The 121,192-nt window shown below is 27.3% G+C and overlaps 21 protein-coding genes and 1 long non-coding RNA gene across 25 annotated transcripts; 7 read left to right on the forward strand and 15 right to left on the reverse strand.

Moving 5' to 3' along the window:
* The first annotated feature begins 7,765 nt into the window (after nucleotides 1-7,765).
* On the forward strand, nucleotides 7,766-9,378 carry LOC128964509 (aminomethyltransferase, mitochondrial-like). Its single transcript, XM_054311122.1, has one exon. The coding sequence runs from the start codon at nucleotides 7,961-7,963 to the stop codon at nucleotides 9,221-9,223; it is 1,263 nt and encodes a 420-aa protein (XP_054167097.1). The 5' UTR covers nucleotides 7,766-7,960; the 3' UTR covers nucleotides 9,224-9,378.
* A 593-nt stretch (nucleotides 9,379-9,971) lies between these two features.
* On the reverse strand, nucleotides 9,972-21,197 carry LOC128964685 (uncharacterized). Its single transcript, XM_054311321.1, has 10 exons — nucleotides 20,312-21,197; nucleotides 20,229-20,254; nucleotides 19,412-19,972; nucleotides 18,908-19,082; nucleotides 11,566-11,739; nucleotides 11,173-11,475; nucleotides 10,941-11,032; nucleotides 10,617-10,799; nucleotides 10,226-10,438; nucleotides 9,972-10,046 (listed from the first exon to the last, which is right to left on the reverse strand). The coding sequence occupies exons 1-10, from the start codon at nucleotides 21,195-21,197 to the stop codon at nucleotides 9,972-9,974; spliced, it is 2,688 nt and encodes an 895-aa protein (XP_054167296.1).
* Nucleotides 21,198-30,189: 8,992 nt separating this feature from the next.
* Nucleotides 30,190-32,716, reverse strand: LOC128964897 (LIM domain-binding protein 2-like). Of its 2 annotated transcripts, none has more exons than XM_054311555.1 (6): nucleotides 32,068-32,716; nucleotides 31,872-31,989; nucleotides 31,614-31,780; nucleotides 31,260-31,541; nucleotides 30,828-31,170; nucleotides 30,190-30,750 (listed from the first exon to the last, which is right to left on the reverse strand). In XM_054311555.1, exons 1-6 carry the CDS (start codon nucleotides 32,380-32,382, stop codon nucleotides 30,422-30,424), a joined length of 1,554 nt encoding a protein of 517 aa, XP_054167530.1. In that variant the 5' UTR covers nucleotides 32,383-32,716; the 3' UTR covers nucleotides 30,190-30,421. The 2 variants fall into 2 exon arrangements, with proteins under 2 accessions (XP_054167530.1, XP_054167529.1); XM_054311554.1 differs by having other exon boundaries at nucleotides 30,190-30,768.
* Nucleotides 32,717-32,916: 200 nt separating this feature from the next.
* Nucleotides 32,917-36,272, forward strand: LOC128964896 (LIM domain-binding protein 2-like). 2 transcript variants are annotated; one of them, XM_054311552.1, is made up of 6 exons: nucleotides 32,917-33,429; nucleotides 33,506-33,623; nucleotides 33,711-33,880; nucleotides 34,921-35,202; nucleotides 35,279-35,621; nucleotides 35,681-36,272. In XM_054311552.1, exons 1-6 carry the CDS (start codon nucleotides 33,142-33,144, stop codon nucleotides 36,073-36,075), a joined length of 1,596 nt encoding a protein of 531 aa, XP_054167527.1. In that variant the 5' UTR covers nucleotides 32,917-33,141; the 3' UTR covers nucleotides 36,076-36,272. The 2 variants fall into 2 exon arrangements, with proteins under 2 accessions (XP_054167527.1, XP_054167528.1); XM_054311553.1 differs by having other exon boundaries at nucleotides 35,699-36,272.
* A 990-nt stretch (nucleotides 36,273-37,262) lies between these two features.
* On the reverse strand, nucleotides 37,263-44,998 carry LOC128964887 (fibroblast growth factor receptor 2-like). Of its 2 annotated transcripts, none has more exons than XM_054311542.1 (12): nucleotides 44,874-44,998; nucleotides 42,139-42,251; nucleotides 40,957-41,295; nucleotides 40,705-40,874; nucleotides 40,479-40,602; nucleotides 40,210-40,382; nucleotides 39,910-40,054; nucleotides 39,449-39,791; nucleotides 39,062-39,291; nucleotides 38,497-38,675; nucleotides 37,879-38,349; nucleotides 37,263-37,606 (listed from the first exon to the last, which is right to left on the reverse strand). In XM_054311542.1, exons 2-12 carry the CDS (start codon nucleotides 42,230-42,232, stop codon nucleotides 37,310-37,312), a joined length of 2,565 nt encoding a protein of 854 aa, XP_054167517.1. In that variant the 5' UTR covers nucleotides 42,233-42,251; nucleotides 44,874-44,998; the 3' UTR covers nucleotides 37,263-37,309. The 2 variants fall into 2 exon arrangements, with proteins under 2 accessions (XP_054167517.1, XP_054167518.1); XM_054311543.1 differs by lacking the exon at nucleotides 44,874-44,998 and adding an exon at nucleotides 42,667-42,813.
* A 362-nt stretch (nucleotides 44,999-45,360) lies between these two features.
* Nucleotides 45,361-46,588, forward strand: LOC128964464 (transcription initiation factor IIB-like). The gene has a single exon (XM_054311052.1). The coding sequence runs from the start codon at nucleotides 45,553-45,555 to the stop codon at nucleotides 46,486-46,488; it is 936 nt and encodes a 311-aa protein (XP_054167027.1). The 5' UTR covers nucleotides 45,361-45,552; the 3' UTR covers nucleotides 46,489-46,588.
* Nucleotides 46,589-46,768: 180 nt separating this feature from the next.
* On the reverse strand, nucleotides 46,769-48,656 carry LOC128964542 (putative leucine-rich repeat-containing protein DDB_G0290503). Its single transcript, XM_054311164.1, has one exon. It carries the CDS (start codon nucleotides 48,507-48,509, stop codon nucleotides 46,896-46,898), a length of 1,614 nt encoding a protein of 537 aa, XP_054167139.1. The 5' UTR covers nucleotides 48,510-48,656; the 3' UTR covers nucleotides 46,769-46,895.
* Nucleotides 48,657-49,508: 852 nt separating this feature from the next.
* LOC128964686 (putative leucine-rich repeat-containing protein DDB_G0290503) lies at nucleotides 49,509-50,845 on the reverse strand. Its single transcript, XM_054311322.1, has one exon. It carries the CDS (start codon nucleotides 50,703-50,705, stop codon nucleotides 49,509-49,511), a length of 1,197 nt encoding a protein of 398 aa, XP_054167297.1. The 5' UTR covers nucleotides 50,706-50,845.
* Nucleotides 50,846-51,633: 788 nt separating this feature from the next.
* LOC128964687 (putative leucine-rich repeat-containing protein DDB_G0290503) lies at nucleotides 51,634-53,206 on the reverse strand. Its single transcript, XM_054311324.1, has 2 exons — nucleotides 52,024-53,206; nucleotides 51,634-51,745 (listed from the first exon to the last, which is right to left on the reverse strand). The coding sequence occupies exons 1-2, from the start codon at nucleotides 53,112-53,114 to the stop codon at nucleotides 51,634-51,636; spliced, it is 1,203 nt and encodes a 400-aa protein (XP_054167299.1). The 5' UTR covers nucleotides 53,115-53,206.
* Nucleotides 53,207-57,142: 3,936 nt separating this feature from the next.
* On the forward strand, nucleotides 57,143-62,058 carry LOC128964888 (attractin-like protein 1). The gene is made up of 9 exons (XM_054311544.1): nucleotides 57,143-57,654; nucleotides 57,758-58,797; nucleotides 58,866-59,049; nucleotides 59,124-59,840; nucleotides 59,914-60,830; nucleotides 60,928-61,132; nucleotides 61,223-61,301; nucleotides 61,427-61,649; nucleotides 61,738-62,058. Exons 1-9 carry the CDS (start codon nucleotides 57,389-57,391, stop codon nucleotides 61,932-61,934), a joined length of 3,828 nt encoding a protein of 1,275 aa, XP_054167519.1. The 5' UTR covers nucleotides 57,143-57,388; the 3' UTR covers nucleotides 61,935-62,058.
* Nucleotides 62,059-71,298: 9,240 nt separating this feature from the next.
* On the reverse strand, nucleotides 71,299-72,402 carry LOC128964633 (uncharacterized). The gene is made up of 2 exons (XM_054311264.1): nucleotides 72,285-72,402; nucleotides 71,299-72,178 (listed from the first exon to the last, which is right to left on the reverse strand). The coding sequence occupies exon 2, from the start codon at nucleotides 72,018-72,020 to the stop codon at nucleotides 71,355-71,357; it is 666 nt and encodes a 221-aa protein (XP_054167239.1). The 5' UTR covers nucleotides 72,021-72,178; nucleotides 72,285-72,402; the 3' UTR covers nucleotides 71,299-71,354.
* Nucleotides 72,403-72,883: 481 nt separating this feature from the next.
* Nucleotides 72,884-83,208, reverse strand: LOC128964609 (uncharacterized). Its single transcript, XR_008484677.1, has 3 exons — nucleotides 83,150-83,208; nucleotides 78,079-78,195; nucleotides 72,884-74,026 (listed from the first exon to the last, which is right to left on the reverse strand). It is a non-coding gene; the product is annotated as an uncharacterized LOC128964609 (long non-coding RNA).
* Nucleotides 83,209-84,146: 938 nt separating this feature from the next.
* LOC128964607 (uncharacterized) lies at nucleotides 84,147-84,994 on the reverse strand. Its single transcript, XM_054311236.1, has one exon. It carries the CDS (start codon nucleotides 84,976-84,978, stop codon nucleotides 84,175-84,177), a length of 804 nt encoding a protein of 267 aa, XP_054167211.1. The 5' UTR covers nucleotides 84,979-84,994; the 3' UTR covers nucleotides 84,147-84,174.
* Nucleotides 84,995-88,241: 3,247 nt separating this feature from the next.
* On the forward strand, nucleotides 88,242-90,167 carry LOC128964688 (sodium-coupled neutral amino acid transporter 9 homolog). The gene has a single exon (XM_054311325.1). The coding sequence runs from the start codon at nucleotides 88,473-88,475 to the stop codon at nucleotides 90,165-90,167; it is 1,695 nt and encodes a 564-aa protein (XP_054167300.1). The 5' UTR covers nucleotides 88,242-88,472.
* Nucleotides 90,168-90,810: 643 nt separating this feature from the next.
* On the reverse strand, nucleotides 90,811-93,855 carry LOC128964689 (glutaminase kidney isoform, mitochondrial-like). Its single transcript, XM_054311326.1, has 7 exons — nucleotides 93,827-93,855; nucleotides 92,713-92,871; nucleotides 92,176-92,564; nucleotides 91,769-92,043; nucleotides 91,468-91,677; nucleotides 91,127-91,325; nucleotides 90,811-91,031 (listed from the first exon to the last, which is right to left on the reverse strand). Exons 1-7 carry the CDS (start codon nucleotides 93,853-93,855, stop codon nucleotides 90,811-90,813), a joined length of 1,482 nt encoding a protein of 493 aa, XP_054167301.1.
* A 173-nt stretch (nucleotides 93,856-94,028) lies between these two features.
* Nucleotides 94,029-95,724, reverse strand: LOC128964605 (uncharacterized). Its single transcript, XM_054311233.1, has 3 exons — nucleotides 94,604-95,724; nucleotides 94,399-94,534; nucleotides 94,029-94,315 (listed from the first exon to the last, which is right to left on the reverse strand). Exons 1-3 carry the CDS (start codon nucleotides 95,564-95,566, stop codon nucleotides 94,059-94,061), a joined length of 1,356 nt encoding a protein of 451 aa, XP_054167208.1. The 5' UTR covers nucleotides 95,567-95,724; the 3' UTR covers nucleotides 94,029-94,058.
* Nucleotides 95,725-96,447: 723 nt separating this feature from the next.
* LOC128964690 (putative leucine-rich repeat-containing protein DDB_G0290503) lies at nucleotides 96,448-103,949 on the reverse strand. The gene is made up of 3 exons (XM_054311327.1): nucleotides 100,425-103,949; nucleotides 99,894-99,997; nucleotides 96,448-98,263 (listed from the first exon to the last, which is right to left on the reverse strand). Exons 1-3 carry the CDS (start codon nucleotides 103,814-103,816, stop codon nucleotides 96,462-96,464), a joined length of 5,298 nt encoding a protein of 1,765 aa, XP_054167302.1. The 5' UTR covers nucleotides 103,817-103,949; the 3' UTR covers nucleotides 96,448-96,461.
* Nucleotides 103,950-104,341: 392 nt separating this feature from the next.
* On the forward strand, nucleotides 104,342-105,045 carry LOC128964608 (30S ribosomal protein S11-like). The gene has a single exon (XM_054311237.1). The coding sequence runs from the start codon at nucleotides 104,425-104,427 to the stop codon at nucleotides 105,043-105,045; it is 621 nt and encodes a 206-aa protein (XP_054167212.1). The 5' UTR covers nucleotides 104,342-104,424.
* Nucleotides 105,046-105,062: 17 nt separating this feature from the next.
* LOC128964606 (cell growth-regulating nucleolar protein-like) lies at nucleotides 105,063-106,462 on the reverse strand. The gene is made up of 4 exons (XM_054311235.1): nucleotides 106,209-106,462; nucleotides 105,992-106,109; nucleotides 105,389-105,913; nucleotides 105,063-105,325 (listed from the first exon to the last, which is right to left on the reverse strand). The coding sequence occupies exons 1-4, from the start codon at nucleotides 106,325-106,327 to the stop codon at nucleotides 105,197-105,199; spliced, it is 891 nt and encodes a 296-aa protein (XP_054167210.1). The 5' UTR covers nucleotides 106,328-106,462; the 3' UTR covers nucleotides 105,063-105,196.
* Nucleotides 106,463-111,260: 4,798 nt separating this feature from the next.
* LOC128964604 (uncharacterized) lies at nucleotides 111,261-114,327 on the reverse strand. The gene has a single exon (XM_054311232.1). It carries the CDS (start codon nucleotides 114,283-114,285, stop codon nucleotides 111,826-111,828), a length of 2,460 nt encoding a protein of 819 aa, XP_054167207.1. The 5' UTR covers nucleotides 114,286-114,327; the 3' UTR covers nucleotides 111,261-111,825.
* Nucleotides 114,328-114,760: 433 nt separating this feature from the next.
* On the reverse strand, nucleotides 114,761-116,083 carry LOC128964460 (synaptobrevin homolog YKT6-like). The gene is made up of 4 exons (XM_054311049.1): nucleotides 115,632-116,083; nucleotides 115,419-115,501; nucleotides 115,178-115,337; nucleotides 114,761-115,075 (listed from the first exon to the last, which is right to left on the reverse strand). The coding sequence occupies exons 1-4, from the start codon at nucleotides 115,739-115,741 to the stop codon at nucleotides 114,826-114,828; spliced, it is 603 nt and encodes a 200-aa protein (XP_054167024.1). The 5' UTR covers nucleotides 115,742-116,083; the 3' UTR covers nucleotides 114,761-114,825.
* Nucleotides 116,084-116,343: 260 nt separating this feature from the next.
* LOC128964845 (60S ribosomal protein L26-like) lies at nucleotides 116,344-117,572 on the forward strand. The gene is made up of 4 exons (XM_054311494.1): nucleotides 116,344-116,442; nucleotides 116,690-116,876; nucleotides 116,979-117,119; nucleotides 117,345-117,572. The coding sequence occupies exons 2-4, from the start codon at nucleotides 116,706-116,708 to the stop codon at nucleotides 117,477-117,479; spliced, it is 447 nt and encodes a 148-aa protein (XP_054167469.1). The 5' UTR covers nucleotides 116,344-116,442; nucleotides 116,690-116,705; the 3' UTR covers nucleotides 117,480-117,572.
* Nucleotides 117,573-121,192: the final 3,620 nt, after the last annotated feature.

Here is a 121,192-nt window from a genome sequence, read left to right on the forward strand (position 1 = left end):
AAAAAACAAATGACATTTACACATACAGTACATAATATTACAAATACAATACAATAGTAAATCAGAAAATATTATATAATATATATTGTAGTACTGTCTGTATATATTTATATAATAATATATATGCTGTCAGTGCTCTCTCTCTCTCTCTCTCTCTCTCTCTCTCTTATAAATGTGATAAAACAAAATTGCAATCATTTTAGATATGTTTATGTGTTTATACAGTTATATTATTTTGCCCACAAAAACATCTCAATGTGTCAAACGTATGCTATAATTAAATATTAATAACCATAATAATAATAATAATAATAATAATAATAATAATAATAATAATAATAATAATAATAATAATAATAATAATAATAATAATAATAATAATAATAATAATAATAATAATAATAATAATAATAATAATAATAATAATAATAATAATAATAATAATAATAATAATAATAATAATAATAATAATAATAATAATAATAATAATAATAATAATAATAATAATAATAATAATAATAATAATAATAATAATAATAATAATAATAATAATAATAATAATAATAATAATAATAATAATAATAATAATAATAATAATAATAATAATAATAATAATAATAATAATAATAATAATAATAATAATAATAATAATAATAATAATAATAATATTTATAGTAATACATAAAATAGACAGTAAATGAGTAAAAGTATACTGAATACAACGTATATTTTTTTGTGGATAACATTAGTAATTCAGTCAATAATAATTGTATGCAGTATTTATTTGATGGGATAAAAACCTTAAACAATTATTATTAGAAATAAATTATTATTATATATATAATAAAAATGTGTAATTTATTAATTAATTAATGTGTTAATTAGAGCTTGAAATAAAACCATTAGTTTTGGATGGATATAAACTTTTTTTAGTAAATCTATTCTACTGTATATTATTATTAGTAGTATTAGTAGTTATGTTGTAAAACCAATTTAAGTCATAAGGTATAACTTTCTATCAATATATTGATCAACGAATGAAAGAAATAAATATAAGGGATAAACATTTGATATAAAAATAAAAGTATTATATTTTTCTATATGATATCAAAGCTGAATAACAAAAAAATAAGATAAAATCTCTAAGATTTTACACTTTTAGTCTAAATCTATGACCAAAAAAAAATCCTATTTTGAAATGACATATATTATTACTAATATAATCAATCAATATATCAAAACCGACTTTAAATGCTATTAATTTTGAATAAAAAAACAAATATTAAGGAAATATAATTTATTCATAAGTTTTTTGTCAACATATCAATTGTAATCTAACAATACATTATAAATAATAATTTATTAAATTAATCAATAAAAAAAAGTTTTAGTTTTTTCCACAGAAAATATCTGAAATAAATGTCTAAAATAGAAATTATTTTTTCTGTAAAAATTTCTTTTAACAGTTTAGTTTGATTTTAGTTTTTTCAGAAAAATATAATACGAAAAAAAGTATTAACATTTTAAGAGAAAGACAGTGAAAAAGATAAAAATTGTCGATATTTTACACTTTATTTATAGTGAATTTCTTTTATTGAAACTGATATATAATTCACATACAGAGTAATGGAAATTATTATCTATAAAATATTTTATATAAAGTGATAGATTTTATACAGTAGTATAGCGACTAATGTACTTATAATAGCTGGTATATACTGTATTATATATCGGTATAAATAAACGGGTATTATATGATATAACTGAGATTTGTTAATATGTTTTTTGTGAATATAAAAGCACAAACACACACACAGAACACATAAATACTGTACAAATAAATGTATGATAATATGCTTGAACTTTTGCATTTACTACTATGGGATAAGTTTCATATTATGTATAAAACGTTTTACACTCACACGTAAAGTAAATTTATACATTAAGCACTTGAATTGCCAATAATAATAATAAATATACCTAAACAAACATATGATATTAAATATATCATACACACACACACACACAAAATATTTAAATTTGTTATCAAACTAATGAGAGAAAAAACATTGCTTTAAAATTTAGGAAATAAATAAAATTAATATTTTTAAAACATTTTTTTTTAATTTACGTAACTTTCTATTCAGTTTCTTAAATAAAAATAATTAATACATTATATCTTACATTAACTATAATTACTAATGAAAAATATTTTAATGGTTTATATAATAAACTTTTTTGTTTGTTTGTCTGTTAGTTTGTTTTATTTGTTGCATTTTATTTTTGTATTATTTGCAGATGTTGCTACCATTACAATATTATTAGTATAACTGTAATACTACTACTACTACTACTACTACTACTACTACTACTACTACTACTAATAATAATAATAATAATAATAATAATAATAATAATAATAATAACAAATGACAAGTTCAGTGCAACTACTAATTCAACGATACAAATAACAACATTGTATTTTCAGTAACAAAACTGTTGTTTGTTTTTATTTGTCGTTAGATAAACACACAAAAAACATATACACAAACACACAAAATAAAAAGTTTAGCTAAAGTGCTTTTACTTAAAAACTTAAAAAATTACTTATATATATATATATATTATATAAAATTATATTCCATATCATATATATATATTGATATACTGTATGTGATGAGAGATTCACTTTTAAATAATGATTTTTCTTTTAGTATCAAACCATACGGTCAGTCATTAGTGCCGTTTAATAATTTATACGCAAAAATATACTATTTTTCAACTTATTTATAATGTGTGCGCCTATTATCTAATATAAATAAATAATTTTTATACATAAATTTTTTTTCAATTTGACGTAAATTTTTTTTATAGCAAACCTCTTATGTGTAAAAATAATGATTATTATCTGACAAATAGAGTTATGTAAAGTAATATATATATATATATATATATATTATAGTTATATGAAAGTATTATTCTTATTATTTTTATTAATATTTTGGTTGAAATTCCTAACAAAAATTTCTGTTGTTGTTATTGTGTGTGTGTCGATACATATAATATAATATATTGATATAATTACTATATATATATATATATTTACGTACAAAAACTACAGTATATGTATAAAAACCAATTTTTCTAAGACTTAATATATTAATATAAGATTTTTTGTTTGGACAAAAAGGTTAATACATTATAGACATTATATATATATATATATATATATATAACTGGTTTAACATTCTAAGCCAATATTCTACAAAATCCTCTATTGTATTATGAAATGTGAATTGAATTTTTCTATTAGACATTAATAAATATTGTGTACTATATATATATGAAATACAGTATATTTACTGTATTATATTGTAGTATTTTTCTAGTAGTAAATTCAATTGAAAACGATATATAAAACTATATCAAATATCATACTAGATTTAATTTAATTAAATATTGCATAAATTTGTTAGAATGAGTAAATTTTTATATAAATAAATTTATAATTTTCAATGAATAATATTAGTTTTTATTGAATTTAAATAAATTACATTCAGTTTTATTAATAATTTTATAAATAAATAGTAATAATAAATAATAATTTTTAAGTATTACTATATTATTATCATAGTATTATTAGAATTATAATATACCGGTATATAAAGTCTGTGACAGAAGGGTGCGAACTGGTTTTTGCTTAATATCTCTATAACTAATTGAGCTAGATCAATAAAAATTTTATGAGAAACATGGAATCCTGGGACGTATTACTTAGTATATTTAGTTTTTATAGATTTAAGCTTATGTAGCTAAGCACCGGTAGGTGCCATATCTCTAAAACTATAATAAATATCTAAATTCTGATAATGTGAATTTAAACTAGGTGAAAATTCATTAGACACGTGTTTCAGTAATTTTTATAAAAATTAATAAATTTTAAACAAAAAGCAAAAAAATGTAAAATTTGTGATATTTTGATATTTTCTAGAAAAAAAGTGTCAAGGTTTTTTGTTATGAAATTAATCTATTATTATTTGTTATTTTATTAGGAATAATTATTCTATTTACAATTTTTAATTATCATGCTTAGTTTTTGAGATATTAAAGAAAAACATTTTTACCATTATATAATTTTTTCTTATAAAATTTTATTAATTATATTTATTACTAAATTTATATAATGGTAAAAAGGATTATCTTTAATATCTCAAAAACTAAGCATGATAATTAAAAATTGTAAATAGAATAATTATTCCTAATAAAATAACAAATAATAATAGATTAATTTCATAACAAAATACCTTGACACTTTTTTTCTAGAAAATATCAAAATATCACAAATTTTACATTTTTTTGCTTTTTGTTTAAAATTTATTAATTTTTATAAAAATTACTGAAACACGTGTCTAATGAATTTTCACCTAGTTTAAATTCACATTATCAGAATTTAGATATTTATTATAGTTTTAGAGATATGGCACCTACCGGTGCTTAGCTACATAAGCTTAAATCTATAAAAACTAAATATACTAAGTAATACGTCCCAGGATTCCATGTTTCTCATAAAATTTTTATTGATATAGCTCAATTAGTTATAGAGATATTAAGCAAAAACCAGTTCGCACCCTTCTGTCACAGACTTTATATAATTATTTAAATAATAAAACAATAAACTTGTTTTAAATGATAAAAAATTAACTTTATTTGATTTATTAGTATAAATACTGTTATATTAATGAAATAAAATTAGTTTGAATTTTAAATCAAATCAATTTATTTTCCCAAATAATACTGAATAACTATAATAATAGTGTATGAATATAATACAACTAATAAGTAATTAATGAAAACAATTTAAAACAAAAGTTTCTCCTAAATTATTAGCCAACACTAAAAAGTTTTCGTTGTTTTATTTATTATTTATGTTTCTTATTAGTCATCCTATTATCTCTCAGATGCCAATTACTATTTCTAATAAATTATTTATATGTTTTCAGTATATATATATATATATAGTATATAAATTTATATTTATATATATATTTATTAAATGCTGAATTTGATTATTACTATTATTAGACTATGTTTTTTATTGTTGTTAATACAGTATTTATTTTCCTATTTTACATAATCCATGTGATTATATTTACAAATCATTGTTTTTATATATAATATTTATTTATACAGTCTTATGTATTATTTTATAAATATTATTCATATGTTATTTAGTAATTTGAAATATTTTTTGATTAGTGAGTTAGACACACACACACACACACACACATATATATATATATATATATATATAGAGAGAGAGAGAGAGAGAGAGAGAGAGCTCATTAGCAAACTAAATATAAATAATACCCAGGGCTTTATGTTAGTTGCTTGTTATTTATTTTAATAGTATAGTAAATCTCTCAATTTTAATGCCTAATGCTTAAAATGCAATAAAACATTTTTAATCTTAAATTTGCCTATAAATGTGTAATACAGTGTACATTATTTACAGAATATATATATATATATATATTGCGCACCTTTATATTATGCTTAAATTACATAGTATGTAGAAATTACAATAACATAAAAATTAAATATTAAATGAAAATTAATGATATGCATAGTTAGATAGCATTTTATTTGGTAGTTTAAGTAATTTATTTCGTATTAAACGAAAACTTTTTTAAAAAAAGATTGATTTAATAGTTTAATAGACATAACTAATTAAAGACTGAATTTCAAATTAGTATCTTAAATGAAAAATACAAATGTTTTAGTTTTAAGACTATTTTATAAAAAAAGTAATAATAAAAATTAATAACTTTTTTGAAATTTAATATTCAAAACGAGACAATAGACTAAAAATGTGTTTTTATATTAATATTGGTTTCTATAGAAACTTTTGAGAAGTTATTATATAATTTTGTGTAAATATTGTATAATAATGTTATTGTTTGGAAAAATTAAATAACTAATATATATAAATATATGTATTTATTTATATAATTAGTTTGTTTATTATTTTTCTTGTTATATATTTCTAACAAATTGTCTAACTCTGTATAAAGCAATTTGAAAACCACTTTTGGGTTATTTGTTTATTGAAATAATTTAAAAATAAATCTATAATAGATATTAATGTTTAAATAAAAATTAATAATTATATTTATTAATTGATAATATATCATTTACCAAATAAGCATATCATAATGGATATAAATTGTTTAGCATATAATTAAATTTTATTAATATAAGTAATATTATTGTATTTTGTCATTTGGGAGCTTTAAATTAAAATTTATAAACAATTATAATTAATCAAAAAAATTGTTGTTACATATATTTAAATAATTACAAAATAGTTTACTTACTGTTTTCATTAATTAAATTTTGTTTTTAAATGATACCAATGATTATTATATTAGGTGAAAAAAAGTTGTTTAAAAAAAGTTATAATTTTGTTTACAATACATTTTGGTTATATAATGATTTCTTTTCTCTCGTAATCACATATTTTATACAATAGTTGCTAATTAATTGATAGACAGATCAATATACAAAACAACGACAAATATAAAAATAATATAAAATAAAAAGTTTAATAATACTAACAATATATTATAAAATAGGTATATCTAGACAATAGACTGTAGAAGTAATATTAATGTAATAAATTTATTGACTTAAACAACAACAAAAAAAACAAGAGTTGTTTGATACACTAGTAGACGATATGTATTAAAAGCATAGGATATGTTGTGTATGTGTGCTGTTATGTGTTTGAAACGTTAACTTATAGTGTATTGAATTCACTGTTTACACACCATATACTGTAAACCAAATTCATAGTAATATACAGAATATTCTGTAATAATACTAATACTAATAATAATAATAATAATCTTTAAACCCTAATGTTTTTTTTGTTATACTAACAACATCTGTGGGCAGAGAAACAAATTACAGTAATGATTGTCATATAGTGACTGATATTTTATTATAATGTATGAAATTATTTATATATATGTTTAATGATGTTAATAGAAAATTTTCAAAAAATTTAACTTTAGCTTAGATTTTAAAATTTAAGTTTGTTTTCAACTTTTAGTTTTGAAAAAATAAATGTTTTTGATATCTTTTAATTAATTATATAAAAATATGTTTACAAATTGGTAATAAAATTTTTGCTCTAAATTTTTCCATATATTTTTTAAGTTTAATACTTAAGTTCAGAAATTAATAAAAAAAATATAATTAGAAGAATCATTTTCAATAATTTCAATAAACATAAATTTCAATTACTATTTTGTTATTTATACCATTTGTTAGTATTGCTTGTTTTAAATCTAAAAGTTAAATTAGTGTAACAAATATTTCAAATTTAATAATTTTGTTTTATAAATAAATTTATATATTATAGTTTTCACAATTTTACAGACATTTAGTCTAAAGTTTTGAAATTTTATCCCATAATAAACTCTCAATTCAAAATTTCAATAAAATCTTCGATCAGTAATTGAATAGAAATTATTTTTAAAAAAACTTTTATTCACTATTAAAAACTTATGAGTCAAAAACATTTAAGTAAACATATTATAATTTTAATTAATCGAAAAATTAAGTTTTTATATTTGATTAGTTGATAATTAAATCTATTAAAAATTTAGCCTTGAAGTTTTCTTTCTAATTTTGATGATATATATTTGTGTGACAAACATATTAATCAATTTAATATTTAGTATAACTAGTTAGCACACACACACATACATACACACAAATACAGATACTCTCTAATGATAATATAAAAATTAAACATTAGTTAAAACTCATTTTAAACAGACATACATATGATGTTTTAGATAAATCACATTTTCGTGGTGTTTAATAATTTAATAAAAAAAAATTGTAATTTTTTGGTGTAATTTTTCACACAATTAAAATCTAGAAAACAATAGCTATGAATTCAACTATTAAATTAAAGCCATTTGTAAATTGTTTTAAATTAAACAATAATAATATTATTAATAATAATAAAACTAAACAATTATTAAGTTTACAATCAATACGTTATTTGAGTGGATCATCACCGAAAAAGACTTGTCTCTATGATTTTCATGTTGAAAACGGTGGCAAAATAGTCAACTTTGCTGGCTTTCAGATGCCTGTCCTCTACAATAACCTATCAATCAATGATTCCCATTTACATACACGACAGTCCTCAAGTTTGTTTGATGTCTCACATATGTTACAAATGCAGTTCACAGGTAAAGATTGTATTGATTTTATGGAAAGACTAACAGTGGCCGACATCGATGGCCTACAAGTGAATACAGGGACTCTTACATTGTATACCAACGACAAGGGAGGCATTAATGACGATCTGATTGTGTCGAAGACGGCAAACGATTCCCTATATATTGTGTCAAACGCCGGTCGTATTGAACAAGACTTGAAGCATGTGATGGAAAATTGTCAATTGTATAAATCAAACAACAAGGATGTCGACGTACAGGTGCTCAATAGGGCACTGTTGGCCTTACAGGGACCCCAGTCGGCTACATGTCTGCAGCCATTGGTTGGCGACTATGATTTGGCAAAATTGAATTTTATGACATCCGTGGTGACCAGTGTTTGCGGTATAGAGGACTGTCGTATTACGCGATGTGGATATACCGGTGAGGATGGTTTTGAAATATCGGTGCCCACAGAAAAAGCCGTTTATGTATGCAAAACATTATTAAGCGCATCGAAAGGTGCGATCAAATTGGCCGGTTTGGGCGCCAGAGATACACTGAGACTTGAAGCCGGTCTATGTCTTTATGGTAATGACATCAATGAGACTACCGGTCCGGTGGAGGGATCGTTGACGTGGACTATAGCCAAAAGGCGAAGAAATGACGCGAATTTTATTGGCGCCGATATTATATTAAAACAATTGAAAGTAAAACCTAAATCCCGAAGAGTAGGCTTAATGGGTCTGACATCGGGTCCACCCGCACGATCTCATGTTCAGGTGCTTGACGTCACCTCCAAACAGCCGATCGGTGAAGTGACCAGTGGTTGTCCATCGCCGTCGCTGAAGAAAAACATAGCGATGGCATATCTGCCGTTCAGTCATAAGTTGGGTACAAATGTCTTGTGCGATATCCGTGGCAAACAGTTTGAGTACGAGATCGTGAAAATGCCGTTTGTGGCCACAAAATATTACTTCATTAAATAAAAATAAAAAATTTTAAAAAGTCAACTGTGCCATCAATTAATTGGGTGTATTATCAACTTTCATATATTTAATTGCTTTTATTATTAATATCTAAATAGTAATCATAGTGTTTAGCAAATTTATATTAATAATAATAAGTACCAGTAATTACTTAAATGAATAGCCAAATTATTATATATATATATATATATAAAAATAATTAATGATTTTTTTTTTTGGTTACTGCTATACACTATATGAATAATAATTGATTTTATAAAATAAAATACATTAATTTTATTGTCATTTTTATTATTATTATTATGTTTCATAAAAATTAATGAAATTGTAATTATAAATTCATTTGATTACATGATTACATTTTAAATTCATTCTATAATTATATGATAGTTTAAATTTATTATAAATGTATGCACTATTAATTGATATGTATACATTTTTTTTAGAAAATAAAAAAATTATACAATTATATAAATTTCATGGTTATTAATAGAGTTATTTTAAAAAAGTTATTATTTCATAAAATACAAAAAAAAAACAATTTAACAAAAACATAAAATTCATTGTATAAATAATGATTTATAATAATAAATATATATATATATATAATAATAATATATTGATTCCCTATTTCATTATATAATAAATTTAATTTTTATATAATGAATAATTCATAATACAATCATTTTTTAGTTTTCATTCATTTATTTATTTGTATATAACATAACCGTAATATTGAGTCCTATCATCAGGTAATGACAACTCCCTTATGAACACAGGAACAGTTAGGCGCTTCCTCGAGTAGGGCCGGCCATAGATAGGTCTATATATATAAAAAAAATTTAAAAAGTAATTATTAATAATAGTAATAATAAATAATAATAACAGTAATTTAGTGCAGTTAATAAATTATAAATATGTATACAAAAAAATATATGAAAAAAATCAAAATTTATTGATAGTTAATAAATTTTTAAAAACATTTAGTTTTTTTTATAATACCTTAATTACATCGGACTCCTGATTGGATGCGTGAAACTTGATGTGCATATCCTTGCGGAAGCTTCGGGTCTCGTACTCAATCACATAGGATGGGGTCTGTATGGACAGCGCCCACGCAAGTCGGACACAGTCCCGTACGTATGTTACCAATAGATCGCATGCTTTCAAACACGGATAGTCGTAAAGTGTGGCCCATATCTGTGTGCAAACCTCCTACGAAACAAACAAATCAAACAAAAATTATTAACAAAATTTTTTTGTCAGCATTTTTCAAGTGAACCGTAAAAATATATCACTCATAAAATTGAGCTAATTTTATGGTGTATATGTGTGTGTCTTGTGTAACAAATAAATAGCAAATAATACTAATAAGTCGTAAACTATTAAATACCTCAACATTTTTGTTAACATCAAATCGATCGGTGTTTGACCTCAAATAGTGGTTAACGCTTGAATGCAACTCTTTAACCGACGGATCGATATTATGGACGCCTAATGAGTCCGGAATCTGAAGTAATTGATTCAATCGACGCCTTATGTCGACCAATAAGTGATGCACTGAACGGAACGCCAGCTATTAAATGGTGACAACAAATATATATATATATATTGATATATTAATCAATTAATGGTATTTTATTTCTTAGTAATGGCTAAAATAAATAAATAAATAAAACAACAACAAAAAAATCAATTGAAAAATGCCTTCACTTACGACAACTACAGAGAAAAGGAGTTTTGATTTGAGTTCATCCGCATCTTTCAGTGCTTGCAAACTGTCCAATGCGTCCAATGTGTCGACGCGGGCTATAATCATAAAGTCAAACAGCGGGAGGGGACAGACAGACACATATAGAGAGAGAGTTTAGAAACAGTTAATCAAAAGTGTTTTGTCTATTAAGTTATAATTAATACTAAATATAAGTGTCTCTGAAAATGTGTCAAACCCTGTGCGTAAAGATTGCCGTATTTTCTGATAAGAGCTGTCGGTCTCCGATCTCCGAGACAGACATTCTCAAAGCGAACACCCCTTTCCAGCATTCGCTGTGTTTGTTCAGCCAATCGGTCCTTCATTTTGCGCTCCTTGTCCTGTAACTCAAAAATAGTTTGCTTGGCTTTGACCAGTTCACGGCGCAGTACATCCACTTCAGTCGTATCGTTCACCACATGCTGTGTCCAAATGTTGCCCTTCACTGTCACAGCACCACTGCCGCCACCGCCGACGCCACCCGATGAGTCTCGTCGAGAGCCTAATTAATTAATTTCGTTAAACAGATTCATCAAATTAAGTGCTACTAAATAATTATTTTTGTTTTGTTTGTGTGTATGGTTTGACAAACCAGAAGAGATTGAATCCGATGTAAACTTGACATCAGCTGATCCATTGTTGCCACCGTTGTTGCTGTTGTCCGACTTTCCGCTGTCGGAAAAAGATTGTGTGTCACTGCCGGCTGACGACGATTCGCCGACATTACCCAATCGTCTAGCACTCGGCCTATTGTTTTTGACACGTACTGTAACAACAAATTTGAAAAGATTTTAATTTAATAAAAAAAAAATCAAATAAAATAACCAATTAATTAATTTTACTGTCAGTCAATGTATTTTTAAAAGAAAAATTAAACCATAATTTTTTTCATATAATAAGATTATGTTATTAAAGTATTATTATTATTATTAAACAGTTAATGATTGAAGTTTTATTTTTTTGTGTGTCTTTATTTGTATAGTTAATGTCAAAATTAGCTTAACTAATCTAATCAAAAACATTAGTAATATTAATAATATTTATTATAAAAAAATACTAATAATATTTTTATAATCGAAAAACATTAATATAATAATATTTTATAGTAACAAAACTATATATGTATAAAATAAGTATGCATTTAAATGTCTATGTGTTTTACATAATTTCAATTTGTATAAAAAAATTAATGCGATTAATTTATAAAAAAAATTTCACATTTATATTGTAAATGTACTGTATATTACTGTAATGTATAGTTTTTTTGTATATTATAATTTAAAATAAAATAACACAAAAATAATTAATTAATACTAAAATATTAAAATACAAGTATATTAAATATTTATAGAGAATAGAGTATAGTTTAATTTAAGCTAAAAATACTATACATTACTGTTTTATATTGTTTTTAATGCCTTTTTTTACTAATTATTACTAAGCTTGCAAAATCACAAATTATATATATATATAAATAATTGCTATTTTGTTTCTAAATAACTATTCTGTATAAAATTTGAATTATTTTGTATTAATTATATTGTTGTTTTTTCATACAAATTTATAATTTTTCATAAAAATAAACTTATTTGATAAACAAAAGATACATATATAATGGCTTAGTATTTAATAAAATTGCTTATTTCTAATAAATTAGCAATTTTTTAATGCTATTAAATCCTATCATAAATATTGCTTATCACATGAAATAATGGTATTGTCAGACAATCTGATAAATTAGATAACAATGTGTAGGACATAGTATATACAGTAATAAATATAATTGTATTCCCTATTATACCGGTCCTTATAAACAGTATATATATATATATATTAATATAATGATAATGTTTATGAAAATCCTTTTATAATGATATTTCCTAAATATTCAGAGATTATTGAGTAATTTTTATTAAATTAATTTTCAAAATATAAAAATATATGCTAAAAATAGCTTAAATATTGTTAAAAACAAGTGTCATAAATATATATTAAAAATTATATGATATCCATAAAAAATACTAATCAATAAATAAATCTTTTTGAGATCTTAAACATATTATAATAAAATTTTCAACATTACATTTATTACAAATTAATTTTTTAGCACTTTTAAGATTTTATTGAAATTTTGTAATAATTTAAAATGTAACTATTTTAAATTATAAATTCTATTGAATATATTTATATAACTGAAAAATAAGTTTAATTAAACGGAAATAATTTTCAAAAAAATTAATATAATTTTTCTAAAAATGTATGTTTCACTCTAAAAATAAAAATATATCTCGCGTTTCAATTGATTGTGTAATTTAATCTAAAAATATGAGAAATATTTTTTTTTGTTGAAAATATAAATCAACTTTTATTATAAGGCATCCAAATAATTGAGTGATGATTTCAAATTATTGCCATTTATATATTAGTAATGTAGTATATACTGTATAATACTGTATGTAATTTTAAAATAATATAATAATATCAATAACAATTTCTATATAAAAATTGTAAACTACTATAAATATATTATTTCGTGTATATTAATATAGTAATAATGTTTTATAATTATAAAATTACATATGTTTTCTCGATATAATAGTTATTGTATACATATAATAGGTATTATATATATAATTTATATATATACAGTACAGTAATATACTGTACATAACATAATAAAACATCGATTTTATGTGAATTTTATCTAAATTTCATGTGAATCGCTATAAATGCAAACATAGTTTTGTTGTAAAAATAATGATAATTTTCTATTTACCTATTATTTACATTATTATTACTACTATTATTATATACTGGTATTAAATTTATAATATATTTCATGTTTATTTATTAGTTATTTGTTCATAAATTCAACGTATAATTTTTAAAATAAGCATTTATTAAAAGATGAATTTTTCTATTTTTAATTTAATTTTTCAATTAATTTTTTTGAAAATAAAAAAATATTAAATATTTGTTTAGTTTGATAATTTGATGATAGAATAGATATATTTTTAGACATTTTTTTCAAAAAAATAAATAAAATATATAAAAGAAATTCAACTATGAAAAAATTATGTAAATTATCTATATTTAATAAATATATATATATATATATATATATATATATAATAATTATTATATATTGTAATAACAATAATAATAATAAGCAACTTTGTTTTGATCTATACTTTTTGTTTATTAGTTTTAATGATTGATTCAAAAGCAAAGTTTGATGAAAACTCACAATCGTGTTGTTGTTGTGCATCAATATAATTGATTAGTGTATCACATAATTGTTGTTTATTACTATTTATACTACTATTTATATTTGTATTACTAGACATTGAATTGATTAGGCATAATATAAACAATAAAATAAAATCAATACTATTGAATAATATAGTTGAAAATATATATATATATTAGAAAAATTACTAAATAATTTACTTATGAATAATAATAATAATAACACTACAAAACTTTCACGACATATTCACACTAATAATAATATATTTCACTGTTGTTAGTGTTAATAGTTTTGCTTATAAAATGTTAAATATTTTTATTGAAACGCCTGTCAAACACATGTTGAATATTCTATACGCTGTACTATACCATAGAAACTAATTTTGTAGATCAAACACAACACTCTCCTCACCAAAAAAAAAACTGCTATATGTTTTCAACGCTATTATAATTGCATTCATTGCCTATTATATTATATATTGGTATTTGAAATTTGATATAAAAATTTGTTAGACCTTTGAATTACTAGTAAAGTATTTGCCTGTATTTTCTTTGCCCAGAAAAAAATAATAATAAAAACTATTAGTTTATTACTGTAAGTGCCATTCAATACTTTGATTGAAGGCTTACACTACCAAACACACAGCACATACCAAACCCAATAACATACAGTACATGTCCTAATGTATTGCTCTTAACTTTATTAACAGTGTTTTTGGTTGTTTGTGTGACTCTTTTTACTGCAGTATTTTGAAAGCTGTGATACATTACATTACATTTCGAGGATTTTTCCGTCTATTTGTTTGTTTAGTTTCATTAAAATGCTTTGTTCTTTCAGATATATATACAATATATTAACATTTTTGTGTTGTATTTGTTTGGTTGCATAACTAATATACCGGTACTACAGTATATATATATACTATACACTATATATAAGCCATCAATACTGAGTTTACTGACAATCAATCCATTCACAATTGAGTCCCAAAATATAGTGTATAATATATATATTAAAGATATGTTATATTATATTAAATTATATATATATTGAAGAAAAACGCGTGACATAAGGTATTGCCGCACTTGTAATGTGAGCTCAATATTATATGCACTCAACAACACATCTATTATTATATTAATACATTATATTATGTGTATAATACAAATAGTTTTTTTTGACTATAGTATTAATATACAAGTTGTCCAGCACCGTTAGGTCCGGTTTGACAGGTTCTCCCTCTATCCCCAGTTATGTATAACGGGCACCGATAGCCCTTATGTGCCAATAAATAATTGTTGGTAGTAGTAGTACTACTGCTAAAACAACACCAGTCTATAAATTTTATTTTTTATATATTAACCTTTAGGTGCACTTTTATAACTTACAATATTTAATGTAAGTTAAGTGCAATTTTTTTCTGGAAAACTTTGTTTTTCCAAGAGAGAGAGAGAGAGAGAGAGAGAGAGAGAGAGAGAGAGAAGTCAAACAACACATTATTTGAATGAATTGAAAAAAGTTTTTTTTTTATTTTAAACGATCGCTTAAAGGCATTTGAAGTCATCGTACGTTTAAATGAAATTAATTATGCGTTTTGTTTGCCAGTGAATGAATGCTCAATCTATATCTCTTATCCATATCAGATGGTGACTACCATTCCCCCCATCTCTCCTACCTTTCCTTATTAAATCCCATACAAACAGTAATATGATGTGAATGCCATTCAACTTGACCCACAAATTATACCGCAAACAAAGCGCCCATCTATTAAACAAACCCTATATGTATTAAATATAAATATATATATTTAATATATAATTCATGTCTTATGTAATTACGATAAATATATATATATATATATATATATATTAAATATGATATTATTATATTATACAATATAAACAATTTTCAAATTAAAACATGTGCTTCTGATAGACAGCCCTATCATTTACTATAAAATAAATTATTATATAATTTAGCCCATTGTTTGCCGTACAAAACTTTTATATTTATATACAAAATTTATATACACCAGAAAAAAAACTTTTTTAAACAAAATTATGTTTTAATCAAACATTTAAATCTCATTAGATTCTCTATAATGGCAACAATTATTATGTATTTTAGTATTTTTTATATTATTTTGTTGACAACACACACAAACAAATACAACAAAATCTAAAATTAAATATAGAATGTAAATAATAATGTTATAATAATAATAAAAAGTAATAATAATAATAATAATAATAATGTTAATATTAATGTTAACGTTCATAATAATAATAATAATAATAATAATAAAATTTCGTGTTAATATTAAGAAAAATACAGGTTAATTTATAAAATATACATCACATAAAAGATAACAAATTACTAAATAATTGTACACCAAATTCAAGGAGTAATTTGTAATTATCTGCTAACTTTATATAATTTAGATAAGTATTAAATTTTTTATTTTATAAAACATTTTTATAAAAAACATTTTATGTGCAATTGAACAACAATAAAATTACTTGAAAAAATATTTTTATATTAATATATATGTACAGGTATGAATGTAAAAGCCTTTTTGAACAACAAATGGATTTATAAATAAAAATTATAAACTATATATATATATATATAAGATTTGCATTTTTTTGTGCAATTATTATTTTATTTTTTTTTGTTTATAATTTTTTATATTAATGATTTGGAAAAAAATTTCTATTATATATTTTTTTAGATAACTATTATAAACAATAATTGTGATAATAGTTATTAGCGCAACTATTATTTTCTCAAATGAACTTTTTATTTTTTTTAAAGTAAGATACATGTATTATTATATGATAAATAATAAATAATAAAAAAATATAAGATAAATTCCTAAACATAAGAGACACACATTTATTATTATTATTTTATTATTATTATGAGAAAATTAAAGTCAAGTGCATTAGGTAAACAATTTTAACATATATAATAAGTGAATGACATAATTATGTGATGGTGTGTCTGTGTGTGAGTTCTACTATTACATAATATACAGTATATTTATATAAGACATCGGATGATTAGTGTCAAACAAAATAAAAAATTTTAAATTAATAAATACTTATTAATTACATTCAATTTTTTTTGGTTTTTTTGATAAACAAAAATTATATTTGTCTAATAATATGATGTAAATTAAGCAACAAAAAATATTAACTGATAAATTGTTAACTTGTTTACTGTTTAGTTTACAATATTGTTTGCTATGCATTGCATTTTTTTGGGTGAGGAAGGGGACTGTTTGGTTAAGTTTTTGACATCTATCATCAAATGTGTATGTGATGGCACATCCATACAACATCCTAGTGCTCATGGAGTTATCTCATGAAAACAGATTTTCTCCATTGAAGAAGAAAAAATATATACAGTATATACACAACAAAAAATACATAACACAATAAATAACATTAGCACAACATTACCATAAGCTTTAATATTTGTTGTTTATTTATTATTATTAGCTAAACTAAATAAATCTAATGTGCAAAAAACTATATGAATATAAAAATTTCTCTTATGATACCTTCTATGCATAAGCACTTGTAGTTTATATGTTAACGCATACACACACAGGAGTTCCTTCAATAGGTTGGCTCTTATTTTAAGTTATATAACAAAAAACCGGAAAGATTTAACGTGTAAAGTGTGCCCTAAAGTCATGTTATATTATTTAATATCATATACAGTATATATAATATATATTTAATATATCTAATGGCAGTCCTATCGACACACCGATGCTTTCAATTCACGTATGGCTTAACCATTATGTGAAGCACTCGACCGAATGCCTAACATTAGTCTGACATTAGACACGAAGATATTGAATGAAAAAAAATAATAATAGTTTTATTATTCTCATTAAAAATAAGATGAACTATGCATTATATGTGGGCACCGATAGTATAGTATACTACAGTACAGTAAATTCATATCATACGGTTACTAACTATTGATAAATAGTTAATTGCATTTGTAATTTTTTTTTGTAATCTACACTCTTATACAGTATAACATAGCATCTATCACACACACAAAAAACAAAACAAAAAAATATTTTCAGCTAACTTTCCATAAAATTTTTGTATTAATATATTTCAAGTGGTTTTTTATTATTCGTTCACTGCACTCATTAAATGTGAAGTTCATTAACTATGCTTTCCCCATACATACACACAGTTTGTTATATAATAGCTATAATATTTATAATATACTGTATATATACTGGTAATACTATTGAATAATATACCGTTACACTTATACAGAAATACATCTCATATAATAATAATAATCATTTAGACCATAGTTTTTTTTGTTGGTATGATTGTCCCTAACATTACTGTACATACAGTATATGTAACCAAATCAACATTACAAAAAAATATTATTATTATTATTATTATTATTATATCATATGATAGTATTTTTGTGTGCTCTTATGAATTATCATTTCATACTTATGTTTTTTATGATTCATAAATTTGGTTAGGAATATACAATTATTATTATTATATTATATTATACAAGGAGATAGTACCGGTATGTAAAATGTGTTTTTTATTGTCAAAAAATGGAAAAAAGACTATCAAAAATAATATGGATATCATTAATAATATTGTGTGTAAATAGTGTGGTCACTCACCCGATCGATAGAGTACTGTATTATATTTTTTGGTCGCCTTATAGTTTGGTATATTGAGTGGTGAGTTCATAATGAGAGCCGAATCCGAGTCGCTATGATATCCCGATATATCGCTGCTGTCATCGTTGTTGTCCATGGGATCCGACCCATGAACCTCTTTGATGAGATTCAGGACCTAATTATTTGTTGTTCAGTCAGTCAATGAGTCAATTAATTTTTTTTCGCAAAAGAGATGAGAGAAAGAAAGAGAAAGAATTTTTTTTATAAAAAGATTTGAGATCCAGTTGTGATAAAAAAAAAGTTTTTTTAAAGTGACATAAATTTAGGTTAAATTATAAACTTTTTTTTTATATATATATAAAACAGATTGTAAACGATAGTGAATAGTTAGTATACTTCAAGTATTGAATATAAATATACTTTAGGCTATCACTTACACACACACGCACACACACACACATACACACATACACTCAAACACGCACAAGATTAACGGTTACATACCTGTCCACATCCATGTGAGAATCGCATCAGAACTGGAGCAACGATGGCTTCTTTATCAATGGGATTCTGGGCCGTCGAGTTAGGACTGAGCGCTGAATACTCTTTTCTCAGTTGTGTGAACTGGAAAAGTACTTCTTTATCATAATCGATGCGCTTCTGGAGTATGGCCAGCAGTATCTGCAGCGAGTGATTAGTAAATGAGCATGGTTCAATAGCATTCAATAGGGTCTTATTCTTGATCAGCCGCTCCTGTATCTCGTCCTGACGTAGACTCAACAGTCGTTGATGGGAACTGTTGGTCGGTGCCGGTCCCTGCGATAGGGAACGGGTAGTCGGTTCCTTATTTTTGGCTAATGCCAACTCCTCTAACTTTTGGACAGCAGTCTTGTACTGTTGAATAACGCGTTCAAACTCAAGTTTCAGTGCTTCGTGTAGAACCATAAGCTTTTCATCGGAAGTACCGACCAGTCCGTGATGGCCCATACCTTCTATGGCCCGATCAAGTGATCGCTTTTTACAGTACACATGTTTGCGTAACCCGGGCTCAGATAGTATTATAACCTATAGTTTGACCACAACAACAATAACAATAATAAAAATATTTACATCAAAAAATAAATATTAATATTGAAGGAAAAACTAAACATAAGAATGCTATTCCACACCTTTGTGTTATAAATTATTTTTTTTGTGTACTATACTGTATAATCAATTCAAATAATTTATAGTATTTGTATTTTTTCACATATATATAAATATTTATATTAATAGTTAAATCATAACAATTGCAAACAAATATATATCATATTTACTATACCTTTAATAGCTTTTTACACGACACGACTGCCGGATGGTTGGCATCAAACCGTTCTTGAATGCACTGCAACAGACAGTTGGCACTGTTGTCGGGTATACTGGGGTTTTGAAGGGCAAAGAGGCGAACCATTTGCATGATTACGTGATGCGGATGAAGAAAGTTAAAGGAAACGGTAAGTCCATCGCCGCAACTAAGAAACACTTTTGCGTATAAGGCCTCCAAAATTGGCAACGAATTAGGTATTGATTCGACAAATACATCGATTGGTAGATCAGTTAGGATTGACCTAAATGTGCCGTAATTAAGCCGATTGATAAAATTGGCCGCCTCGCGGAACTGTAGATTTTCGTATAGCAATAGTATTCGTCTGATGGCAACAGTAGTCGACACATCACTGATAGTCATACTGTTATCCATGTGCTGCTGTTGTTGTTGTTGACTACTCTCATAGTCTTCATCCCCGTCTTCCCCGTCAAATCCTTTTACCCATTGAGAGCTTCTCCACGTAAGCTTTTGTACGTTACGTCTATTAGATTTTTCAGGTCTGATCCGATTGACAACTGAGCTCAACTGTTGTGAATGATTTTGTTGATTATGTAGTAGTTGTTGTTGTTGTTGTTGAAGATGCTGTTGTTGTTGCATTGATTGCTGTTGTTGTTGAAGATGTAGGCTATGAGGTGGTGGATAACTTTGAAGTCGACTACTTTGTGTGCTGTGATTATTACTACTACTGCCAGTAGTTTGCAGATCACTGGCTTCTTCAGTGTTAAAATTTGAAATTACGTGCGAATAGTGAGCACCGTTAGTATTATTAGTGCCATAACGGGTATTACTCATCGACGCTGGATTTCCCCCGTGATATCTGGCGTTATATATATTGAGTTTGTGGTGATTCATGCCTTTCGATAGGTTCTCAATGGTAAGGGCCGAGGGATTATGAAACAGACTGACAGTTGTATTGGAAGTCATTGCGCTTATCGATCGGTCGGTGCTTTCCTTTCAAAACATTTATATATATATAAATATATTGATATACAGACACACTATATAAATGACTGTCAATTTAATTTCATATTTATATCCCTTATATATAACTATCCCTTATATATAACAACAACAAAAAAGTGGTGATAAATATCGGAACAAACAATGAAGAAAATTGCTGAACACAAGTGTTAGAAAAAATAAGATTTTTTTATAGTGTAATATGTTTTTTTCAATACAAACTTATTATCAACTTTTATCCAACTCTGCAGACTATTCTACTCTTCTCTCTCTTACTGTACTCTCTAAACTAGTGAACCGTTAGCTTAATATACCATTACATCGATGTGTATATGTGTTAGAAAGAGAGAGAGAGAGAGAGAGAGAGAGAGAGAGAGAGAGAGAGAGAGAGAGAGAGAGAGAGAGAGAGAGAGAGAGAGAGGAGAGACATATATAAAGTGATCCTCACGTGTGTGTAAAGTAGCGGCTGTTCAGCGCAAATGCCGACAACACAATACTGAGTCTCTCTCTCTCTCTCTCTCTCTCTCTCTCTCTCTCTCTCTCTCTCTCTCTCTCTCTCTCTCTCTCTCTCTCTCTCTAACTCACACACACATACGGAAACATCTAACTGAGCGCTCAATATATATAAACACTCTTAAGGTTAAGGTATAATATAATAAGGTATAATACGCCAGGTATATTGGAAACCAAACATATGAGAAAAACCTACAGTCATACAAATGCTTTTTTATTTATTTTTTTTTTAATTTAAAGTGTATGCCTGTCCACCAGTTACTGCAAACACATATAAATATATTAGTATAGAAAACTCTTAGCAACACAACAATCAGGTATTGATAAAAAAAAACTCCTACAGTTGTTTAAAATGTTGTAAATACATGAACCCTGTTTGTGTGTGTTGTTGTTAAAGTTGATTTACCAGTACTAATATAACATCTAATATATAAGACAAAACACAACACGAGAGAGAGAGAGAGAGAGAGAGAGAGAGAGAGAGAGAGAGAGAGAGAGAGAGAGAGAGAGATCAACATTTGTTAAGAAGATGTGTGGCTTTAGACGAGTTTTTTGGGGAAATGGTGTCAATCAGACAGTCAGTCAGTCAGTGACTAAACTGATGCTAAAAGCATTTTTGACTCATTTTTTAAAAGAAATTTATTTTGGATGTAAAATATGTTGTTTAACCGTAAGGCAAACACACAAATAAAAGAGATTTTTAATATTTTAATAGATAAAGATTGCTAACAAAACTCATCTTACATTAAATGACCTTAACTTTTATATATATACTCAATATTATACTGTTTTTAATATGATATTTGCAATAACTGTTTATTATAATATAAATTCACAGGACATGAATAAATATTAAAAATAATATTTAATAATATTGCTAATAAAATATTCATAAAATAAAAACTTAAATTCTTATTTTATTTAAATATATCTCTTTTATATGTATTTATATCGATATCTAAATGAGTAAAAATGTTGTGTGTGTTGTGTTAGTATTTTAAAGCTATTTTGTTCACAAAAAAATTAATTCATTATAAAAGTTTTTATTTATTGGTATCATAACTTTTTATTGACTCCAAATGTTTGTCCTTATTTTTAGGGCATCTCTCTCTCTCTCTCTCTCATCTCTCTCTCTCTCTCTCTCTCTCTCTCTCTCTCTCTTGAGATGTTAAGTCATTATTTAATTTTTTCTGATAAAACAAGAAAACCAATTTTATTTTGTTGTTAAATATCTTCATTGATTGTCATATATATATTTTTTTGATTAACTAGTTATTCAATTAATTAATTAACTAATTAATTAAATTAAATTTCTGATATTATTATATACAATATTTATCTTATATTTTAAAAAAATAAATGATAGAGAAAACTTATTTAGTTTCTTTTAGACACATTAAACTTTAATTTTTTTTTAATTTACAAAACAAGCAACTAATGTCAACATTTAACTTACAGCCAAATTACATAATATTATTTAATATAAATTATTGTTTGCTATAATTAATATTTATTGTCTACTTTTTAATTGGTATTAATTCAATTATTATTGCAGTTTAACGATAGAGAAGAAAGAAAAAAACTAGTCGTCGATTAAGTTAAATAAGAAATAAGACATTAATTTGTCTCTTAATGGCTCAATAGGCCTCTCAAAGTCATTCAACATTTATAACCAAATATTATTGTTGTCTTTCAAGTAAAAAAAACTATACTATTAAGTCTTCTTCAAAAAGTATAGTAATAAATAATATTAGTTTTTTTTTCAGTCAATAAAATCGATTATCAAAATATTTATATTATATAATGTTTCAACATTAGGTTTGTCAGAAATATTAATGATTTTTTATATATTATATAAAAAAAATATTTTTTTCTCATAAAGAAAAATATATATATAAACTTATTATTATATAACATATCACATCATATAATAATAATAATAATAAATATGTGAGACTTTGTGTGTATGGTATACTCAATTATGTGACACTGTTTTGTCATATATGTGCCAAAAATCTCACATATATCTCACAATAATCTCCGGTAAACAAATCCTTTTATATATATATAAATATATTATATTTTCTTAATTTTCAAATAAATTCTTGACATAACTTAGCGCTTCAAATGAGGTTTATTTTATATATATATATATATATATATATATATAAATTTTTATATATTTGTATTATATATATATTAGGAATTTAACGATTGCAGCACTTGATAATAGTACAGTACTTTATAAATAGTATTAAACATAACATTTGATTTTCATATTAATATTATATATATATATATATATATAGGTATATCTTAAGTTATGTATGAATTATTTATTATCAACTAGTGTCATCAACAATTTACTAATCTTTATATGTCAAATTAAATTTAATAAAATATAAGACAATACAATACTTATTATTGTTTAATAAAATAATAAATTTTCCCAAAAAAATACATCATTATAATAGACAAACTTATGTAATGTACAAACATCTAACTTATGGTATTATTTTATTTTTTTTAACAAAAAGTTTTATTTTCAAACAAAATTTCTCGATTTAATGTCAAACAAAATTTTTTGACTGCAATTAAAGTCCAATGTTTACACAACAACTACAACAAGAAAAAACTACACACAAAGCAAACAAACAAACAAAAAATATAGAGTAGTATTGAAGCAAATAAATGAAAATTATTTGTACTTAAATTTTTTACTTAAGTTTTTTTTAATACTATAGCATTAATTAGGCAAATGTGAGACACACTCATTAAAATGCTATATTTGCTTTAATTATACCAAAAAAATAAATAAAAAATACATTTGATCTCTCATTTTGATGAGAAAAAATAAATAAATATCTAAATCCAGTCAACAAAAACCAAATACACTTAAAGCACCCGTACTTTCTATCGACTCACACACACACACACACACACAACACAACAACTAATCGACTAAATTGCTTCACTTTATACCCAAATAATATACTGGTATTGTATTGTAGGAATTGAAGAGATGAGATGAAAAAGTAAATATAATTTATATATATTATTGATTGTTTAGATTATTTGTGGTGCAGAGGACTAACTTTCCTATTGCCTAAAAGCTTGCATATATATAATACAGTATAACCAACCTATTTATAGGAAATGCCTGTTTTGGGTAAACTTTTTTTCTCCCTATCTCTGTATCTATCTATCTATGTATACTAAAAATCAATTCAACGATTGTATTTAATTGCAATATAAAGCCTTTTTTTTAAAAAAAAAGTTACGGAAAAAATGCTGGCAATTGTATATCAATAAAAATAATGACAATATTAAGCCCTAAATTACATAAAACTCTCTCTTAAATCATTCATTCATTCATTGGATTCATTTCTCTTTATGAACCAAATTAGATAAATCGTACAATAATTTTAGTACATTTGCCATGAATTTAATTAATGATTAACTCTAAGCACTTATAGATTAGGGACACAACCGGAGAGAATATTACAGTTTATTATTATTATATATTAAGAGTCAAAACGTTAAGATGAGTTCACTCGATGTTTATTTATAGACTGCCTCCAAGTGCTTCACATTTATATATAAATTTATATATATATATAAATGGTTATATCTTTCATAGGTATCTTTCAAATAATATATTTATATATATTATATATAAATATCATATATATATACTGTATATGATAGATAAATATATAAACCATTCACTACTTATATGAGATAATCTCCATTAAATAGTGTGAGTATACATAATTTTATAGTGAAATTGACTTTTAGATAAACTTTTTTTTGTATATTTACTGTGTATATACTACTACTACTACTACTGTAGTACTTTATATCCATAGAAATCAAAATAAATTCAATTTTCATGAAATGCAATTTTATATATTATTATATAATGTATATATAGCTATATATATATATAGTAAATAATAAATATATTATCACAAAACGTTTTGTTTGGGGTATGAATGCCCAGTGATTCGTGATCTGCTTTGATAACCACTGCCACACACACTAAATGTTTGACCAAAAAAGAAAAATCTGACAAAATTTTTATTGTATTTTTCATTCATTCATATGATTGTATTGTAAAGTATTTTTTTCTCTTTTATAATATGATATTATATGAACTCGTGTTGTGTTCACGTATTTCAATTGGCTATTATATATATATAACCGAAACTAAAAACTATTTGATTTAATGCATAAAACACTCTACACACACACACACACACACAAACACACACACACACACACACACACACACACACACACACACATACATACATACATACATAGACACACAATCATCTTATTGCCGATAAAATAAATTTATATAATTTTTAATATTTTTTATTTATATACTAATATACAGTATATCCAACAAAAGTTTGTTGATTTGACGTATAAAATAAATAACATGTACAGTAAAGTATATATATATAAAAAAAACTTTATATACAATCAAACACACATATCATAAAGCATTAAATAACAAAAATATGATATTTCGTGATTCACTTTGCAAATGGGATAATATAATATTGGAAAAAATACTTAACATATTTTTTAATAAATTATTTTCTATATATACGTACATACATTATATGTGTAAAATGCATATCAAATAAATTATTTTTAGTTTTTTTATATTCATACGTTCATTCAATTTATTCATTTATTTGTTTGTCTATGTTTTTTGGTCTCATATATGATATAATAATCGATAAGAGCGTTGAACTTTCAAATGAGAGATTTAATATCATCGATAGGTTTATAAGCAAAAATGTTAGTCATAATAACTAATGTATTAGTTTAGACTAAAAAAATAAAATTATTTAAGCAATTTAATCATTGAATACGATTAGACATAACTTTTTTAAATTTATATAAAAATATCATTAAAAATTAAAACTATTGAACATCAATATTATGTATTTTATTGACAAATTTATCTTTTAAGCAAAACTTTTTTAACTGAAAAATAATAATAATAATAATTATTACCATTATTACTATTACTATAACATTTACTATTATTATTATTACTATTATATTATTACTATTATTATTGTTACTATTATTATTATTATTAGCACTTTGTTAAAAGTTATTATAGATTTTTGAATTTATGTATTTATTGTAATATTTTATTTTATAAGATTTATTTGTATATTATTTGAAAACAATAATAAAAATAATAAACCAATGTTAAAACAGTTTATATTTGTTTAAAAACAAAATATATATTTTATAAATCTATTTTTATAAATATATATATACTAATAGTTTTTATATTAAATATATCTCAAAACACATTTATAAATATATATACACACAACTCATGGCAAATTTTTTTTTTGAAAAAATGTATCATTAATTTCATTTCATTGTTTTATATTTGATAAGTCGGTATTTTTCTCATTGATTTATTTAAACATTTATCATATAAAAAATTTGTATGTATGTTAAAATATATAAAAAAATAAACTATTATTTTATTTTTTATTTATATAAATAAAAACATAATGCAATCTATTTTTGATTTTTTTCTCTATAAGAAAACACATTCAAGTGATGAATGATTATTAAATTTATTCAAAATTTACATTTAATGTTGTGATCACTGCCTATACAATAATATCTCTAACTAACTAAAACTAAACTAAACTTTCAAAATAAGCCACATTTTACAAGCAAATTCATGATAAACAATGAATATAAATAATTATAACAATTTGTTATGACTTTAATGGTCTGTAAAAAACATTATTAAATAAAATCTATTATATATTATTTTTATATATAGAAACTATAACCAAAGCTATACAATATTACATTAAAAATGTTTATTTTTATAGCCATTTAAAAGCATAATTAATCGCTTCTTTGTTTTATAAGCGAAAAACAGTATAAAAAATACACTATTATAATAATAACAACAATTTTTAATTTTATTATTATTATTATTATTCAAGGTATAATTTAATGTAGTCTAACATAAAATAGTAAAAATTTTTAATTTAATAATATTAAAGTTATTAGTATACTAAAGTTAATGATATTAAAATTATATATAAATATATTGTATAAAAGCCAATATATAAAAATTTATATTTATATAAATTAATATATATATATAGTATATACACTAGTATATAGTATATTATATAAAGTTAATAGGTTTTATTATTTGTCAGTTTATTTTTTAATGATGATAAGAATAAAATAATATTATAATATATAATAATAATATTATTATTATCATTATAAAAATATGGTACAAAACAAAATACACTTAAAACATTAACCCTTATATACTGCATAGATATGATATAATACAGTAATTTTGAATATATTATAATAAGTATTAATTTTTTGTCGTTTAATAACAGTTTACATTAATTTGTAATAATAATAATAATATTTTGTTAATTTCTCGTAAGAATTTAAGAATTTATTTTATATCCGAAATTAATTGTCTGTTATAAATACTATTTAAATGATATAATAAATTATAGTCTATTTTTTAAATATTATTATAAAATTTAATTTATTTTATAGATCTCGTAATATGACATAATAAATGAAATATATACTGTGTATACATATATCCTATATATTGAATATATATACTGTATATCCTGTACACGACTTAATTATATTAAACTATGAAGTGATTTAAATTAAATAAAATAAAAAGTTTTTTATTGACTTAGATTTTGATGGGAAAACAGTTGTCAATCACTTTACTAGTAATATAATGTCTGTCCGATAGACTATTTTTTGTTGTTGGTCTCTACTGACACAAATGGTGTACTAATGGTTATTCAGGAGATCGATAGGATTGACTAGACTTGTAGACTATTATGTAAATTGTTTTATCAAATATAATTTGTTTTTTTAATATTAAAAATAAAATGTAATTTCAAATAATTACATGTTTGCTAAACTAAAGATAAATTATATTTTATAATATAATTTTAAACACCAGACAATAAACTCATTAAATACATTACCAATGAATTAATAAATATAAAACAATTTGCATACTAAGTAAAAATAAAGGTGTTTTACCATTAAAATGTAAATCAAATTAGCAATAATACAGTATATAAATTTTATGGCATAAAAGTTTTAAGAACATAATTTGAATAAAATCTATATTAAACATATAATTTTTTTTAAATAATTACAAATATAAAATATATAATAATATTTATAATACTGTATAATAAATATTTACTTCTAGAATATAATGTTAAATTTATTTTATTGATTTTTATTATTGTCAAAAATGACATAAACTTTTTTTTTACATTAATAATAATATTTTCTTTTATAAACTTAATGACTTATAATACAGTATAAGCTTAAACTTATAATACTTATTATTATTATTTTTTATATATATTATTACAGATATTAGTTATTAAGTCTTTTTTCTAAGTATTTTCTTATGCAATCATCATATAATATCAAGCAATTACTCGATAGTCTCTACTATGATATACTATTATATAATATATACTATATTTAGAAATACTACTGTATAGTATATTTTTAGAAAACTAAAAATTTTTAATTTAATTTAAATATAAATAATATATATTTTTATTATAACTTTTTTTTGTAACTAAATATCATATTATTCAGAGTTGTCTTTTTATTATTATTATTATTACTGTAATATTAAATTAACAAAATTATTGATTGAATGTTGTATAAAAACAATGAGTAATAGAGTATATTTAAACATTATTATATAATAATTATAATTAACTATTCAGTAGACTTTTATTTTTATTATTATTTTTTTAATTAATTTTACAAATAATAATCAATAAATTAAGACATACTATTAGACTCCAGGTACAGGTAACTTACTTTATCACATTAAGTAGTAAAACAAATTGATGAATATTATACAGTAATACAGGTAAATATACAGTATATATATATTTATTTATTTATATAGACTTTAGTACTTATGTTTTACTGTCGGTTAATACTTTAAATAAAATCAAATACAGGTAATGTAATGTAATGCAAACAATTTCCAAATAAGTCAAGCACTTAAGCAAAATTTATTTAAATATTATTATTTTACAAAATATTATTTAAATATGTGTCAAAAACTCATAAATATATCTTTTTTTGCACACAAGTCGTTGGCTTTAGTATTATAATACAGACATAGACTGACAGAAACAACAAATTATTGATTAGACCAGTAATTATATAATTGGATTCAAAATATATGAACAATCGATATTTTACCATAAGTTCATTGCTTATTAATCGCGTATCAAATAAAAAACAATTACAGGTAAATATAGTAATAAAATAATTAATTTTTTAAAAAAAACTTAAAAATAATTTATTTTGATATGCATTTTTTTGTACACATCCCATTATATTATATAATAAATTATAAGCTTTAATAAATTCAAATTATCTTTTTTGTGTTTATAAATAATATTTATAAAAAAATCTGTTATTGTGTTTGTAATGTTTATGTTGTATTTGGTCAATAAAATTAATGTCGAGTTTTTTTGTGGATATTAACCATCACCTCATCAATGCTTTTTTGTAAACATATATTGCATTATCTCTATAATTTGCGACTAAGATTTTTTCAGATCAGATCATTCAGACTTAATTAATGTTATATTTGGAGATTGCTTTTTGTCGTCGTGAGAACCCGGACCATGAGAACCGGGACCATGAGATCCGGGACCATGAGATCCCGGACCATGCGAACCGGGACCGTGTGATGAATGACCATTGTTGATATTAGATAATGGAGGCCCGGAATTGGGATTCATTGGAGGTCCTTGTGGATGACCACCTGGCCAACCTGGTGGTGGTCCATTTCCTGGTGGCCCGCCATGTGGTCCACCCATTGGGCCAAAATCGTCACCATCTTCCAGGCCATTCGTTACATTAGCCACGTTGGGATCAAATTGGTGGTTCTCTGTTTGAATATTAGTTGCTAAATACCGTTTACAACACACACTTTAATTTAAAATAATTATTTCATAAAAAACATACCGAGTCTTGTAATAAGTCTTTCGTCTTCGTCGCCAAATTCTCCGCCCATAAGTGATGGCTCGCCGACAACCATAACGTCTTGCGATGCAAGAGTGAAATTAGGCGGACCCGGACTCATGTTTGCCGCGTTGTTGTTCTTTTTCTTTCCGGCCCCTCCTGTCGTTCCCGCGTTTGCCGACGATTTCCGCTTTCTTCGCTTACTCGGTGCGCGAGTTGTCTCCGGTGGCGCTACCATACGCTGCCATTTATGAAATAATACTGTTTTCAGACATTCTCTAGGATTCATTGAATAGGCTTTATGTCTGGCCATCAGTTCCTGCATCGGCTCCAATATAACGCATAGCTATTGTCATGGAATAGTAATTACCGGTATATAAATAAAAATCATATTTGGTATACATTTATAAAAAAAATATCAATCATTTTACTAACCCTTAAGTAGTTAAGTGTCGAATTGGTCAGTCCCTGTCGAGTAATATTTTTCGACAATGTTTCCAAAGATGTCGGATCCTGTTGGGCTTGCATTGCAAACAAACCGCGTGGTATTAATTCATGGTGATTACGAGTGGCAAAATGCCATGACTTGATTCGCATTAAATCGTCAAAAGTAAACTCCAATATTAGCCGACCCTCAGTACATACTATTACTGAATTTTCTTTAGCTAATTGATCCTTATTTGGATCATTGGGTGGCCCAGGAAAAGCATTCATTGGCTGTTTATATAAGTTTTAATTTATCATTATTAAATAACTACACTATCGGTAAAATTTAAAAAAGTATCGTACCTTAAATGGCTTTCCGTGTTGTGTAATCATAGAGCACTGGTCACAGTCTAACGTAATGGTCGTGTTATGAAACGACTCTTTTGTGTGTTTCATATTTATTGACAATTCTGTAACACCGCCTTCAAAGATACTGCGGAAGTATCGGGGAATCAATGTTCGACCGATCGCTAAACAGACAGACAGACAAACAAACAATAGATTAAACCAAACCGTTTGACATTTTCTTTAATGTCATTCATCGACACAATTATCACATACTATATCGTTTGGGTCCGTCTTCTAAACAAAACGTTAGCGTAAGTGTGGCGTCGTCTTCAAAAAATTCAGTGGAGAACGCATCCCACCAGAGATTATCATTTTCTTGATTTAAAAATAACTGATAACAAGAAAACAAAAACAATACCATTATTAACATCATATCACCAAACAATTTGCAACTTCATCGACAAAATACCTCTGCTCTCTGTTGGAATCGTTTATTCATTTCGTAGACCCGATAATCTGGTTGACCGAAGTATGGTGTATGGCGTCCATTGCTATACATCATCGGCGAAGTATAAATGCCATCCTGTGGCGGAGGAATGGATCCATGTGTCGGATGCGGATGCGATGGATGAGGCATATGTTGAGGTTGTTGAAGATATGGTGGTTGCGGCGGCTGCGGGGCGTGCGGTGACGGTATCGCTGGCGGAGGAATGGAACCGTGCGGTGGATGCGGGGAATTACCGCCGTATGAAGACATATTATTATTGGCAAACATTGGTCTCATTGTCACAAACAACACTTCATTCAATCAAATCAACACATCTGTAATCAACAATATCTTTAGGCTCTGTTTGACTGTCACTTCAAGTCTCGTACCAATAACTGGTCACTCAAAACAACTAATTAGCTAATTGTTATCGTGTCCGGCGGTTAACTACGGATGTGATATTACATGATGTAAGTGATGACAGTATGTATGTTGTGTTGTGTCAGATGATAATGAAGTGACAAAATCACAACTCAAATGATGTGATTGTGATTACAACTAATGATTCAAAATATAATACAAATGTCAGTAATGGCCGATCAATGTATAGCAGCTATTGTTGTGTTTATTATCTAATAGAGTATATCGATGGCGGCGACACCTGTGGTCACATATAGGTATGTAATGATATAAAGTACGACAACCAATATATTTGTGATCCCTATGTATGTGTTTGACTGTCTGTCTGATTGTCCCCCCATTGGACGTCATTGATATGTTGAGTCAATGGTTGATATTATTATTATTATTATTATTACTATTATTACAGTACTGTATAAACCATTGAAGTCATCGATTGATGTAATAATAAGTTAATGTATTTTTAGTGACAATTTTATTGGTAGACAAACCAAGTGATGGCCAGTATTGCAACAAATTAGTTGTAACAGTCAATTGGTCGGCCAATTGCACCGAATCTGTTTGACCGATAAGTTGTTGGTCACATTGACTGTCAATCATTGCGTGACTGAATCTCTCCGGCGCCGTCGGATAAGTATGCGACCAATGTTTACCAACAACACGATGCCTTCATACGGAGGCCATTCACCTCACGGACCGCCGCCGCCACCACCGCATCCGTCACACGGATCGCATGTATCCCACGTATCTCACGGACCTATGCCACCGACTGGCGGCCACTCACCTCACGCGCCTATGAATTCGTCGGACGGATTTGTCTACAACTCGCCGATGATGTATAATAATAGACGCCATACGCCATACTTTGGTCAACCAGACTATCGGGTCTACGAAATGAATAAACGATTGCAACAGAGATCAGAGGTATTGGTTGTTAAACTTTGATTTGATTGATGAATTGATTTGTGGTATATTTTTTGGTTATTATTTTTGTGATCAGATATTTGTCAACCAAGAAAGTGATAATCTCTGGTGGGATGCGTTCGCCACTGAGTTCTTTGAAGACGACGCCACACTTACGCTAACGTTTTGTTTAGAAGACGGACCCAAACGATATAGTATGTGATAATTGTGTCGATGAATGACATTAAAGAAAATGTCAAACGGTTTGGTTTAATCTATTGTTTGTCTGTCTGTCTGTTTAGCGATCGGTCGAACATTGATTCCCCGATACTTCCGCAGTATCTTTGAAGGCGGTGTTACAGAATTGTCAATAAATATGAAACACACAAAAGAGTCGTTTCATAACACGACCATTACGTTAGACTGTGACCAGTGCTCTATGATTACACAACACGGAAAGCCCTACATTAAGGTCTGACATTATTTTTTTTAATTTTATTTTATATAAATTACATTAAATAATAGCCGATAAATGAATACAATTTTTTATTTATCATTTTCTAACAAAAAAAAAAGTTTATTTTTTTATGTATATTAATATTTTTAAATTGTATTTATCAAGTGTTTGGTATTTAATTGTTGTTATAATTTCTTATAATAGTTTGTTGCCTAAAATTTGTTGATTATTTTATAAGTGATTTTTTTAGTGCTGTTATAACTTCAGTCTTCAGTGAAAATAATTGATTAAAATAGTCGTCGACTGACTTAACTGAATATGTTTTTATAATAACTGAATGAAAAGTGAGAGCAAAGCGAGTATTGATTTGTTTCTGTAGTCATAGCGATGGTTCACCTCTTCTGTAATGAAAGCACAGTTAGCTTTGAATTTAGTTGAGATCTCTCTCTCTCTCTCTCTCTCTCTCTCTCTCTCTCTCTCTCTCTCTCTCTCTCTCTCTCTCTTTTCTCTATGCAATGCATTTACTCTAACTTTTTATAAGCAATCAGTTTATCGATTTATTTTTGATGAAATGAAAATGTTTTATAAAATATTTATTTTTGGCATATACTGTATATAAAGTATATACTCGCATATAATTTAGCATTACATTTATACTATTAAATTATTTAGTCATTTTGAGTGGGATATATGCCATTTGAAATTTAAGAAAAATTAAATATTTTTTTTTTCAATTAATAATTAATTTAGATGATTAAAAAAAAATATTTGCATTAGAATTATACTTTAAAAATTTAAATATAAGACTATAAGAAAAGTATTATCATGCATATAAAATTATATATGCAGAAATAAGCTAGTTAATTTGTCATTAACAATTTAACCTTGATAATTTGATACATACATTAACATTTAAAATATTTTGAATGTATATCTTAACCCCATTCCCATGTATATCACATTTCTTTATTTAAGACTAAAAACATAAATACATTTTTATTGAAATTAGTTTTTCAAAAAAAAATTGATTAAAAATATGATACATATATTGACAGCCAATGGGTCCGTACCCTAATCTACCCAATGATCCCATGAAGGATCAAATGGCTAAAGAACATCCAGTTATCGTTTGTACTGAAGGACGACTTATACTAGAGTTTACTTTTGATGACTTAATGCGAATAAAGTCGTGGCATTTCGCTACAAGACATCACCAGGAATTGATTCCGAGAGGGATTGTTGCAATACAGGCCCAACAGGACCCCACACTGTTGGAGCAGATGTCTAAAAATATTACTCGACAGGGACTGACCAACTCTACACTCAACTACTTAAGGGTTAGTAATCTTTAAATTGAAAATTTTTTAATCAATTGCAGTATGACTTGAAATTATTTTTTTTTATTTTATTTAGTTATGCGTTATATTAGAGCCGATGCAGGAACTCATGACTCGACATAAAACTTATTCTCTAAGTCCTAGAGATTGTTTAAAGACAACACTGTTTCAGAAATGGCAACGAATGGTAGCGCCGCCGGAGACAACTCGCCCACCGAGCAAACGAAGAAAGCGAAAATCTTCGGCAAATGCGGGTACGACAGGAGGAGCCGGAAAGAAAAAGAACAACAACGCGGCAAACATGAGTCCGGGTCCGCCTAATTTCACTCTTGCATCGCAAGACGTTATGGTTGTCGGCGAGCCATCACTTATGGGCGGAGAATTTGGCGACGAAGACGAAAGACTTATTACAAGACTCGGTATGTTTTTTATGAAATAATTATTTTAAATTAAAGTGTGTGTTGTAAACGGTATTTAGCAACTAATATTCAAACAGAGAACCACCAATTTGATCCCAATGTGGCTAATGTAACGAATGGTCTCGAAGAATGTGATGATTTTGGTCCATTAGGAGGACCACATGGCGGTCCACCAGGAAATGGACCACCACCAGGTTGGCCAGGTGGTCATCCACCAGGATCGTCAATGAACCCGAATTCAGGTCCTCCACTGCCTAATGTCAATAACGGTCATTCATCACACGGTCCCGGTTCACATGGTCCGGGATCTCATGGTCCGGGTTCTCATGGTCCGGGATCTCATGGTCCGGGATCTCATGGTCCGGGATCTCATGGTCCGGGTTCTCATGGTCCCGGTTCACATGGTCCGGGTTCTCACGATGACAAAAAGCAATCTCCAAATATAAGTCAATAAATGATCTGATTTTTGAAGTATTATTATTAGTCGCAAAAATGTAGAGAAAAATGCAATATTTGTATAAATCATTTGATGAGGTGTTGGATAATTCATAATTCGATATAAATTTTACATTTTTTTTCACCAAAACACTACATAAAACGCTAATAATAATAATAATTTTTGTAATAAAACACTTTATTATAAGAAATAATTTATGTATTTTGATGTTAAACAGTATTTAACTTTGTTTTGATTGGTATTTGATTTCGCTTTCTCTCTCTCACACAAATATACAATAACTTATAGTAAATCATTTATCATTAAATTAAAGTTATTTATTTATTTATCTATACTCATGTTTTTTAATTTATTTATAAATAAATTTTTAACTAATTGTAAACAAATTTTATGTTATGCTATTAATATAATATTTATCATAAGTTATTTATTAAGTATTTACTTAGATAATAAAAGGTAATATTAATTGATCCCAATATTAATATAATTGCAATTGAATAAAATGAATTTTTTCTCAATTATTTACCACTTGTTGTTTACCAATTATTTTTTGTTAAATGTATCAAATAAATTAAGCAATTTTATTAATGATAATGATTTTAATGAACAAAATGATTGAGTATATTATAATCAGGTTTTTTGGTTTGGATTTTGGTTTTCGACCAAAAAAAATAAATACAGTATAAAAAATTAAAACATTCAATGAATTTGAAATTAAAAACATGCAAATTGTGTGTACAATTAATGCGAGAATTATAAAGTACTAAACATTTCAATAACTTAATCGTAATGATAATTATATAACAATAATAATAATAATCAATAATATGATTATAAATATGTGCTACAATTATTATTATTTTTTTTAATATAAAAACAATTATTTGACACTGAAATCACACATTTTGATATCATTGATTGGCAAATAAAAATATTTACAATTTTTTATTGTCATCATAATTGTGACTAAAACTTTGGTTAAGCGCTAAAAAAATTAACAAATAATTTTTTTTCTCAAAATATCAATAATTTAAAAATAAAACAAATGAATGACTCAAAAAAAATATTTACATATTATAACAAACATTTCTATATATAATTTTTAAATCTTTGGTAACATAGCTGTATATTCATAATAATGTCAATAATAATAATAAATTGTCAAATAATTAAACCAATATTTTGTAAGACAACTATAGTGACAATTAAGTGATTGAATTCACAGAATTATTCAAACAAATTCTTCTTTAGTATGAAAAACATTCAACTTTTCAGTCAAATATCGGGTTTTAATTTCAAGAGCTGTCAGATCATAGGTCCGGTTCTCGATGTTTCGTTGAGCGACAAACTCACGATTACGGCGATTATCATCAATAAACTTAGTATCGATAATAAGTTTTTTCTCTTCTATCGACTCTATGTCGACAACTTGTTGTCCATTATCGGAACAGGTGGGCGATGTCGATGATGTTTCGGCAATCGGTACGGACGTACAATCAGTGTAATCGTAATCCAATTTTAAATACTCCTAAAAAATTGTGAAATAATTTTAATTCTTAATTTTTTTTAATTTTTTAATTATTGTAAATAATATTTATTTATTTTATATTTTTTTGGTGCTTATGTTTAAGATTTAGTAATGTTATAAATACAGTACTATATAATGGGTGTCATTAAATCTATCAGCAAAATAATTATTTGTTGTTTTATTTGTGTGTTTTTAGTAATTAGGATGTTATTGCTATTTAATAGATTTGTTATAATAAACAAAACATAAAACAAAATAATTGTCAAAATTACTTGATTTGAGTTACAGGAGATGATATCACCCAACACTTTGACTAACTGTGCAAACGTTGGCCTATCCAATGGCTTCTCCTGCCAACAGTTGTTCATAATCTGGTAGATCTCTTCCGGACATTTGTTGGGCGGTTTCATTCGGTAACCTTTTTCCAAGAGTTTGATGAGATCTTCTGCCGGCGTACCATAGTATGGAGTACCGCCTAAAGTGATTATTTCCCACAAAAGTATACCATAGCTCCAGACATCCGACTGGGATGTATAGATCTGACTTAATAATGACTCGATTGCCATCCATTTGACAGGAAGTCGTCCATCGGTTGTCTTTCTATAGTAGTCTCCCTGTATATTACGGGCCAATCCAAAGTCGCATATCTTGAGGACATTATCTTCGGAGACCAGAACATTACGGGCGGCCAGATCTCTGTGAACGCATTTTTTTGAGGCCAAATACTCCATACCTCTGGCAATCTATTTTTAATTTCATAATTTTAAAATGAAAAATATTTTAATCATTTATTTATTTATCTAATGAATAAAGCATTTTATTTTAAACAAAAATTTTAATAAACTTCTTTTCCGAGCAAATAAACAAATAAAAAAAACGGAGTGACTCACTTGGTAGGCATAAATGATGAGATCTAAATATGTTAACGGTTTCATCATCGCATCCCCATCCCTGTCCTCCAACCCACTGCCTATAGGCTGTTCATAAGCACTTGAGTCGTATCGATGTTTACGTAAGAAATCCCTAAGATTTCCATTCAGAGCGTATTCAACGATCACATAGAGGGGCCCTATTGACGGGTGCCAATACATTAATATTATTTATATGTATACATCAATTTATTAGATATAGAGAGAGAGAGGAACAGGCATATAGATGCTGGCATAACCAGCATCTATACAATACACAACCAGCCTTTTCTTCCAAATGCATTCATTGTATAAATAAACACAACGTTTATATGTATTTCAATATACAGTATATATATATATTGTATATAAATCTAAAGAAAATCTTTTCAATAAGTAATATATATTTTTGAAGAAAACTCAAATCAATTGATGATATAAATAAAGTGAATGCATTTGAAAGAAGAAAAGTCTTGGAGAGAGAGAGAGAGAGAGAGAGAGAGAGAGAGTATTGACAGCAATCGTGAGCCCAAACAACTATTCCTACCGTTTTGTGTACAACAGCCCAACAAATTGATTATATTTATATTTTGTCCGATCTTTTTCATGACCTCCATCTCAGAGACCAAGTTTGTCATCTCGTCGTCGTTATGAAAGTCTTTCAACATTTTGACGGCCACTACTGTCTTCTTTTTGGGCGAACATTTCAAATCGTAGGCCTCAGCTTTTACTACCTGTCCGAACGCCCCCTGACCTAATTGTTTGCCCAATATTAGTCTAAATAATCAAATAAAAAAAAATTTTAAAAATAAAAACATATATAAATACATATAAATAAAAGTAATAATATAATGATAAACATCTTTATCTTTTTTTGTTGTTTTGTTTATTCATCAATAATAAACAAATAGTGTAAACAAAAACCAGACAATACCTGTCTCTGGAGTGTTCCCATAGTGGATCCAATGGCAGTTCGTAGTGATCTTTTCTATTAGATTGATCACTGTTTGCTGAAACTTCGATGGCCTGGTAGTCAATTTTGACTAATGGTATGAGCGAATCGTTGCATTTGTCCGGATCGGGACTCTCGAGAATCACTTTCTTTTTGATGACATAGCTTTTCTGTGCAATTATTGTCACATTTTTCTTTCGTCGGGAATAACAGGCGAATAGAAGACAACCGAAAAAACAGACAAAACACAAGACCGACAATATTGATACAGCAAACAGATTGAACGGTGTCTTGAGATTATCCAACTTTATCACCGATGGATCAGCTGTTTTTAATTTGATTTAAAAAACAAACATTGTTAGTATATAATTAATTTTAGTTTTAATGTTATACTTGATTTATCAATAAATGTAAAATAAATAAATAAATGAATGAATACTTACTGGATAGGACTTTAAGTGTAAAATTTTTGAATGAAGGACCGTATAGGTTGGTGACAACACATGAATAGTTTGCTGTGTCTTCAAATGTCAAGTTATTGATGACCAGTTGATAAGCATCAGTGCCATTGTATTTAATGTCTTTGTGCTATTCAACAACAAAAATGTTATTCATGTTAGAAAAAACCAATAAACATAACATTCCTCATTGAAAAAATTGAATTTCAATGAAAAAAAAATCAAATAAATAAAAACTTATTCAATAATATTAATAATAATGAATACAAAAAAATCAATCATTACATCAATGATAGTATAGGATGTGGTGTTGCCATCATTTGAACTCATGTACCAATCAATGAGAACCTCGACATCCGACATAAACATACAGTCAAAGATTGCCGTTTGACCCAATGGTAGCGTCTGATTGATATTATAGAGATGGGTATCAAATACGGGTTTGTGGGCCAAAACACCTTTCATTTTAATGAATAATAATAAAAAGCGTTTTATTAGTTATCAAACAAATCAATCAATAATTTTTTTTTTTAATTTTTAAATTCAATACATACTATAGACTTCCACATTATATGTGTGATTGATTTGACCAAATATGTTGGACACAACACATGTATAGACACCAGAATCAGACGGCGCTATATTGTCCATCGATAGCATCCATTTCTTCATTTGCATCTATTTATCACAACAACAACAAAAAGTTTTAAATAATTTATTGATATTTATAAATAAATTTCTTTTCTTTTTTTTGTAAACAACAAAACAAACTTAACAAACCATTTCTGAATTCTCTCTTACGGTTCCCTCCAATAGTTTAGTATCTTTAAACCACCGTATGGTAGGAGTGGGTGTACCACCAGATGGGCAAAATAGTTTCAATTGACTGCCAGCCGGTTCGCTGATCAACTGAAGCCGCATTTTATCCCATTTAGTAAAATATGGTGCGTCTAATCATTTAATTAAATAATTTTTTTTTGTAAAATTGAAACTAAAATTTTAAATAAACAAAATCAAGAATTAATAGCCTACTGGATCTGCTTTCAGTTGTTTTCCTATTTTTGCCGCTTCTTTCTGTGGTCAATGGCTGGTCCTGTTGTGGCGGATCAACCTCTAGAGTATAGTTGATCCGAAGTGTCTCGCGAGCCGTGAGTACGACACATGAATAATGGCCGGCGTCATCAAAGTCAACCTTTTTGATGGTCAAAGTGCTTAATGTCATCCGATATTTCTCTGTTTGTGTGATCTGTTCCTCATTTCTAAGCCATATCTTTGTATAGTTTTCGTCGTTGACTATATAGCACTGGAAGATGACATCCTTTGCAAAGGGCGTGAGAAAATCGGTCGACGATTCAATCCATTGAAGACGATCTTAATATTTGCAACAAAATTTAAAACCCATAAATGAAATTATATATATATATACTGTATATTTATAAATCTGGATTTATTTTAAACTATTGCTCTCTTAAATATGATAAGCAAATGATATACAGTATATTATGTATCATATGGGTTGTTGTTGGTTGTGTATGTGATTTTTGGTATGCCTTAAGTTATATATTATGCATTTTGATTGATAATATAAGTGAAACCATAACTTTTTTTGGGTAAATTCATATTTTTCTAATTATAGATATTTGTCTTAATATACTGTATGTATGTATGTATGAAATCAAATGTGGTGGAGATCATATGCAAATTGAAGGCACACTTAATAAAAATTAGTAGATATTTTGGGAACAGTAACGACATTGGATACGTGAGCTCAATAGGATCCCAGAGCCAGAGTTTTATGTGTACTGTATGTGTGTGTGTCTTATGATTCCTGAGCCAACATAAACACTATCTCTTAAACATATTCTGTTAATTCATTTAAAATAAACTTAATATATATGTATATACAGTAAATAACAGTCTCTCTCTCTCTCTCTCTCTCTCTCTCCTTCAATCTCTCTCTCCTTCAATCTCTCGCAACTCATCTTAATTTTCTTTACATTTATCCAAACTATTTATATTTATAAAATGTTTATATAAAGTGAAAAATATTTTTAAAACTAAATCTAAACTGTATATCGCTATACACATTAAATTAGATGACTAAAACAAAAAGCATCAGTTATATTATATATACAGTTATTTAATATATGATATAAATATAAAAACTACTAAATAAGCATTAATAAAAGTGCATTGAATTGAAGGGGGACTTACCATTAGATTTTGGTGGCAATCCTAATACAACATGTTTATCGATAACCAATAAGCCAGTGATGATAATCAAACTTAACAATAATATAACACTCATATCTATCCACTTCACTGATCTATTAATAAAACACAATAAAATAGATTTAATTATATACAGTACATACAGTATATTAAATAATTATTAAGCAAAAATCAGCAATTGTCTTAAAAATAAATTAAATATATTAAAACAATATTTAAACACTAATCAAAAAAAAAACAAAATAAAAATAAAATAAAAGATTACTCAGTCTATCAAATTAGTCATTCAAACAATTGATGAATTGGTTTAACATTATACAGATATTTTGAGTATTATATTACATTAATCTCTGTATACAGTATTACACATTAGATAAACATTTGGCTAAAATTTGTTTTTTATATAAATATATTGATTTGATAACTAATATATTAATCTTATTATAATAACAAAATCAGTTCAATGGTAGACAAAATAGATGATAAAACAAGATATATAAGAAAAAATACCTATTGTTCACACATTAAGACATCATGTCTTTTGAGAGTCAAAAACCCCGACACAAGACTTATGGGACCCAAAGAATCCTATGCTATACACAAACACAACAATACAGTTGTGTTGAAGAACTATTGGTAGGCCTTAATCTCGACCATTGGTTAGTTGACATTTGAAGCCTTCAACTGAACTGAAACCCAACTGAAGATTTGGTTAGCCTTAACACACATCTGCAGTCCAGATGCAGATACAGTCACCAAACAAACCTAACCAACACTTTTTTTTGCCCAACACTTCTCAACTATCACTAATAAACCAGAGGCAGTGTCTCTCACTTATGGTGAAAACACTTAAAGGCCTACTAAAAGACATCTTTATATACTAAGGTTATATAGAACTTAGCTGTGTCTTACTGCCCAACCCCCTCATGCACACCAATGCCATCCATCCCATCCCGTATGGGTATCTAATATAATGTACACTATTATATATGTTTTAAATTTTGTCAAAAAAATAAGTTATTGAGAAAACTTTTTAAGTGTACCCCTAATGTCCTGTTTAAGGCTGAAGACATTAATGTCTTTAACGAGTACCATGTTGTCAATTGATAGGGTACACTGGTATGGGCAATGTTGGGGAGGGGAGGGTGAATGGGGGAGAGGAAGAGATGGAGAAGCGCACTGGTGTGCCAAGTGTCGTGTCCTACCAGTTGTTGGCACGCGCTCTGTGTCTAATAATTTAATGAATATTATTCACCAAATTGTTGGACTTAATGTCAACTGTCTCTACAAAGAATTCATTTCCGGCACAATCAGTGCATTCAATCAATGCAGATATCCTGTCCCTTACGGAGAGTGGCATCCCTGTCCCCATCACATACACACACTCACCACTCATTATATGATATATCAACTTAAGTTTTTTAAGAGTGCGCCCACAAAATATTACAAGACATTTTGCACGTGTTTAGTATGAGATATAGTCACCACTAAATTGTAACGCTTTTTCCCGATTCACTGTATTTTTTTAATACACTTATTATTACTCTATTATTATAAATACTATCTTTCAGATAAAGTGTTTCCTTTAAGACCGACCCATAAAATATAAGGCAATCTTTTATAGTTAAAGATTTATTTTTTGTTAATTTTTTTTGTCAAAGAGAGTTATAGCGCCGGATATGGTATTCAATTCAATTTATATATAAAAAACGCTTTTATATTAAAAATAAAAACTTTTTTTTTCTCTCAACTAATAAGTGAAATGATTTATTTAAAATCAAATTGATTTATTTCAATGACTTGTTTTGAATGTGTCATTCAATTGGCAAATATATAAATAATATATTTATCTAACCCTTTGACAGATGGTTTGGACAAACAATTAATTTATAGCTTAAAATACAAACTTTTTTTGCAAACTTCAAATTTAGTTATTAGTAAAGTCACTGTCTCTATAAATATAGGATATCCACTTAAAAACTATATATCATATATTTTTCAATGCTATATAAATATAACAAAATATATTTAAATTTTATACAGTTATATACAATATATATTTATATACTATATGTATTAATATAATGTTAATCTAATTTCTATTAATTAACAACTAGGTATTAATAATTACTGGGAATTGTATTGAATTAAATATTTAAATAAAAATTGAAATACTTATTAATATAAAAACTTTATATAAAAATAAATCATTTTCTATTTGTATTGGATTTAAATGTCGATAAAAAATACTATAAAATTTGACAAAAGTCTTAAATTTTTACAACTTTTAAAACTTGAATATCATATAAAACATAATTAGATAAACATTAATATCATTAATATAATACATTATAATAAAACTGTACAATCGTCTCATATTTTTCATACAATCAAAATACAATGCTTTTGTAATTTTGTAATATTTGATGATATTTTTAAATTGTTTGTAATATTTTTATAATTTTATTGTCATAATTGAATAATAAGTTTTAACATCGATTTTATAGAAATTAAATTTATTTATTTATAAAATTAATTTAATAATATATATTTTTATATAATATAAACAATGATAACTAAAATAATTAAAAAAAATAATAACCAAATAAAATTATCTCATAAATGATTTATAAATTTATTTTAAAATACAAGTTTTTTAGATATAGGTATAAATAATGATTAATTATCTAAAAATAATAATAATAATAATAACTCACCAAAATAATAATCTCAAAAATCAGACACAATTTTGTGGCACCGGTAGGTATCACTTGAAGAGGATAATAGTCTCAAAAAAATTATACACCATTTTTTTTTATCGTTAACTACTTTATAAAACGAAAAACAAATTTTTCAATATTAAAGAAAAACTTCAAAAAAGTATTAAACCATAAGTTTTTCACATTAAGTGTTAGTCAAAGCAACAAAAAAAGAAAAGTTAATGTCGTTTACCAGTGAAAAGCTTTTACAGTTATTTTCAGATATAATATGTTTTTGACTTTTCAGCCAAAAAATATCAAAAAAAAAGTTAGGCCTAAAAACAGCTTACAGTTTACAGTGAATCACACGCACACACATACACTATGTATTGGGTATATTGAGAGCACTGGTAGTCCATCTAACGGTGCAAACAAACACATAAAGTACTACTACTACACTGTATTTAATGTTTTTTTTTTTATTACATTATTATTATTTGACTATAAATCTAATGCCAAAACACAACACAAAAACAGTCCAAACGTTACACTCATTGAAGTCGTCAACCATTTGTTGACATATTATTTGTATATTTTATCCATACGTTTGGCCACCGATTGAACCGATCGTCTGAGTGGACACCAGTCAGCTGTAGTCGAGTGTAAATCCGTTCTTCGAGAGTGTTTAGCATCAGACATGTCCGGTCGTATCGGGTCCCGAGTGACCTGTCCGTCACATCCTGACGCTAACCTAATTGAAGATTACAGAGCTGGCGATCTGGTGTGTCCCGAGTGTGGTCTAGTGGTCGGCGACCGTGTGGTGGACGTTGGCTCCGAGTGGCGTACTTTTAGCAACGAAAAGTCCAACGCCGACCCGTCACGTGTGGGCGCCTCAGAGAATCCGTTGCTAACAACCGATTTGTCGACAATGATTGGCCGCAGCAGTAGTGATGTTGCCTTTGACGAGTCGGGTCAGGCTAAGTACCAAAATCGCCGACACATGTCATCGTCTGATCGGGCGTTGGCCAACGCTTTTCGCGAGATCTCAAACATGTCCGACCGAATCAATTTGCCTAAGACTATAGTGGACAGAGCAAACCTACTGTTCAAACAGGTTCACGACGGCCGCACACTGAAGGGCCGCAGCAACGATGCCATTGCGTCGGCCTGTCTTTACATTGCCTGTCGACAGGAAGGCGTTCCCCGAACATTCAAAGAGATCTGTGCCGTCAGTAAAGTGTCCAAAAAAGAGATCGGCCGCTGCTTTAAGCTAATTCTTAAGGCATTGGAAACAAGTGTCGATCTCATCACAACTGGTGACTTTATGTCCAGATTTTGTTCCAATCTGGGACTGCCGTCGTCCGTACAAAGAGCGGCCACTTATATAGCCAAAAAAGCTGTCGAATTGGACATTGTTCCCGGCCGTAGTCCTCTGTCAGTAGCAGCAGCGGCCATATATATGGCCAGTCAGGCATCGGATGACAAGAAATCGCAGAAAGAGATCGGCGAAATTGCCGGCGTAGCCGACGTAACCATTCGCCAGTCGTATAAACTAATGATACCGAAAGCGGCCGATCTGTTTCCATCTGACTTCAGGTTTGTCACACCTATCGATCAATTGCCGCAAATATGATCAACCATTACATACCAAACAATAAATTGTTTTTTTTTAATTATTAATGTCTATTACCGTCTAAACCTAACTGTCATAATATTAATAATAATAACATTGTTTGTATGTTAACATGAATTTATTAATAATTGCTGTTTATTTTTATTATTATTATTATTGATAATAATTATATTGGTTTAACACTTTGAAGATTATTTACAATTACTTTTTATTGTTTATTATTATTATTATAATAATAAATTATTTGAATAATAAAAAATTGTGTCTTCTATTTGATAGCATTAATTTGTTTTTAAATTTATTCAAAATGATATATCTATTTAAAATACTGTATTTAAATAAAGGTATAATAAAAAAATTTATAATCAATTAAAAGAGAAATTGCTTAATTGCTATTAAATACAAATTTAATTACATGTACGGGCCGACCAAATTAGTGAACCGTCTATTATATTACAATCGGTTAATGTGAGACAATCATACTCCTCGGTCAGCAGTTTATTTTGAAAATAGACGGATACATCTGTGGCTTCTATACCTTCCCGGTTCCCAATACAACGCTTTAATGACAAAACTAATTCAGTGTCGTATGATTTGATTAGATAACGTTTACCATTGTATAGCACTTTAATTGTTATCTTTTTGTCAGTCAAAACATTCATTGATATGGATTCCGATACTTTAGACTTTTGTTTTTCATTTTCAAACACAACAACAGCTAACTTACTCTTCTTTTCTGTATTTATTTCGTTCAGATTTGTGTCCAGTTTTACCAATTTTCTACTTTCTTTGGTTAAATAATTTTTTGGACGATTTTTATTACTATTATTCGACAATTGATTTAATTGGGCTTTTAGTGATACAATCTCTTGCAATTGAATTTGTTGTTCACTAATCTTATCCATCAATTGTTTGTTATCAGTTATAAGCTGATCAGTATCTTCTCGCCATTTAACTTCTTGTTCATGTATTTGATACATCAATTGTTCGTTAGTAGTCTTAATCTGATCCATTTCATTACATTTCCAATTATATTTAGTATTAATAACTTTTGCTCTATTGGTTAATACACGAATCTTATCATTCATCGACTCAATGGTGTCATTAGCGGCGACTAACTTATCATTAACTTTCTGGAGATTGTCTTTTAGTTGTTCACATTCTTTGTCTGTGTTAATCAACTTTTCTTTTTCTTCATTCAATTTTTTATTTAACACTTCATTTATGTCTTTCATTTGTTCATTAGTTGCATTCAATTCCATTACTTTAGTATTTAATTCTTGATTTTCGGTGATAATTGCTGTTAACTTATTGACCTTTTCTTCCAAATTTGTGTTCAATTCTTTAAGTTTTGTTTCATTGAATACCGAATATTCTTCCATTTCTTTTTCCAAATCTTTTATCAATTTGTCTATCGATTGACCCCTTGATTTAGATTCTTGTAGTTTATAGTGTTGTTCTGTAATCTTTGCCACCAATTGTTGATTGTTTGCCATAATCTGTTCCGTCTTATGAGTGGCCATTTCATACTTTTTGGTCATTGAATCCAATTCATTGCTAAAATATGTCAACTTATTGTTTAATTCATTTGTTTCTTTTTGATGATTTTCAATAAGCTGTTGATAAACATTGATATCAATGTTGTTATCTCTGAATCCTTGTAACTCCGCGTCCATCGTATCAATCATTTGATTCATCTGATCGGTAGTTGTTGTCAACAACTGAAACTTACTCTTGAGCTCTTCATTATTAGCCATAACTTCATTCAATTGTTTATTTTTCTTCTCGAAACTTGACTCCATATCATTCAACTTACTATCGACAATACAATCCACAAATGTTTGTCTAAAAGATTTGGCCATTTGTTGACAATCTTGTATTATTACCAACTCTTCCATCAACTGCTTCTCCTTTGACGTCATTTCATTATCTATCGACTCAACAACCACTTCCAACTCGTCGTTACTGAACTGCGATTTAGTCGTCGCAAACACCTTCTCGTCGTCTTTCGTTTTGTCCATTGGTTTATAATCAATAATATACCACAAAAACTCAAAGCCAATCAACTTGAGGACAGTAAACCTATTATATACTCTAAACTTAGTGTCAATGGATTTTAAAGGGCAAATCAAGTGACAGTATTTTAAATTCAATTAAAACTTATATTTCAAACTAAACTTTTAGTGAGTCTTATAGAGTCAGATGACTTTTTATAGTAATAATTTTATTCATATTATTTAAATATAAATAAAAGTATTAAAGTGTGAAAAGGATTATTTTTTTAAAATTATAATATTATTTATAGGTTGAGAACTATACGTTAATCCTTAAGTGAATAAATTTGATATATTATTATAAGCTATTATTAATAGCCTATTAATCATAGGTTATAAATTACAATTTTTTTTGTGTCAAATCATTTGCACTTTATTCAAAAATTTATTTTATATAATATCTATTATAATAAGCATAATATTCGTAATGAAAATAAATATATATTAGGTGTATAATAACTAATCAAATTAATTCATTTATTTTTTTGTTAAAGAAAAAACTTATTAAATATACTCTTAATTGTTTATTAATGATAATAATAAATTATTTGATAAATAAAAACTGTGTCTTCTATTGTTAGCATTATTTGTATTTTTATTAAACAAAAAATTATTCAAAATGATAAACCGGTATATATTTAAAATACTGTATAAAAAGGTATAATTAAATTATGTTAAAATTACTTAAAGAAGTAATAAAAAATTTTCTTTAAAAATATATATTTAAATTTCATTCGTTTAACAGCTAATCTATTATTCGTTTGTTCCCAAACTTTCTTCATTTCATTGTCCAGATTTGTCACCAGTTTTTCCGATTTTTCATTTTCTTTGATTAAATCATTATTTAAACGATTATTATTATTCGACAATTGATTTAATTGGGCTTTAAGTGACACAATCTCTTGTAATTGAATTTGTTGTTCACTAATCTTTTCCATCAATTGTTTGTTACCAGTCATAAGCTGTTTAGTTTTTTTTTCGCAATTTAACTTTTTCTTTAGCAATTTGATCCATCAATTGATTGTTATCAGCCATAAGCTGTTCAGTTACTTTTCGCCATTTAACTTCTTGTTGACCAATTTGATCCATCAATTGGTTGTTCTGTATCTTTAACTGATCCGTTTCATTATGAAATTGTATTTCCTGTTCAGTTAATTTATCCAACAATTGTTCGTTAAAAGTCTTAATCTGATCCGTTTCATTACATTTCAAATTATATTTATCATTAACCGATTCAACTTCATTGGTTAATATGTGGATCTTCTCATTCATAGACGCAATGGTGTCTTTAGCGCCGATCAAGTTATCATTTACTTTCTGGAGATTGTCTTTTAGTTGTTCACATTCTTTGTCTGTGTTAATCAACTTTTCTTTTTCTTCATTTAATTCTTTGTTCAACAAATCATTCATGTCTTTCATTTGTTCATTAGTTGCATTCAATTCCATTACTTTAGTATTTAATTCTTGATTTTCAGTGATAACTGCTATTAATGTTTTGACCTTTTCTTTCAAATTTGTATTCAATTCTTGAAGTTTTGTTTCATTAAAAACCGAATATCTTTTCATTTCTTTTTCCAAATCTCTTATCAATTTCACCATTAAATGTCTTCTTATATTAGATTCTTGTAGTTTAGTGTTTTGTTTTGTAATTTTTGCCACCAATTGTTTATTGTCTTCCTTAATCTCTTCCATCTCATGAGTTGTCACTTCAAACATTTTGGTCATTGAGTCCAATTCATGGCTAAAATATGTCAATTTGTCATTCAACTCATCCGTCTCTCTTTGATGATCTTCAATAAGCTGTTGATAAACATTGATATCAATGTTGTTATCTCTGAATCCTTGTAACTCCGCGTCCATCGTATCAATCATTTGATTTATCTGATCGGTAGTTGTTGTCAACAACTGAAACTTACTCTTGAGCTCTTCATTATTAGCCATAACTTCATTCAATTGTTTATTTTTCTTCTCGAAACTTGACTCCATATCATTCAACTTACTATCGACAATACAATCCACAAATGTTTGTCTAAAACATTTGACCATTTGTTGACAATCTTGTATTATCATCAACTCTTCCATCAATTGCTTCTCCTTTGACGTCATTTCATTATCTATTGACTCAACAAACACTTCCAACTCGTCGTCTTTCGTTTTGTCCATTGGATTAAATCAAAATTTATAATCAATAATATACCACAAAAACTCAAAGCCAATCAACTTGAGGACAGTAAACCTATTATATTATACTCTAAACTTAGTGTCAATGGATTTTAAAGGGCAAATCATATGACAGTGTTTTCAATTCAATTAAAACTTTTATTTCAAACTAAACTTTCAGTGAGTCTTATCGTAACTTTAATAACAAAAATTTGATTTATATTATTTAAATAAATTGTTTCAAAATAAGTTACTAAAAGTATTAATGTGTGAAAAGGATTAAAAATTTATTAATTTTATTGATATTAATTTAAATAAGATTTATTGATTAAAAATTTATAAATTTATAAGTTAAGTCCTTATTTGTACGTTAATCCCTTCGTGAATAATCTTAATGATAATTATTGACATATTATTAGTTTATTATTACTAATAATAATAATAATTTATAACTTGTTTTATGTCAACTCATGATGTTTGATTTGCACTTTATTAAAAAAATTTAATTTTATATCCAATTGAAAAACATAGTATGTTTAATGACAATAAATAAATATCTGTTTATATTAAGGGTATAGTTTATTAAGAGTAATTTTGCCGGTAATTATTGATCAAATTTAAGTTCAACATTAAAATACACTTTTATTGAATAGTAAAAATTATTTTGCATTATTTTTCAAAACATAAAATTATCGATAAATATATATTTATAAAAATTACAAATTTTAGCAAAATAACAGTAAAATATTGATATATAATATAATTACTATAATTAATTAGTAAATAATAATAATTACTATGTATATAAAGTTTATATTATAAACAATTGATTTTTTTTGTAATAAATATTTGATAAAACCTTTGTTTTTCTTTAAAACATTTAAAAAATAGCTTTAAAAATGTATTTAAATTTTTTTAAAAATAATTAAAACTAACGAATCAGTTGACGTTTACTTGGAGTCCAAGTCTTCCTCAAATTGATGGCTCTTTTCATAGCTTTGGTCGGAGTTGTTATGGTTTTCAATAATTTTGAATTTTGATTACTTTTAATAAAATTATAAAATAAGATTAATATAACATTGTTATTAAATCAATTAAAAAATAATAATTTTATATTAACTATATTGAATGATTAGTAAATTAATGAAAAATTATTATTATCTTAATATACAGAATCGTTATTAGAATTACAGTATAATTATTAATTTAGAAAATAAAGTGATAAAATTTTTCAAAAAAATATTTGAAAATATCAAATAAATATCAATAAACTTAATATCAATTGAATGATCACTACTATTACTACTACAACAAGTCTTACCTCCTTTTATTAGCAATATATATGTTATCAACAATTGCTGAGACATTGTCTGATCGGATAGAGTTGTCTTTCCATTGATTAATTGAGACATCATTTCGTCGATAACTAATATTTTGTATTTCTTTTAGTGTATTATTTGATTGATTGCCACGAAAACCATGTTTGATATCTTCGGCACCGATCGAGTTGTCGGACATAAACTTAAGTTGATTTTCAAGAAAACCTATTTCTCGACAATACTTGTTCTTCTCTTTCATATAATTTTCATTTTCTTTGACATATCGTTCCTTAGTTTTGCGTTCAAAATCAAAAGACATTTCTTCAATATTGAGTCTATTCATTAGATCAGATATTTCTTTCTCGTATCCATTAATTTCCATTTCTTTGTTTGCGTTAAACTTTTTCTGTTTATCCATCAATTGTTTGTTATCAGTCATAAGCTGTTCAGTTCTCTTTCGCCATTTAACTTCTTGTTCAGCAATTTGATCCACCAATTGATTGTTCTGTATCTTTAACTGATCCGTTTCATTACATTTCATATTATAATTATTATTAATCGATTCAATTTCATTGGTTAATATACGGATCTTATTGTTCATCGACTCAATGGTGTCTTTAGCGGCTATCAACTCATCATTTACTTTCTGGAGATTGTCTTTTAGTTGTTCACATTCTTTGTCTGTGTTAACCAACTTTTGTTTTTCTTCATTCACTTCTTTCATTTGTTCATTAGTTGAGTTCAATTCCGTTACTTTAGTATTCAATTTTTGATTTCCAGTCATAACTGTTGTCAAGTCATTGACTTTTTCTTGTTCGCCGATTCTTTGCAATTCCGTGTCCATCGTATCTATCATTTGATTCATCTGATCGGTAGTTGTTGTCAACACATTAATCTTACTCTTGAGCTCTTCATTATTGGCCATAACTTCATTCAATTCTTTGTATAAAACTTCACTGATTTCTTTCATTAGTTCGGTTCTTACACACAATTCTTGATGATCTTCAATGATCTGTCGATAAACATTGATATCAATGATGTTATCTCTGAATCCTTGTAACTTAGCATCCATTGTATCAATCGTTTGGTTCATCTGATCGGTAGTTGTTGTCAACACATTGATGTAACAGTTTTTTTTCAATTCACTTAAACTTATATATACATTAAACTAAACTTCATGAGTCTTATAATAACTATTTAAGTAAATTTTTTCATATCATTAAATTGTTTCAAAATAAGTTTCTAAAAGTGTAAAGTGTGGAAAATATTAAATTAAAAAAAATTTTAATACTATTTATAAGTTGAAAACTATACATTAAACTGTGTGAATAAACTTAATTATAATTATTGACATATTATTATAAGTTATAAATTATAGCTTTATTTATGTTAACTGAAAAATATAATATGCGTAAATGATAATAAATTAAATAATTAATTAAATGTCTATATTATAAGTGTATAATAACTAATCAAAATCATTCATTGATTTTTTTTGTTAGAAAAAACTTAAGAAAAACAGTATAGCTTAAGGATTACATTTTATCAAATTAGCATTTATATGAAATTATTTTTATTTATCACTATTCACATATTTTTAATATTATTATTATTACATTGTCTGGACATAACTTTGTGGTCACAACAATACGGTCACCGATTACAGTGTTATTGCATTCGTTGTAATCGCAAATGTAATGTTTTTTTAATTGGTTATCAAAATACTGTATACACTCGTTGGTTGACTAAATTAAGTTAAAGTTAAACATTAAAAAAGATTATTTATTTTATATTATTTGTATAATACATTAAAATATCGGTAAATACTGTAATTAATAATATCAAAATTTAATAGTCTAAATATTTTTATAGGTATAAGAATTACAAATAATGAAAAACAGTATATTTATATTACAATATTAATAATAAAACAATTGATTAATTTTTTTTTTGTGATAAATATTTGGCAAATTTGTTTTGCTTTAAAATAGTTTTTTAAATGTAAATTCAATTTAAAAAATAATTAAAAACAAATCTGTAATCGAATTATATGATATAGAAAATAAAATAATAAAATTGAAAACATGATAAAATGAAAATTAGTAAAAACTTAATATCAATTGACTGATCACTAGTACTACAACTACTACAAGTCTTATCTCCTTTTATTGACAATAGATTTGTTGAAATCAATTGCTGAGACATTGTCGGACCGGACAGAGTTGTCTTTCCATCGAGTAATGGACACATCATTTCGTCGATAACTGACATTTTGTATTTCTTTTAGTTCATTATTTGATTGATTGCTATGAAAACCATTTTTGATATCTTCGGGACCAATAGATCTGTCCGACATAAACGGCAGTTCCACTCCATATGATGTCTTCAAATGTGGTGCAACCATAGTGTTACGTCTTTGAAGTATTGATAGTCGCTGGTCATCGAGAACCGAATCACTGACTGAACATTCACCGCGTTTTAAAGCCAACAAATTGTTGGGATTCATGAACTCTCCCTCTTCGTCGGCCATAATTAGACGACTACCGGTTCCTGCCGGCAGTTTTCGACTCATATTCAATGATACGGAACTATTATTTGGATTTGTTATGTCCATCGGATTAATACTTAAATTGGTTGAAGAATTGGGATTTGTATGAATATGTACTGTTGTAGGCATTGAATAGACATTACTGGTTGAAGCACTCGTAGCTATCATTGACTTATTATACGAATCAATAGTTTTCCGAAGTATTCGGTTTTCATTTTCAACAAAATTTATTTGTCGACAATACTTGTCCTTCTCTTTCATGAAATTTTCATTTTCATTGACATATCGTTCCTTAGTTTTGCGTTCAAAATCAAATGACATGTTTTCAGTATTGATTCGTGTCTTCAAATCAAATACGACTTTATTATTTCTGACAACTTCTTGCAAATACTTTGTTTGCCATTCACTTTCTCTGAGTTGTGATTCATTGAATGCCTTCTTATAAATAGAAACTCTTTTGTCGACAATTGAATGCAATTCTTCCATATCTTTGTTTGTTTCAAACTTTTTCTGTTTTTCTTCGTCCAACTCTTTGGCCATCGAATCAACTTTTCTATTGAATTCTTCATTCATTGAATCAAACTTTCGTAGTTTAATGTTTTGTTCAGCTATTTTGTCCATCAATTGTTGATTGTCTGCCTTAATCTGTTCCGTCTCTTGAGTGGCCATTTCAAACATTTTGGTCATAGAGTCCAATTCATGGCTAAAATAGGTTAACTTTGCATTTAACTCATCCGTCACTTTTTGATGATCTTCAATGACCTGTTGATAAACATTGATATCAATGCTGTTATCTCTGATTTCTTCTAACTTCGCGTCTATCGTATCAATCGTTTGGTTCTTCTGATCGGTAGTTGTTGTCAACACATCAATCTTACTCTCGAGCTCTTCATTATTGGCCATAATTTCAATCAATTCTTTGTTTATGACTTCATTTATTTCTTTCATTTTTTTCATTAATTGTATTTAATTCCGTTATTTTAGTATTCAATTCTTGCATTTCAATGCTAACTGCTTTCAATTCAATTACCTTATAATGACTTTTATTTAAGTAAGAATTTTATTCATATCATTAAATACATAAAAATTATTTCAGATATAAATTACTAAAAGTGATAAATTGTGAAAAAGATTAAAATTTAATGAAAAAAATTATAATACTATAAAGTTTGAAAAGTTTTCAATTAAAAACTATACGTTAATCCCTACGTTAATAATCTTAATCATAATTATTGACATGTTATTATTATAATAATTTTTTTTTGTCAAATCATATATTTGATTTGCACTTTATTAAAAAATTTATTTTATATATTAATAATATCTATTGAAAACATAATATGTGTAATAATGAAAATAATAAATGAATTAATTAAATATTTATACGATATTAAGGATATAATAACTAATCAAAATCATTAATTGAATTTTTTGTTGTTACAAAAAAATATTAAATATCTCTTAAGGATTGCTTTTTTTATCAAATGTGAAATTTTAAAATGTTATTAGCATTTATATCAATTAGTTTTTATGATTAAATATGACATTATTTTTAGTTATCACTTAAAAAAATTATTTCAAATATCTTTAGTTAGATATTAGATATATGTTTGTAACTAACTATTAGTTAATCTATAGATATTTAAACTACAACTTAAATATATGAATAATTTGTGAACAAGTTTTTACATTAGTAGTTAATTAATCAAATAAAATCACATATTTCATAACACATGTTAGTTTATAAAAAATATTAATTTATATATATATTATTAATGTGTAATCATTCCTAACTCTAACAAATCAAATAATTATTTTAGTAAAAATTTAATTAAAATGCCCAGAAATAAATTAAATTTAACTAAATTTATTTTTTTTAAATCCAAACAAAATATTACTAAAAATCATCTCAAATACTATAATTTTATTGTTTATTACAAAAAAAACACATTGCTTTTAAATAAAATTTAATTTTTAATCATATAAATTTTATATTTTTGTATTTTTATATTTTTAAGCAATTTTTTAATTGAATTAAACAAAAATTATAATAATCACCAAACAGTATACCTAAAGTACTAATAATATTGTTAATAATCACTAAAACTTTTTTTTTGCATTTCATTATCAAATGTATTCAATTTTATAACTTATGTTATATAAGTATACAGTAGTAAAAAAAACGTTTATAAAACTCAATAATTTCCTAATCATTTGACAATCATTTGAATTGTATTAAACAATTTTTTTTTTTTTTGAAAAATGTTTGTGCATTTAATGTCAATCATTGAGAATTTGTTATCATTTTTTATTTTGCTGTTAATTATATCATACATATCATAGATATGGATAATATTAGACGACAACTAGTGATGAAACGCATCGCTAAATAATAATAAATCTATTGAAAAGTTAGTGCACTTTAATAACACAAAAAAAAATTTTTTTACAAAAAAAGTCTATTATTTATGAATATATCGAAAAACTGGTTATTATTTTCTATGCATTGAAATTGCATATGAATTTGAGATACTGTTTATTATACAACACATTATATATAGTGTTTTACTACTAAAGTATTTGTAGCGTATATTTGAGTTTGAATTTGAGTGCTATTAATACAGAATAGAGTGACTGTATATTGTAATGTACTGTCAATGAGTGCGTCGGCGCACAAGTGGTCGGACTTTAATAGTGTAAACAGTTTTAACAATAATAATAATAACCAAACATTTGATTCAGTGATGTACCCGATGTTTGGCCACCGAAACCAATGGCCACATAACTATATTGACGACCAGATGATCGACTAGATTGAAATGATGGCCTCCGTGCAGGTGCTTGTCTATCTGATCCGAGCCAAATTCAAGCGCAAGTGTTTGTGGTCACCGATCGACTTGCTATTTGTGTCCATTGTTTTATGTGAATTGTTTGCCGCATCCATTACTGGCCACTCAATATCGTTGTCAAGTCCGTCGACGTGCGGCGATGTACTCTGTTTTCATGGTATCTGTCACGACGGACGCTGTATTTGCGACGCCGGTTGGCAGGGCTCGGCCTGTCATCGATGCGGAGGACGAATCAAGTAATTTCCAGACATTTGATATATATTTTATTGTCGAAACACAGATGTGTTTGTTGTGTGACATTAAACTACCATTAATTGTCTGATTTTTTTTGTGAATCAGATTGGATACACCGTCTGGTTATATAAGTGATGGCATCGGTAACTATAGTACTGATCTTCAGTGTACGTGGATTATTGACAGCGGTCTCAATGATTCGGTGATCCGACTCGACTTTGTCCACTTCGAGACGGAATGTTCGTGGGATCATTTGTATATATTTGATGGCGACTCGGTTTTCAGTCCCGTATTGGCCGCATTCAGTGGCGTATTAGTTAAAGACGGACAGTCATTCCAACAGATACCAGAAATTACTGCCCGATCGGGAAGAGCTTATCTATATTTTTATAGCGACGCCGCTTACAATATGAGTGGTTTTAATATATCGTATAGTATTAACACGTGTCCAAAGAATTGTTCGGGTCATGGAGTATGTGTTTCACGTGTTGACGGCTGTACCTGTGATGCCGGTTGGGAAGGAGATGCCTGCGATCGACCCATTTGTCCCAATAATTGCAGTTATCCTAATGGTCTTTGCGATAGAGAACAGCACATCTGTATTTGTCAATTTGATTATATGGGACCCGACTGTAGTCAATCACAATTTGATGGCTATTGGGCGGTTGTAAATGCAATTAAAGGGGTCAAAGGTCGGGCCCTACATCAGTCGGTGATTTATGATTCTTCGATGTTTGTAATCGGCGGCGAATACTATGAACCCGAAGAGTTCCTAATGAAGTTTGATTTAAAAATGAAAAAATGGGAATCGTTTAAAGCTAACAAACAAATAGAAGAGGAGACGCCTGGAGAACGATTTGGTCATTCGGTGGTCGTCTACGACAACAAACTGATTATGTTTGGAGGAATGACCAAAAACGGTACCATCAATCGTGATCTCTGGGCTTACGATATATCTAAACAACAATGGAAACTATGGATTGATGGATATGACTATTATCTTAAGCCGTGTTCACCATCAGTGTATTGTAGTCCGTTGCCAGTGATTGGACATTCAGCTAATTTTATAGATAATACAATGATTGTCATCTTTGGTTATAATCCTGTTTATGGATATCTTAATGTTGTCCAAGAATTTAATTTTTGTAATTATAAATATTGATAATTGATTTTTTAAATTAAAATTTTTCTAATATTTAAATTTATTTTAAAGCTACCCGAACGTGGCAAATAATAACCACCCGTGGTGCTATAGTTAAGGGAGGATTTGGCCACTCCAGTGTATATGACCCGATGAGCAAACTTATCTACGTTTTTGGCGGCTATCACTCTCTCGGCTCATCCGATACTTTACTTGTCGATCTCTTATATGGATATAATCATCGTTTTAAATCATGGTAATGCTTTAGATGACAATCTATAATACCGGTGCTTATTTTTTTTATCTAATTGCCTCTTATTTTTTGGATAGGTTTTTATTAAACCCAAGTCCATCGCCGCGATATCTACACACCGCCACTATAATCAATGGTCTAATGTTTGTTTTCGGTGGCAATGGCTATAATGCTACTACTAATAACTCAGGCGATCGTTGTTTTTCACCACAATTTCTAGCCTACGATATCGCATGTGACGCCTGGCGTACACTTAAAGACCCGTCACCTTCACTATTACTGAACGATAGGGTCGGCTTAGGACGCTATGGCCACTCCAGTGTACTTTATAACGATTCCATTTACATGTTCGGCGGTTTCAATGGCGTAATGCTCAGCTCAATACTTAAATACTCACCGGGAGATTGTCGCCGATTTGTGACCAATGAGGAATGCGCCAAAATGAAGACCGGAAACAAATGTGTTTGGAATAAAGATAAAAATGTTTGTCAACTCTATAGCGCACAGAAATCGACACAATTGTCAAATCTGTACAGTCCTTGTGATGTTACGAATACAAACTTTACCGAATTGTGCCAAAAACAGACACTCTGTCCATCGTGTTTGGAGAATACTTATGGCTGTGTTTGGTGCAGCGGTTCCGGTCAGTGTCAATACCAGAAGTGCCGTAAAACGGGTGTAAAAGACGATTTGAAGAGTATTAGCGACTCTTCCCGCTGTGAGGACGACATTCGTAGCTCTAATTGTGATAAACTTCATAACTGTCACTCTTGTCATACGGAATACCAGTGCGGGTGAGTACTGCCTGTAGTTAGAAACACTTAAATTTGTATTAAATCTAATTAATTATTGATTCCAATGAATCAGATGGCAGAGAGACTCCAAATGCTATACATTTGTTCGCGAAGTGAATAACAAGAGTGAGAAAGCGCCGGCAATTCTTCGCGATGACCTTAAGCCGTCGTGTGAAGAGCCGTGTCATACGCGGACAACGTGTGAGAACTGTACGGCCGGCTCATGTATGTGGTGTAGTTCGTCGCGTCGATGTATAGAATCCAATGCCTATGCGGCTATCTTTCCAATTGCTCAATGCATGGAATGGACAATACATCCATACAAGTGTGCGGGTCTAACCTGTTCTGACATACAAACATGTGATAAGTGTCTGAAAAATCCATTATGTGGATGGTGTGATGATGGCACTGGTACTGGTGTCGGTACTTGTTTAGAGGGATCGGCCAGTGGACCCTACACTTGGAACGGTACCGACTATTCACTTAAACAGAGTGCTTGTCCAGTAACGCACTGGCATTTTTCCCATTGTCCCGAATGCCAATGCAACGGCCATTCACATTGTCTTACATCCAATGTGTGCCATAAGTGCCAACAGTTAACGGAAGGCAGTCATTGTCAGTATTGTATGGCCGGCTTTTATGGCAATCCTATCAATGGCGGCAACTGTACTCCCTGTTCGTGTCACAGTCATAGTGTCTTCTGTAATCGTGAGTCTGGTAAATGTCACTGCACTACAAAAGGCATTACTGGTCATCACTGCGAGAAATGTGACGAACAAAACAATTATATCGGTAATCCTCAAGAGGAGGGCGGATCCTGTTTCTATAACTTAACAATGGGTTATCAGTACACATTCAATATGTCTAAACCGGACGACCGTTTCTATACCCGAATCAACTTTATGAATGTCCCGATGACTCCCGACATTGACGTGGAATTTATGATTCAGTGCCAGGAAAGCGCTTTAGTCAACATTTCTATTGGTTCCGGTAAGTCATATATAAATTTATATATATATATATTTGAATATTAAACCATAATTTATCGGTTAAATTAATATTTTTTTTATCATCAATGAAACTATAGCTTCGTTTCCAATCCGTAATCTTCACGAACGACTCGAATGCGGAAACTTTAAGCTTCGGTTCTCTCACGACGAGAATCTCTTCGGCATTGAAAACACAACCTTTTATGTCAATGTGTTTGCGTTTTCCACACCTTTTGTACTTCAGATATCATTTTCACAACACAGGACTCTAGATTTGCTACAATTTTTTGTTACATTCTCCAGGTATCTGATCATTAAAAAGATATTTTTAAAAAAAAAAAGATTATTTAAATTTAATATTAATTATTGATTTTTTTATTTATTTATTTTCAGTTGTTTTCTAACTTTACTAATAATTGCTGCCATATTGTGGAAAATTAAACAAAAATACGATTTATATAGACGTCGACAGGTATTGATATATTGTTTTAATAATACTACTATTAATATACTGTATCTATGAGTCGATTATAATCATCCAAATTGAAATCAATGACTAATTTATTTTGATTTTTTTTGTTTAATATTTTTTAATAGCAATTGTTTGTAGAGATGGAACAGATGGCTTCGAGACCATTTGCAACCGTTGTATTGTATATAAACCGCGACCAAAATCATCTTAATTTTAATAAAGACAATCTTCAGACCGAATGTGATAATCCGACTCCCATTGCGTTAGAGCCGTGCAATACTGGCAAAGCGGCCGTACTCTCACTCATTGTCCGTTTGCCCACCGGTGGACTACCCTCCACACCTCCCGGTAATAATCATTATTGTTATTATTGTATAATTTGTATATAAATTATTATAATACTATTGTCTTTTTTCTTTTCAATATTTTTTTGTAGGTCAAACTGGTATAGCAATAGCATCGGCACTGGTATCGTTAGGAACGGTACCAATTGAGCAAAAGTCAAATAAAGATACCGATAATAATCCCACAAACAAAGTGATCAATAGTTCAAACAAGTTAAACAATTATCCCTCAACTACTACGACCACCAATATTACTACTATTACGACAACAAACACTACAGGAGTTTAACTGTTGATTATATGATCTAATAATTTATTATGACTTTTATCAAAGTTTTTATATATTTTGAATCTTTTATTTTTTGCTTTTTTATTAAATATATAATAAGTCTTTATTTTGTATTAAAATATTAACTTTAATATTTTATTTATTTTTGTTTTTAACATAATTATTATGTACTTTTGAGATTAAACTCATATTTAATTGTATATATAGTTTTTTTTATAGTCATATTACACACCAAAATCAATTCATACAAACAAACAAAAAATATATATTTAAAACTAACAAACCATTTAATTTTTAACAAAAACAATCATTGGTTTTTTTTATATAATACAAAACAAATTTGTTAATCAATCAATGAATCGACAATTGGATTATTAAAACAAAATAAGACGTAAAGATCTGTTAAAACATTTTTGCATAGAATTATAAAATTTATATATAAAATTTTTTTTGAATTATTATAATTATTATTGTATAATATAACTCTAATAGATGATAGTTTTTAAAGTTGTAATTATTATTAATATTATTATTATTAAAAAATAAAGATTGAAATAATTTTTACTATAAATTTTTTTTATTGTTATAATAATTTTTTAATTACCGGCAATAAATTATTAGTGCATAAATTGATAAGAGGCTACTTTAGTAATATCTAACAATACAGGTACCGGTAATTTATTAAATAAAAATAATTTACACATACCGGTAATTTAATTATACAATATTTTCAAAGCTATCTATTAATATATTTAAAATTTATAGTTAAAAAAAATAAAATTATTAATACAGAATAAAATAGAAATTTATTATTAACAACAACAACAACAAAAAGTAAAAAACTATTTTAATATTTAAATTTTCAGTATTTTTTGTTTGTTTGTTAAACAAATATTTAAATAAGGATAATTAATAATAATAATAATAATTGATGTATTTTAGGGATGCTCTAGTAAACTAGAGTCTACTCTAGTTATTAGTAATAAATATGATTATTATTTTAATTTGATAATTGACAGCATTATTATATTATTGTTAAGTATTTTCAGTTTAAGTCTAATTTACAGCATTTAAAGTGCACAACATTACCACTGTTTTATAGGAATAATACTTTAAACCCTTAAATATCCTAATATTAAAAAATGTATTGTTATAATACAATATAATACTATAGATAATTGTAGTGAACTTTTTATTGTTGCTAATAGTGTTTTTGACTATTGATTTATGCGAAACTAATGAATACATAATTTTTTTTAAATAAAATTATTTATTAATTGTCAAATAATGTTAACAATTGATATAGTTTAACTATTGTAAAAATAATAATAACGAAATAAAAATTACTATTAATTTTAAAAATATATTTTTTTTAAACTTCTAATTTTAATATTATATATTATTTTCTAATATTACCTTGATTAATTATCAGTGCATAAATAGTGATAAATAGCTATTTATGAATATTAATTGCTTATATATAAATTATTTATGATTGTCTGATAAGATTGAAAATTGTTTTTTTATTTGCAAAAAAATGTTGTCATTAATTTATTATACTTAGTTATTATATAAAAATTTTTAATTGATTGTTCTTAATATAAAATGATTGAAAGATATGTTTGAAAATTTTTGTTTATTTTTTCAAAAAAACAACAAAATTGTTTGAAATAAAAAAAATATATTAATTCATTGATAACACACACACACACACACACACACACACACACACACACACACACACACACACACAATATCGTATAGCGATTGACAAAATTGACACACATTTTGCCTGTATTTGATGTAAATGTTTAGTTGACTTAATCCTAATAAATTGATTTGTCATAAAATAAAAATTTACAGTAATATTATTGTAAAAACCATATGATAAATGACACCAAACTAATAGTTGTCATAATAATAATCTTGTTGACCTATTGGTAGAGACAGACCACCTTTCCCACAAACACACACACAAACCACATACCTGTCCATACATTATATTTATGTACTAATAATTATTTTGATTTTACGATTGTTGTTGTTGTTGTTGGACTGTTAAACTATATTTTTAATTAATATCTTATATATACTGCATATCTAAATATATAACATTAAAAAAGATAATACTAAAAAATTTATATAAAAATTTATATAAAAATTTATATTATTAATATCATGAATCAATTATAAAATTTATTTTGGGGGTTTAAAAATACTAGTAATATTCAATATCTTAAAAATATCTGCATATCTAATATTATCAAATCTAAACATATGTTATTTTTTTATAAAATAAATTAAATTGTATTTGTTTTGCATTTTTATTTTATTTTTTATTATAACAAAAGTTACATCTGATTTGTGTTAAGTTTAAAAAAGAGAAACAAACAAAATATATATAAAAAAGAAATTAAATACTGATATCAATTGAGACTATTTTTTCTTGTGTGTGTAAAACACATAAATATTGAAAACTATTACTGCATTTTGAATATGATTTATATATAACACTAAATCAAAAATAATTAGAGATAAATAAGTTATTTTGTTGTACACACACACACACACACACACACACACACACACACAACATAAAACTAATGACTTTTAAAAGCAATAAATTTTAAGACAAAGTAAATTGAAATTAAAGCATAGAAATATATATATATTCATTGGATAATATTAAATTTAATTTAACAATTTATTAATTACCAAGTGTGTTATTATCTGCTAAATTGGTTGATAAAAATAGCCAAAAATAATTTACTTAACTTGAAATACAATTAATTGAAAATATGTGTAACAAACTGTGTCTAAACTATGATATAAATTATATGGTATATATTGATAGTTATAAATAAACTTTATATTTAATTGAAGTATAAATTGAATGTTGAAAGTTTTTTTTTTGGTTAGATTATTGGTTTAGAAAATGAAATTTTATGCCATTTAAATGTTTTCGATAGAAATATATAATATATTATTATACTGTATATCTGTATATACTATTAAAGTTAATAAAGAATTTTAAGTATTATTGCATTTCAAACTTAAGGGATTTTTGAACTAAAGTGTATTTCCACTACTGTTTCAGTTAATAGTCTAAAACTTAATATCTAAAGCATGAAACATACCTGAGATAGGAATGGCTGGTTGTGTGTGTGTGTGTGTGGCTCAGGGATTGTGGAAGAGAAGGAATATTAGAGATGTGCGATTTGAATGCTGATATGACATACATTTAGGCGTTGCTCTCTCTCTCTCTCTCTCTCTCTCTCTCTCTCTCTCTCCCCTCTATTTTGCTAATTATTATGAAGATTGACATATATTGACCCCGAGAGAGAGATAGAGAGAGAGAGAGAGAGAGAGAGAGAGAGATAGGACCACAACATTTTTGAAGGCATTTATTTTGTCAGATGTTTGGCATACCTTGCTTTTGCCCGATCATTATCACTGATGGAAATGCCATCACTTACTGACTGACTAATCAAAGAAATATTTATTATTATTTTTTGAAACATTAGTTTGTGTGTGACTGAGAAACACACAAATATTGTTTATTTTGCAAATTAAATAATTTTAAAATCCATATAATTTTATTATTGACTATTTGTCATGAGAAAATAAAAGATAAATTAAATTAAAAATATTCAAAATATTTATAGATTACATAATTTAGTATTTTGTATAATAATAATAATCTCAATGATATTTATTTATTTAATATCAATAATATAATAATTATTATTTTCAAATGATTTTTATCTGAAAAAGATAAAAGATTTTTGTCATTTTAAATAAATAATAAATAAATAAATAAACGAAAAATATAAATATAATATAATTAAATTGCATATATTTATAAATAAACCGTATAAATCGTTATTTTTTATATTTACTTTCTATTTTATTTGTAAAAAAATTGTTTTTATGCTAAATATACAAAAAATAATAATTTCATTTTTCAAAATAAAAACAAATAAATTATTCAAATGTTTTAAAACTAATTAAATACATGAATAATGATAATGTTTGGTTATTAATATTTTTTTTACTAATAATAATATGGCTTCTAGCTGTGTTTTAGATAATTGTCTATTTTTATTTATTAATAAATTATTAGATCATTAAAATCGAGTTTTTATGGTTTACAGAAAAAAATTGTATATAATTTTATTTAACAAAAGCTATATATTTTTTTAAAACTTTATTTATTCAATACAATACCGTATAAAGTACTGTATATATCATTCAGTACATACTATTATAATAATAATAGACTAAATTAAATTAATTTTCTAAACCATAGTATAATTTTAGACTAAATTGAATTATAATGTTATAGTACACTATAATTATATTTAATAAATAAAATATAATTTTTTAAAAAAATAAATAAAATTATAATATACACAAGTTATGGTTTAACAAAATAATAATTTTTTTTGACAAAATATTATTGTCTTTATAGACAGGAGACTGAAAAATATATGAACTTATAATTTGTAAAACGGATTACAACTGTTACGAAAATCCCAATAATCTCTGATTAAAATAAGTCTTCAAAAAAACGGCAAACAAAATACAAAATAGGAAATGATTTCTCTCTACAAAAAAAATCTGTGAACTCCAACACAACTAAACAATTATATTGTTAAACACATACATACATACATAGAGATTACACGGCATATGAATGGCAATTGATTTTTATTTAAGTTATGTGAACAATGATTTGTTTTGTCAAAAAAAATAATAATAAATAAATCTGTGTTTGCATTTCAATTGAACGGCCGATTGCGTGATCTGTGAATTACAAGACAAACAATGGCAACGACTGTTAAACTGCTCTTCAGAAAAAAATCCCCTCTTTTTTCGCGCGTTTAACATCTTTTTCAATGGTATTTCCGAAATATATATTTTTTTTATTTCTGTGGCAATGGATAGTACTGTAGATTAGGAAAAGGTATGGTATGTGATAGATATGATAGGTATGGTATAGTTTTGTTGTTGTTGTTGTTGTTGTCTCACATGACACGGGAGCCACTCGAGCTCATAAAACCGGTCACCAGAAAAAAATTATGACTGAAATAAAGACAACAGTCATCTGAAAAATGGGTCGATTTTTTGTTGTTGATATCGAAGAATAAGAAGAAGAAGAAGATATATTTGATTGATTGTCAACAAGTAATTCACATAAAAACATAACTTAAATATCTTAAAGATATCATAAATATTATATAATACCGGTATATATCAACTCATTCAGTCAATTAGTCTATAATTATTTAATTTAATTTTTTCATATGAGATAAACGAGTACTCATTAATATTGTTATATATATACTGTATATATATATATATATATATATATATATATATATATATATATATATACAGTATATATACTTTATATAAGTTTTTTTCTCAATTTTTATTTAATAAAACTTATTATTGTTATCAAAAATTAATTACACACTCGCAAGATATCTACCGGAAATATAAAGTTTATGATTTAAAATTTTTGAAAATTTTATAATTAATTAACTATTATTTATTAGTATATTATATATAGTATTAGTCAATTAATATTGCGAAAAACAGATATTTTTGGAAAACAATTAATTTAAATAATAATTAACACTTTTTTCAAAATAATAACTTATTATTAATAAGTTTTACTAAAAAAAGTTTTTAAAAAAACTGCACGAATATTATTATTATTATTAAAAATATTTTTTAATTAAATTTACACAAAAGTAGTTCTTTAAATAGTTTTTGTACAAAAAATAGTTTTTCTCTGTTTTTTATATTTCCCCAAAAATATGTGGCAATCAATTAAAATTAATGTGAAAAATAGTATAAAAACATAAGACTCTCTCTCTCTCTCTCTCTCTCTCTTTCTCTATCTCTCTCTCTCTCTCTCATCTCTCTCTCTCTCTTTCTCCTCTCCTCTCTCTTGACTTTATATTACTGAATTGTGTGCACATATCTTAACTTGAAATATATGCTCTTAAGTTAACTATTAAACTCTCAATATTTCACAATTTATTAATAGCCTAACACCGACACTCAAATAGCACCGGGATCTATGTACTATGTATAGTGCACTTGTAATGCTGTATTAACAGGGAGTAGATATAAATTCATAACAAATTTCATAGTAAATTGGCTTATTAACTTCAATGGCATTTCTAAATGTGTGTGTGTGTGTGTGTGTGTGTGTGTGTGTGTGTGTGTGTGAGCCGGGACAGTGATTTCTAGCTAATACAACCCACATGAGTGAGAGCATTGGTAATGTTTATAATACAGTACGATATGTTTAATACATTAATAAAAAAAAATTGTACAAATAATGGAAAAGTTGTATTTTTATAACTAATTTAACACTATTTTTAATTAGCTAATAAATATTTTATTACTACTAATTAATTAATTATAGAATTGTTTTATTATGGAAATAATTTTGAAATTATCAAATATCAAATTTTTAAGATATAAAAAAATATATATAATAATAATATAATAACTTATACAATATATCAGGAAATGAAATAATATTAATTTATGGGAATTTATTAAAAATATTTTTAATATTGTTTTGGATATATATATTAAAAAATAACTTTAATTATAAAATATTTTTGATTTTTATTAATCAATTGAAATATCATTCTATTAGTCAATTTAATAGATACTGTAAAATACTATAGTTATTATTATAGCTATTTCACTGTATGTTATACCTGTATAATATATAATTTATTATTATTTTTAAATATAATAATTTGTCTGTATTATTATTATTATTATACAATAAAAAAATAATAGCATTTTAATATAGTACACAAAATGAATGTACCATAAATTAAATTTTTTGAGTTTTAACTTTTTAAAAAAATAAAATAAATAATTTACAATTAAATTAGTCGTTAAATTTTATTGTACCGGTACAATATATATATAAATTGGACAACAAATTAAAGTAAGTGCAAGTTTAGTTGATTTCTGGTTTATTATAAATATAAAATATAAGTTATAAATAATAATAATAATCAAATTGAATTTTTGAAATTGATTATTATGAAAAATAGTAAAAATATTTTTAGCACAATATTTTCTCCTTAAAATTTGATATTAATTATTCATTATAAAATTATTGTTATATATTTTTGTTTATAAATATTTAGTATAAAATAAATAAAATAAAAAATGGCATTTATTTTGAATAATGGAAATTCAAATGGTTTTAATCACTAATATGCAGTATTAATATTATTAGTATTATAAAAAATTTATAGTATTATTGATAAAATAAATCTTAAAAAAGAGATATCAAAAATAACTAAATAATAAAAAAATATTAGTGAGGAAAACAATTTTTCAAAAATCATCAATATTTATAGTATTTTATATTAATATTTGTATAAAAAAAGAAGATTTATTGTGAATTTATCTATTTATTTATTATATGTAATGGCAAGTAATGCTAGAAAAGCTCTTTTTTAAAAATAAAATGTATTTTATTTTCCTTATTATTATTAGAAGAGAGAAAAAAATAATAATAAATAAATAAAAATAAAGTAAATAAATAGTTGTTTTTAGCAAACATTATACCTGTATATCTACTATAAGTTTAAATATTGTGCTGATTTAAAATGATTTTTTTTATATATATTTATATTTTTGCTTAATCTATGGCTTTAGAAAAAAAATTGTTTAGCGATTATAGAAATAAAAAATATATATTATATTTAAGTAGTTGTTGTCCGATGAGTGAAATGAACTCCAGATATAACTAAAAAATTATAAGTGATTTATAAAACATTTGCTATTTTAATGCAATACTTATATTAATATAATAAATAATAATAATAAATATTTTTTAAAAAACTTTTTTATCCGATAAGTAAGTCATTGAAGAATAATTAGCACAAATTGGGCACAAAATGTGTTTATATTTTTACATTATATTCAACTTTTAATATCAATTCACTAACTAAAATAATAATATTGTTATTATTTATTTTTATGTGATTGTATTTAATTCAATAATTTATTTGCCATATTTGTTAATTAACTGAAGAGAGAAAGAGAGAGAGAGAGAGAGAGAGAGAGAGAGAGAGAGAGAGAGAGAGAGAGAGAGAGAGAGAGATAGAGACTAAAGAGTTAGTCATAAATTATAAGAAAAACTATATATTTTCAAACAAAACTAGAAAACGCAAAACAAATTGAAATAAAAATAATACTAAATAAAGTTTTTTACATAAAAAAGTCTGAAAAAAATAATATTAAATATATAGAAAAGTTCATGTATTGTATGCATTGCTTTAATAGAAAGTTTTTCTTTAATTTTATGTTTTGCTTTGTGTTTTAGGCACTTGTTTTGCAACTAAAAAACTAATAATTTTTATTTATAAAATAACATACAATTTGGTTCAATGAGCTTACAGTCAAATATAATAATATATAATTTTTTATGTCAAAAATAAGTATAACATTGCTTTTACTCTCTTTTTCGCTCTCTCTCTCTCTCTCTCTCTCTCTCTCAATATTATTATCATTTGCGAGTGAAAGTATTGTTTGCAAAAAATAATAATAGTAAACAAAAAATAAAACACAATTTTTAATTTGCTTACAAAACCGAAAGCAAGCTATCTTTTAATGTGATTAGTAGCCCATAAAAAGCTAATTTTTTGTGTGTTACTTATATTTATTTAGTTTTGTTGTTGTTGTTGTTATTGTTGCTAAATTTCATTATAATATAATTATAAATAAAAATAATAATTTTCAAAACGCAGTACATATTTGTGCGTGAAATTTATGCCAAAAAAATTATAGTTTTTAAAATTTATGAATTATTTAATACTAATAATACTAACAATAAATAATTTTTTCAGTAATTATTAGAAACTCATTACATATTCACTGATCATAAATCCTAACAAAAATACGTGTATTTTTATATAAACTTTTATTATATATATATTGTTTAATATTATTATTTTCCGTCATATTTCTTGCATTAATCCCTTTTTATGGGTAATTACGGAAATGTTAACACATTTTTTTAGAAAATAAATAAAATATATATTAATAGTGAAATCAAACATAAATCCACTTTTTTATAATTAAATTTTGCTTTTATTAATCATTTTATTATTATTATTGTTGTTTTTTAAAAAAGAAAAATGTAAATTAAATTTATTGTTTGGTATTAATAGTAAATAATAATAATAATAATAATAATATATATATATTTTATACAATCATAAAATATGAACAATAAATAAAAATAAATCATAACCTAATATTATGAAAATATTAAAAATAATAAAAAGAATATACAGAATATATATATATAAAAATATTTAATACAAATAACATTATAAATAATAATTAAAGCAATAATTTAAACAATCATTTTCGGTGACGGGTTGGAGACCAAAATTGATCGGCATTGTCGGGACCGTCTTCCCATGAGGACTGGGATGACGTGGATAGTCGGTGAGCACTTTTGGCCCATTGGGACGGAGTTAGACTCCTATCCACTGGTGAACACAATGACCGAGGACTGGGATGTGACGAACACTGAGATCCCGATAAGTCACTAAATAGTGACACACGACTAGCCGATGACGAATTAGTGGCGTCCAGTGATCGCGGATCCGATGACACCGACGAATATTTTGCACCATTTAAATAGTGTTTGTGTAGACTTCCCGTATTAGTATAGTCTCTGATGTCAAACGACTCTAATGGCAGATGTGTTAATGTGAACACTCGGGATGTCATACGACTACTGATTGGAAATATTGGCTTTCGTTTGTTATCACTTCGGCTAAATGAAATCGGTTGACCATCATTGGCTGTCATTGGCGACGTGGCCGCCGATGATGCCGATGACGACGACAATGGACAGGTACTACGGGATGGTATACCTCTCAGAAAGTTCGATACATTGATGGCACTGTCGTTATTGCAGTCATTGCTGTTGCTGTTGTTGTTGTCATGAATTGTCAAATATTTTTTGTCGGAAAATTTAAATTTTTCAGCTCCGGGTATGTTTGGCGGCTTCATTATCATTTTTTATTTATATATGCAAACAAACACAATAATAAAAATAATAATAATTGTAAATTCATTCAACTTTTCATCGGTTGGTTTTCACAGTTTCAACAATTAGTAGTAATAGTAGTAGTTTTTTAGGGGTACCGTCACCTCAGCGGGCGATGCCTTTTCACCTTAAAAGAGAGAGAGTGAAGTCAATGTTTTTTTTGTTGTTTATTTGTTTCACTGACTAATATAACAAATTATATATCGACTTGTTTTTTTGAAAAAGACAAATACCCAGTAATTCACGTATTTTTCGATGAATAAAATAAAATAAAAATATTAAAAATTATAATAATTTTTTGTGTTATCAATTTGACGTTTAAAAAGCTTTCCATTTTTAACTTTTTCCACAAATAAAAAATAAAAACAATTTTACACTAATATATATATATCAAAAATGATTTTTTTGTTGGTTTTTGATACACATATTTCACAGATCCGATGAGTGATGTGTTTATAGCCAGAAAAATATATATATATCCACTAATTCTTCGTCTGAATAAAACAACTTCTTTAGGGTCTCTATAATATCTTTACCAATACTTCACGTCTTAATCTCTTTTAATAATCTATTTATAGCTTATGGCTAATAATGGATAGTCAGTCAGTCACTTGTGATGATGATGTTGTTGTTGTTGTTGTACACTATGTTATGTAATGTTTGATTACAAAGTATAGTATAGTATTACTTATTAACAAAAAAAATTATAAACTTTGATTTGTACAGTCATTTACATACTGAATATACATGAGTTTATTTTGTAGAAAAACTGACAAAACTTGAAACTTTTATATATATTTATAAATTTATATATATTTTGAAGATTTTTATTTTATTTTAAATGTTTATAATAAAAATAAAAACACTAACACTGAGATATCTATATATATACCGACACACCAATAGAGCTCAGGGATCACACCATAATACTAGTCAAGCGGTGTATTTCAAACTGATCTGAGTTTATATATGAGATGAGAGCTGTATTTCTTTTGAGGGAATCTTTTGAGAAAACCAATTGAATTCAAGGTCTTGTAGTCTTCTCTCTCCTTCTTCTCTCACAAGAATTGGTAATCACTTTTTCGGACCACTCTTTTGATGGGTCTCTTTCGGGTGCATTAAAAGTCGTTCATATATTTAGCACATTTAGGACTCATATAGTGGTATATAGTCTTTAGATAGAAGTTATAGATCACAACAATTGTAACAATTATTCTTCTTTTTTTTCTCTTGTAGTTGTTGTAGTGGTGATAGTGTTGGGTCGTCACTGTTGGATATCTATCCGATGGACAGTATGTTAGTCTCGGGGCGTTTCAAGTATTTACTCTTTATAGCCACAAGACTCTCTCTATCGTCAATCAAATATCACAAGTGGTGGGCAGTATATGAGACACACACACACATACAATGTCACACTGTGACAAAAAAAAGTTATTTATTTATTATTTTTTTTGTTAAAAACGACCGCAAAAACGGTGATATATATCCACTATATTATCTATCAAAAATGGTAGGATTGGTGTCGGCATAACCTCACAAATAGTTAACACAGTCGGGGGATCCGTGAAGAGTAGGCTTTTGGTGTGTGTGTGAGGAGGATATACAGTATAAATAAAAATAGTAAACTTATATATACAGTATATTTTTGAAGTGTATACCGTGTCTAAAGTAGTCTATGAATGAATACTTATAGATCTCTCCCTCTATTCATATATATATATATAACTTAAAACTTTGCTTTTAAAGTGAATGGATTATTGCCTAAAAATATTGAACTAATATTCACAACAACCCGTTGAGGACCAGTTGGTGCACACCATAGGGTATAATAAATTAGAAAAATCACAATCAACTCATTCCAAGCTGTAGTTCCAATGTCTCACCAATTTATTAGTTGTTTAAGTGAAAAGTGTTTCCTCTTTTTTTCCGCTATAAACCACTCGTGGAGTTATTAGTATTATTATTATTATTATTGCTGTTATACACACAAGAGAGAGAAAGAAATATATGAGAAAAATATTTTTCAACAATTTTTTTTGTTCAACTTATATAACAGGCATTACATAAAAAGTTATATATATTTTTTAAAAAATACACATACATTATATATATATATACAGGTGTATAGTATAACGTTTATAAAGTTTATAGCATTATAAATTTATATATATAAATGTCTGGATTTACAACTATTTTATTTTAGTGATGCACTTTGCGGTCATTTAATGTCTTATAATAATATTATTATTTTATATATAATGTCAGTTCACATGATATTCGTAATGAATGTTTGCAACAAAAATTTTTTTTTTGCGATATTATTGTTAGTATTAGAACTACAACAACAAAAAAGTTCATGACATTGATTACCAAATTAATAATCTAAATGTTTGCAACAAATGCACTGATAATATTTGTTTTATACTTCACGTATAATAAAATAGAGAGAAAGAGAGAAAAAAAGAGATATTAAAATAAGATTATTTATAACATTTCATTCAATTATTTCTTTAATACACTAAAATAATATTATCTTAAATCTCTGTTTCATTTAAATTATTTGTTTTTTAAGATAAAAGAAAAAAAATTGAGAGAAAATATTTTGAGAGACATTAAAATTTTTTATATTAAAATAACTCTAAATATACGATCTCTCTCTCTCTCTCTCTCTCTCTCTCTCTCTCTCTCTCTCTCTCTCTCTCTCTCTCTCTATTTATCTGAGACATTGAAAAAGCTAATGACCTAAAAGAGATGATTAGATGATAAACTTATTATCTAATGTCTAATTATTTGAATACACACTGGTCTTTAACATTGTGTTAAATCTATTACTTTTTTATACACTTAATCTAACACTTTCCACTATTGCGTTCAAATAAAATATTATAAAAAAGTTTATATAATCTATAAATATTTATAACAAAGATGTCAACAAAAGTTATTCACTATTTTTTTAAATATATAATAATATAAGTTTATATGAACTGTAGTAACTTTGACACAAGTAGTTTATCTATTAATATACCGATATTTCCTATGAGATAATATAAACTAATAATAATAATAATAATAGTAACAATTTTTAAAACAAAAATATATATATATATAAAAATATTTGTTTCGCTTATTTAATATGATTGACGGAAACCACACACTCGGTTATATGAAAACAATTATATTTATAGCAACACAACAACAAAAATTAAGATCCAAAACATTTCATGTTATGTGTACTCTATATGCCATTCAATGTCTATAATATCATATAAATTAAGTTATATATAAATATATTATACATTATATATATACAGTATATCAACATTAGATCATTTCTAAAGTACTTTTTTTTAATCTAACTTTAACTTTATTTTTGCAAAACTTATTTCATTTTAAAACAAGTATTTAAGTTTTAGTATTAGTATTATTATTATTGTAAATATCGCTTATATTTTTCCACTCAATTAGAGTTGAGAGATAGGTTTCGCTGGGAGTGATATTTATTTATTTTGATTCAGCAATTCATTAGTAAATTCCTTGTGATTGACCGCACCTAAGGATAGTATACTTGGGAAAGGAAGTGCCGGTTTGGTTATGTTTGGTTGTTGTGTGAAAAATTGATGGCTTAAACTTATATACGGTATGAGCGTAAATAGTCACAAAAAGTTTAAGGAGGAACGGTATGTTATGGCAAATAGTTTTTTTATATAAAAAATTTCTCTCTCTTTCTCACTCGATATATAGCATCCAATTTAATTAAAAGAAAACTATTTTTTTAATTTTTTTCTTATTTATAGAAATATACTGTATTTCATGTTATCTTTTATTTAATATTAGTTTTTTCTCTCTCGTGTATAAAAAACTGATTTTATTTTTTAAAATTTTATTTTGCAGTGATTTCTTATTTTTCATTATTACTGTATATTTAACTTTAATGTATATTGATTTTGATTAGCGCTGAATCTGACACATGCATTAACTTTTTTGTTTAATTTTTATATATTATATATCTATATATTTAACTCTCAAATTATACGGAAAATTAATTTAAACTCAAAGATAATTTGACTGAAAAAATAAAATAAATTTTTTTTTGATTATAAATTACTGATATTGAGATAATTAAAGGCATTCATTATTTATTTGAATTTTCATAAAAACAGTTTTATATTAAATTAATTTTATTTTATTTATTTTTTTCATAATTTAGTTCGTATGATATCTCAACAAAATTTTAATATTTATATAATCAGACGTTGCATATCATCAAAAAACCATATATTTATTATTATTATTATTAAATTATATAAATTATAGCACTTTTTTATTAACGGGCGAAAGGAGTGCTGGTAACGGGTCGTATTACAATATAAACACTCAGTTTTTTTTATCTCCCTTTCCTCTAACCATAAAGATTTTTTTTTTGACGGCGACCTTAACCTTTAGAGAAAAGTTAGTGTCAATAATAATATGTATATATTTTCCCTAAAAAATAAAGACCAATTGATGTACACATTTGAGATCAGATAAGAGTAGACTAGAGAAGACAAATATGCTTTTAAAAAAAAGTTATTTCGTTTGCAAAAATATATCTAAAAAAATAAAGTTGTGATAATTGATTGGCAATAGAGTTGTGTGCGTATATGAGTTTGTGTCGACGGGGGTATTGAATGGCGCCAATGAGGACATACACCCTATAGGGGTATACATACAAACAGAAAGAGAGAAAAAAAGAAGAAAGAAAAAGAGGAAGAGATAGAAAGATAGTAAAATATGACAAAAAGCAGCGCTTAAATCACTCAATAATCATATTGGGATCACATTTTTGTAGTAAATTATAAACATAACATATGAAATGTCTGTTTTATAATTTTAATTATAATAATAATAAATAACATGATTTAAGACACTTAAGACACCACACATACACACACACACACTATGAATGTCTGTCTTATGAATCACTAGTTGAGAGAATGTCACAAAAAAACAAAAAAAAAACTTGAAATAATATAACATTATATAATACCGATATATAAAAATTTAACGATATATACCATACATAGCTTTCACTTACATTTTGTTGTTGTTGTTGTTGGTTCACATGAAAATTATTTTTCATTCACTTTCCTCTAACTAACTAATCTATCAGTGGAAAAGTCCGAAAACTTATATATATATATATATATATATATATGTATACAATTTATATATACATAAATTTTAAAACACTACATTGAGTGTATTATAATAATAATAATAATAAAACAAAAATTATTAGCAAAACATTTTTCTTTTAGTGAGAGATCCTCTTTAAACTGGATTTGTTAAACTCTAATGCCATTACAATACATAATCATAATAATCGTGTAGAAGTTGTACACCTGTTTTTTGGCAATACCCCTCAAACTTTTAAAACATTATACAGTATATTATACCGTATATTATAAATATTACACATATATATGACTATTATATAATATACTATTAGACAATAATGTAGTTTAAAATTTTTTTTATATACAGTATATTTATACATACCATTCACTATCTCTCATAGGAGTGTTCTCTCAATATACAGTATATAATGTATTGATATACAGTATATAATATACAGTATATGAAAACTATTAGACAAAAAAAACTTTCACTTGTTTTTCTCACTGATAAAGTTATAGCTTATAAGTGTAGACCAGTCACTATCGCCGGTTATTATAATACTGAAGCAGTCACTGGCACTGGTATGTCTAATTAGTTGCCGTCACGTAAAGTGTTACACAATTCAATTGGAAATATAATAAATTATTGGCAAACGTATATAAAAAAATATACTATTTTTTGCAAAGAGACACTGTATATAATTTAGATATACTGTACACATATGTATAAAGTGTAGTCTACATTATATACCGTATATTTAGTGTCAAAAACAAAAACACACACTCATACAGACAGTGATGTAATAATATGGGAATAAAAGAGTTTTTTTAATTTGAAATCAAAAAATACATTTCAAAAAACTCTACTTACTTATAACGTATTGGTTAAACCAGTACTTGACTTTCACGTCGATTGATGATTCATACCTGTGCTATGAGTTGTTTCCCTCCAAGTGCTTCTAGCATCCACTATAATATAACGACTCTCCTATTTTATATATACATTTGAAAACAACATTAAAAACATATGAACTCAACTGTTTATGCATATATACAATATATATACTGTATATAAAAGTTAATGGATTGCACAGAACTGGGAGTTTAGCCCAAAACCACTTTCCCAAACAAACTTTTCTAATACATACATACAAAATATGGTAATAATAATAATATTGTAATAACAATAATAATAATTGTTTAGTTTCAGAGTTTTTGTAGATTCAGAGCACATATACTTTGGGAGCTTTGGGAACAACAACTGAATCCTCATTTGATGTGTATGTTTGCTCAGTCACTACAGTTTGAATCAGTAGATCCATCCGATATATGACTAACAGTTAATATTTTTCAACAACTCTCACTCTTTTACAATATAATAGATAGACTCAGACTGTTATATACAAGAGTGCAGACAAAACACAACAGTCTTTTTCTCTCTCTCGGAAAAAACAGTCGTTTTGTACGCCTTTGAAGGAGGAGTACAGTCTTAGGGCTCGTTATTTGGCGTTAAACTGTTCCGACACCAGAACCTCGCTTACTATCCTTGTCTCTCTCTCTCTCTCTCTCTCTCTCTCTCTCTCTCTCACACACACACACACACACACACATACACTCTCCCAGCGTTCAATCACTTGATGAAGAGGACTGTTAGTTAGTCTATTAATATTGGGATGCAAGCCCTCTGAGAAAGAGAGTCCATAGCGTAGAGTCAATCAAAAAAAAATAATTGTGAAAAAACTTATATATAAATTATTATTATATACTTTTTCCGTACACAACCTTACAGTTCGTTAGTTCACTAATTAAAGAGAAACTTTTTGTTGTCTTTGAGTTTAGTTTTTATGATAATGTATATAAAATTACAGTTAAAACTCAAAAAAGACATTTACTATAGAAAAAAGCTTTGTCTTAAAAAACACAATTTTTTTGTTGATGTCTTTTTCATGTTTTATGTGTTACAAAATACTTTAACCGAAACACAAATCATAAAACGACAAAATTTTCAAACATTTAAATAAAGCTTTGGCTCAACTATATTATAGTTGGACTATAACTAACTACACACAAACACACAGTACTACATGAGGACAGTTGGTTTGTTAAGCATTTTGGTAACCCACGCATTCATTGACAGTACAGTAAACCAGATGTGAAAAGTTGTTTCCATTGGTGATGTTTATATGGTGTGTATGTAATGTGTGTGTGTGTGTGTGTGTGTGTGTGTGTGTGTGTGTGTGTATGTATGTATGTATGTATGTATGTATGTATGTATGTGTATGTGTATGTGTATGTATGTGTATGTATGTGTATGTATGTGTATGTATGTGTATGTATGTGTATGTATGTGTATGTATGTGTATGTATGTGTATGTATGTATGTATGTGTGTGTGTCTCTGTGTGCATATGTTTAGTCCCAGCAATTGAAATGTTTGATATGTTGAGCTGACGTAACCGTCTATGGAATGCTAGAAAATTGTAGATTGAATTGATGGGCACCGGGAGGTAGAGAGGAAAAGAGAGGGTAACTAATGAATGCTTAAATTAAGGCACAGAGAGCTAGATAGGCATGAGATATGTTAGCGACTGATAGATTGGCAGAGCCTAGGAATCCATAAACCAGTGATCTCTCTGTAAAAGAGTAAAAACTATAGCCGAAAAAAATTATCAGATAATAACTCAGTTTGTGTTTATGGTCTGTAGGGTTAGCCCTATGGACACAAACAAGCCGTACACCAGTAGTGCTGACAATATATACAAATATATGTATATATAATTTCACTAATAAATCACTGATAATAACAGTTCCTAATTCTTCAAACAATTCAAACAATCATTAATTTCTCTGATTTGTTGGTAAAAACACAAATCCCTTGTGTTTTTGTTTAAAAAAATGTTTCATTTGAAGGTTGAACCCATTTATAATTTATATATATTATATATATTTTTTTTAAATAATCTGAGAGTAAAAACATATTAATGAAAACCACAGGAAATAGGTTTTTAAGTAAAAGAAATATTTAAAAAAATAAACTAAAAAAATAAACACTGAATATAATAGAGAAAGTTTGTTAGGGTTTGAGACCACCAGAGATCTGATGGGACGACAGGTAAAAACGAAAAACATTTCTCAATAGTAGCGTAGGCTAAGCACATAACACACACATAATATTGTATATACAATATATATCTGCCCATAAAAAACAACCATAAAAAACCTTTTTTGTTGGTTACGACCTGTCGATTGAATTAAAAGCAAAAGTTTTTTAAATGGTTTTTCGAAAAAAAAGAAAAGAAAAAAATCATAAAAATAATGAGATTTGTTTTTAACACTCAAATGCAAACACCTTTTGATTATATAAACACACTGTGAATATTATACAGTATATCCAATGTGTGTGTGTGTGTGTGTGTGTGTGTGTGTGTGTGTGTGTGTGTGTGTGTGTGTGTGTGTGTGTGTGTGTGTGTGTGTGTACACTGTATATGCGTGTGTTTTATGTATTTATAGCTAAGATTTTCAATATCAGTCAAAATAAAAAATATTTATAAAACAAAATATCAAAAAAATATAAATGTTTGAACCTTCAGCCCCGCTATTTATTTGTTAATTTATTATTATTAAAATATTGTTTGATAAGTCTATTCACGCTATATGTATACATATCTCATCAACAACTCATTTTGAAATAAAAAAATTTATTACTAAATAATAAATAATTGTAAATAAGCAGCAAATAAAACAGATACAAACATACATATATACAATATTTAGATATTTAAAAAATATGTGTCTTTTATATATTTTGCAAACATATATTGAATGTCACGAAAATCCTGTTTAGACAGAGATCTGTCGCCAACAAAATAAAAATGTTTTTTATTATTGATATTTAACTCGCAATTCTTGTGTCGATAGATCCCCCCCGACTGCACGTCGACTGACTGCACAAATAAGAGCAATAAATGTGGTGTGGATAATGATGTGGTGCCCACATGTCTAACCCCAACAACACTCTGGATAGATAACCCGTAACCCCCCCCCCACTACCATTTTCAAGTGATTACTAGAGATACTGGTAGATATATTGTAGAGTACAATAGGTATTGGAATTGTTAGGGCATCGGTAATAAGTAATCTCCTATTTTGTTGTTGTTTTTGTTGAAACCCCTATTTTTTACTGCTGATAAGTCACATTTAGTTGGTTATGGATTGTCTTATAATTGTTTAGGAAGTGCTGTCAAATGGATTTCATCGATGGATTTACTTAAACAATAATAAAAAAAACTATGCATATACACGTACAGTATATACACAGTATAATAGTTATACAGTACATACATATGTATTATATATATATAATACGATCGCCCATAAGTTATATGGTATTAGATATACGGCACAGAATTCAAATAGTAGTACACAAGTGTTACAACATTATCATTGATTTGGTAATTGAGTCAAACGCTCCGGCATTATATTGACTCTATGTGTGCTACTTTACCAGTCATATGACGGGGCAATTCATCAAATGAATCGACCATAAGATTTATTTGAATAGAGAGTCGACCCTTAGTTTTTATATACGTTTTTAAGATAATACGGTTCCCACTCTCTTTCTCTCAACTGTACTGTACATATCATTCATTTAAATGAGGTGTGTATGTGTGTGTGTGTGTGAGAGAGAGAGAGAGAGAGAGAGAGAGAGACCCACACTCTTGAGGAAACTTATTTCGGATTATTGTCGACCTAAAAGGTCTCGTGAGTTCTCTCAACAGTTCCCATCCCTGTACCAGCAATATAACACAACCAGCAAAAAACACAGAAATGGTTTGCATTTTTTGTGTGTCTATCTCTGGTTATATGCCGACCCGCTGCTGATCTTTATTATAATAAACTAAATGTATATATTTTTTGATGGATTGTGGGCTGAAATCGCATCATATCGTCGCTCTCTTTGACTATTATTCCTCTCTTTTTTTTATTATATCCAATATATTTACGTATTCTTAGGGCTTCAATAGTAAGGTGAAGAAGCAATTGTTCATCAGATACTGTAGTATAAAGTTATAATACCCGACCCTCTCCTACCACTCGTGTCAATGCATTTATCAATTGTATAATCTTTTTTTAGTGTATATATATACAGTATATATATATATATATATATATATATATATTATCAGTACTCTGTATCTTAAGTTTTTTTGTGGGTTAAAATGGTTTTAACAAACAAATAATAATAATAATAATTAAATAAATAAAATATTCATACAAAAGACACTAAAAAATCTTTTTCATATAATTTTTTTTCGAGAGAGAGAAGGAAATGAATGAAATAAAAAATAATAAAATAAATAATAAAAAGATCAGTAAATTGATGACTGATTTAGCATAACATCAGTTTTAGTGAAAAATGTTTTTTTTTAAATATTTATATTTTTCTTTAAGCAATAGTGTACACACATAAAGTCAGCGCCAAAGAGTCATTGAATAAAGCCATTGACGATATCAGTAGTGTAACACAAAAAAAGTGGAGATTTAAAAAAACCAGAAATTCATTTATTAAATTACTGAAAAAAACTTATATATTGTATAATATATTATATGTATAATAATATACAGTACCTTAAATATAATCAGCATTTTATAATATATACATATAGTACCCGAAATCCCTATTTTAATGCATTTAATTTTGTGTTATTTTTTTATTAAATACGGGTTAAAGCGTTTTTTAAGCAAATTTTTTTATTGAAAAAATTTTTGTTTGAAAATAAAGTATTTTCTTTTTCTATGGCTATTAATAAATTTATTTCTATATATATATAATCTATTGCACATTATACATGTATAATAGTGCGTATAATATTAAATGATGAAAAATTTATATATATTAAATAAAGTATTTATTTTATTTTTTTATTATTTAAACGTTTTTACCTCCAATGATGCCTAAGATGTCGTCGACAGGAATGCAATCAATGGCCCGAAGGCTCTTCAAAATAAAGATAAGAAAGCAATTATTAAATCCAATGAAAATTATAGCATTCAATGACTTACATTTTGAGAGACACAAAAAAAATAATAATATTATATAAATTACTTGTAGTGTATATTAATTATTATTGTATACATACAGTACTATACAGTAAATAGCACTTCAATTAGTTATTAGTTTTATTATTATTTTATTTTAAAACTTATTTTCAATAAACAATTAGCAGCGGCGATATATATATATTAAATATGTGATATTTATATAAAAAACTTATATTTTATTTATATTTAATTATAGCTTAAAACTCAACAACAAAAGTAAGAAAAATATTTTTATATAGTATTTTCAAACACTAAAAATTATTAGACTAATTAAATTAAAAATAAAATTTGTTTACTTTAAAAACGATGATTAGCTGATAATATAAAACTTTATATTTTTTCATTATGACTACGACTACTACTTATATAAATTACTTTATAAATGATACTAATATTATATATATATAATGGTTTTTATTCAATGATCAACAAAAAATTGCTAATAAATGAGAACATAATGACAAATATAAACATATCTTTTTAAAAAAAATGTTTAAACAAATCATAAAAATTCCTATTCATTATTACATTACAACATATAATAATAACAATAACAATAAAAAAAACTTAATTCAGTGTAAAAATTGTTTTTTATCAATACATTTACAAATAATTCAATAATATTGATAAAATAAACACTGTTATTGAATACATATATTAGATGCCAATAGAAAATAAAGTGTGTTTTCAATCAAACAATTTATTTACACAATTTTAATTGACATAATATGATATTATTGTTTATACAGAAAGATATGCAATATTTACATTAAAAATATAAAATAAAATAGTTTTGTTAACTTAAAAAATTAGTTTTTAAATTGCATTTAATAAATATAACAAAAACTATTAATATATAATTATTATCACTTTTTACTGACAAACTCGCAGTCTTTGATATAAAATCGGAGCTCTTTGTCCACCCATTCGTTGTCACCCGAAATACCGATACGTTTACGGCAAACAATGTCTTCCTGACCGACAGTTTTTGCGGATTCAATCCAAATGTCATTACTGGATGTAATGTCCACTTTATTCAGGTTATCCTTATTGATGTCAAACGCGATACACAATTTTGCCGGACCGTTGGCCAACATTTTCGGCTTAATTGGTCTATCTGTAGGAGACGACGATATTTCCGGGCGCTTTCGTTGCAGAAACCGATTACGCAATTCAATCATATGTTGACTGCCGTCCACTGGCTGTACGGCTCTCAAGAGTACAGCCGAACCTTCGGCTTCGGCCGAAAGATTGAAACAATAATACATACCATAAGTAAAGTATACATAAATAGTTCCCGCATTCATAAACATTGGTTCATTACGGGCCGTCCGACGGCCACCATATGAATGACAGGCTTTGTCTTCACTGCCCAAATAGGCCTCCGTCTCGACAATACGTCCTCTAAGAATGGGTCCATCGGGTGATAGTTTTCGGCACAGAATTTGTCCCAAAAGTGTTTTCGATAATTCAATACACGATTTATTAGCAAAAAACTTTGCCAACAATCGCTGGCCGACAACGGGAACAACAACATCGGTAACCGTCGGAAAAAACGGACTAAACGTTTGGTCAGTTATGTTGTCTTCAATTTGACTATTAAGACGTCTTCTTTTAATTTTATTATTAATAATAATAATCTTTGGTTTTCTGTTATCTGTTTTTGCCATCACTTTCAAGGGTTACATCACATCTCATATCATATAATATATTAAAATATTATTAATTATATGATTAATGATGTCTTTTACTAATCGATGATATCATCAATAATAATATGATTGTATCGTTGATTGTATCAAATTGTTAGATAACTTGATTCTATGTATACTATACTACAGTACTATATAGGGGAAATGGTCTCAATAAGGGACGCCAAAAAAAATATAAAAAGTTAAGCAATTGTTAGGATACGAGATCTGACAATAAATAATGTCTACAAAATTAATAAATAAATAAATTATATAATACACACAAAAAATTAAATACAAAAATTATTTTCATTTATTTTTATATTCTATCTACACAGAAATAATAAAATGTTCATTTTAAATTTTTGTAAATATTATAGATATAATACTACCGATTCCCACAATTATAGTTACAAAAATACAGTACAACATATTTATAAGTTTAAAAAATTATAAAAAATTAATTTAAAATATAACATTATTTATAATCATTTAAAATGTTCAAAATCACAAAAACAAGATAATAATAATCAAATAATTAAATACAATGGTTGGTAGAGCTCTTTAAGGATTTTAAAATCACCAACCTATTGGGTTGGTAGAGCTATTTAAGGAATTTAAAATCACTAACCTATTGGGTTGGTAGAGCTATTTAAGGAATTTAAAATCACTAACCTATTGGGTTGGTAGAGCTATTTAAAGTATTAAAATCATTAACCTATTGGGTTGGTAGAGCTATTTAAGGAATTTAAAATCACTAACCTATTGGGTTGGTAGAGCTATTTAAGGAATTTAAAATCACTAACCTATTGGGTTGGTAGAGCTATTTAAGGAATTTAAAATCACTAACCTATTGGGTTGGTAGAGCTATTTTCGACTATTCGAATATCTCGAATTGAGGAAGTCGTACAGCTATGTGGGTGGTATGAAGAAATTGGATGCTATTAGATCTACCATCACTATTCATGATTTTAAATTCCTTAAATAGCTCTACCAACCCAATAGGTTGATGATTTTTACTCCTTAAATAGCTCCACCAACCCAATAGGTTGATGATTTTTACTCCTTAAATAGCTCTACCAACCCAATAGGTTGAAGATTTTTACTCCTTAAATAGCTCTACCAACCCAATAGGTTGATGATTTTTACTCCTTAAATAGCTCCACCAACCCAATAGGTTGATGATTTTTACTCCTTAAATAGCTCTACCAACCCAATAGGCTAATCTTAAATATATAATGTCATATTTATACGTATTTATTATTTTTACGGATTATTTTACATTAAATATAATTTATAAAAAATTATTTTATTTTTTAGTGTAACTTGATACACTGAAACTTGATAATTTGTATTTTAAATTTTTTTTATTTTCATTATACTGTACAATCAAAATTTACTATTATTTTTTTGTGTGTAAAAATTATATTTATAAATAAAACTAATTTGATGACGTTATTGACATTCATTTGTTGATAAAAATTATTTTGAATTACATGTCCCTAATTGAGATTTTCGGCTAATTATTGATTTATAATTAAATAATTAATACATAGATTAATAAAAGTGATTATTTTTGTTATTAATATTTTTACTAATATATTATTTATGTATAAAAAATAATAGTTATAATTTAATTATACTAAATATTGTTTAATTTAATTTCAAACTTAATGTTAAATAAGGGATGAAATGGTGATATTTTGTGTTATCTTTGTTGTCAATTAATTGTTGATTTTGTGATAAAATTATAACAATTTTGATTCACTTGTCTTATAAAGTATATCCTTAGGTTTGTAATGACATATAAATATCAACAATTGTTTAATTATTTTGTGATTAAAATTAATTTAAAGTATGCCGTCCCTTATTAAGGCTATCCCCAATTAGGATTATTTACACTATTGTGTATGCATTTCATTGACTTTTTTTCAATGACAACATTTTTTTCTACAATTATTTTAATTTCAATTTATTATTCAACAAAAATCATATGTTTTTTATATCAAACATATATTAAATGATATTTTAAATACAGTATAAATTATAATAAGTTAATACACTGTATATGTGTACAAAAAAAAGTAGAGATGTTCTACACATATAATACAATGAAAAATCATTCATAGAATCTATTGATGACATTAAACAAATAGCGGATAAATTGCTATATTTTAGTACAAAACAAAAATAGCCGGCGACACCTCTAAACGATTATAATATATCAATGTATAAAATTTTTTTACAAAATCCTGAGATGACAACAATGTAATAGAAGTCCTATTCATTAACTAAGTTATCATATTTACAATTAGAGTCTAAGCTTTACAGTCATTGTAAGCATTAAATATGATAACTTAGTTAATGAATAGGACTTTAAAATTAACATGTATTATTATACATTGTTGTCGTCTCAGGATATTGTAAAAAAATTTTATGCAATGTATTTATTTAATATGTATTGAAAATGATATAAAACAAAAAGTTCATTGAAATTGAACTTCAATTTCGATGCGATTTAATTACACAGTAATTGTATTGTATGTATATATAACTTATAGTCTATAAACTTATTTAGATATTAAATCAATGATATATTAATATCTATAACTATATACACATTATCGGTGGCGCCGTATGTGTCATACGATTGGCCGGCAATTGATTGACGCACTGATTGGCCGTTTCAGTGAATACTACTATACGGTCAACACTACAGTACAACAGTATAAACACATTATTATTATTGTTTGAAATAACACTTTCACTAACAAAACAAAACAAAAAACATCTGATTTTCTAAACATTGATTGAAATTTCTCAATGATTTTTAGACAACACATTCAATTCAATTCAATTCAATTCAATTCATTGCCATAACATTTAGGTCTTGAATTGTTTTACTAATTTTTTTTTTAAATAAAACATTTGTTACAGATTTTTATTAATTAATTAATTTGTTTTTTAATTTATTAGGCAATCAAATGTATGTCTTCTTAATAATGTAATAATTAAAGCGACAATTGAGGTGACAATTGAAACACACATAAGACTAATGTTTATTTAGTTAAGACTTTTTATTGTGTTTTGTTTACAAAAAATTATTGGCAAACCATTTGGTGATAAAGATATAAATATATATATAATATAATATTATATTATATATCGACTGCCAATTGATTAGCAAAATATGTATGACATGTGTCGAGTGTTTTAATTATAATTAATACAAACATTCAATAATATTACTAAAAACAACAAAATTGTTGCAATTTTTTTTTGGTTGCATTCAATTGAAGTGTTTTCGCAAGTATTTAGTGACTCATCTCAAGGCTTACCGTCTGTTTGTGTTTTTAAGAGACAAATCAGTGATTGATTTTGGAGACCGAAGAAGTTGTAACCGAAACACACACACAAAAAGTTGTGACAATTGATTGGTTTCGTATTAATCATAGGCTGTTGTCGTCGACACAATGCCAACCATTTCGGACATAAAAAGTGGCGAAAGTAGTGTCAACTCATTGACACCACTGTTGCGAAGTCAGGCTCAAGAAGCGGGTCAGCAATTCAATTACATGAGCATCGCATCCAACGACTTTACCGCTTCGGGATCATCAGTTCGCCGACCATTTCATTATCCTCCTGATCAACAAAATGTTGGCCAACTCGCCTATGGTAATCACAACTCGTGTGAGGCCAGTGTTACATACAATAGATACCGTTATTACAGCCGTTTGTCGGGCGTCCACACGGGTGCGGGTATGAGTGACTCAAATCGGCTACAAATACCAGACCATGTGATTCCCTGGTATTTCTATATACCGCGCATTGCCATTGCGGCCGAAACTACCGGCAATAAAGGTCTAAAACAGAGCAGTTTTGTGACCATATTTGCCATTTGGAATATACTGATGGGAACCTCCTTATTATGTCTTCCCTGGGCTCTACACAGAGCCGGCCTATTATGCGGTCTGCTATTGTTGGTCATAATGACCGGCCTGTGCTTCTATACGGCAAACATAATCATATCGATACCACATATGGTCAAACTCAATGTCATCGAGTTTTCCGATGCCGTTCATCACCTTTTAGGACGTTTCGCTCATATACTATCTCTGTGCGCATCATTAATAACATTAATCGGTGGATGTATTGTCTATTGGGTACTAATGAGTAACTTCTTAGAGCACATCATAACGTTTGTCTATCAAGTTATTGAACAAAACGAAACGATATCGACAAATATGTCAGAAGTGGTCTGCAATGAAGATAAAAATGTAAATATAATTCATATTATCCCTCAAAACAGTGCATCAAGTGATGACAACGTGTTCTTCAATGATTTGAGTCGAGTCGTGCCATTCCTGTTGGCAGTACTGATGGCACCAATTATTAGTCTAAAATCAGCCAATTTTTTCATGAAATTCAATGTCGTGGGAAGTGTTTCGGTGATATATCTGTTAATGTTTGCCGCCTACAAGTCATTCAAATGGGGACCACTTAATGTTGAATTCACTGATACTTCAAGCATTCATTATACGAAACTATTCGATTGGAACTTTTCGGTGATGTCCGGCATATTGTGTTTAGCCCTATTCGTACACAACTGTGTAATATCGTTGTTGAGGACAAACCGAAACCAACAGAACAATCGGCGAGATCTGGGAATTGCCTACTTATTGGTCTCTCTTACCTATCTATTGATAGCTTCGTTTATTTATATAGGTTTTCCTATCGATAAAAATTGTCTAAAAGACAACTTTTTAGATAACTTTCAAAGTAATGATATTCTGGCGTTCATTACGCGTGCATTTCTATTGCTACAAGTGTTCAGTCTTTATCCACTATTGGTTCTTATGCTGCGAATCCAAGTCATGCATCTACTCATACCAAATACAAGTGCCAGTTATCTACACATACTGTTTCTCAATGTTGTCCTAATCTCAGTTTGTGTATCGTTTGCACTGTTTTATCCACATATCGGCACAATTATCCGATATTGTGGCAGTTTTTCGGCATTAGTCTACATTTTCAGCCTTCCGCCACTCGCCTATATAAAGGCTAAACGTATGAGAGGTGAACCCATTCCTCTAATACAATCTCTATGTCTTTACCTAATTATTATTATTGGTTTTCTTAATTTTTTTGCACAATTTATTGTTGCTTAATATAAATGATTTACGACTAGATATTAATTAATTAATAATTATATATTTTCATTGACAAATATTTTTTTTATATAAAATTATATATATTTACAATTAATAGAGTTTTTTTATTATAAATATACAGTACAAATTAAATAAAATAATTATCAATTTATTTTTAAAAACAACTATTTATGGTTTTATAATTATGTTGTGATTTAAGGATTTTATGTGTCAAATGAGAAATATTTTTGTACATTAATAACAATAATAATACTGTATATGAAATTTAAAAAATCCTTGGCCTGAAAATTAATGCTAACTTTTTTTTGTATATACAATATGTAAGTTAAATATATAAAGTAAATAATTATGCTGTGAATCACAATGTTATTTTTTGATAACAAAATTTTCAAAAAAAAATAACTATATTATCACAACTATTGAATATATATCTCAAATATCTTCTACAGTATATAAACAAATGACTAATTTGTTATCTAATAATACCTTAATTATCAAACAATAACAAAAAATTTTCCAAAAACTGTCCAAACATTTAAATAATTTTCTGGAAAATTTTTAACAGATATATATTTAACAAATTTCTTAACTAAATTTTAAAATCTTAAACTTATGTATCAATACTGTTATTGTTTTATTTCTAATGATCTATAATTTTGGTGTAAAATCCTCTCTTTCTCGGATCTTTTTTATGGGATTCACTGTGAAACAGATTGTCGTAGTGATGAAAATTGAATATCGAAACCAATTCGTCGCAAAACTGGACACCTCTTACGGAATTTCCGTACGCATCCAATGATGGAGACCAACAACATATGCCCATAACGTTGGGCACCACTACCATCATTGAACCGGACACACCTGTCGTGTGGATCACACAACACACACATATATATAAAGTTATATAGATTGTCATCAATATAGCTGTCAATTAGCTGTTATTGTTATCACTGTACCTGATTTTGTGGGTAGTCCTACAGCGAAAGCAAACTGACCCGAATAGTCATACATTCCGCACGAATGCATTAGCGATAGTGTGTCCCTTACGGGTGAATTGGTGATAATCCTCTCATTACTTATGGGACAAATGCCTCCGTTAGCCAGTGTGGCGCCCATTACACTCAATGATTGACAGTTGACCTCCAATGAACACATCTAATGTTGGAACAAATAGAAAGAAATCTGTTATCATTTTGATAAGATAACAGATACGGTACATGTTTGTAATAACTCGCCCTTGACCTGCGGGTCACTACATATACAGTCTATGACTGATTTGATAGGAATAGTACTTTACCTGAAAGTAAAAGTCCATAATATCTTTAAGGACAGCCTTTTCAGGAAAACATTTATTTTCTTTCATATAGTAAGCGATGGCAAAGTTACGGTCGGCGGCCTCTCGTTCAGACAAAAAGGTTGCATTATTGAAGCCGAGATACTCTCCGCCACACAATGCCTTATAGTAAGCACTGATCCAATCAAACTTTTCCGACGGTCTCATCTCTGGCTAAACAAAATAAATTGGATGTTATTGTTAGCTATTGATTGTTATCTTACAATTGAATGCAATAAAAAAACTCATTGAAACTGTCACTTACTTTGATGAGATGCATCAATAGGGAACAGATGACAATAGCTCCGGCATTCACCATAGGATTGTGCGGTTTGCGATTGTGATCCAATACCAGCTCATTAAACATACGACCGCTAGGCTCCTGACCCACGTACTGGTGCACCACATGACTTGTTAGTTCATTGAGAGCTATGGCATAATTGATTGGTTTTCCGGACGACTGAATTGTGAACGGAATGTTTGTGTCACCGATTGAAAACCTTTGACCATCAATGGTACAGATGCTGATACCCCAGTACTCTATTGTCAATAATAAAAAAAAAATTTACATAACTGGGCGTTAGAGAGAGAGAGAGAGAGAGAGAGAGAGAGAGAGAGAGATTGACTGACAGGTTTGATCAGGAAATGTGATAAGTTTTTTAGAAGTCATACCTGGATTAAATTTAGCCAATTGTGGTATATAGTCGGCTACCTTTCCGCCAATGTTTGCTTTACACTTCCAGTAAATTTCTTCAATTGATTTGCAGAAATCGCTAAAATCGGGAATCACGAAATCGTGTTTAAAGGCACGACTAAATAGTATGATATTCTCCTGAATGACAGTTTTGCAGAGATTCTTGTCGAGAGTCAGGCCCTCAATATTACCACTTCCTTTCCGTTCGGCTAGAATTGCTTTCAATCGGTCCACCATTTTCTCAAGTCTCGGATCAGTCTTTTTGATGCCCTTCTCGGCCAATGCCGACAAAAATTTGCCGACATTTAGCTCTTTGGTTTGCGGATCTTGAAATAAGTTAAACAAATAATCAAACAATTGGTCCTTTCTGTTAAAGACATGGTATAACAAAGTAGATAATAATAATTATAATTAATATTTTTAATTGTTAATTAAATAAATAGATAATATTATATAATATTAAATTAAATAAAACATTTAAGATTATTTGTTTGTTAAAAACTACAATTACATACTCGACTACTTTTCCTAAATTTTCGTCATTTACTAAATTTTTGTTGTCACGGATGAAATTTTGAGGACACAGTGAGTAATAACCGGATTGAAAGTAACGGCAATTAAAAAAATTAAAGTCATTTTTGAACACAGAATTTGCATTACTGTTAACAGAATTTCTATTATTAATTAATAAATATTTATTTTGAATATAATTAGATTTATTGCGAATACTATTATTATTATAACTGTTGAATAATAATTTATTATATTTACAATATTTATAAAATAATTTTTTATATTTATTTCCTAACATTTTTTAAAACAACAAAATAACAACAACTAAAATTAATATTTAGTTATAAATAAATGTTTTCAGAAAACAATTTTATAGTGTTTTTATACATATATATACTGTTCATAGAATTTCATATTAATATATGTAATAATATTCTGTTATGTATTTTGCACTCGATTTGAGTGTTCATTGAGAGAAAAACTCATTCATGAGATCGATATTTTTAGACTCAAACACACACTCACTCATACAGTACACACACACACACACACACACACACACACACACACACACACATACATACATACACACACACACACACACACACACACACATACATACATACATACACACACACACACACACACACACACACACACACACACACACACACATACATACATACACACGCACTCAACAATATTCAGTACTGTTTTTTTAGATTATTGCACATAAATTGTTATACATTTATACAACAATTGTTTTATTAAAAGTTAATTAAAGTATAATTTTTTTTAATACAGTACTTGAATAAAGTTGTATTTATTATTAAATAATATGATATTTCAAAAATTAAAGCATTAATTATTATTAAGTATTAAATAGCAGAATAAAATAAATTTCAAGTGATTTATAAGAAACTCATCGATAAGTTTAGTTTGAGTACAGAGTATCATACCTTAACTCCTCTCCATTAATATTAAATATACTGTACTTAACAAAAAAAAATTACATTTAATAAAATATTTTATTTTATCACTTTATTTGTACAGTATTTTCAGTTTATAATTATATAAAAAATCAATTAAACTTTGTTTTATTTGATAACAAATTACCGGTAAATTGGTTGTAACTTAATATTCATCTTAAAAAAATATAGACAATTTCGCTAAAAAAACGTTAAAAACTTTTAATACATACAATATTTATACAAATTATTATTTCGGTACAAAACATTTGAATTATATCAATAATATAGATTTATTTAAAAAATTTTATATAAAATAAATATAAATTCATATTTTGATTAATCCATTGGTTTAGAGAGTTATATAATTACTTATTATTTTATTGTTCAACGCTATGTTGTTTGGTTTGAACCCAATTCATGAGCGAACCATTGATTTTATCTTTTCTGGGAATCTCTTGTATATCGTTAGTGGAGTCGTCACCGCTATCTTTGAGCCATTCATTGAATATGCTATTCATCTTATCTCTGGTCAATTGATTTCCATTATTAACTGTTGGTATGATTTTGTTTGGTTTGAAAAATTTGATAAAACGTTTTAATTCAGTATAACTCGAGTGTTCACTATATTCAATACCTGTGTACCAAAACACAAAAAAATCATTTACCCATAAGTATTAAGGTATTAAACTATACAAAAAAAATTTTATCAAATATTACCACAAATTGTTATATTTTTATGTCTCCGTTTCTTCACTCCATTTGTCGACTTCCTATTGTGTTCCCAACCCGTCGGCCGAAATGCCAGGACTTCGTCAAACAAACCGTTAAATCCATGAATATATGTCTCTAAAAACTATTGATATAATAAAATCAATTCATTATTATATTATCACTTAATGGATCACTTTTTTTATATTATCACCTGTTCGTTAATACAATCCATAGACATGACATGAATTTGCGAGTCATCTCTATTTGAGACCAAAAGTGAATCAATTACGGGATTTCTATAGCACTTATAAATCTGTTGTTTTTGAGGATTTGTCCAAATCTTAAGCCGCAGAGCTTTGGCGACGCCGATGAAGACATTCTCTTTGCCGATCGTATAAGTGCCACAAACTATCAATAGTTTTGGACATCGTTTGTAATGATCGGAACTAATCGATACAATAGTATCAAGGATTTGCTTTTGTGGCAAAAAATCATATTTCGGATCACAATAAGTAGTGTCTAAGTAGATGGTGTCAATCGGTCGGCAAATAAGCGGCTGATATGTGAAAAACGAGTGATCGGCTCGAAAGTCGCCGGTATGCAAATACCGTTTGCCGTCGGCTAACTCAAACAGTATGACAACAGCGCCGGGACAGTGATTGGCCTCAAAAAATGTTACTTTAGTGCCCATCACCAATCGGGTCGCATTGAGATCTATGACGTTGATTGTGAACAGCGGACATTTGTAATGATTGCGGACAAGTCTGGCAGTGATTGGCGAACAGTAGACGTCATGTTTGAATGTGTTCTTCAGACCCGTGTAGTGGTCTGAATGAAAGTGTGTCAAGAAATAGGCTGTTATTCCGGGTATTGAGCCGTAACTGAAGGCGTCCACAGCGAACCCGGCGTCGGCAATCTTCTTGTAAAATGGACACACTTTGACCACACCTTTCCGTTGCTTTGGCGGCCGATTATTATTATTACGTGATTTGACTTCGGCGGCGACCACTTCGTCAAACTTACGCTTTTGTTGTCCGTATTTGTTGACAACATTACTACTACTTCTACTACTATTGGCCACCAATTTATCTGACTTATTGGTCACTAAATTGTTGGCCACATTTGTATGACCACCGTTTCCAAAGAAAGCGGTAATTTTTGTTTGTCTGGACATGACTTTGTGGTCATAACAATCCGGTCGCCGATTAATAAAGTGTTATTGCATTGCATTCATTGTAATCGCAAATGTAATGCTTTTTTTGATTGGCTGTTAAAATAAACAGTCATTCATTGGTTTACATAATAACATGTGATTACTTGTCTCATCAAATCTCATATACTTTTGTTATATAAATAAATTGGAAATTTTAATTCAAATTTATTGTTAGTTTATATAATAATTCAAAGTTAATTAATTAATTATTTAACTATTTTTTAAAAAATTATTTTCTAATTAAATATTACTAATAACTTTTTTTTAGTTTTTAGTAGTAGTAGTAATAATAATAGTTGTAATTATTATTCAAATTTAAGTTCAACATTAAAATACACTTTTATTTGGATAATTAATTAAACAAAAATTTATTTTTGCATTATTTGTACAAAACATAAAATTAATGAAATAATAAATGAAAAATATTTCGGTAAATATATGAACCACTGAATTATATTTGATAAATAAATAATTATATAAATTATATAAATAAAAATTGAATTAAATTGAAAAATATTATATATATATATATTTATCAAAATTACAAATAATGAAAAATGAAAAATAAAATATTGATATTTATAATATTAATTACTATGTATATAAATAATTGATTGATTTTTTTGGTGATAAAAACATAAAATTTGTTTTGCTTTAAAATAGTTTGCATTTGTTTTAAAATGTATTTACAATTATTTAAATTGAATTTTTAAAAAATCAATTTTAAAAATCTGTAGTAGAATTAAATGATAATATAGAAAATAAAATGATAAAATTATAAACATTTTTTATATGAAAATATAAAACTAATATTAATAACTTAATATCAATTCATTGATCACTAGTACTATAGGTCTTATCTCCTTTTATTTGCAATAGATTTGTTGAAATCAATTGCTGAGACATTGTCTGATCGGTTAGAGTTGTCTTTCCATTGATTAATTGAGACATTATTTTGTCGATAACTAATATTTTGTATTTCTTTTAGCGCATTGTTTGATTGATTTACACGAAACCCATGTTTGATATCTTCGGCACCGATCGAGTTGTTCGACATAAACGCCAGTTCCACTCCGTATGATGACTTCAAATGTGGTGCAACCATAGTATTACGTTTTTGAAGTATTGCTAATCGTTGGTCATCGAGAACCGATTCATTGACCAAACATTCTCCGTGTTTTAAGTCAGTTTTAAGACGTTTAGGATTTGTATGACTTTGGACTGCTGTATGTGTTAACGATACGGAACTGTTATTGGGATTTGTTATATCCATCGAATGAATGCTTAAATTGGTTGAAGAATTGGGATTTGTATGAATATGTACTGTTGTAGGCATTGAATAGACATTACTGGTTGAAGCACTCGTAGCTATCATTGACTTATTATACGAATCAATAGTTTCCCGAAGTCTTTGGTTTTCATTTTCAAGAAAACCTATTTGTCGACAATACTTATCATTCTCTTTCATATAATTTTCATTTTCTTTGAGATATCGTTCCTTCGTTTTGCGTTCAAAATCAAAAGACATTTCTTCAGTATTAAGTCGAGTCTTCAAATCAGATACGACTTTCTCGTATTGATTAATAGAGTTCTTATTCCTGTCGACTACTTGTAGATACTTTCGATGCAATTCTTCCATCTCTTTGTTTGTTTGAAATGTTTTCTGTTTTTCTTCGTCCAACTCTTTGGCTATCGAATCAACTTTTTTATTCAATTCTTCATTCATTGTCATCGATTCCGAAAGTTTAGACTTTAGTTTTTCATTTTCAAACACAACAACAGCTAACTTACTATCCGTTTCTTCCAAAACTGTATTCATTTCGTTCAGATTTGTCTCCAGTTTTACAGATTTTTCATTTTCTTTGGTTAAATCATTATTTAGACGATTATTATTATTAGTCGACAATTGATTTAATTCATCTTTTAGTGACAAAATCTCTTGCAATTGAATATCTATATTAACCAACTTTTGTTTTTCTTCATTTAATTCTTTATTTTTCTCTTCAAGATTTCTCTCTATTTCTTTCAGTTTAATATCGACGACACAATCCATAGTTTCACCGACACAACTGCCGTTAAACGAAAAAGCGTTAAATTCATCGACTGATACATTGAGCTCATTCTTCTTAAGACATTCTTCGCGAATCCTTTTAATTTCATCTTTTAATTTCGAGTTTTTTTCTTTTTCTTTGGCCAACTCTTTCAACAACTCGTTAGTCGATTGTTTCAAAACTTCCATATCTTGTAACTGTTCATCTCGTTTGGCAAGTTTTACCATCAACTGACAGTTGTCTGTCTTAATCTGTTCCACTTTATCGTTGGCCAACTCATACTTCTTGTACAATGAATCCAAATCATCGTTAGTCGACTGAAGTCTTTTAGTCAACGATTCGTTTATCACTTTAATATTAGCCAATTCTTCCTGAACTGTTTCATAATTAATATGCAATCGTATGTATTCATCGACACTATCGTCACGAATATGTCTCAACTCTTGGATAATATTCCGCAGTTCTGCCAACTGTTTGTCTTTGCATTCATTTTCATCGACTGCTATCTCGAGATCCGATTCCAATTGCAAACTTAAGTCATTGCAACGGAACTGCAATTCTCTGAAGGCTTTCTTGTAGTCAATATTGTTGTCCATATTTTTGGATCAATCAATCAATTCTTTGGGTAACTTCTTTAAGACGACAAACAATGCAATTAACAAATCATTTGTTTTTTAGGCAAAAAACAGTTTAGTATTTAATTATATAAAAAACAGGATTTTTCGACTGTTTTAACGAGTGATTCACTATTGGTGTACAAAATAATACTAAATAACTGATAAATCAAATGATTTGATACTATTTTTTTTATATAAATAACTCTTGACTTTTGTGTACTCAAGAGTACAAACAGTCCAATAATAGTACATTTCATTCATATAATTATAATAAAGTTATGACAAATTAATCAATAGGTGAATATAATGTTAACATTAAATAAGCTATAATTATAAATAATTTTTATAATTAATATATCAATATTTCACACAATTTCTGTCAACTTATGTATAATTAATTTAAGCTAAACTTATATATCTATCTATGAGTTAACAATTTTGCCACAATTATTGTTTGATTGAGTTTATAACTAGAATTCATTAAATTATTATTTAATTGATAGAAATGTTATAAAAATAATGTCTAATTTAATAAAAATTGGCAGATTTATAAAGTGTCCGACATTACCGATATGACGACCATCGAAGAGGTTCCACATCATAGGTCACCCACCGCCCGAAGTGTTTAGAAATTTAGTTCAATAATTTAATTTAGTTTTTAGTTGTAGTTATTTTAAATAAATATTTAATAATAAAAATTTGTTATAAAAATTTGCTTAAAAAATATTTCAAAAGTAGATTCGTATTTTGTTTATAAACATGTTTTTCTAAACATATTTTTAAAAGTTTATTTTAATTTGTTTTTTAATTATAATTTGAATTTAAATTTAAATTGTATACTGTATTACTGTATAATAATATTACTAAATAATATTTGTCTAAATAAAGTATCCATATTTTTACCGGTAGTTTTTTTTAAAAAAAATAAAATTTTTAATAGAAATAATATTATAAATTTGTATATAATACTAAAAAAGCTAATTATTTTAACTATTTTTTACATTTCAAATTGAAATATTACCGGTATATAACAAATTTTTATTAGTAGTTGTAATTATTAGTCAAATTTAAATTCAACATTAATTCCATACACTTTTAATTTGGATAATTAAACAAAATTTTATTAGTAGTTGTAATTATTAGTCAAATTTAAGTTCGACATTAATTTCATACACTTTTAATTTGGATAATTAAACAAAATTTTATTAGTAGTTGTAATTATTAGTCAAATTTAAGTTCGACATTAATTTCATACACTTTTAATTTGGATAATTAAACAAAATTTTATTTTGCATTATTTATACAAAACATAAATGAAAATATAGGTAAATATATATATATATATATAGATTTTTATCAAAATTACAAATAATGACAAATTAACAGTAAAATATTGATATACAGGTATATATATATAAGTATTAATAATAATTACTATGTATAAAAAACAATTGATTGATTTATTTTGTTGGTGATAAACATAGCAAATTTGTTTAGCTTTAAAATAGTTTTAAAAATGTATTTACATTTATTTAAAGTCAAATTAAAAAATAGTCAAAAAAAACTAACGAATCAATTGATATTAAAAACAAATCCTTTATAAAAATCAATTTCGTTTACTTGGAGTCCAAGTCTTCCTCAAATTGATGGCTCTTTTCATAGCTTTGGTCGGAGTTGTTATGGTTTTCAATAATTTCGATGAACTAATCCGTAGTGAATCGACTCTATATTTTTAAAAGCAATTAATAACAAACATTTTGTTTCATAAAAAAATCTTTGGATTAGTTTATCTTTGACTTTAATATTACTGTATACCGAAAAAGCTGTATAATTGGAAAATATATTAATAAATAGTCTAAATAATTACTAAAATTATAAAATTAAATTAGATTACCGGTAACTATAAAATTGTTAACAATATATTGTCAATTAAAAATAATTTTATATTAACTATATTAATGATTAGTTCAATTAAAGTAAAATTAGTCTTATCTTAATATACAGAATCGTTATTAGAATTATAAAATTAATAATTTAGATAATAAAGTGATAAAATTGAAAACATTTTTATTTTATTTGAAAATATCAAACAAATAGTAAACTTAATATCAATTGAATGATAACTAGTACTACAACTACAACAAGTCTTACCTCCTTTTATTGGCAATAGATTTGTTGCCATCTATTGCTGAGACATTGTCGGATCGGACAGAGTTGTCTTTCCATCGAGTAATGGACACATCATTTCGTCGATAACTGACATTTTGTATTTCTTTTAGTGCATTATTTGATTGATTGCTATGAAAACCATTTTTGATATCTTCGGGACCAATAGATCTGTCCGACATAAACGGCAGTTCCACTCCATATGATGTCTTCAAATGTGGTGCAACCATAGTGTTACGTCTTTGAAGTATTGATAGTCGCTGGTCATCGAGAACCGAATCACTGACTGAACATTCACCGCGTTTTAAAGCCAACAAATTGTTGGGATTCATGAACTCTCCCTCTTCGTCGGCCATAATTAGACGACTACCGGTTCCTGCCGGCAGTTTTCGACTCATATTCAATGATACGGAACTATTATTTGGATTTGTTATGTCCATCGGATTAATACTTAAATTGGTTGAAGAATTGGGATTTGTATGAATATGTACTGTTGTAGGCATTGAATAGACATTACTGGTTGAAGCACTCGTAGCTATCATTGACTTATTATACGAATCAATAGTTTCCCGAAGTCTTCGGTTTTCATTTTCAAGAAAACCTATTTGTCGACAATACTTATCATTCTCTTTCATATAATTTTCATTTTCTTTGGCATATCGTTCCTTCGTTTTGCGTTCAAAATCGAAAGACATTTCTTCAGTATTGAGTCGAGTCTTCAAATCAGATACGACTTTCTCGTACTGATTAATAGCGTTCTTATTTCTGTCGACTTCTTGCAAATACTTTGTTTGCAACTCTTTTTCTCTGAGTTGTGATTCACTCAATGCCTTCTTATAAGTAGAAAATCTTTTGTCGACAATTGAATGCAATTCTTCCATCTCTTTGTTTGCGTCAAACTTTTTCTGTTTTTCTTCGTCCAACTCTTTGGACATCATATCAACTTTTTTATTCAATTCTTCGTTCATTGTCATCGATTCCGATACTTTAGACTTTAGTTTTTCATTTTCAAACACAACAACAGCTAACTTACTGTTCTTCTCTTCTAAAACAGTCTTCATTTCGTTCAGAGTTGTCTCCAATTTTACAGATTTTTCATTTTCTTTGGTTAAATCAATATTTAGACGATTGTTATTACTCGACAATTGATTTAATTCATTTTTTAGTGACACAATCTCTTGCAATTGAATTTGTTGTTCATTGATATTATCCATCAATTGTTTGTTATCAGTCATAAGCTTTTCAGTTTCCTCTCGCCATTTAACTTCTTGTTCAGCAATTTGATCCATCAATTGGTTGTTCTGTATCTTTAACTGATCCGTTTCATTATGAAATTGTATTTCCTGTTCAGTTAATTTATCCAACAATTGTTCGTTAAAAGTCTTAATCTGATCCGTTTCATTACTTTTCATATTATATTTATCATTAACCGATTCAATTTCATTGGTTAATATGTAGATCTTCTCATTAATAGACGCAATGGTGTCTTTAGCGCCGATCAAGTTATCATTTACTTTCTGGAGATTGTCCTTTAGTTGTTCACATTCTTTGTCTGTGTTAACCAACTTTTGCTTTTCTTCATTCAATTCTTTGTTCAACACATCATTCATGTCTTTCATTTGTTCATTAGTTGCATTCAATTCCATTACTTTAGTATTCAATTCTTGATTTTCAGTGACAACTGCTGTCAACTCTTTGACTTTTTCTTGCATTTCTTTTTCCAAATTTTTTATCGATTTGTTCATCGATTGACTCTCTGAATCAAACTCTTGTAGTTTAATGTTTTGTTCAGCTATTTTCTTCACCAATTGTTGATTGTCTGCCTTAATCTGTTCCGTCTCATGAGTGGACATTTCAACCTTTTCGGTCATTGACTCCAATTCATGGCTAAAATAGTTTAACTTTGCATTTAACTCATCCGTCACTTTTTGATGATCTTCAATGACCTGTTGATAAATATTGATATCAATGCTGTTATCTCTGATTTTTTGCAACTCGGCGTCCATCGTATCAATTGTTTGGTTCATCAGATCTGTTGTTGTTGTCAAAACATTAAGCTTACTCTTGAGCTCTTCATTATTGACCATAACTTCATTCAATTCTTTGTTTATGACTTCATTTATTTCTTTCATTTGTTCATTAATTGTATTCAATTCCGTTACTTTAGTATTCAATACTTGCATTTCAATGCTAACTACTGTCAACTCATTGACCTTTTCTTCCAAATTTGTGTTCAATTCTTTAATTTTTGTTTCATTTAATACCGAATATTCTTCCATTTCTTTTTCCAAATCTTTGATCAATTTATCCATCGATTGACTACTTGAATCAGACTCTTGTAGTTTAATGTTTTGTTCTGTAATTTTTGTCACTAATTGTTGATTGTCTTCCTTAATCTGTTCCATCTCATGCGTGGCCACTTCAAACTTTTTGGTCATTGAATCCAATTCATGGCTAAAATTTGTCAACTTTTCGTTTAACTCATACGTCTCTTTTTGATGATCTTCAATGACCTGTTGATGATCTTCTATTAGCTGTTGATGAACATCAATGTTAATGGTGTTATCTTTCAACTTCTGTAAGTCCGCTTCCATCCTATCTATCATTTGATTCATCTGTTCAGTAGTTTTGGTCAACACTTCAATCTTACTCTTGAGCTCTTTATTGTTGACATTAACTTCATTTAATTCTTTATTTTTCTCTTCGAGGTTTGTCTCCATATCCTTCAACTTGATATCGACCACACAATCCATAGATTCGCCGACACAACTGCCGTTAAACGAGTTTTGAATGTGTTTATCATAAAAAGCATTGAATGAGGCGTTGAACTCATCAACCGATACATTGAGCTCATTGTTCTTAAGATATTCTTCGCGAATCGTTTTAATCATATCATTTAATTTCAAGTTTTCTTCTTTTTCTTTTGCCAACTCTTTCAACAACTCGTTAGTCGATTGTTTCAAAACTTCCATATCTTGTAACTGTTCATCTCGTTCGGCAAGTTTTGTCATCAACTGACTATTGTCTGTCTTAATCTGTTCCACTTTATCGTTGGCCAACTCGTACTTCTTGTACAATGAATCCAAATCATCATTAGTCGACTGAAGTCTTTTAGTCAACGATTCGTTTATCACTTTAATATTAGCCAATTCTTCCCCAACTTTTACATAATTATCTTTCAGTTGTTTGTATTCATTAAGTTCGACACTATTGTCACGAATGTGTCTCAACTCTTGTATAACAACCATCTGTTCCGTCAACTGTTTGTCTTTGGTTTTCTTTTCTTTGACTTCTGACTCGAGAACCGCTTCCAAGTCATCGCAACGGAACTGCAATTCTCTGACGGCTTTCTTGTAGTCATTGTTGTTGTTGTCCATAATTGTTTGGATCCAATCAATTTGTTTGTGGTTTTGTCTAATCTAATACTTTGGATGACTTCTTCAGAGACGACAATTCAAATGCAATCAACAAATAATTTGTTTTTGTTGTGAAAAAACTGTTTATTATTTAAATAAAATAAAAAATAATCGGATTTTATGTTTAAAAATAAAATTCAAACGATTCGACTGTTTTAACGCGTGATTCACTATTGGTGTACAAAATAACACTATAACTGATAAAACCAAACGATTTGATACTTTTATATACATTTGTATAACATTTAACTATTGAATTCAGTAGAGTATAAACAGTCCAATAGTACGTTGAGTTTATATAACTAGAATTCATTCAAAATTAATCTTTTCATTCAATTCATTGGTTGTCATCAAACTATTCACAAAAAACAGTACAATTATTATGCAACAAATTGTTCCCTAAAAAAACATTATTATTTATAGTATAAAACAAACGTAAACTAAATCCCTTTAAGTACAGTATATAACGTAACGATTTATATATAAAAAAAATTAAAAACATTTGTTATGTTTTGAAAAAAAGTTTTCATTTAATTCATCGATTGATTGATTGAATTGCTATTAAAATAATGTCTAATTTGACTAAAATTGCAAACAAATTGTTTGAAATCAAATGTTGGCAATCGGTGGCCATCACAGCGGCCTCATTGGCGGTCACATCGCGCGGTATTCACACGACTGGCGTACGCTTGAAGGACGGCGATCGGCGGTCAATGTTGAAAGGGCTGCCGAAACGGGACGAAGGATCGCACGGCGAACAACACTTTGTCGGTCCGTACGACAAGATATGCGACTTTCCGACTGTGGACACACCCAACCAGTTGTACGATGACGTGCCCTATAAAGATCTACCGGTACTGCATATAAAGTGTACGAAAAACAATACATTGTTTACATTAACCCAACCTCACGGCAATTTCATACTGAACCGAACCTGCGGTATGGATGGCTTCAAAAATTGTCGCAAAGGTACGAATGTGGCCGCACAGGCAACGGGTCTTGCAATAGCTCAGCGGGCGTTGCGTATGGGCTATAAAAATGTTAAAGTAGCCGTACGCGGACTGGGCGCCGGCAGACTGGCCTCGTTTAAAGGACTCCAAATGGGCGGACTTAATATAGTGTCCATTACCGATATGACGCCCATCGAAGAGGTTCCACGTCATAGGCCACCCGCCGCCCGAAGTGTTTAGAAATGTGTTTTTCAATAATTATATTAACTATTAGTTTCTGTAGTTATTTAATAGTCATTTTAATATTAATAGTTAAAAATTTGTTATAAAAATTTGCCTAAAAAATGATGTAAAATATTTCGTAAAGTATTTAATTTGTTTTATAAATGATTTACACAATCAATGAAACCAATCCTTCGTTTATCGAAATCTTTTTGTTTTTATGAATCCTTTTATCAAACTTTGAGACAACAGTTTCCTTATCGTAATCTTCGACCAATGATTTATATCTTTTAAGTACCTATTTGTTTGATAAATCATTTTAAATTCAATTCAATTTTTTATTAAAATATAAATTCATTACCCTTTTTCTTAACTTTTTAATTTTCAATTGATTTCCTTCAGTTTCTCTCAGTATTTCGACAATCAATTTGTTGATCTTTATCTTCGTTTTTGTCTTTGGCTGAACTTCTGTCTCTTCTTCATTATCATTAGTTTCCACTTCATTTGTTTCCTCATTATTATTATTATTATCATCAGATTGAATACCATTTGTTTTTTTAAACTTCTTTCTTTTGGTTGAATTTTGCTGATTATCCTCATTGTCTGCCACTCTTTTCTCGACAACCGGTGATGACATTTGTTTATTACTATTATTATTATTATTGTTGTTATTATTATTATTAGTGGTTTCATCAGATTTGATGACCTTCTCAAAGATGTCCCACATTTGTTGAATATACGATTCATTGGTAATATGGATACAATTTTTGATAAAATTAGTAAATTTCGGTCGTTTTCGTGGAATGTTATCATATAAGACCAGCTTTTGCATCAAACCTCTTAAATGACTATTTGTGTCCATTTCATTGATTACGGACTTGACTTTCTATCAAATCAATCAACAACAACAACAAAATCTTCACATTAATGGATCAATTAAAATGATTAACCAAACAACACAAACCTGAACCCAATTTTCTTGTTTGTCTTTGCCTTTATTTGTTCCGGGCTTTGCCTGATAGTTAAGTCCACCATATTTCTGGTCTTCGCTGATGCACTGATTGTGATGGATATAGTCATCGCTGGACACAAACAAATCAATACACAAAAAAACAATTAGTGAATGACATTGAAAAAGACGACGACAATCGATGTCGGTTGTGGTGGTCGTCAATACTTACGTAAAATCTTTACCGCAGTCCACACACGATATCGATTTGGCCGAACAGTGGCTCAGATGTTGGATAACCTTAATCTTCTTCAGCGATTCGCCGCACGAATTGCACGTAAAGAATACCATTGTTTTTGTAAAGACAACAAAAAAAGATAATAATAATAAATAAAATAAATTTTTTATTTCAAACTATCAATTGATATCATATATCACTGAAACAGGTCTTAAATTTAAAAGACATTACATTTCATTTAAAAACAATAATTCAAAACGTGTTTCACGTTTACAAAACTTTGTTCATAAATAACATAACAATATATTTATAAGTTTTTTTCAAAAAAAAAGTCAAAAGAAGTGGTAAATTAAGATCAAGATATTGGATATAATTAACTTAGTCTTCATCTATCATAAGATAATCATTTAGTAAACCCTTTCTCCAGAGTACGTAAAACTTGAAATCATTGCGTTTGATGGCCAACAGCATCGCACAGATAAACAAATTGATGGCCAAAATGATGTGAACGATGGCCATTGCTTTCGTGTCGTAGACCAGTAGTACACTGTAGACAAGCTCTTCGGGTAGTTTTCCCGATTGATAACAACTGTCAGTACCAATGGCTACGATAGCCAGTATGATACTGACCGAACCCAGACTCACATGAGTGACAATTAGGATTTGACACAATCGGCTTCTGTAGATGAAGTAGCAGATGGTTATCAAATACCAGATAAACAATACGACAAGCATTTCAATGGCCACTATCGATGATAAGACAACACTGGAGTACATTAGGAGTTGATTTTCGTGGCGACACTCGTACTCCACTTCGTATATAATGTAGAAACAGATGATCAATGACCACGAAATGGCAGACAAAGAGTTCAATACATACTCCCAACCCAAACGCCAGAACTTTCCCGAAACATAATTATCCAAAATTCTGATATAATGTCTTGGATTAATCAATTTGGTCGATGACTTTATACGAGTTAATGTATCACTTGATGGCGGTGTCGAAGATGAAGACATTGTCGACGACGACGACATACAAACAGAATGACTAAAGTTTTTTTCAATGGTTTCTATAGATATATCAAAACTTTTTTAAATGTCGTCTATTTTTACAGTTTTTAAAAATTATTATTTGGTATTTAGTTTACATTTAAACTTTACTTGTAATGTGTGTTAAATAAATTGGTTTAAATATTATTTTTTATATTTAAATATTATTTAATTTAACATTTTTTTTAAAAATAACATTTAATGTTAATTTGTTTAGTAAAATATTTACCGTAAAAGTCAGTAATTTTTGCTTAACTGGAAATTTTCAGAAATTAAATCCTATATTTTTTTGTATGTATTTACGGTAATATTTTTGATAATAAAATACAAAACTATATTATCGGTAATTTTGAAAAAATGATATACAAAACACATAAGAAAAATAATATTTAATCCAAATTATATTTCAATTTTGTTTAATAATATTTTAAATAGTTTTATCAAATTAAAAAATATTTAGTAAACAATTTTTAACAAAAAACAATTAAAAACTTGATTTACTAAATCTTAATCAAAAAAATGCTTATTTAACAATAAAAATGTATTGTATTTGTTGTTGCAATACAATTCACTTACAAGATATAACAAATATTTATAAATATCATATACCATATATATTTTTATATAAGCATAATATAAATAAAATTAATTAATTAAACGTTAATAAATATATAAATTCACAGTAAATTATATATATATATATATATAAATTAATATATACATTTAAAATAAGTATGAAAATTAAATAATTTTTTTCATTAGCTAACACTAAAATCAAATGTTACATTACTTTACTGCTATAGATATACCGTATAGACCCGCATATAGCCCCCCCTGACGGTTTTTTAAAATTTTAAAATCAACATTTGGTAGGGGGCTATTTTTCACATATAGCCCCCCTACTGGGGCTATATGTGAAGTCGTGGGGAAAAGAACGATTGGGGGAAAGGGTTATATATAAGATCGGTCTAATAAATAAAAAATAATCTGTAATAAGCTATGATTATTATACGAATTATGTAATATTAAATAAATAAAATAAAACATTTATAAATCAAATAATTTTAAATATTTATTAGTCAAATAATTAAATAATAGAGAAAAAATATTTTTTAATGTATTAAATAAATAATATAATGAAAAAAAATATGAATTATCGGGAAATTAATTATTACAAGTATTGTAAATATCAGTTAATAATATCGATTTCTGAACTTAAAACAAATTCTTGAAATGTTGGCCGTAATGACCGGTCTGTTGGCGTTTATAAAATCGTTGACTTGAGGACCGGCTGTCTGTAGAAGATCAGCAAATGCTGATTGACGGACACGACTAACAATAAGATCATTGGCGTCACGAAAGGCTGTCCTGTTTCTCAAACGGTTATCCGAGTAGTTAACAAAAACTAAATCCATGGCTATTATGGCCGCATATATCAATAGTTTAATGTTGTCATCGCTTTCGGCAAATAAAAAATGGACGCCATGATGGAAATAGTATGGCCAACTGGGATCAGTTTCGATTTCTACTCTTGATTCACCATCTAGTGGTTCTCTAATCTTAATATCATTATATAGCGATGGTTTGACCGGTCCAATAAGTTCCGACACATTAAGTAGTTGACGATTACGGTAACCAACATATGAGGCCAATTTGTTGAATGTTAAAGGGAGGCCACCGAGATTACCTTTGGTCACTTTTAATCTCCGACCGTTCGGTAAATTTATTACCCTTTCCTGACTATCACCAAAAAAATTCTTTTTGCAGTCTTTATGGCCAAACAAATTGGTTGCAAAGTCAACAATCTGCGGGTCAGTAATACCAATAAAAGCATTATCCAATCGACGTTTTATTTCCGAAAATAAGACTCTTGTTGATCGAATTTGGACATCAATTTGTTGACCGATCGGTATATGGACCTCTTCACGTGATCGAACGGCGATTTGATTGGTGGCATCAATATACGGGCCAACGATTTGATTGATGTTTTCATGTGACGGGCCTGCGATTTGATTGGTGTAATCAATTGACGGGCCAGCGATCTGATTTGTTGAATCAGTTGACTGGTCAGCCATCTGATTGGTGGCTTCATGTGACGGGCTATCGATCTGATTGATGGCTTTATTTGACGGTCCGGCGGGTTGTTCAGCCAATTCAATCGCTTGATTTGGATTTTTAGTGGCCACCTGTCGATCTTCAATATCTTTAGCTATCCGTGCTTGTTCCAACAAAAAATCACAGTGGTGAACAGGGAACTCATTAATCAAAAACTTGCAGCGCTCACAGACAGCTGATCCACAAATTGCCAAATGTAATGACCGGTCAATTAATGGGAACTCCGCACCACATCCATAATCACATTTTATAACCAGTGATGAGATAATGTTGACAATTTGTCTGTTAAGCGTACCATAAGGTCTGCCTTCAGGGACTTTAGTCCGACAATAAGGACAGCTCTTCGATTGAAGATTATCTTCTTGTCGTTGATAATGCATTTCAAGACAAGTACGGCAATAGGTGTGACTGCAGTTCAATATATATGGATTCACGAAAAGAGCGGCACAAATATCACATATGAGAGCATTGATGTGTTCAACACTGACGACATAATGTGACCGATCAGATGAATCAAAGTATTTGATTTGTTCAGTCATTGCGCACAAGAAGTGGTAATAACTTTGATGTCAACAACAATGGAGTGCCTGAATGTATAGCAGGAAAAGGAAATCATTTATAGACATACATATAGTAATGCAGTCATACAGTCATAAGTTAATGCATAGTCACGTAGTCATACAGTCATGTAGTCATACACAGTGATGATGTCATACAATCATGTAGTCTTATATAGATCGGTCATAACATAAATAATGTTAACTACATAAATTTTAATATAATTATTTGAACTGGTACAGTTTAATTATTTTGCATAAATTTTTACTGTACTGAAAATGTTTTTTATTGTTTTAGTAAATAAATTTATTTATTATTTAACCAAATAGATCGGTCATTTTACAATTGTAATTTACAGCTATTTTTAATTATGATAATAAATTTCAATTAATATTTTATTTTAAGTACTATAAGACAGGTCATTTAAATTAGTGTTTTGAGATATTTTAATTTTAAAATTAAATTTTTAAGAAAATGTTTTATATATACTACTGTACATTAAATTTAATTATTGATTTATAAGATATATTATTATATCACTCGGGAGGTAATATAGGCAATAATTTTTTAATAATTCTATTACTATTAAAAAAATAATTTAGACAAATATATATTATATTACAGTTATATTTTTAAATAAATTAATAATAAATAATTTTCAATAATAATTACCTGGTATATAACTGACCGATCAAATACTAATGATGTAATAAACATTACATACTTTGTATTAAATAAACATCATATAAAAGGCTTAAATGTATATTATATAAATACTGAATTATGCCTTTTTATATTAACTAAACTTATGGCATAAAAAACTTTAATTACCAGGGCAAAGTTTTATTTTAATGTTTCTTTGTTTCACTAAACTATTAAATTCAAAATCTAAAATGTCTCAACAAAAATGCCAATTTTGTTATAATCATAAGATAATAAATGCCAGAAAAAGTATTTTAATATTTTTATTGACCGTTCAATTAAATAATTTTTATTATTTTAGATCACAAAAAGTATTGTACTGTCTTTGTATGCATTTGTGAGAAATGCGATAAAACAAGAGAAAGAAATGCAAAATCAAGACAACGATATTACATCCGTAAAGTAACGACCGATCAGGACATCAAAAAGTCGGATATTGATAACGTGTCGAAAAGTATTGTCATGCCATTAAAGCTTCAAAAAGTTGATGGCATTTATCAAATTGTTGATAAATAGCATAACTTTATGCCTATCAATATTATATGTACAGTACCTTAGAAATAGCTACGGTACTAATAATTTTGATTAAATTGTATTATTTGAAATAATATTTGAATAAATTTATTTAGAGTTTCTTTAATGATTGGCTTACGTATGTATAGACCGGTCTTTATATTGTCTTATTAAACTGTAGATCCAGGTCAGCACTAGCCGAACCACACATATAGCTTATGTTTGTGTATATCAATCTCGTTGGTCGGATCGTAATAGTGACGTTGGATTTGTATCAGTTTGAGTTCGCGTATAATCTTTCTGATTGTTGTATTGTAAAACATGATTAACTCGTCAAAAGATGGTAACTTTGTGAATGTCAATTGCAATTTCTTGGCATTCCGTTTCCTTGATTTTGGCTATCGATCATCTGATCCTCTACTTTATGATTCAGATAAATACTTTAAATATTGTCGACAACTTATTACTTAGGGAACGGTCAGTGATATGCGGTATAAACTACCGAAAATGTCTTACTATACTTGCCGTCCAATATCCACTGTAGTCAACTGTTTTTATCTTAAGATCGGTCAAAAAATTATAAAAAATAAGTAAATATACCGTAATATATTTAAATTTTTATTTAAATTTTTAATTCAAATTATTACATATTACAAATTATCAAATAAATTATTCAAAGCCAACAATTTTTGTATAGTTCGTCTTCACTGCTATTCACGTCTATATTATCCTGGCTGACATTGATAATATCATCACCACCTGTATCACTGTCTATTTCATATGTGTATTCTTTAGTAACAATATCTTCATTGTCTGAGAGACCGGTCGGATCACTGATGTTATCGTCAATACATTCGGTATTTTCAGTTGTATTCAAAATTGTGACTAATTTTGAATGCAATAAATAATCGTTTCGTTGTTGACCTAAATTGCATTCATTAAAACTTCGTTTAATAGCATCTGAAGGTAACTCTTTCCAAGCGTCGCGACACCATTCAGCTATCAGTCGATGTGATGGTGGCCTTAGATTGCCTTTTTTGGTGCGATCTTCAGTTGTTTTTTCTAAATCCATCCATTCTCGCCATTTAGCACTTATCTTAGCTTTGATCGGTCTATTCCAGGACACATCGGCGGGTTGTAAAAGAGGAGTCATACCTCCTTGAATTATCATAACTTTTGTATCACATTTGTTATAAAAATGATCTTTAATTTCATCTCTTGTATGAGCCAATGCAGAGTCCATTACAAATAAATTTTTACGGAACTCACCAACTGACCGATCGTGTTGTCGATGAAATATTGCGTCACCTCTAGCGTCGTAAACATTAGTTATCCAATCAATCATTAAATGCCTGTCAATTGATCCCGACTTAGAAACCATCACATGAACACCGGTCAACTCTTTAGGTGAACAACCTTTTGGGATTTTTACTCGATTTCGGAAAATAATCGCTGGTTTTAATTTTCGGCCAGTATTGTCCGCACACAATATCAATGTGTATCTTGTTTTCTCGTGACCAGTCGTCTTAACTTTAACAGTTTTGGCACCTTTTTCGGTAAAAGTATAGTTACCAGGGATATCGATATACATTGGAATTTCATCTGCATTATAGATGACACCAATATTTTTGTGGTCATCAGCTCTCCAACTATCAACTCTACTAAAAAAAGTATATGACTTTTCGCGGGCATCTTCGGGTATTTTTTGACCGACTGAAGTTTTTGCCCGCCATGATATTCTATTTCTTTTATTAAAATTACTTAACCAACCATTTGATGCCGAAAATTCTCGACCAGTCTTTTTATCCATGACCGGTCTTATTATACCTTTACGTTTTAATTGTTGATATATTATCATAGCTTTTGATCTTAAATCAGATCCCGTTACAATTGCACTCTTTTTTCGTTGATTTTTAAGAAAATTCAATACCTCTTCTTCGACTTCCGGTATTTTTGGTATTCTTATTCTTTCCATTTTTCTTCTTTTTCTTATATTAATATCTCTTTCATTTTTAGCTTTTCTTAAAAACTCTTCTTTATTTTTCCAATCCCTTATTGTTTTCGTGGCCACTCCAAATTTTGCCGCCGCTTCACAATTGTTTAAATTATGTTTTTTAATTTCATCTAATGCATCCAATTGTGTTTTTAATGTATACGATCGCCGACGGGGCTTTAGATCGGTCTGATCGATCATTAGACTGTTAATTTCATCATTAGATAGATCCTCAACTTCGATGTCGGATTGATTTGACAGCTGTTCACCAATTTGTTCATTTGATTGAATAGTTTGACTATAAGTGTATTCATCATAATTATCTGATGATATATCAATAATTTCTTCATTACTATCATTTTTAATAGACATTGAATTATAGGTGATATCATTATTTAACGGCTGCAGGTATTCAGTTATTGAATCATTATTTTGATTCACTAATTGTGATTTGGAGTCTAATGCATTTGATTGTAATAGTGGTAATCTATTTTCCGATCGGTCAGTATAATTGACCGATCCATACGGTAATGATTGATAATCAACCATAAATGGTGATCTGATTGCAGGCATTTGGTTATAGATTTCATGAGACATAGCATAATAATTACGGGAATCATTACTTTGTTGGCCAATTAATTGATAACTCGGATAGTTATTAATTGGTAAGCGATAGTCAAAACTAATCGTTGGGCCAGATATGTTTGGCGATGAATGGCCAGTAAATTGTGTTCCCGAAGGTGAGTACGCTAAGGCGGTTACACTAAAAGGTGTTGTTGACGGTGTATAAGCGCTGCTAAATACACTTAATCGGCCATCAGGTTGAGGACTTAATTTCTCTACGGGTACGTCATATATATTACCAAAATCAGAGTTTGGCGTCAATCGGTTATCTGGTTGTGGACTGTATTGTTCTACGGGTACGGCCAATATATTACCGAATTGCGGTTGATCTGTCAAATGTATGTTAACTGGTTGTTGGTTACTATTACGCAAAGTTTGGCCAATAGATACTGTTGTTGATCGATCACATACTGACCGATCATTGGGATTGAAATGACCCGTCAATTGCTGGTCATTATATATATCATCAATAAAAGCCGTACACGTTGTAGTTAAAACCCGCCGATTTTCGGCCATTATTACAATCACTGTTAGTTAGTTGTAATAAATTATTTGTTATCTATATTATAATTTTAACAAATTATTATAAAACAATTTTCAATTGCATTTAAAAAACAAGCATTTATTAAACAAAGCATTTAAATACAGTATAATAGTATTGTATTGAAAAATTATTTAAAAAAAACTTTTAAAATTTACAGTTTATTATAATTAATAAAGTTTTAGTTTTGACTTTTCACTGACCGGTCAATAGATGGCATGGGGGGGGGGTATATATACATTCAAAAAATCTACAATATTTTCAATAGTGGGGCTATTTGTGATTTCATTCAAATCAATTTTTGGTGGGGGGCTATTTTTCGCTTATTGCCCACATTTCCACATATAGCCCCATATGGCCATGGGGGGCTATTTGCGGGTTTATACGGTACAGTATATATCGATAGTATACCGATATATATATATATTTAAAATACAGAGAATATATATATATATATAAATTTATATATATTTGTAAAATAGATATAAAAAACAATTTATAATTAATAATAACTTTTAGTAGAGATGACAACATTGATTAGTCTTTCGGGCCGTTTTGTAGAAGACTTTGCTTTGTGAACTCAAGTCTTCACTCTTGGCCACCAATGTGTCCAACTTTTCGCCCCTCTGTAGTATACTAGTGATAGTATTGTGTAATATTATCTTTGTTTCGTCTAAATCTTCTTGTATTTTAGTCATGGCATCCGCCTCTTTCGGATTCTGGTATTTGGCCAGATATCCATCGAGTATAGGAAATGGTGCCGAACTGTTTTGGGGGGGGGGGGATCAATCAAATTAATAGTTACTGTAAATACTGTAAATATTAATTTTTAAATAATAATATAAATTTTAATTTATATTTATTTACTTTTCCATAAGAGTTGGCCAGGAATGTGATGGTATAGACTCAGAAAATTCGTCCAACACTTTGCTGATGAGTGTGTGGGCCACTCGGTGTGGATATTCGTGATCCGAAATGATCACTCCCGACAAACCATCAGACTTGACATAGATATGACAATTATATTCTGTTAATCATAAATAAAACAAACAAACATATGGTTTGATTATTATCATCAATAGTCACAATAAATGTTTTCATCGCAAACCTTGTTGTTTGACTGAAGATCGCGAAGCCTTCTCTGACCGTTCAACACATACTTTAGACGTAAACTTCATAAACTCGGCCACACTTTACAGTAAAAACAATAATAAATTATATGATATAGTAGTCTAATCAATGAATAATTATCAACAACAACAACAACAATCAGATGAAATATAAACAATACTTTCATTATATATATTGTTATCACAAATACCTGTTCCTCTGGAAGAAGCCGAACGAAGTCAGGTCTTGGGCTGACTTTAAGTTAATCACCCGATTGTTCTCATTCTTGAACAATACAGATATGTAGTACAGTTTGACCATCTCTTCGTCGTCTTCTTCTTCTTCTATTAACTATGAATATCAGAAATGGGAGGACCAGTCAGTGGTGATTGTAAATATCGTAAGGTATGGCAATCAGTGATAGTAATGTTGTTATTGTTGTTGTGATAAACAGTAATAATAATAATAATACTGTGTTTGTAATACACAGTCAATGATATTCACTGTTTGATTACTATTACATACACTGCAGTAATAACTGTGAGTCTCTCTCTCTCTCTCTTTCTCTTATTAAACGTGTAGTCAATAAATTCATTCAATTAGTTCACTCATACATTCCAATAACATTGCATGACATCACTCCATAGTATGTATTGCAAGTGAGCCCACACTTTATTGGGGGAAAAAAATATACAGTAATTGATATTTACAGACATTAATAAAAATAATTATTGTATCTATTTATAGGAAAACAATTAAATTAAATCAAATTATTTTTTATTATTTCACAATAATAGTAATAATAAGTAACACACAACACAACGATTGTGTGAAATATAATTCAATTAGTATTTAATTAAATTATTTTGTAAAGTAAACCACTGTTTAAAACATTTATATATATATTGAGTGACATCTATATTGTGAACATTGACTATGAGTTGTAGTGTTGTCTGAATTGAAACTTCCGTATCCTTTCCTTTCGGTTTGTTTGTTGCCATTCAATACACACAAACAAATAGGTATGTCTTTGATTTGACCATTAATTGACCAAACTTTACACCGATTATCAACCAATCGGATCACACATATTATTCACCCGTTATTTGATTTATAGTAAAAGATATGCCGATTATGTGACCAAAAAAGTATACAAATGTGTGATCTGTTTGTCGATAACCAGTGAATGCAAACCACGTTTTCTTTGATGATAATTGTTTTTGTTTTGTTTTTAATGATAATTGTATTGTCCATACATTTGTTGTACAGATATACTCCGTAAAAGATGGTAAAAATGAATAAATTAGTGACTTCTTCGCGAAGGAAGAATCGCAAGAAGCACTTCAACGCTCCGTCACATATCCGCCGAAGGATAATGTCTTCGCCGTTGAGTAAAGAGTTGCGACAGAAATACGGAGTAAGAAGTATTCCCATCCGAAAGGACGACGAAGTCCAGGTATAGTTGTTGTCTTGTTTGGTGACATTTTGATGGAAAACCAATTGTTGTTTATATGATTTGATGGATAACTAATTGATTGTTTTCATGTGTATGTTTCAGGTGGTGCGCGGCCACTATAAAGGCCAACAAGTGGGCAAAGTTGTCCAATGCTACCGGGCCAAATATGTCATCTATATTGAGCGCATCCAACGAGAAAAAGCTAACGGCGCCAGCGTTTATGTCGGCATTCATCCATCAAAGGTAATTAATTGAATATCATAAACAACTTCTTTGAATTGAGTGATAACCACATAATTGATGCATTCATTTCAATTGAAAATAAGTGAATGTATTAAAATCGTTGCAGTAGTGGTAATATTAAACTGATTGTGAGCAGTGTTTTGATGATAATTCAAAGATATTGTCTAAACTTTTCTAACTATTCAACAATTGTTTTCAACTATTTTTGTTTGGTAACCAATTTAGGTGGTAATTGTTAAGCTGAAGATGGATAAGGACCGCAAGAAAATATTGGAAAGAAGAGCAAAGGGCCGACAACTGACCGACGGAAAGCTGAAGGGAAAGCATACCGAAGAGTCGGTAGCGATGGAGTCTTCTTAATCCATGTTTTTTTGGACATCAAATTTGATTTATTATTTTGAATTATTTGTTTTGTCGTAAATTAAATAATAAAAAGCGATAAATTTAAATAACAATTCATTATAAAGTTTTGTTGTTATTTATGGTTTGTTTGTTGTGATTATCGGTATATTTAAATATCTTATCATTTAATATCAATTATTTGAGTGTTTGATATGATAACAATTTTTTTGATTGTTTGTCATTATCTCAACTAAAGTTTGATATATATATATATATATACGGTATATATAAATGTGATATATCTCTTAGTCTTCCAGATTGTATGTCAAATACTTGGTGGTAGTACTGTCTGTCTATTTAGTTAGTTAATTACATGACATTTTAGGGTAATTGTGTTTAATTTTGTTTATGTGTCTATGTAATTGAACCATGGCTATTTTTTTTCATGGTCTTTAAAAATCAAATATATCTGATTTAATATTGCTCAACAAAAAAAATTAAATTTAATTTTATATATTATTTAATATATATATATATATATTAGCTAAATGCTAATTATTTTTGTTAGTGCCTTTGGGGTTCATTTGTTAACCTAAATTTAAACGAGAGGTGTAATCATAGTTTTGAAAACAAAAATTCAATTTCATTAGTAATTTTCTAAATGTGAAGTGCGATACACATTAAATAAAAAGAGTTGTCGTTTAATAAGTGGTATTCAATGTCATAATAAAATTTATTTTAAAAAAAAAACTAAAGACATTGTATCGAAATTATTTTCAGTTAAAAAGTGATTCAATAATTTATTTAGTCTTAAATATTAATTTATTATAAAATCATTTAATAAATTAAATTATTAGTTATAGACGTTAATTAATATTAAAATATATTTTGATTGGAAAGTCATTTATTGACAACCACTGTAAGTACAAAATCATAATTTCTATTATTATTGTTTTAATAATAATAATATTTCTAATTGTAACCTAACTATAAGTTGACTATTGATTATAACTATTAATAAATATATTTTTTTGAAGTATCACTTGAATTATGTACCGGTATTTGTAATATAAAAATTATTTATAATTTACATTATATTTGATGAACGAGTTCATGTTGAGATAATTTGTACTGGATAGTACAAATATAATAATAATAATAATTATTATTATTATTATTATCATAACCATTCCAGTATATACTATATACATGTGAATTTATATTTTCAATTAGTCTAAATATTTATATTGTGTTTTTAAGATAACTAACATAAATTAAAATTAATTTAAATAACTTATCTTATAGTAGATTTTTTTTATAAATATAAATCAAAGATATTCTATAAAAAATTGAATTATCAAAATTTTATTTAGATATTTAAAAAAAACTAAAATTATTTAATATAATATTTAGTATTTAATAAAGTAAATTGTTTGCAATAAATAAGAAAATTGAACTTGTTCAAACTTGTTGACAATGTCATACATAAAAACTCACATTTGTTTCACGTGTGAGACATAAACTAGTTATTTTAGTCCAACAGTCAAACTTAATATATATATACAGTTTATTAATATTGAAAAATCAAAATTATGTTATCGATTGAGTACATCAAAAGTTTTAATAATTCAAAAACATCTAAAATCTTTCAATTAGTCATATATTATTAGAAAAGTAGTTTTCTATACTCTGTACTAATAAATTATACTGTATTTACCAAAAAAAAAATTATATTATTAAATCAAATAAAAGGTTTTAATAATATTTAAAATTATTTGTATAAAGTATCACAAAAAAATAATATACAAATTCTGTAATAATTGATTAATAGCTGTATATTTGTTATAACTTATTATATAAATATTTATATATTTGCCAAATTGTCCCTATATTGAAATATAGAAATCAATAGCTAATAAATTATTTAAAATAAATATATTTGTTATCTAATGTGATTTTTAAAAACTATTTATAATTATTGTCGCAATAGTACTGTATATATATGGCATTCAGGTATCCCAACAAAAAAACTAGAATTTAATGAACTAAATTTGATATTATATTTGCTCAACTAATACACATTTATTTAATAAACAAAAATTTTTTTATAACTAGTTATAATTTCTTAATATTTTGTTGTTGTTTTTAGTTTTTTTTATTTAGTTTTGTAATTTAATTTTTAATAGTCATTGTAAATTATTAATAAATAAATAAAATAAATAAAGTAAATTATTACTTAACTTATAATTAATACATAGCCGGCAACTTTTTAATTATTAAATTGTTTTAACTATTAAATTATTGGTAAATTTTAATATCCCTTATTATTGAATGTATGATATTTGAAATAATTTTACTTTTTTTAAAAAAAAATTTTAAATCATATAATACCTGTACTTTTATATATTATCAAAACTTGAGACATTGTGCAACAAATAGTGGAAATTTTTAATGTGTGATCTTTTTTCTAAAAAAAAATTATAGTTTAAATTTCAAATTTAAAAATATTATCAATTAATTTAAAGTCATTTAAGAACCTCAACTCGTTTTTCAGGGAGACTTGTTTTTTGTGTGTAAAATACTGAAGATTTAAAAAATATATTATTTTTTTTTTGTTGAAATATACTCTGTATTTACCAATTAATAAGTGTTTTGAAAGACATTCAGCAGTGGTTTTGTAGGTATTAAATGTCAAATCATTGGGTAAATGACACGACTCTTACGTAACGACAACAACAACAACAACAGTATTAAAAGAGAAACAATGATTTGCGCAAAAACTGATCCATATATTCATTAGTTAATCAATTGATTTGTTGCATCAGTCCATATGTCTACTGGAAATTATTTTTTTTTTAAAATACCTAAATATTACATATGTTTTTTATGTGTCAATTTCATACAATTTTTTTCAATGGTGTTTCATTAAAATTTTCAACAAAAAAAATAAATAATCTTGATTTAATCAATTTAATTAATTAATTATTTAAATGTTAATAATCTGACAAATTTGTTATTTAAAATTAAGTAAGTATTTTGATTATTATATATATAATTTTATTTTTAATTATACATTATTTTTTTAAATCAAAGAATTTGTTTTAGTTAAAAAAATTTTAGCACTAAATTCTTGAAATTACATAATAATAAAACTTGTAATATAAACACAACATGAAAATTATTGCCTGAGTTTTATTTTATTTTTTTGAGAGACCCTATTATTCTGTGTCCAACCAATGGATTTGAAAAGCGATAATAAAAATTTTCTCTCTATTTCTTAATATAAATTTATATGTATTGATCTTTGATCAGAAATTTTTATTGCAAAACTATAGCTATGGGACTAATGTTTAGTCAGTTTAAGTGCTTTAATACTTTACAATAAGACTAATTGATGAAATAAAATGTAATAATAATAATATTATTATTAAACTCTATGGTTTTGGTTGACAATTCAAGTGTCTGTACTAAAACATTATATGAGAGTTTAAATTAGAGATAACTCATTTAGTTGTATAATTTATGATTAAATATAACATTTATTAAATAACTTATATGTTGTACTATAGTATTAATGATATATAAATAATAATAATAATAATAACAATTAAAAGTTTCTCAACAAATATTTAACCATTACTTTGACTCTCAAACCACTTCTCACTCGTTTGTATCAGTAATTAGTAAAATTAATTATATATATATATAACTTATATTTACTTTATTTCACT

The sequence above is a fragment of the Oppia nitens genome, unplaced genomic scaffold (assembly GCF_028296485.1).
Source record: "Oppia nitens isolate AA-2021 unplaced genomic scaffold, nextdenovo-longstitch-racon4-pilon3 scaffold9_pilon_pilon_pilon, whole genome shotgun sequence".
Lineage (NCBI taxonomy): Eukaryota > Metazoa > Arthropoda > Arachnida > Sarcoptiformes > Oppiidae > Oppia > Oppia nitens.

Coding starts and splice junctions, on each gene's coding strand:
- LOC128964887 (XM_054311542.1), bottom strand. CDS start 42,232: ATGAGTGTTATATTATTGTTAAGTTTGATTATCATCACTGGCTTATTG. Junction 40,603..40,704: donor TAAGAGAGAATTCAGAAATG/GTTTGTTAAGTT, acceptor TGTGATAAATAG/ATGCAAATGAAGAAATGGAT. Junction 37,607..37,878: donor TCTCCTGTAACTCAAATCAA/GTAATTTTGACA, acceptor ACAATTTTTTAG/GAGTATTTAAAATTGGATTA.
- LOC128964633 (XM_054311264.1), bottom strand. CDS start 72,020: ATGATAATGAAGCCGCCAAACATACCCGGAGCTGAAAAATTTAAATTT.
- LOC128964845 (XM_054311494.1), top strand. CDS start 116,706: ATGGTAAAAATGAATAAATTAGTGACTTCTTCGCGAAGGAAGAATCGC. Junction 116,877..116,978: donor GAAAGGACGACGAAGTCCAG/GTATAGTTGTTG, acceptor TGTATGTTTCAG/GTGGTGCGCGGCCACTATAA. Junction 117,120..117,344: donor TCGGCATTCATCCATCAAAG/GTAATTAATTGA, acceptor TAACCAATTTAG/GTGGTAATTGTTAAGCTGAA.
- LOC128964608 (XM_054311237.1), top strand. CDS start 104,425: ATGTCTAATTTGACTAAAATTGCAAACAAATTGTTTGAAATCAAATGT.
- LOC128964542 (XM_054311164.1), bottom strand. CDS start 48,509: ATGGACAAAACGAAAGACGACGAGAAGGTGTTTGCGACGACTAAATCG.
- LOC128964690 (XM_054311327.1), bottom strand. CDS start 103,816: ATGGACAACAACAACAATGACTACAAGAAAGCCGTCAGAGAATTGCAG. Junction 99,998..100,424: donor TCTATTGCCAATAAAAGGAG/GTAAGACTTGTT, acceptor TTAAAAATATAG/AGTCGATTCACTACGGATTA. Junction 98,264..99,893: donor GAGGAAGACTTGGACTCCAA/GTAAACGAAATT, acceptor AATTGATTGATT/GATCCAAAAATATGGACAAC.
- LOC128964606 (XM_054311235.1), bottom strand. CDS start 106,327: ATGGTATTCTTTACGTGCAATTCGTGCGGCGAATCGCTGAAGAAGATT. Junction 106,110..106,208: donor GACTGCGGTAAAGATTTTAC/GTAAGTATTGAC, acceptor GTTTGTGTCCAG/CGATGACTATATCCATCACA. Junction 105,326..105,388: donor TTAAAAAGTTAAGAAAAAGG/GTAATGAATTTA, acceptor TCAAACAAATAG/GTACTTAAAAGATATAAATC.
- LOC128964689 (XM_054311326.1), bottom strand. CDS start 93,855: ATGAATATTAAGTTACAACCAATTTACCG. Junction 92,872..93,826: donor AAGTTACAACCAATTTACCG/GTAATTTGTTAT, acceptor AATTAATAATAG/AAATTCTGTTAACAGTAATG. Junction 91,032..91,126: donor AGGACTACCCACAAAATCAG/GTACAGTGATAA, acceptor TCCACACGACAG/GTGTGTCCGGTTCAATGATG.
- LOC128964897 (XM_054311554.1), bottom strand. CDS start 32,382: ATGAGACCAATGTTTGCCAATAATAATATGTCTTCATACGGCGGTAAT. Junction 31,781..31,871: donor AGACGGACCCAAACGATATA/GTATGTGATAAT, acceptor CTGTCTGTTTAG/CGATCGGTCGAACATTGATT. Junction 30,769..30,827: donor AAGACTTATTACAAGACTCG/GTATGTTTTTTA, acceptor AACGGTATTTAG/CAACTAATATTCAAACAGAG.
- LOC128964464 (XM_054311052.1), top strand. CDS start 45,553: ATGTCCGGTCGTATCGGGTCCCGAGTGACCTGTCCGTCACATCCTGAC.
- LOC128964896 (XM_054311552.1), top strand. CDS start 33,142: ATGCGACCAATGTTTACCAACAACACGATGCCTTCATACGGAGGCCAT. Junction 33,430..33,505: donor GATTGCAACAGAGATCAGAG/GTATTGGTTGTT, acceptor TTTTGTGATCAG/ATATTTGTCAACCAAGAAAG. Junction 35,622..35,680: donor AAGACTTATTACAAGACTCG/GTATGTTTTTTA, acceptor AACGGTATTTAG/CAACTAATATTCAAACAGAG.
- LOC128964687 (XM_054311324.1), bottom strand. CDS start 53,114: ATGAACCAAACGATTGATACAATGGATGCTAAGTTACAAGGATTCAGA. Junction 51,746..52,023: donor TATATTGCTAATAAAAGGAG/GTAAGACTTGTT, acceptor TTTTATTAAAAG/TAATCAAAATTCAAAATTAT.
- LOC128964686 (XM_054311322.1), bottom strand. CDS start 50,705: ATGGACAAAACGAAAGACGACGAGTTGGAAGTGTTTGTTGAGTCAATA.
- LOC128964604 (XM_054311232.1), bottom strand. CDS start 114,285: ATGGCCGAAAATCGGCGGGTTTTAACTACAACGTGTACGGCTTTTATT.
- LOC128964605 (XM_054311233.1), bottom strand. CDS start 95,566: ATGTCCAGACAAACAAAAATTACCGCTTTCTTTGGAAACGGTGGTCAT. Junction 94,535..94,603: donor TGGATTGTATTAACGAACAG/GTGATAATATAA, acceptor TTATATCAATAG/TTTTTAGAGACATATATTCA. Junction 94,316..94,398: donor TAAAAATATAACAATTTGTG/GTAATATTTGAT, acceptor TTTGGTACACAG/GTATTGAATATAGTGAACAC.
- LOC128964607 (XM_054311236.1), bottom strand. CDS start 84,978: ATGGCAAAAACAGATAACAGAAAACCAAAGATTATTATTATTAATAAT.
- LOC128964688 (XM_054311325.1), top strand. CDS start 88,473: ATGCCAACCATTTCGGACATAAAAAGTGGCGAAAGTAGTGTCAACTCA.
- LOC128964685 (XM_054311321.1), bottom strand. CDS start 21,197: ATGACTTCCAATACAACTGTCAGTCTGTTTCATAATCCCTCGGCCCTT. Junction 11,740..18,907: donor TACAGTACTCTATCGATCGG/GTGAGTGACCAC, acceptor TTGTTGTTACAG/TACGTGTCAAAAACAATAGG. Junction 11,033..11,172: donor CGGCAATCTTTACGCACAGG/GTTTGACACATT, acceptor TTATGATTATAG/CCCGCGTCGACACATTGGAC.
- LOC128964509 (XM_054311122.1), top strand. CDS start 7,961: ATGAATTCAACTATTAAATTAAAGCCATTTGTAAATTGTTTTAAATTA.
- LOC128964460 (XM_054311049.1), bottom strand. CDS start 115,741: ATGGTCAAACTGTACTACATATCTGTATTGTTCAAGAATGAGAACAAT. Junction 115,502..115,631: donor GGCTTCTTCCAGAGGAACAG/GTATTTGTGATA, acceptor TTTACTGTAAAG/TGTGGCCGAGTTTATGAAGT. Junction 115,076..115,177: donor TGGCCAACTCTTATGGAAAA/GTAAATAAATAT, acceptor CCCCCAAAACAG/TTCGGCACCATTTCCTATAC.
- LOC128964888 (XM_054311544.1), top strand. CDS start 57,389: ATGATGGCCTCCGTGCAGGTGCTTGTCTATCTGATCCGAGCCAAATTC. Junction 60,831..60,927: donor CAACATTTCTATTGGTTCCG/GTAAGTCATATA, acceptor ATGAAACTATAG/CTTCGTTTCCAATCCGTAAT. Junction 61,302..61,426: donor ATTTATATAGACGTCGACAG/GTATTGATATAT, acceptor ATTTTTTAATAG/CAATTGTTTGTAGAGATGGA.